Source organism: Nomascus leucogenys, chromosome 10 (genome assembly GCF_006542625.1).
Source record: "Nomascus leucogenys isolate Asia chromosome 10, Asia_NLE_v1, whole genome shotgun sequence".
In the NCBI taxonomy this organism is placed as follows: Eukaryota; Metazoa; Chordata; class Mammalia; order Primates; family Hylobatidae; genus Nomascus; species Nomascus leucogenys.
The window spans coordinates 59,334,357-59,467,266 of NC_044390.1; the positions used below are offsets into that span (position 1 = coordinate 59,334,357).

Consider the following 132,910-nt stretch of genomic DNA (forward strand, 5'->3'; position numbering starts at 1 on the left):
GTTCGAGACCAGCCTTGCCAATATGGTGAAATCCCGTCTCTAGTAAAAATACAAAAATTAGCCGATCGTGGTGGTGCATGCCTGTGGTCCCAGCTACTCGAGAGGCTGAGGCAGGAGAATTGCTTGAACCTGGGAGGTAGGAGTTACAGTGAGCCAAGATCATGCCACTGCCCTCCAGCCTGGGCGACAGAGCAAGACTCCGTCTCGAAAAAAAAAAAAAGAATAAAATCATGTCCTTTGATGCAACATGGATGCAGCTGGAGGCTGTTATCCTCAACAAATTAACACAGGAACAGAAAACCAAATACCACATATTCTCACTTAGAAATGGGAGTTAAACAGCCGGGTGCAGTGGCTCACACCTGTAATCCCAGCACTTTGGGAGGCTGAAGCAGGTGGATCATGACATCAGGAGTTCAAGACCAACCTGGCCAACATAGTGAAACCCTGTCTCTACTAAAAATACAAAAATTAGCTGGGCATGGTGGCGAGCACCTGTAATCCCAGCTACTTGGGAGGCTGAGGCAGGAGAATTGTTTGAACCCAGGAGGTGGAGGTTGCAGTGAGCCAAGATCGTGCCATTGCACTCCAGCCTGGGCGACAGAGCAAGACTCCATCTCAAAAAAAATAAATAAATGGGAGTTAAACATTGAGTAAACATGGACATAAAGATAGGAACAATACATGCTGGAGACTAGTAGATGGGGGAGGGAGGGAGGTGAAAGGTTGAAAAACTACCTATTAGGTACTATGCTCACTACCTGAGTGATGGAATCAATCATACTTTAAACCTCAACATCACACAAAATACCCAAGAAAAAACCTGAATGTGTACTCCCTGAATCTAAAATAAAAGTTGATTTTAAAAAGAGCTTTCATAAGTTGAATAGGTGGTGGGTTTGTTTTGGTAGTCAGTTAATAAAATTTTTCTTTCAATTTTGTATTCTCTTAGATCCTTGAGTTGCTTGAAGTTTATGTGTAATAGACAAGTAGATTTAATTCGTTTTTTTTTTTTTTTTTCAATTTTTAGAGATAGCATCTTGTTCTGTTATCCAGGCTGGAATGCAGTGGTGTAATCATAGCTCAAAGCAGCCATGAGCACCTGGGTTCATGACATCCTCCTGCCTCAGTCTCCCAAGTAGTTAAGACTACTGGTGCATGGTACCAAACTCAGCTAATTTTTTTTTTTTTTTTGGAGAAATGGGGTCTTGCTATCTTGCTCAGGCTGGTCTTGAACTCCTGGCCTTGAGCCATCTTCCCGCCTCAATCTCCCAAAGTGTTGTGATTGCAGGCATGAGTCATGGCACCTGGCAACAAGTTTAATTCTTATATGGTTTTAAAATCGATGCTTATCTAAAGAGCCTTTGAAACATGACATTTTGGTATTTGTTGTGACTTTACTACTGGCCTTTTGTGGCAGGTACTGGGTATCTGCCCCTACCCGGCCCCCGAACTCTGTTAGAGTATCTCATTCACATGTCAGACAGTGACTTTTGGCCCTTGGAGGAAGCAGAAACCTCTCTCCTCCATCACGTTCTGCCCATCCCCTTCCAGGATCCTCGTGTTTTTCCTGCTTGCCTGTGTGCATGCTTCCCTGAATCCCAGGGTGAGCACATCGGTAGCAGGGTGCAAGCACTCCAGCCTCAGTGTGTGAGCATAAGGGAGGAGACACCCCTCATATTGTCTTATGCCCAATTTCTGCCTCCAAAGAAAGAAGAAGCAAAAACTAAAAGGCAGAAATGAAATCCACAGGCAGACAGCCCGGCGCCACACCCTAGGCCTGGTAGTTAAAGATCTACCCCTGACCTAATCGGTTATGTTATCTATAGATTACAGACATTGAAGAGAAAAGCACTGTGAAAATCCCTGTCCTGTTCTGTTCTGTTCTGTTCTAATTGCCGGTGCATGCAGCCCCCAGTCACGTACTCCCTGTTTGCTCCATCGATCACGACCCTCTCACGCGGACCCCCTTAGAGTTGTAAGCCCTTAAGAGGGACAGGAATTGCTCACTCGGGGAGTTCGGTTTTTAAGATGTGAGTCTTGCTGATGCTCCTGGCTGAATAAAGCCCTTCCTTCTTTAACTTGATGTCTGAAGGGTTTTGTCTGCGGCTCGTCCTGCTACAAGCACTCCAGCCTCAGTGTGTTGCTGACTGCGCACACAGTCGCTCCCGGTCAGTTCCCATGAGTGGCCATTCCTGTACTTCAGGAGCAGTGGGACATGCCCTGGCAGTGCTGGAAAGGCAGCCTCACCCTTGGCCGCATGGTCTTCTTGGGACTGTCTCTCTAGTGTTCTCTCCCAGTTCAAGCCCAAGCATTTTGCAGCCCTCCTGGGTCTACGCCACCTAAGACATTCTGTTGATTCAAATACCTCAGTGGTGAAGAATATGCAATACCTTTAGGGCTGAATCAGGTTGAGGGGGAAGCTTATGAGACGTACTTCTCAAAGTTTCACAGGAAATACCGATCTTCAAATTCAGCTTCTGACTCAGCAGATTAAGAGTAGGGCATGAAAGTCTGCATTCCCGGCCAGGCCCAGTGGCTCACGCCTGTAATCCCAGCACTTTGGGAGGCTGAGGCAGGTGGATTGCCTGAGGTCAGGAGTTCGAGACCAGCCTGGCTAACACGGTGAAACCCCGTCTCTACTAAAAATACAAAAAATTAGCCGGGCATGGTACATGCCTCTAATCCCAGCTACTCGGGAGGCTGAGACAGGAGAATCACTTGAACCCAGGAAGCAGAGGTTGCAGTGAGCCGAGATCTTGCCATTGCACTCCAGCTTGGGCAACAAGAACGAAACTCTGTCTCAAAAATAAAAGAAAGTCTGCATTCCTAACTTGCTTCCAGGTGTCATCTATGTTGTTGATCCTTGGACCACAGCTAGAGTGCCAAGGTAATAATAGATGGGCTTCAATAGGTAGGCAGGGGCCAGATCACATGGGATCTTGTCGCCATGTTATAGACAGTTACTGGATTTTGAGCAAAGCAGCAATTTTCATTAGTGTTTGAAGAAGCTTACTCCTTCTCTTGGGTGGGAAAAAAAGATGCTAGAGGGGAGCTGGAAGACCAGTTTGAAAACCATAGTAGTAGTTGCAAGACAGGTCATGCTGGCCTGGACTTGGCTAGTGTTAGTGGATGTTAACAGAAGGTCGTGTATTTAGACATCTAGATATGAACCTGAGCAGTGTTTTTGGAGCTGGGCGGGATGGTAGAGAAAGGCCCTACCATTCCCACTATTTAGTGGAGTCTGGACATAAACATAAAGGACCAGTGCTGATAGTGTTCAGTGCTGGAGAGAAGGGTGTGTGGATCTGACAGCATAACGAGTCTGAGAGGTTAGTGGAGGCTTCCCTGATGTGGGGACTGATGCTCAAATTAAAACCTGAAACCTGAGTGGGAGTGAACCAGGCAGAGGTAGCTCCTGTAGAACTTCTGATGATGTAAAAAGAGAGAAGATAGTCAAGGATGTGTCCTACTGTTCAGAGCCCCTGGGTGCTGCCTCTTACTCAAAGGAACAAGACTCAGGGGAGTTGATAGGAGGGGAAGTCAAGGGTTACGTTTCATGTTCAGCCATGATATATTTGAGCCAAACAAGGGAATATTTTTCAGCAGGCCATTGGACCTGGGAGTCTGGAGCTTGCAAGGGAGATCTGGATGGAATGTTGAGAATATTATCATGTAAGGAGGGGGTATAGCTCAGGGTTAGAGCATTGGACTGCGGATCAAGAGAATATTATCATGTGGAAGTTATTTGAAGCCATGCGTCCAGAACAGGCCACTTGGTTTCAGAGTTAGGAGCGAATTATAACAGAAAATGACTGCTCAGCCAGGTGCAGTGGCTCACGCTTGTAATCCCAGCACTTTGGGAGGCTGAGGCGGGCAGATCATGAGGTCAGGAGTTCGAGATCAGCCTGGCCAATACGGTGAAACCCTGTCTCTAATAAAAATACAAAAATTAGCCAGCTGTGGTGGCAGTTGCCTGTAGTCCCAGCTACTTGGGAGGGTGAGGCAGGAGAATTGCTTGAACCCAGGAAGTGGAGGTTGCAGTGAGCCGAGATCATGCCACTGCACTTCAACCTGGGTGACAGAGCGAGACTCCATCTCAAAAATAAATAAATTAATTAATTAAAAAATTGAGTGCTCAAGAGGAGTCCAGGTGCTGGCAACCCCTGAGGTTAGCAGGAGGAAGAGCCTGGAAGAGACTGGGCAGGCCGGTGAGGCAGGAGGAGTAAGAGGTGGATGTCCTCTCCTGGAAGCCTCCAGAAGAAGGTATTTCAAGATGAGTGGCCAACTGTGTCACAGGTAACTGAGAGTTTGAATAAGACAAGGAAACAGGGTTGACACAGATTTTGACAAGTGTTTGGTCACTGGGTGCCTTGATAAGAGCTGTTTCATTAGAGTATTCATAAGAATAAATTGCATTGAAATGTAATTCAAATAGACTTCCAAGATGTGGCCCAGGGGGCATTGTTGTCTATGGCAAGTGTAACCACTGGGAGTGTCCATCTGGAAGACCCTTTTTTTTTTTTTTTGAGACGGAGTCTCGCTCTGTCGCCCAGGCTGGAGTGCAGTGGTGCAATCTCAGCTCACCGCAAGCTCCGCCTCCCAGGTTCATGCCATTCTCCTGCCTCAGCCTCTCCGAGTAGCTGGGACTACAGGCGCCCGCCGCCACGCCCGGCTAATTTTTTGTATTTTTAGTAGAGACGGGGTTTCACCGTGGTCTCGATCTCCTGACCTCGTGATCCGCCCGCCTCGGCCTCCCAAAGTGCTGGGATTACAAGGGTGAGCCACCGCGCCTGGCCTGGAAGACCCTTTTTCAATGCTGGTACAAACTAAAATACACACTGGATGGGATTATACTATACATATTACCATACCACTTGCTATTTCTACTTAGCATCCCATATACATACACATAATTCCCTATTCTCTCCTACCCCCAGGTCCTGATAATCTCTATTCTATTTTCTCTCTGTGTGAATTTGACTATGCTAGGCACCTCATATAAGTGAAAGCATACAATATTTGTGCTTCTATATCTGGCTAATTTCACTTAGCATAATATTTTCAAGATCCATCCATGTGGTGGCACATATCAGAAATTCTTATTTAGTGCTTGAATAATTTTCCATTGTATAGTTAAAACACACTGTTCTCATCCATTTATATGTTGATAAACATGTGGGTTTCCACAGTCACATTTTGACTACTGTGAATAAGGCTGCTATAGAATTAAAATACATGCATCTGTGTGAGTCCCTGCCTTCAATTCTCTTGAATATATACATAGGAATGAAATTGTGCGAGATTTACAAGTAAGTAGTGTTGTGAGAAATAATTGGGTCAGAAATTTTGTAAATGCCAGGGCACAGCCAGTTTTCTTTTCTTTTCTTTTTTTAATTTTCTTAACTATTTCCTATCTCTGTAAATGTCCCAGCTGGTGGGAGATTAGTGCAAAGCAAAATATCAAAAGAAAGGGGCTGGTCGGGCATGGTGGCTCACGCCTGTAATCCTAGCACTTTGGGAGGCCAAGGCGGGCGGATCACCTGAGGTAGGGGGTTTGAGACCACCTGACCAACATGGAGAAACCCTGTCTCCACAAAAAAATACAAAAAATTAACCGGGTGTGGTGGCGCATGCCTGTAATCCCAGCTACTTGGGAGGCTGAGGCAGGAGAATTGCTTGAACCCGGGAGGCGGAGGTTGCAGTGAGCTGAGATCATGCCATTGCACTCCAGTCCAGGCAATAAGAGTGAAACTCTGTCTCAAAAAAAAAAAAGAAAGGGGCTACAGGAGTATGTTTGATATAATCTGACTTTCATTAACAATGACAATTATTAAAAAGTTACTATAATTATTAATCATGAGACATATATAATCTCTCCAATAATTGTTTGTCTCTTTTGTATCTGTTGGTCTCCTTCAGATTATGGGACATTTACCTGATAGTAATATCAACCAGAGTTAAAGACAGCCTTTACAAAAAATAAAAAAATGGCCAGGGGCGGTGGCTCACGCCTGTAATCCCAGCACTTTGGGAGGCCAAGGTGGGCAGATCACGAGGTCAGGAGATCGAGACCATCCTGGCTAACATGGTGAAACCCCGTCTCTACTAAAAATACAAAAAATTAGCCAGGCGTGGTGGCAGGTGCCTGTAGTCCCAGCTACTTGGGAGGCTGAGGCAGGAGAATGGTGTGAACCTGGGAGGCGGAGCTTGCAGTGAGCCAAGATCGCGCCACTGCACTCCAGCATGGGCGACAGAGAGAGACTCTGTCTCAAAAAAAAATAAAAATAAATAAATAAAAAAAAATTAAAAAGTAAATTATTTGGGCATGGTGGCACATGTCTGTGGTCTCAACTACTTTGGAGGCTGAAGTCAGATGATCACTTGAGCCTGGAAGGTCGAGGCTGCAGTGAGCTGTGATCCAGCCTGGGTGACAGAGCAAGACCCCAACTCAAAAAAAAAAAAAAAAAAGGCAGGCTTATAAATTGGGGGGAGAAAGGATAAATGGGTCCATTTCTGTCTTTCTATTTAGCAGTATTTAAGCCCTATCATTCCTGAAAGACATAGGATTAGTCTCCTTAACATGGACTAAACAGTGAACAGTAGCCATTTTGGTAGGGAGATGAATAGCCTGTAATAGTGCATGAATTACATGTCCATTGGTAATAGATGATAGGTAATAGGTAACCAGAACAAGTTGTAAATCCTCCAGGTTTTGAGACTGTGTCCACTGCATGAAAGACTCCCAAAGCATATCTGGTATCAGTGTAAATTGTAGCTGTTTTCTTTTTCTTTTTTCTTTTTGAGGTGGAATCTGCCCGTGTGGCTCAAACTGGCCTCCAACTCCTGGCCTCAAGAATCCCCTTGCCTCAGCCTCCTGAATAGCTGAGATTATGGGTGTGGAAGCTTACTGTCCGTGGCAGTTTTCTTGTTTGCCAATGTGCAAGCTTTCCTAAGAGTTATGAGTTCAGTCCTTGGGCTGATTTTACAGTGAGTGAAGACAGTGCCCCGAGCGTTTCATGTGGAGCAACCATGGCATGACCCATTATTATGTTTTTCAGAAAATTTCTTTTACAGGATGTATCCTAAAATAGAAGTACATCTAGGTTGTCTAAGGGATGCTCTTGTGGTTTTAAAACCATTTCTATACCTGCATGACTATTATGTGGAATGGAATGGGATGCTTCATCATCAGGGTGGGTAGTAAAGTAACCAGACTTACTGGCAAATTGTCAGCTATATAGACCAGCAGGGCAGAATTGAGAGTCCCTTAGCTATGGTTTAAATATTTGTGTCCTCTCTAAAATTTGTAAGTCAGAACTTAATTCCCATTGCAACACTATTGGGAGGAGGGACCTTTTGGTGTTTAGATCATGAGGACTCTGCCCTCGTGAATAGATTAATGACATTATACAGGGTTTGATTAATGCAGTTTGCCCTCTCTTGCCCTCCTGTCTTCCACCTTGTGAGAATGCAGCATTGCTGAATCCAGATGCCAGTGCCTTGTTGGATTTCTAAGCCTTCTGAACTGTGAGAAAGTCAACTTGTATTCTTTATAAATTACCCAGTCTGTGGTATTCCACAATAGCAGCACAAATGGACTAAGACACTCTTTGTTTATGGCTCATGGATTTTCAACAAATGGGCCAAGATGCTTTCATAGGGAATGGGTTTTCAACAATGTGCTGGGAAAATGGGATATTGACCTGCAGAAAGATGAACTGAGAACCCTCTCTCACATTATACATTCAAATTAACTCACATTGCCAGACACTGAGGCTCACGCCTGTAATCCCAGCACTTGGGGAAGCCGAAGTGAGTGGATCCCTTGAGGCCAGGAGTTCCAGACCAGCCTGGCCAACATGGCGAAACCCTGTCTCTACTAAAAATAGAAATAAATTAGCCGGGCGTGGTGATGCATGCCTGTAATCCCAGCTACTTGGGAGGCTGAGGCAGGAGAATCGCATGCCTGTAATCCCAGCTACTTTGGAGGTATGAGAATCACTTGAACCCAGAAGGCAGAGGTTGCAGTGAGCCGAGCTTGTACCACTGCACTCCAGCCTGGACGACAGAGCAAGACTGTGTCTCAAAACGAATAAATAGATAAAGTAATTCCTGATAAGAAAGGACTTGGTTTTGTCATTTTCCTATTTGTTTTCAATATGTCTTGTAGCTTTTTTCTTCTCATTTCATGCATTTCTGCATTATTTTGCTTTTAATTGCTTTTTGTAGTGAAACATTTAAATTTCTTTATTGTTTCCTTTTGTGTATACACTATTGCTCTGTTAATCACCATGGTGATTGCGTTTACCATCCTAAGGCCATAACATTCTAAATTTATGCCAATTTAACATAAATAGCATGCAAATACAATGCTCCATGGCATGCCTGTTCACACCCCTTTCAGTTTCATGTCATAAATTTACATCTTTATACTTTATGTATTCAAAAATGGAAACATATTTTCGGTGCATTCGTTTCTTTCTTTCTTTCTTTTTTTTTTTTTTTTTGAGACGGAGTCTCTGTCTGTCTCCAGGCTGCAGTGCAGTGGTGCAATCTCGGCTCACTGCAACCTCCGCCTCCTGGGTTCAAGTGATTCTCCTGCCTTAGCCTCCCAAGTAACTGAGATTACAGGAACGCACCACCACGCCCAACTAATTTTTGTATTTCTTTTTTTAGTAGAGACGGGATTTCTCCATGTTGGTAAGGATGGACTCGATCTCTTGACCTCGAGATCTGCCTGCCTCAGCCTCCCAAAGTGTTGGGATTGCAGGCGTGAGCCACCACGCCCAATCTAGTTTCTTTTTTATTAGTCTCTTAAACTGTGTAAAAAAACAAAATATAGAGTTCAAAAGCCAAGTCTAAAATGCTAGCTTTTAGACTAATAATTTTTAATGGATTTGTGTCTTCAATTATGTAGAAGACAAAAACTGGAGTTCACAATTATTGTACAATAATGTTAGCATTTATAATTGTCGGTGCATTTCTTTGTACTGAGATCTTTATTTGGGTTTATGCCTTCCAGATATTGTCCAGTGTTCTTCTATTTCAACCTGTAGAAGGCTTTTGCATTTCTCACAGGGTACGTCTAATGGCAAAAACAAAAAGAACAAAATTACCTCAGTTTTTGTTCATGTGAGCATGCCTTAATTTCCTCCTCACTTTTGAAAAATGATGTTGCCAGATATTGGATTCTTGGCTGTCTTTGTTTCTGAGATGGAGTCTTGCCATGTTACCTAGGCTGGCCTTGAACTCTTGGGCCTTAACTGATCCTCCCACTTCAGACTCCTGAATAGCTGGGACTGCAGGGATGTGCCACCATTTTTTTTTTTAAGTACCTTTTTAAGTACTTTTTTTTTAAGTACCATTTTTTTTTTAAGTACCTTGAATACATCAGCCCACTACCTCTGGCCTTCAATGCTTCTGATGAGAAATCTGCTGATGATCTTATGAAAGATCATTTATATGTGATGATTCACTTCTTTCTTGCCGCCTTCAAGGTTCTCCCTTTGTGTTTGGCTTTGACAATTTGAGTATAATATGTCTTCATGTCCTTCTCTTTGCATTCATCCTACCTGGAGTTCATTGAGCTTCTTGGATGACAGCATTCATTCATGGCTTTTATCTAATTTGGAATATTTTCAGCTATTATTTCTCCAGATAGTCTCCCCTGACCTTTCTCTGTCTCTTCTCCTTCTGAAACTCCCATAGTGCATATATTGGCCTGCCTGATGCTGTCTCACACGTCTCACCTGACTGCCACACCTAGGTCTAGCTTATTACCAGGTCAGGGCTCTGTAGAGAGTGGCTATCTTGGTAGAGATTAACTTGGCAGAGGTAGAACCATAAGGGCATCTGCCAGTATAATCGTTTCCTGTGAAGGACATTTGGTTATGGGTTAACACTTAAACATTAGACCCCATGAAAGTCACACTGTAAATATCCACAACCAAGTGTCCTGGAGCCCCGTCAATGCAGCACTAAAGTTTTTTGTTTTTGTTTTTTGCTTTTTTTGAGACAGAGTCTTGCTCAGTCACCCAGTCTGGTGTGCAGTGGCGCAATCTCGGCTCACTGCAAGCTCTGCCTCCCAGGTTCACACCATTCTCCTGCCTCAACTTCCTGAGTAGCTGGGACTACAGGCGCCCGCCACCATGCCCGCCTAATTTTTTGTATTTTTTTTTAGTAGAGACGGGTTTCACCATGTTAGCCAGGATGGTCTTGATCTCCTGACCTCGTGATCTGCCCGCCTCGGCCTCCCAAAGTGCTGGGATTACAGGCGTGAGCCACCGCGCCCTGCCAGCACTAAAGTTTATAGCCACGCTTCTGAGAGAGATCTCGAGGCCAAATTAGAGGAAAACACTCCATGCACAGCTGCCTGCAACAGGGGTAAGGGTGGGGATAATAGCTTGTATTGTGCTAAGTGATAAAATGACAACAATTAGCCATAGTTTACTGTCTAATCCTTTTTATGGAAGTTGCAAAGCTTCAATAGACTCCACAGTTTTAACATTGCTACATCAGATGATTCTGTCAGTCCAATGGTTGTCTAGGTGGAGAGACAGCTTTTTTTTTTTAAGACAGAGTTTCGCTCTTGTTGCCCAGGCTGGAGTGTAATGGTGCGATCTCTGCTCACCGCAACCTCCGCCTCCCAGGTTCAAGCGATTCTCCTGCCTCAGCCTCCCGAGTAGCTGGGATTACAGGCATGCACCACCACACCCGGCTAATTTTGTATTTTTAGTAGAGATGAGGTTTCTCCACGTTGGTCAGGCTGGTCTCAAATTCCCGACCCCAGGTGATCTTCTGCCCACCTCAGCCTCCCAAAGTGCTGGGATTACAGCTGTGAGCCACCACACCCAGCTGAGACAGCTTGCTTTTTTTTTTTTTTTTTAGATGGAGTCTCGCTCTGTCGGCTGGAGTGCAGTGGTGCAATCTCTGCTCACTGCAACCTCCGACTCCCGGGTTCAAGCAATTCTCCTGCCTCAGCCTCCCAAGTAGCTGGGATTACAGGTGCAGGCCACCACGCCCAGCTAAATTTTGTATTTTTAGTAGAGATGGAGTTTCACCATGCTGGTCAGGCTGGTCTCAAACTCCTGACCTCATGATCCACCCGCCTCGGTCTCCCAAAGTGCTGGGATTACAAGCGTGAGCCACTGCGCCCGGCCTGAGAAAGCTTTTTTATGCTTGCTACTCTGCCATCTTCCCTGAATCCTCTGCCCTAAGTTTTTACTGCCCTGATATATTATTTCAGGTCTCACAGTAAATGTCACCATCTCAGAGAGAATCCTTTGTACCACCTCAGTTACTTCTACATCTTTCCGTTTGTAGAGATATTTCCTTGCACTTCTTATATTCAGAGAAATTCAGTTAAGATTCACAGACTTTTTTGCTCTCTCTCTCTTTCTCTTTCTCTTTCTTTCTTTTTTTGGTAGAGACAGGGTCTCACTAGGTTGCCCAGGCTCCAGGCTGGTCTCAAACTCCTTGGCTCAAGTGATCCTCCAGCCTCGACCTCCCAAAGTGCTAGGATTACAGAGGTGAGCCACTGTGCCTGGACTTATTTGCTTTTTTAACCTAGGAAAAGTTAAATCATAAAAATGAAACCGGGTTGGCCACAGTGGCTCACACCTGTAATCCTAACACTTTGGGAGGCCAAGGCAAGAGGACCACTTGAGCCCAGAGTTCAAGACTACCTGGGCAACATTGTGAGACCCCCACCTCTACAAATAACTTTTTAAAAAATAAGCCAGGCATGGTGGTACACACCCGTCATCCCAGCTAACTGGAGGTTGAGGCAGGAGCATCGCTGGAGCCCAGGAGGTTGAGGCTGCAATGAGCTGTGATCATGACACTGCACTCCTGCATGGGCAATAGAGTGAGACCCTGTCTCAAAGAAAAAAGAAAGAAAGAAAATGAAACAAAATTGAATGGTGTTACCTTTACTTCTACCATCTGTATTGTGCTATGTAAAACTCCAAAATTCTGTTTTTAGCCATTTTCCAGAAGTGAAAATAAGAAGCTCCCTCTTGTGGTAAGGATGGCATTAACATCCCCTCTGGGCTGTGGATTTCTCCAGGTTGTGCTGAGACCTCCAGAATTTACAGCAGGTGATAGCTTAGAATATTCTGTCTGTGCCCTCAATGAACAGGTGGCGACACGGGTTAGGAAGACAGAAGCAAATAAAGTACATGTGGTCATGATACAAGATATCACAGTCGATCCTGGAAGATAGTTTCAAATGAATAATTGAAATTGAGGGAAATGAGAGAGCCACAGGTGGATTCAACCTGGGCCAGCCGGACTGCTGAAAGGGAAGAGATTTATACAATGCTTAGAATTTACTGCAGAAATGATTGGATGGGTCAGTGGTGATGGAGTGGGGTTGAGAGCTTTAAATGGGTAAACTGAACATGTCCATTACCAGGTACAGAGCACGTGATGACAACCATGAACTTTGAAGGTCGGGGAGCTGCTGAAACAGAGGAAAAAGAGGAGAGTTCACTTTTGATTAGTGTGTGCGTGTGTGTGTTTTTGTTTTTTTTGTTTTGTGACAGAGCCTTGCTCTTTCACCCAGGCTGGGGTGCAGTGGCTCAATCTCGGCTCACTACAACCTCCACCTCCCCAGGTTCAAGCGATTCTCGTGCCTTAGCCTCCCAAGCAGCTGAGATTACAGGCATGCACGACCACACCCTGCTAATTTTTGTATTTTTAGTACAGATAGGGTTTCACCATGTTGACCAGGCTGGTCTTGAACTCCTGACCTCAAGTGATCTGCCCACCTTGGCCTCCCAAAGTGCTGGGATTACAGGCGTGAGCCACCATGCCCAGCCTGATTAGTTGTTTTATATAACTCTGTTAAGATGAAAATAACCGTTTGTTAGCATGTTTGTTTTCTCAAAGGAATAATTATATCCAGGTTTTTTATTTTTTTATTTTTATTTTTTGCGACAGAGTCTCGCTCTGTCACCCAGGCTGGAGTGTAGTGGCACAATCTTGGCTCACTGCAACCTCTGCCTCCCAGTTCAAGCAATCCTCATGCCCTCAGCCTCCCTAGTAGCTGGGACTACAGACGTGGGCCACCATGCCCGGCTAATTTTTGTATTTTTAGTAGAAATAAGGTTTCACTATGTTGGCCAGAATGGCATGAACCCGGGAGGCACAGCTTGCAGTGAGCTGAGATCGCGCCACTGCGCTCCTCCAGCCTGGGCGACAGAGCGAGACTCCGTCTCAAAAAAAGAAAAAAAAAACCTTGAACTTGAGGCTGGAACTCCTAGCCTCAAGTGATCTGCCTGCCTCAGCCTCCCAAAGTGCTGGGATGACAGGCGTGAACCACCACAGCCAGCCATTTTCAGGTTTTTTTTTTTTTTTTGCGACAGAGTCTCGCTCTGTCGCCCAGGCTGGAGTGCAGTGGTGCGATCTCAGCTCACTGCAAGCTGCGCCTCCCAGGTTCACGCCATTCTCCTGCCTCAGCCTCTCTGAGTAGCTGGGACTACAGGTGCCCGCCACCACGCCGGACTAATTTTTTGTATTTTTAGTAGAGATGGGGTTTCACTGTGTTAGCCAGGATGGTCTTGATCTCCTGACCTCGTGATCCGCTCGCCTCAGCCTCCCAAAGTGCTGGAATTACGGGCGTGAGCCACCGCGCCCGGCCTCCAGGTTTTTTTTTTTAACCCATATAAAATATCTTAGAATTTTCTTCCTCTACTTTACATATAAACATAGAAGAAAACTCAGGAGTCTGCTGGCTTCTTATTCAAACAGTGGGATTGAGGGTCTTTGTCTCATTTAACTTATTAGTGTTGGTGAAAGGCAGGTGAATAACCTTGTAGGGGCCATAAGGAAAGTTCTCCTTCACCCTCTCATGTTGCACTGAAAAATCAACTCGCAAAAGACTGATTAATTGGAGGAAAGGCATACACATTTTATTTAATGTATATACACAGGAGCCTTCAGAATGAAGACTCAGAGATACAGGGAAAGTTGTACATTTTTGTACTTGGGTTTAACAATGTGTGAACAGCTATGTAGAAATCTGATTGAACAAAAAAAGTTACGATTGAATGCTAACAGACTGAGTGAGGAAACCCAGCAAGGCGTCTGTCTAGATTTTTCTTGGTCTCTCTGAGTAGCATTCCTTCCTTCTAGGTATGAGACAGAATCCTCTTTTTTTTTTTTTTTTTTTTTTTTTTTTGAGACAGAGTCTTGCTCTGTCACCAGGCTGGAGTGCAGTGGCACAATCTCGGCTCACTGCAACCTCTGCTTCCCCTGCCTTAGCCTCCCAAGTAGCTGGGACTACAGGCATGTGCCACCATGCCCAGCTAATTTTTTGTATTTTAGTAGAGACGGGGTTTCACCATGTTGGCCAGGATGGTCTTGATCTCCTGACCTTGTGATCTGCCTGCCTCGGCCTCCCAAAGTGCTGGGATTACAGGTGTGAGCCACCGCACCCGGCCAGAATCCTCTCTTAAATGACAGTCTTATGACCTACAGTCAAATAAGGTAGGTCAGATAAATTCTTTGTGACCAGTTTTTCCAAAGGAAGGCACAGGGAAAGTTATCTGTTTGCGTTTTACGGCTGCCCTTGGGGAATAGGGGTTCTGGATTCTATGACCTGCCTTGAGGAAGAGGGATTCTAGCTTTTATGGCTACTCTTGGTAGAGAATGGGACTGAGAGACAGGAGGGCAAGAGAAGGTGAGAGAAAAACTTTTGCTTCCGAGGCCTGTTTTGAGGAGCATTGTTTTCTGAGCCCTAAATAGCTGGAGTGGGCAGCAGAGCCTGAGGACAGTGACTTTAAGCTGAGACCAGTCTTGAGCCTACAAAGGGAGGAGAATGGAGCTGGGCAGCCTGCCTACCCTTGCGGATGGCCTCCAGCTGCTCAGAACAGCTAAGGACTGTGGATTCTGAGAAGCTACAGTGGCCTGGAAAGCGGGAAATCCACATGTAGATGCAGCTAGGGGGTTGTGTCCTTTTTGAGATTGTAATTCGGAAATTTGGGGCCATTTCCTAGGCAGCTGCACATTGCGTAAATAGCTTTCCCTTTCAAGCAGTCTAACTGGCCCCAGGTGAACCCACCTGTGGCTCTCTAAATCCTTTGAAGTAAATTGCTTTTTAGAAACCATTGCCAGGCATGGTGGCTCACACCTGTATTCCCAGCACTGTGGGAGGCTGAGGCGGGAGGGTTGCTTGAACTCAAGGGTTCAAGACCAGCCTGGGCAACATGGTGAGACCCCGCCCCCGTCTACCTTGAAAGTTTTTTAAAATTAGCCAAGCATGGTGGTGTGTGCCTGCAGTTCCAGCTACTTGGGAGGCTGAGGTGGGAGGATGGCTTGAACCCAGGAGCTTGGGGCTGCAGTGAGCTGGGATCACACCACTCACTGCCCTCCAGCCTTGGTGACACAGAGACCCTGTCTCCAAAACAAAACAACAACAAAAATCCTCCAGGATAGACTGTGATATCATGGGTAATTCCATGTCCATTTTACTTGATTTTGTCCTCTCTAACCTGTTATGCTACCGGCTCATTGAGGGCATAGACAGAATATTTTAATCTGACCGTCTTCTTTTGTAAATATTGAAGATCTCAGTACATTCAAGTGTTTTGCCTTGGGCAGGCACAGAGTCACAGGAGGCAGGCTGTAATTTGTATACAGGAGGAAAATCTGTGAAGGTCAGACTTAAAGAAAGACTCGTTAGCGTGCCTTCTGGAAAAGGAGTTATGAATTTGACAGTTTATATAGGTCAATGCATTAAACTGATTTTTAGATGAGAGTTTCCTGCTGGCAAAAGGAAAGGTCTTGGCCGGCACAATGGCTCACTCCTGTAATCCCAACATTTTGAGAGGCTGAGGTGGGTGGATCACCTGATGTCAGGAATTCAAGACCAGCCTGGCCAACATGGCCAAACCCCATATCTAATAAAAATATAAAAATTAGTGGGCTGGGTGCAGTGGCTCACACCTGTAATCTCAGCACTTTAGGAGGCCGAGGTGGGCGGATTGCCTAAGCTCAGGAGTTCGCGACCAGCCTGGGCAACATGGTGAAATCCCGTTTCTACTAAAATACAAAAATTAGCTGGGCATGGCGGCGTGCACGTGTAGTCCCAGCTACTCTGGAGGCTGAGGCAGGAGAATTGCTTGAGTCCGGGAGGCGGAGGTTGCAGTGAGCCGAGATCGCGCCACTGCATTCCAGCCTGGGTGACAGAGCGAGACTCCGCCTCAAAAAAAAAAAAAAAAAAGAATTAGCTGGGCGTGGTAGCACATGCCTGTAGTCCCAGCTCCTCGGGTGGCTCAGGTGGGAGGATCGCTTGAACCCGGGAGGCGGAGGTTGCGTGAGCCAAGATCACGCCACTGCACTCCAGCCTGGGCGACAGAGAGAGACTCCGTCTCAAAAAAAAAAAAAAAAAAGAAAGAAAGAAAATGAAGGTCTTGAAGGAAGGAGCATTTCCACACTCTGGAGAAAGGGCAGGAGGCCACGCTGAGTTCCCAGAGTTAAATCTTTAAGTGCCCTGCCTCATCAGACTTTGACTCACAAGCTTGGGAACGTGTATCACCTTCTGACTGCGGGTTTGTGAACTGTGGGTGCAGCAGGCTACTTATCTCGACTAGTTCAAATGTTTGCTTTTCTTCTCTTTCGATTTCCTTATAAAATATTGCTACTATGTGATTCCACTTTTTCCATACATTTAATGATTTTATTCCATTGTTGGCATGTTTTTACTTCCTTGGCTGAAAATGAGTAGATTGAGAGATAAGGTGGGAGAAAGGCTTGGCCATGCAGCCAACAGACTCATCCCAAATTCCTGATCCCTGGAACACATCGGGCCCTTATTCTTTTTTTTTTTTTTTTGAGACGGTGTCTCACTGTGTCGCCCAGGCTGGAGTGCAGTGGCACGATCTTGACTCACTGCAGCCTTGACCTCCCAGGCTCAAGTGATCCTCCCACCTCAGCCTCCCGAGTAGCTAGGACTACAGGTACAGGCCATCATTCCCGGCTAATTTTTGTATTTTTTTTTTGTAGAGACAGGCTCTCACTGTGTTGTCCAGGATGGTCTCGAACTCCTGGGCTCAAGCAATGCGCCGGCCTCGGCTTCCCAAAGTGTTAGGATGACGGCTGTGAGCTATCACCCCCAGTCTAAGCCCTTATTTTTGTTGCAGTGTGGCCCATATGGCCTCGGCTGTCCTACTCTGAGGCCAGGGAATGGCTCCACTGGACAACGTGTCTGGGTTTCCCTGCACACACTTATGATCCCCAGTCTAGGAGGAAAAAGCAGGAAGGTCCCACCGAGTACAGACGGGGCATTCTGCTTAAATGCAGATGTCCCCTGGGAGGGGTCAGGTCACAGCGCAGGGAAGAAGCCCGCCCTGCCAAGGGCTGTGTCTGGAACTCGTTCGTCAGTCTCCACTCCCCAGCGTGAGATCGCTTCTGTAACTCAGTCGTCAGGGGGCGGGATCTGTCACACTATCCAATCAGGGCCGTGGGGCGGGGTTGTGGGAACTGTCAATCAGGCGCACTTCAGGGAGGAAGGTGCGAGATTGAAAAAGCCCGCGGCGTCTTCTCCACGCCACTTCGCGGGGCTCCTGTCTCTGTCGCTGAGAGGCACTCTGGAGAGTCTGCGGCAGCCTCTGTCACACGGGGACCTGCACTGGTCGTGGGAGCCGCAGAGAGGCCCCCGGGACACGGAGGAATTCAGAAAATGGTGAGCGTGAGTGGCCGGGGATCCCGAGACGGGAGGAGGGGCTGGTTGGAACTGGCCGTGGCGGGACCCCGGCCTCCCAGCCAGCGACTCCGGGCTCTGTGGACCGGAGTACCGCTGGCGGAGCTCGGCCCTCGGTCCCCTCGGCCGCAGGTGGGGCTGGGCTGGCAGCCGGGACGCCGGGTGTCCTGTCCCGTCCCTTCGCGGCGACTACGGGCCCGGGCAGGAGTCCTCTCTGGGCAGCTCCGCGCCCGCAGCCCCGCGTCTCTCCAGATTGTGCGGGGGCCATGGGAGGGTCATCGGGGGAATCCCGACTCGTGTGTGGGGTTCATGCGTGGAAGGAACTACGGTCTGGGGTCCCCAGTTCCTTCTTTATTCCTTTATTCCTTCTTTAAACCACATATAAAATTCCAAGCCCCCCAGTCATTTTGAACAGATACCTCCTCCCGGCGAAGGCACTACAAAATTAACCTGAAAAACTTGTTCAGGCCATCATGGAAGGGTGGGCTGTGTATTCGTCTGTTCTCACACTGCTAGAAAGATACTACCTGAGACTGGGTAATTTATTTTTTAAAAAAGTTTTTAATTGACTCACAGTTCCACATGGCCGTAGGAAACTTACAATCATGGCAGAAGGGGAAGCAAGGCACGTCTTACAGGGTGGCAGGAGGGAGGGAGAGAAGGCAGGAGCCCAGACACTTATACAGCAACCAGATCTCCTGAGAACACTATCAGGAGAACAGCGTGGGGGAAACCACCCCCATGATCCAATCACCTCCCAGCAGGTCCCTCCCTCAACATATGGGGATTACAAATAGGATTACAATTCCTGCAAGCAGGATCTGTGGCGCAATAGCCTAAATCGAAAGGATTACAATTTCAGATGCAATTTGGGTGGGGACACAGTCAAACCGTATCAGCTGGACGTGCCCCATTATACTCGCCTCCCTTTTGGAACCCAGGAAAAGCCTATCAGTATTAACATCAACACAGAACTTAAGTCTGATAAGAAGCATTTACAATCTATTCTCTCTGAAGCCGGCCACCTGGAGGCTTCATCTGCATGATGAAAGTTTGGTCTCCACAACCACTTATGGGAAAATCTACCTGTGACCTGGGAACCAGCCCCCTCCCCTCCACTTTGTGTTGTCCCTCCTTTCCAAGCAGAACCAATGTACCTCTTACATGTATTGACTGATGTATTATGTCTCCCAAAATGTATTAATATAAAAGCAAGCTGTACCCCAACCACCTTGGACACATGTGGTCAGGACCTCCAGAGGCTGTGTCACGGTTGTGTCCTTAACCTTGGCAAAATAAACTTTTTTTTTTTTTTTTTGAGAAGGAGTTTCGCTCTTCTTGCCCAGGCTAGAGTGCAGTCGTGCCATCTTGGCTCGGTACAACCTCTGCCTCCCAGGTTCAAGCGATTCTCCTGCCTCAGCCTCCCGAGTAGCTGGGAGTACAGGCATGTGCCACCATGCCAGGCTAATTTTGTATTTTTAGTAGAGATGGGGTTTCTCCATGTTGGTCAGGCTAATTTTGTATTTTTAGCAGAGACGGGGTTTCTCCATGTTGGTCAGGCTGGTCTCGAACTCTGGACCTCAGGTGATCCACCTGCCTTGGCCTCCCAAAGTGCTGGGATTACAGGCGTGAGCCACCATGCCCAGCCAATAAACTTTCTAAATTGAAACACGTCTCAGATACTTTTGAGTTCACATTCCTACATGGCAACTGGTATCCCTCTGCGTCTTCCAAAGGTTTGGGAATCAGGGTTTCTAATCCGCCACTCTCTTCCCTCAACTAACTCCTCCGAGGGCTTAAAATCCCTTGGTTTTTAAGCTCTTTCCCTGCATTTTGTGACTCTGATTTCATCTCCTCAGTTCACAGCAACATTAAACATTCTTTTTCCCTGGTGCTGTATTTCCAGCACCACTGGGTTCATTCTAGCAGTGTCCCTTTATTTCTAACTTTTATTTTTTTCAACTCCAGTGAGAAACAGGTGCTAATTATCTACAACATATATTGTAGATAACAACATATATTCTAACATGTAAAATAGTTTCAGAATTGCTAATCCATACCCTTCCAGGGAAAAATACCCATTAGAATCGAGTGTGTACATTTCTTAAGTCATAGTATTCAATCAAAACACTGTTTTCTGGGCCAGGCACGGTGGCTCACGCCTGTAATACCAGCACTTTGGGAGGCTGAGGTGGGTGGATCACCTGAGGTCAGGAATTCAAGACCAGCCTTACCAATATGGTGAAACCCCATCTCTACTAAAAACATGAAAATTAGCTGGGCATGGTGGCGTGCACCTATAGTCCCAGCTACTTGGAAGGCTGAGGCAGGAGAATTGCCTGGACACGGGAGGCAGAGGTTGCAGTGACCCGATATCGTGCCACTGCACTCCAGCCTGGGCGACAGAGCCAGACTCAGAAAACAAAAACACAACACTGTTTTCCAAAGTTACTTAGGTAAGATCCTTTCATCCTCATCCTCTTCAACAGGGTTAGGTGATAATTTCTCTTAAACTCATTTATCACCATCTGCATTTCCATTGAATTTCCCCAGCATCCTGGTTAATTTTTTAAAATTTGCACAAAGGAAAATTTACTCTTTGCAGTTTACAGTTCAGTGGGATTTGACAACTAGTCACATGTTCACCTCCACAGTGTCACACAGAACTATTTCATCACCCCAAACACTCTCATGCTATCCCCTTTGTAGTCGATTCCTCTCATCCTCTTCTTTGGTAGCCACTTACCATTTTCCATCCCTATAATTTTTTTTAAAGTGTCATATAAGTAGGATCACATAATATGTAGCCTTTTGGATCTGACTTCCTTCACTGACTGAGTTTAAAATTCATCCATATCGTTGTGTGGACCAATAGTTTGTTCCTTGTGGTTGACAACTAGGATTCTGTGGTTAGGCTGCTCCACAGTTTCTTTATTTTATTTTATTGAGATGGAGTTTCCCTCTTGTTGCCCAGGCTGGAGTGCAATGGCGCAATCTCGGCTCACTCTAACCTCTGTCTCCCAGGTTCAAGTGATTCTCCTGCCTCAGCCTCCTGAGTAGCTGGGATTACAGGTGCCTGCCACCATGCCCAGCTAATTTTTGTATTTTTTTAGTAGACATGGGGTTTCACCATGTTGGTCAGGCTGGTCTTGAACTCCTGACCTCAGGTGATCCACCCGCCTCGGCCTCCCAAAATGCTGGGATTACAGGCATGAGCCACTGTGCCCAGTCACAATGGAGTCTTTCTAAGATGGAGTTAGTTACCTCACGTGTGCCCTATACAGTGGCTCTTTTTAAAAGTGTTTTCCCTTATGTTCATGAACATTTCACGTGTGAGAAAAGCAGAGGATAACCAACTAACACTCTGCTGCTTAAAAAAAAAAAAAAAAAGTTTGCGCCGGGTGTGATGGCTCCCAAAGTATAATCCCAGCAGTTTCAGAGACCAAGGCGGGCGGATCACGGGGTCAGGAGTTCGAGACCAGCCTGACCAACATGGTGAAACCCCGTCTCTACTGAAAATACAAAAATTAACCAGGTGTGGTGGCACGCGCCTGTAACCCCAGCTACTCAGGAAGCTGAGGCAGGAGAATCGCTTGAACTCAGGAGGTGGAGGTTGCCGTGAGCCGAGATTGTGCCATTGCACTCTAGCCTGGGCAACAGAGCGAGCGAGACTCTGTCTCAAAAAAAAAAAAAAAAAAAAAAGTTGATGCCTCTCTTCCTTTTATCTTCTCTAGGCACAGGCACTTTATCAGAATGTCTTTGAGTTGAGGTTCCCCTTTGGAAATTTTACAGGGTGATGTGTCCTCAGCCCATTCTCTATCTTTTCATGGTCTATTTCAGAACTGCCTGGAGCTGGCATAAGGTGCACACAGCAGCTGTGTCTAGGAGGGTTTCATGAACATCAGTTCCCTGGTCATTCCTCCCATAGGGAGAGCCTGAGATGTAGGGGTGAGGGCTCCCAGGGCAGAAGCTGGAAGCCCTGGGATGGGAGGAGTCTCCTGGTTTACCCTTCATACCACAAGCAAAGGCCTTGGGACACAGCTCTTCTCATCCCAAGTGTAGTTTCCATTTCATGGAGACACATGCCTGGTCAGCCACTCGGCTGCTGTTATTGAAGGGAAAGGATTGAAATGATCCTTTTTCTTTGGATTCTCTTAGCCTAGTTGTTCCCGGACCAAACTGAGAGTGGGGCTGCTTATTCTCGAAGCCCAATAACAAAATGCAAATGAACTGGGGAAGAAGAGAATTTTTATTTCTGTAACAAGTTATAGGGAGAAGACCTGGAAATTATCGCCAGACCAACTCAAAATTACAAAGTTTTCCAGAGCTTATATACCTTGTAAGCTATATGTCTACATGTAAGTGTGCATTCATCTAAAGACATAAGTGATAACTTCTTCTGATCTATAACTAAGATCTGAGTCCTGAAGACCTTCCTCTGAAACCTCAGTAAATTTACTTAATCTAAACGGGTCGAGGTGCTGGGGTGATTACCCTTGTCTCCTGCTAAATCATGGAGGTTTGGGGAGTTTCTTTAGACCCCCAGTAAACCTGTTTGTGGAGGCCTAGGGAGTTTCTTCAGACCCCCAATAATACTCGTTTAATCCTGAATGGGTCCCATTAAGAATTCCTTCATTGGCCGGGCACAGTGGCTCATGCCTGTAATCCCAGCACTTTGGGAGGCAGAGGCGGGAGGATCACCAGGTCAGGAGATAGAGACCATCCTGGCTAACACAGTGAAACCCCGTCTCTATTAAAAATACAAAAAATTAGCTGGGCGTGGTGGCGGGCACCTGTAGTTCCAGCTACTTGGGAGGCTGAGGCAGGAGAATGGCGTGAACCCGGGAGGCGGAGCTTGCAGTGAGCCGAGATTGCGCCACTGCACTCCAGCCTGGGCGACAGAGTGAGACTCCATCTCCTAAAAATAATAATAATAATAAATTTAAAAATATTTAAAAAAAAATGGAATTCCTTCATTATCTTGTCATGCTTCAAGGCCCAGGAAAGGCCTGGGCAAAACTCGCGGTGGGCTTTTGTTACATTCCAGCCTTTGTTTAGAGGCATTGGCTCAACTTTTAATATTTAACCACTCAGTCAGTGCTGAAACAGTTGTTATGGAGGTCTGCGTTAGTGAGACCTGGCCTGCCACATGGTGAAGGGTAAAAACTAACCCTAAGGAAAGGAAAACCCACCCCAATGATGTAGTACAAGAACCTCAAAAGCACACAGTGCAGTGTCTCCTGGGAGGGTGGTCACTCAGCACTTCAGTGAGCAGCATGGGAAAGGGGTATGTCTCAGGTGATAGGAGAACCTGACCTGATACTTGAGTCAGACTTGCCTGTTTTCAGTCAGCACTGCCCCTCCATGGATTTGTCACCTTGAAGAAATCTGCAAACTCATTTCAGATTTACTTTTTTTTTTTTTTGAGACGGAGTCTCACTCTGTCGCCCAGGCTGGAGTGCAGTGGCGCTATCTCAGCTCACTGCAAGCTCCGCCTCCCAGGTTCATGCCATTCTCCTGCCTCAGCCTCCCAGGTAGCTGGGACTACAGGTGCCCGCCACCATGCCCGGCTAATTTTTTGTATTTTTAGTAGAGATGGGGTTTCACCGTGTTAGCCAGGATGGTCTCAATCTCCTGACCTCGTGACCCACCTGCCTCGGCCTCCCAAAGTGCTGGGATTATAGGCATGAGCCACCGCGCCCAGCCTTGTCTCCCTTCTTCACAGTCTAATGTGTGTCTAGTTTGGGTATTAGGGCAATGGTGGCCTTCTAACATGAATTACAAAGTGTTCGCTCTGCTTCTCTTTTCTGGAAGATATTATATAGAACTGCTTTCATTTACTTAGTTCTATTTTTATGATTTTTTTTTTGGATTGTGTCTTTCAAATAATTGATTCTTGTAATTTTTTTTTTTTTTTTTTGAGACTGAGTCTTGCTCTGTCGCCCAGGCTGGAGTACAGTGGCGCCATCTAGGCTCACTGCAAACTCCACCTCCCAGGTTCACGCCATTCTCCTGCCTCAGCCTCCCAAGTAGCTGGGACTACAGGTGCCTGCCACCATACCTGGCTAATTTTTTGTATTTTTTTAGTAGAGACAGGGTTTCACCATGTTAGCCAGGATGGTCTCGATCTCCAGATCTCATGATCCTCCCGCCTCAGCCTCCCAAAGTGCTGGGATTACAGGCGTGAGCCACTGCGCCTGGACTCATCTTGTAATTTATCAGACCTATGGGCATGGAGTTGTTAATATTCCTTTATGGTTCTTTTAATGTTCATGGGAATCTTAGAGATGCCCACTCTTTTGTGAGTTAGCATGGGTGTTTATCAATTTTATTCATTTCAGAAAACCAGGATTTGGATTTGTTGATGTTTTCCATTGATTTCCTGTTTGCAATTTCATTAATATCTTCTCTCATTGTTGTTTTCCTCTCCTTAATTTACATTTATCGTGCTCTTCTTTCTCTAGTTTCCTGGAGTGGAATTTACAGCATTGTTTTTTAGATCTTTACTTTCAAGAGTTTGCATTTAATTATTTAAATAGCCCTCTAAGCACTGCCTTTGCTGTATTCTACAAATTTTGCTAAAAGTTTTTTTCAATTTTTGGAATATTTAAGTGTCTCTGGAGAATTCTGTCTGTTGCATAGTTTAGAAGTTTGTGGTTTGTAGTTGGGCAACTATAGCCATTTACTTATAAGAGGTTCTCAGGTACTTGTTAAATTTTAGCCAAAGTCTCTTGGGTTAAGTTGGTTTCAGTGTCCAGCTGGAGTGAGTTTAAAATCTCAAGGATTAGGTCAGCAAGAACCTAGTGGGGGTCTCTTGGAGGCATCTGTTGAAACAAGCTAGAACAATTTTAAAGAGGAGCCAAATGCATATTTTAAATACGAGGAGGATCACTGACTTGTAGGGCAGAATGGAGAATCCTATACCAGGGGAAGAGCCAGCTGAAAACATCTGGAAATTGGAAATGTAACCCAGTATGTCTAGACAGGGGGGTTTCTGAAGGTGTCCCTTTCAGAGATTTGGCTGGTTTTAAGACCTTATATGTTCCCAATTCAGCCTGACTGGAAGTATTTTACCCAGATGCAGAAGCAAGTGTTAGCACAGACATCACCTTGTAAAGTAGGGAGATAGCTGCAATGTGGTTGTCTAGGGCCATGCAGGCAAGGGAACCTAGGGACTTCTCTTGTGTCCTGATGGCTTTGGTGGTGAAGTGGGCAACTCTACTAATGATACAAGAAAGATTTCTGGTCAGGTATCCATTCTAAGTAAAACCTAGTCTTAACCATGAGCCCAGAAATTTTCCTAATCTAGCTCCTCCACTAGGGTTAATCGCTCTGGGTAAACTGCATCCTTGAGAATGTCCCTAACTAGAATCTGTGGGACCATCAATGCTTAAATATCTTTGACCCTCAAATTCTGTAGATCCAACATTTGTATTATTGACCAAGGAGTCAACATCTGCAGTCAGAACTTGGTACCTCCAACATAGATGATACTTCTAATGTCCTGTCAGATGATTCTAGTTTAATTGATGTCTCACTGCTTATCGACACTGCCACATATCTTGGCACCTCAACATGTTGCAACTTTAGGCACCACACAGCAATCACCATCATCCTAATCATCATCATGTGTGGGCTACCAGGAAAAAATAACCAGGATTTTGGAGAAGGTTAACACACTCTTGCAGGTCATTTAATGAAACCAATCCATAACTGTTTTTTTAAAAAGAAAATGTTATATTGTAGATGATGTGTACTAGGCAGGTAGCCATATGGTGCTTGTGTCTGTACTGAATATGTACAGATGTTTTTTCGTCATACTTCCCTAAATACAATAAAACAGTTGTTTTCGTAGCATTTACAATGCATTAGGTATTATAAGATGATTTAAAGTATACAGGAGGATTGCCTAGTTATAGGCAAATATACTTTTACATAAAGCACTTGAGCAAAATTATATATATATATAAAATTTTTTTTTTTTTTTTTTTTTTTTGAGATGGAGTCTCGCTCTGTCACCCAGGCTGGAGTGCAGTGGCGCAATCTCGGCTCACTGCAAGCTCCGCCTCCCGGGTTCACGCCATTCTCCTGCCTCAGCCTCTCCGAGTAGCTGGGACTACAGGCGCCCACCACTACGCCCAGCTAATTTTTTTGTATTTTTAGTAGAGACGGGGTTTCACCGTGGTCTCGATCTCCTGACCTCGTGATCCGCCCGCCTCGGCCTCCCAAAGTGCTGGGATTACAAGCGTGAGCCACCGCGCAAAATTATATATTCTCAAGGGGTGCTGGAATCAATCCCCTGAGAATACCAGGAAATGACTTTATTCAAGAGAAACTGAAACTACACAGGCTTTACCACATTCTTTACATTCATAGTTTCCTTCTAGAGTAAATCCTTTCATGTATCTAAAACACACAAGGACTAATACTTTTCCACACTCCCTACAGTTATAAGGTCACCAGTGTGTCATACCCTGTGCCTTCAAAAGACTGGAAGAGAAAGGAAAGGTTCCCCATATTCCTAACATCACTGTGTTTTTCTTAAGTGTGAGTTCTTTCATGGTTTCTAACGGTACTGGGCGAATGGAAGGCTTTATTACATTTTTTACATTCAGACAACTTTGATGTGAGTCCTTGAATACTTTCCCTCATTCTTTACATGCATAGGACTTCTCTCCAGTGTGAGTTCTTCCATGTATTTTTAAGTACTTAGAACTACTGAAGGTTTTTCCACATGTTCTGCATTCATAGGGTTTCTCTCCAGTGTGAATCCCTTCATGACTATGAAAGGAACTAAAACAAATGCTTTCCCATATTCCTTACATTCATAAAGTTTCTGTGAAGTGTGGGTACTTTTATGTTTATGAAAGGCACTGGGATAAGTGAATGTTTTTCCACATTGCTTACATTTATACACCTGCTCTCCAGTGTGAATTCTTTCATGTATTCGAAAATAACTGGAATAACTAAAGGCTTTCCCACATTGCTTACATTCATAGGGTTTTTCACCAGTGTGAGTGTTTTCATGATTCTGAACAGAACTGGAATATCTAAAGGCTTTGCCACATTGTTTACATATATAGGGTTTCTCTCCGGTGTGAATTCTTGCATGTTTTCGAATGGAACTGGAACAACTGAAGGCTTTCCCACATTTATTACATTCACAGGGTTTCTCTCCAGTGTGAGTTCTTTTGTGCTCTCGAAGGGTAGCAGCATAACCGAAGGATTTACCACATTGTTTACATTCATAAGGTTTCTCTCCAGTGTGAGTTCTTTCATGTGTAAGATATAAATGTAGATTATCAAAGGCCTTCCCACAAAACTTACATTTATAAGGTTCATCTTCACTGTGCATTACCATGTGTCTTCAAAAGGTTTGAACAGAAATGAAGGTTTTTCCACATTTCTTACATGGAGTTTCTTTCCAGTGTGAGGCCTTTCATGTGTTTGAAAGGAGTGGCAATAGCTGAATGTTTTCACACATTGCCTATGTGGCTTCTATGTTCCTGACACTCATCTGATTTGTGTCCAGTGTCAGCTCTGATGTAGCAGTTAAGAGATGAATGATCCATATTGCCTTCTCCACACACTGCTTTCATACGATTTGACTCCAGTAAAAGCCCTCTTCACTATACCATTTGGAATAAGGCTGAAGATTTCTTCACATTGACCATCTTCCTTACCTTCAGACTGTCTCTACCATATGACTTCTGTGAGAAATAAGAAGCACAATGCCAAGGGTTGGTTTATAAATGATTTTATATTCATTAGCAGGTATTTGATTTACATATTTTACATTATGATGGAAAGTGTAGGTTTTCTGGCCTGTCTAAACTGTGTAAACATCAATGGACTGAATACTCTGCAAAAGGGCTGCATTTTATCAAAACATATTATCAAAACATTGATGTTCATGGTTTTTTTTTTTGAGACGGAGTCTTGCTCTGTCACCCAGGCTGGAGTGCAGTGGCACAATCTCGGCTCACTGCAACCGCCTCCCGGGTTCACACCATTCTCCTGCCTCAGCCTCTCCAAGTAGCTGGGACTACAGGTGCCCGCCACCATGCCCGACTAATTTTTTGTATTTTTAGTAGAGACGGGGTTTCACCGTGGTCTCGATCTCCTGACCTCGTGATCTGCCCGCCTCGGCCTCCCAAAGTGCTGGGATTACAAGCGTGAGCCACCGTGCCCGGCCGATGTTCATGATTTCTTAACACTGGCTCCAAGGCAACTATTTTGAAAACACTAGATATGTATGTCTTAAATATATTTTTTTCAGAAAATTATTATTTTTTTTTGGAGACATGGTCTCACTCTGTCACCCAGGCTGAAGTGCAGTGGCATGTTCACGATTCATCACAGCCTTGACCTCCTGGGTTCGAGCCATCCTCCCACCTTAACCTCCCTAGTAGCTGGGACCTCAGGTGCATGCCATCATGCCTGGCTAACTTTTATATTTTTGTACAGATGGAGTTTCACCATGTTGCCCAGGCTGGTCTTGAAATGGGCTCAAGCAATCTGCCTCCCTTGACTTCCCAAAATGCTGGGATTACAGGTGTGAGCCACCATGCCCAGCCTGGAAAAATTTTTCTAAGAATGAATGAATTTGAAGCTGGGGTGCTTCATTTTCTTTGTTTGCTTTTAACATTTGTTGTCACTCTAACAATATCTTAAGGGACATAGCTCTAGGTTATAAGTGCAAATTACCTTAGATTTCTTCTAGAATTATTGTACTGATCTTCAATGATCTGGTCTTCACATTTTATTCCTAAAATGCAGACCCATAAAAGTCATAAGTTACTACAAAATTATAGAAAAATTATTGGATTCTATGTTCATGGGACACTGTGGCCATGGCTGATTTATTCACCAAAGTTCAGTTGAACCTTGACCAACATGGGTTTGAACTGCACAGTCCACTTACATGCACATTTTTATCAGCTCTTGCCATCCCTAAAAGAGCAAGACCAAGCCCTCCTTTTTTGCTCAGATTATTCAATGTGAAGACAACCAAGGAAGAACACCTTGATAATCCACTTTCACTTACTAAAGTCAACATATCTTCTCTTCTAAATTTTTTGATAACCTTTTCAAAAGAAAAGCTTACTTTATTATAAGAATACAGTACATAATATACCAAACAGGCTTGGCATGGTGGCTCATGCCTGTAATCCCTGCACTTTGGGATGCTAGGGACGAAGAATGCTTGAGGCCAGGAGTTCACGACCCTCCACCTTACAAAAAATATATATAAAAATTAGCTGGGGATGGTAGCACTCACCTGTAGACCTAGCAAGTGACCCTGTCTTAAACATATATACACATACACACTTTTTTTTTTTTTTTTTTTTGAAATGGAGTCTCTCTCTGTTGTCCAGGTTAGAGTACAGTGGCGTGGTCTTGGCTCACTGCAACCTCTGCCTCCCAGGTTCAAGTGATTCTCCTCCCTCACCCTACCAAGTAGCTGGGATTACAGGTGCATGCCACCACACCCAGCTATTTTTTTTTTTTTTTTTTTTTTTTTTTGAGACGGAGTCTTGCTCTGTCACCCAGGCTGGAGTGCAGTGGTGCAATCTCGGCTCACTGCAAGCTCCACCTCCCGGGTTCACGCCATTCTCCTGCCTCAGCCTCTCTGAGTAGCTGGGACTACAGGCGCCCGCCACCACGCCCAGCTAATTTTTTGTATTTTTAGTAGAGACGGGGTTTCACCGTGGTCTCGATCTCCTGACCTCGTGATCCGCCTGCCTCGGCCTCCCAAAGTGCTGGGATTACAAGCGTGAGCCACTGCACCCAGCCCAATTTTTGTATTTTTAGTAGACATGGGGTTTCACCATGTTGGCCAGGCTGGTCTCAAACTCCTGACCTCAAGTGATGCACCTGCCTCAGCCTTCTAAAGTGATGGGATTACAGGCGAAAGCCACCATGCCCAGCCACACACAGAGTGAGACAGGGATTCACTCTGTTGCCCAGGCTAAAGTGTAGTGGTGCAATCATGGTTCACTGCAAACTCAACCTCACTGATTCAAGCGAACCTACTGCCTCAACCTTCTGAATAGCTAGGAACACAGGTGTGCCACCATCAATGGCTACTTTTTTTATTTTTTATACAGACAGGGTATCACTTCATTGCTACAGCCAGTCTCAAAATCCTGAGCTCAAGCAATCCTCCCACCTCAGCCTCCCAAAGTACTGGAATTAGAGGTGTGAGCCCCCACACCTGGCCATATATATGTATATAGATATATACCAAACATACGAAATGTGTTAATTGATTTTCTGTTATCAATAAAGCTCTGGACAATAGTAGTCTATTGGTAGTTAACTTTTTAGGGACTCTAAATTCACAGGCATCTGGAAGACAGTGTGGACGATCAGAGTCTCTAACCCCCACCTTGTTCGAGGGTCTACTGTATTCCCTACCATGTTCCAAATCATTGAGTAATGTAGAAGACCAAGAAACACTTGTTCTATAATTGACTAAGTGAAGAAATGATGTTACCCTCACCTACAGACATCAGGTTCTTGAAGGTTTCCTGCATCACATCCCTGTAGAGATTCTTCTGGGAAGGATCCAGCAAAGCCCACTCCTCCTGAGAGAAGTTCACAGCCACATCCTCAAAGGTCACTGAGTCCTGAAACATCCCACACAGCAGAGGAGGAAGGTTCAGACCGAAAGCACTAGGAATCTATACTCACTTCAGAAGTTCACACAATGCTGTAGACTCCAAAAATTTATTCAATGACTTGGTCAGCCTCTTCTGTCTACACTCACTTTCTCCATCACAGCAATTCTGATGCTAGGATTGAATATATTCAGTAAAGTGACAGCCAATAGGGACATACCTCTCACTGGTGATTTCAGAGACTGAGATATGCTGCCTGGATCACCTCTAGTGTCTCTCTGTATAGTGAGTGGGTCAGTATTACCTCTCATGAGAAAGTCCCAAACATACTGTCTATAAGAGACAACATTAGCAGTTCTGAGACTGCATATTCTTACACATGTTTATTTAGAAAGTTGGACTTTGATGCTATCTAGGGGCTAGATTTGGGAAGATCTGCACCAACATAACTAATAAATGGGGTTGTGTGTGTCTTAACTACTTATGCAAACAATATGGTATTTGCCTAATTCCCATTTTCCCTCAGAGTGTGGTATTCTCAGCAGAAGCAGTGTACCTAATCAGCCCTTGCTAGGTGTGAATAATTTCCCCTTCCAAAACTCCTAACGAAATTTGATCCCTAATGTGTCAGTACTGAAAGCAGGGCCCTTCAAGAGGCATGGGGGCTCTGCCTCATGAATGGATTAATCCACTGATGAATTGAAGAGGTAATGAATGAATGGGTTATCCTACAAATAAGACTTGTGGCCTTGTAAGAAGAGAAAGCGACCAGAGTTAGCACAATCAGCGCCCCCTGCCTAGTGATCTCCACTGCCTCAGATAGTAAAGAGCAAGAAGCTTTCACCAGATAGACCCCATTTGCCCTTGGATTTCCAAATTTTGAGAATTGTACAAAATAAGTATTTTTTATATATTAACCCAAATTCAGGTTTTTTGGTTTTTTTTTTTTTGGAAACAGTCTTGCTCTGTTGCACAGGCTGGAATGCAGTGGGGCAATCTTGGCTCACTGCAGCCTCGACCTCCCAGTTCAAGTAATTCTCATGCTTCAGCCTCCCAAGTAGCTGGGATTACAGGCATGCACCACCATGCCCGGCTTTGTTTTTGTATTTCAGTAGAAATGGGGTTTCACCATGTTGGCTGGGCTGGTCACAAACTCCTGGCCTCAAATGATCCACCTGCCTCAGCTTACCAAAGTGTTGGGATTACAGGCATGAGCCACCACGCCCAGCCAAATTTCAGGTATTCTATTACAACTAACAGAAAACAGAGCCATGGAAAAATACTCTGGGCACAGAGTCTGTAATGAGTGACCCTGGCAGATAACATTTCATATGTTTCATCACCACATGTTATTTGGGGGACATAGCCCATCCTGTGTGATTACAATAAAAACATCTGTACAAGATGTCCTGAAGGGAGTGCTAAATATGGAAAGAAAAGACCATTACCAACCACCACAAAAGCACACTTAAGTACACAGACCAGTGACACTATAAAACAACCACACAAACAAGTCTGCATAATAACCAGCTAATAACATGATAGGATCAAATCTACACATATAAATACTAACCTTGAAGGTAAGCAGGCTAAATGTCCCAATCAAAAGGCACAGTGGAGGCCGGGCGCAGTGGCTCACGCTTGTAATCCCAGCACTTTGGGAGGCCGAGGCAAGTGGATCACAAGGTCAGGAGATCAAGACCATGGTGAAACCCCGTCTCTACTAAAAATACAAAAAAAAATTAGCCGGGTGTGGTGGCGGGCGCCTGTAGTCCCAGCTACTTGGAGAGGCTGAGGCAGGAGAATGGCGTGAACCTGGGAGGCAGAGCTTGCAGTGAGCCGAGATTGCGCCACTGCACTCCAGCCTGGGCGACAGAGCGAGACTCCGTCTCAAAAAAATAAATAAAAAAATAAAAGGCACAGTGGCAACTTGGATAAAAAAGCAAGATCCAATGGTATGCTGTCTTCAAAAGACCCATCTCACATGCAATGACACCCTTAGGCTTGAAGTAAAGGGATGGAGAAAAATCTACCCTGCAAACAGAAAACAGAAAAAAGCAAAAGGACATGGTTTGGATTTGAATCTCCACCCAAATCTCATTTCGGCCCAATATTGGAAGTGGGGCCTTGTGGGAGGTGATTGGATGGTGGTCCTTCATGAATGGTTTAGTACTATCCTTGTGGTGCTGTTCTTGTGATAGTAAGTTCTTGTGAGAACCAGTCATTTAAAAGTCTGTGGCACCTTGCCCTGCTCTCTCTGGCCACGTGAACTGCTGCTCCCCCTTTGCCTTCCACCATGATTATCAGTTTCCTGAGGCCTCCCTAGAAGCTGAGCAGATGCCATCCTTCCAGTACCATGCTTCCTGTACAGTCTGCAGAATTAATGGGCCAATTCAACCTCTTTTCTTTATAAATTACCCAGTCTCAGGTATTTATTTATCACGCTGCAAGAATGGAGTAATACAAGAAAATTGGTACTGAGAAGTGGGGCATTGCTATCAAGATATCTGAAAATGTGGAGTTGGTTTTGGAACTTCTTAACAGGCAGAGGTTGGAAGAGTGTGGAGGGCTCAGAAGACAACAGGAAGATGAGGGAGTTTGAGACTTTGTAGAGGCTTGCTCAATGGTTGTGACCAAAATGCTGATAGTGATATAGACAATAAAGTTCAGGCTGAGGAGGTCTCAGATGGAAAGGACAATACTTAGAAGTATTTATTGGGAACTGAAGCAGAGGTCACTTTTGTTTTTCCTTAGCAAAGAGCTTGGCTGCAGTGTGCTTCTGCCCTAGGGATATGTGGAACTTGTTTTTTTTTTAATTGCGACCAAGTCACGCTCTGTCACCCAGGCTGGAGTGCAGTGGCACGATCTCGACTCACTGCAGCCTCCGCCTCCTTGGTTCCAGCACTTCTCCTGCCTCAGCCTCCCGGGTAGCTGGGTTTACAGGCATGCACCACCACACCTGGCTAATTTTTGTATTTTTCCTGGCTCATAACTCTCACAGCCCCTGTTATACTGCTGTGGCACTTTAGGCTTCAGAGGCAGGACTCAGAAGACAGAATCTCTCTCACTGACCTTCTCCTGCTATCCTTCACCTGCCCAAGGAAGGAATCTAATCTTCCCAGCTTTTGATTGTGGGTCATCAGACACTCATTTCAGAAAGGGTCCTGTCTCATACCCTGGAGGAAGGAATGCTACCTAGAGAAGCCAAAAAGAATCTGAACAGACAGGGCTTGGTGGATTTTCCCATTCAGTCTATCAGTATTAGATTCTACCTTTTTTGTCCAGCCAATTTCTACATAGTTACGAATCATGCCTATCCAATAAGGTCTCAAGAAAAGGTCCAAGAGTACAGGATTCAGAAAGCTCCCAGACAGCTCAACACATGCAGGCTTATGGGAAGGTAAACAAGAATTTATCCATCAGCTGGGAGGGTGGCACACCCCAACCCCAGAGACAGAAGCTCCTGTGCTCAAGACCATTCTAGACCTCACCCTATGTATCTCTTCACCTGGATGTTTATTTGTATCCTTTAAAATATCCTTGGCCAGATGCAGTGGCCCACGCCTGTAATCCCAGCACTTTGGGGGGCCAAGGCGGGTGGATCACTTGAGGTCAGGAGCTCGTGACCAGCCTGGTCAACATGGTGAAACCCTGTCTCTACTAAAAATACAAAAATTAGCCAGGCGTGGTGGCATGCACCTATAATCCCAGCTACTCAGGAGGCTGAGGCAGGAGGATCACTTGAACCCGGGCAGTGGAGGTTACAGCAAGCTGAGATTGTACCACTGCACTCCAGCATGGGCCACAGAGCACAAGACTCTTGTCTCAAAAAAAAAAAAAAAAAAGAGGCCGGGCGCGGTGGCTCACGCCTGTAATCCCAGCACTTTGGGAGGCCGAGGCAGGCGGATCATGAGGTCAGGAGATCGAGACCATCCTGGCTAACACAGTGAAACCCCATCTCCACTAAAAATACAAAAAATTAGCCGGGCAAGGTGGCGGGCACCTGTAGTCCCAGCTACGCGGGAGGCTGAGGCAGGAGAATGGCGTGAACCCTAGGGGGCGGAGCCTGCAGTGAGCCGAGATCGCGCCACTGCACTCCAGCCTGGGTGACAGAGCAAGCCTCCATCTCAAAAAAAAGGAAAAAAGAAACCTGAGAGTCAGGTATGGTGGCTCACTCCTGTAATCCCAGCACTTTGGGAGACCAAGATGGGAAGATCACTTGAGGCCAAGAGTTCAGCCTGGGCAACATAGTGAGACTCCATCTCTACAAAAAAAGAAATGAAAGAAGACTGTGAAGATCAGTAAGTGTTTCCATGAGTTCTGTGAGCCACAATAGCAAGTTAAACCCAAAGACTGCACAGGAACTCCAACTTGAAACCTGTGGGTTATAATTGGCCCAGACTTACCACTGATATCTGAATGGTAGGGAGTGGCAGGCAGGGAGGGAGGGATGTGGGGACTGAGCCATCAACCTATGGGCTCTGAAACTATCTCCAGGGTAGAGAATGTCAAAACTGAATTGGAAGAGACCCAGTTGCTGTCCACCGCAGGATACACCACTTGCCTTTTGGTAGGGAGAAAACCCACACTTTTGGTCACAAAAGCCTTCTGTGTTGATTGTTGTTATTGAAAGAATAGAAAAAGCCCTTTGAGTGTGCTCTTTCCACACAGAAGTACTATTTCCATAATCATTTAGTACACAAAAAATCATGAGTACTTTTTTAGGTGTTGCTAAATGCTGTCCCACAGGATTTAGCATTAATCTGCCAAGTTCACATAACAGGAAACAAACTTATCCACGGTCACAAATTCTTTTTTTTTTTTTGAGACAGAGTCTCACTCTGTCACCCAGGCTGGAGTGCAGTGGCGCGATCTCGGCTCACTGCAAGCTCCGCCTCCCGGGTTCATGCCATTCTCCTGCCTCAGCCTCTCCGAGTAGCTGGGACTACAGGCGCCCACCACCATGCCCGGCTAATTTTTTGTATTTTTAGTAGAGACGGGGTTTCACTGTGTTAGCCAGGATGGTCTCGATCTCCTAACCTCGTGATCCACCCGCCTCGGCCTCCCAAAGTGCTGGGATTACAAACGTGAGCCACCGCGCCCGGCCGGTCACAAATTCTTCAACCTACAAAGGAGAAGAACTGAGGTTATGGAACATCTTTGTAATTCATCAGTATAATCCACCACACTTTCTTCTGAAAACAACTCATTTTTTCTGTAACCAAAATGGAAGAGAGGTTTTTTCCCTATTTCTTTTCCCTGGTAGTATTTTCATGCTAAGGCCTAGAATTCCATTTGAAATCACCCAATAGGAAAAGGAGCTGAGAAACTTACTACACAGGCTCTGGGAAGAAAAACAAGAATTTTTATAACGGAATGCAAGACTAGACTTTTTTTTCCCTAAAGCCTACCCTCTTCTGGCATGTTTTGAAATACTTTATCTTATCCATCAATCTCTAATGATATAGTGCATTTTACAGTTATTAAAAAACTGAAGCTGATGGCCAGGCACGGTGGCTCACGCCTGTAATCCCAGCACTTTGGGAGATCACCTGAGGTCGGGAGTTCGAGACCAGCCTGACCAACATGGTAAAACCCCATCTCTACTAAACATACTAAACATGGTGGCGCATGCCTGTAATCCCAGCTACCTGGGAGACTGAGGCAGGAGAATTGCTTGAACCTGGGAGGCAGAGGTTGCGGTGAGCCGAGATCACGTCATTGCACTCTAGCCTAGGCAACAACAGTGAAACTCCGTCTCAAAAAAAAAAAAAAAAAAAAAAAAAAAAAAACTGAAGCTGAAATGAGTAAACCAATTTTTTCAAGGTGATAAACCCAGGGAGGGGCAGTGCCGACCTGGAACACTCAAGCGTCTGACTCAAGTGTCAGGTCACATCGTCCTGTCACTTGGGACATCCCCCCACCTCCAAGCTGCTCCCTGAAGTGCTCAGTGACCACCCTCCCAGAAGACACTCAACTGTGCTTTTCAGTTATTTGCAACACCTCATTGGGGGTGGTTTTCTCCTTTCACTAGACTGAGAGAATCCAGAGGACAGAAATCATTTTTTTTTTTTTTTTTTTTTTTTGAGACGGAGTCTTGCCCTGTCACCCAGGCTGGAGGGCAGTGGCGCAATCTTGGCTCACTGCAACCTCCACCCCCCGGGTTCTAGCAATTCTCCTGCCTCAGCCTCACGAGTAGCTGAGATTACGAGGGTGCACCACCACGCCCAGCTAATTTTTGGATTTTTAGTAGAGACGGGGTTTCACTATGTTAGCCAGGTTGGTCTCGAACTCCTGACCTCAGGTGATCCGCCCACCTCGGCCTCCCAAGCTGCTAGGATTACAGGACAGAAATGATTTCTGTTTGGTCTCCTCCATACCAGAATTTGATTGGCTGACTAGCCATGTGTCCCCAAGGAATGGAAACGGGTTGGAAAAGAAAAGCCGTGTCCCAAAGGATTAGTTTTTTACAATAATGATATAGGAGACTGGTCCCACCCCAGGGCATCCAGCTGCTCCCTGGGGAGGCCTCACCCCCACACCTCAGGCTCTTTGGTAGGAGTGACCTAGGGGCTGATATTCACTAGACTTCCCCAAGAGACTGGCAGCTGTAGGCATCTTGGGCCAGCCCCAGGTAGTCGTGAAACCCAGGATCAGGAAAAGGTAGAGGGTGGGCTGAGGTCACATCACTGTAAAGTTTCCAAAGGGGAATCTCAACCCAAGACATTCTCAGAAGGTGTCTGTGCCTAGGGCAGATAAAAAGAGACACAAAGATTGTTTACAGCAGAGTGTCAGGTGGTTTTTCTCTGAAACGTTCACAAACACAAAAATATTTTTAAAAGAGCCATATACTGTCCTCTAAAAAGATGACAATCAAAATACTGCCTGTGTCTGAAACAGCCCGGAGGAAGAAGACGTGAACTAAGTAAAGGAAATCTGTGTTATGAAATTCGGAGAGGATCAGGAAATCCCAAATTTGCTGCCAGCCTTAGAAGCTAGCCTAGGGACCACAGTCGCGGATTTGAGACTCTGTATCACATATATGTGGGAAACTCAGATAAAATCCAAAGTCCTTGGTGAGAAAGGGGGAACTGGGGACCCCACAGCCTACCGCTCCTCCCACACGAACCCCATACTCAGGCAAGATCCCCCCACCCCCCCGCGCCATGACCCTCCCATGGCCCTTGCCCAATCTGGGGAGACACAGGGCAGTGGATACAGAGCTGCTCAGAGAGGACGCTGGGGCTGGGGCCGCAGTCGTTGCGCAGGGACCGGACCGGACGGCTCGGGGTCCCGGCTGCCGTCGCAGCCCCACCCTGTGGCCTGAGAGGAACCAGGGCCGAGGTATGCCAGGGGGACTTGGGTCCCAGAAACCGGAGTCACCCACGAAGAGGCCCGGGTCCCGCCACAGCCTATTCCTGCCGGTTCCAACCAGTCCCATCCTAGTCTCGGGACCCTCGGCCCCAAACACGCACCAATTCCTGGCTTCCAGGTGTTCCAGTCCTCTCTACAGCTCCTGCTGCCAGTACGGGTCCCAATGTGACAGAGGATGCTACAGACACGTCTGTGGGTGTCTGTCAGCTACAGAGTAGGAGCCGCGTTTAGAGGGGTGAAGATGCCGCGCACCCACCTCCCTGCAGCGCGCCTGATCCACAGTTCTCACGACCCCACCCCATGGCCCTGATTGGATACGGCTCCAGGTCGCGCCCCCTGGAGACTGAGTAACAGAAGAGGCGCTCTCACTGTGCTGAATGGAGCCAGATGAACAAGTTCCAGACACAGCCCTTGGCAGGTGGGCTTCCTCCCAGTGCAGTGACCCGACCCCTCCTGGGCAGAAATTTGCACTTAAGCAGAATTTCCTGATTGATTGTACTCAGTGACCCTTCCTGCTTCTTTCTCCTGGACCAGCAATCACAAGTGTGTGCTAGGAATCCCAGACTCACTGTCCAGTGGCGCCATCTCCTGGCCTTGGAGCAGGAAGGGGGGCTCTGACTGTCCTCCAGGGATCAGGAATTTGGCATGAGGCTGCTGGAGACATAATCAAGCCTTTCTCCCATCTGATCTCTCAATCTGCTTATTTTCAAAAAAATAAAAACACATCGACAACAGCATAAAACCGTTAAATTCACGGAAAAGCTGGACTTATGTGGCAGCAATATTCTATAAAGGAATCAATAGAGAGGAAAAGCAAAAACATGAGCTAGCTCAGAGAAGCAGTCTTTCAGATGCAGTTCAGCAGGAAAGCCCCAATTTAGAGGTTAAACATATTCCCAACCATGGGTGCCAGACTGTTGAAATGGGTCCCCAGAGGCCGGGCGCGCTGGTTCACACCTGTAATCCCAGCACTTTGGGAGGCCAATGCGGATGGATCACCTGAGGTCAGGAGTTCAAGACCAACCTGGCCAATATGGTGAAACCCCGTCTCTACTAAAAATACAAAAATTAGCCAGGCATGGTGGTGGGCGCCTGTAATCCCAGCTACTCAGGGGGCTGAGGCAGGAGAATCGCTTGAACCCGGCAGGTGGGGGAGCGGACGGAGGTTGTAGTGAGCCGAGATCGTGCCACTTCACTCCAGCCTGGGCAAAACAGCAAAACTCTGTCTCAAAAAAGAAAAAAGATAAGAAAAAGAAATGGGTCCCCAGAGTGTCTCTGCCTCATTACCAAGTCATGGTGATGAGGCAAGACACGTAAGGATTCAGCTCTGGGAGTTCAACTTGCCCTCTTGTCCCCTCTGCAGAGTGTGGCTATGCTCCCTCCTTTAAGACTTTAAGTGTTAATAAAAGTTTCCAATCAAAAGCCAAGAAACTAGACATTGATTTTGAAAACATAAGGAATTCCTTGTATTTTTATGAAAAACAAAGCTATGCCGGGCGCGGTGGCTCACGCTTGTAATCCCGGCACTTTGGGAGGCCGAGGCGGGCGGATCACGAGGTCAGGAGATCGAGACCACGGTGAAACCCCATCTCTACTAAAAATACAAAAAATTAGCCGGGCGTGGTGGCGGGCGCCTGTAGTCCCAGCTACTCAGAGAGGCTGAGGCAGGAGAATGGCGTGAACCTGAGAGGCGGAGCTTGCAGTGAGCCGAGATTGCGCCACTGCACTCCAACCTGGGCGACAGAGCAAGACTCCTTCTCAAAAAAAAAAAAGAAAAACAAAGCTATTAGTCATACAGAACACAAATAGTACGATGGCAGACATAATGCCTTCGTTATCGGTAATTAAATGGAATAAACTTGCCAAACAAAAGACAGAGGCAGAGAGAATGAATTTTTAAAATATGATCAAATTGTACCCTGTCTACAGCACATCCATTGTAGATCTCAATACCCAAGTCAGTTGAAAGAGAATGAAAGAAAAAGATATTCCATGCAAATAGTAACATAAAGAGAGCAGGAGTGGCTATACAATTGTCACACAAAATAGACTAAGTCAAAAACTGTTAAAAGACACAAAGAAGAGCACTATAAAAGGCTCAAATCATACAGAATATATAACAGTTATAAATATAATTGCACTAAATAACAGAGGCCCAAAATATATGAAGCAAACATTTTAAAAATTGAAAAGGAAGGCCAGGTGCGGTGGCTCACACCTGTAATCCCAGCACTTTGGGAGGCCGAGGCGGACGGATCACCTGAGGTTGGGAGTTTGAGACCAACCAAACCAACATGGAGAAACCCCATCTCTACTAAAAATACAAAATAAATTAGCCAGGCGTGGTGGTGCATGCCTGTCATCCCGGCTACTCGGGAGGCTGAGGCAGGAGAATCACTTGAACCTGGGAGGCAGAGGTTGCCATGAGCCGAGATCACGCCATTGCACTCTAGCCTGGGCAACAAGAACGAAACTCCATCTCAAAAACAAAAACAAAAAAAGGCCAGGCACGGCAGCTCATGCCTGTAATCCCAGCACTTTGGGAGGCTGAGGCGGGTGGATCACGAGGTCAGGAGTTCGAGACCAACCTGGCCAACATGGTGAAACCCTGTCTCTACTAAAAATATAAAAATTAGCTGGGCGTGGTGGCGCATGCCTGTAATACCAGCTACTCGGGAGGCTGAGGCATGAGAATCACGTGAACCTGGGAGGCAGAGGTTGCAGTGAGCCAGGATCACGCCACTACACTCCAGTCTGGCAAGAGAGAGAGACTCCGTCTAAAAGAAAGAAAAGGAAATGTCAGTTCTACAATAAGAGTTTGAGACTTCCGGCCTGGCGCGATGGCTCACGCCTGTAATCCCAGCCCTTTGGAAGGCCGAGGTGGGCGGATCACGAGATCAGGAGATTGAGACCATCCTGGCTAACACGGTGAAACCTCGTCTCTACTAAAAATACAAAAAAAAAAAAAAAAAAAAAAAATTAGCCAGGCGTGGTGGTGGGCGCCTGTGGTCCCAGCTACTTGGGAGGCTGAGGCAGGAGAAAGGCATGAACCCGGGAGGCGGAGCTTGCAGTGAGCCGAGATCGTGCCACTGCACTCCAGCCTGAGCAACAAAGCAAGACTCTGTCTCAAAAAAAAAAAAAAAGACTTAGAAAAAAAATATTGGGGGAAATTTCATGATATTCGATTTCTCAGATATGTGCTTTGGTTGCCTGTGCTTCAGGCAACCAAAATAGATAAACTGGACTATATCAAAATTGAAAATTTCTGTGCACCAAAGGATGCTCTCAACAGAATAAAAACCTACAGAATGAGAGAACACATGTTCCTATCACCTATCTCACAAGGGATTAGTACCCAGAATATATGAACTCCTACAACTCCACAACAAAACAAAATCAGGCTGGGCATGGTGGCTCAAGCTTGTAATCCCAGCACTTTGGGAGGCCAAGGTGGGCGGATCACCTGCGGTCAGGAGTTTGAGACCAGCCTGGTTGACATGGCAAAACCCCATTTCTACTAAAAACACACAAAAAAAAATTAGCCGGGCGTGGTGGCACGTGCCTGTAATCCCAGCTACTTGGGAGGCTGAGGGAGGAGAAGCGCTTGAACCTGGAAGGCGGAGGTTGCAGTGAGCCGAGATCGTGCCATTGCACTCCAGCCTGAGCAACAAAAATGAAACTCTGTCTCAAACAAACAAACAAACAAAACACTATGGCTGTTACTAGAAAAGGGAAACATCAGGCCGGGCGCGGTGGCTCACGCCTGTAATCCCAGCACTTTGGGAGGCTGAGGCGGGCGGATCACGAGGTCAGGAGATCAAGACCATCTTGGCTAACACGGTGAAACCCCGTCTCTACTAAAAATACAAAAAATTAACCAGGTATGGTGGTGGGTGCCTGTAGTCCCAGCTACTCGGGAAGCTGAGGCAGGAGAATGGCGTGAACCTGGGAGAAGGAGCTTGCAGTGAGCCAAGATCGCACCACTGCTCTCCAGCCTGGGTGACAGAGCAAGACTCCGTCTCAAAAAAAAAAAAAAAACAAACAAAAGAAAAAGAAAAGGGAAACATCATTTACTCTTTACACCAGCAATTCCACTTCTAGGTATATATCCAAAAGAAGTAAAAGCAGGGTCTCACACAGACACATGTACACCAATTTCATAGCCATCTTAATTCACAGTAGCCAAAATATTACTGTAGAAACAACTCTTCTAGCCAATGACTGAATTCAATTACTCTCAAACTATTTTTTAAAATATATTTTTAAAATATTTACAAAAAAAGAAATAAGTGTTCAAAGTAGATAAACAAAGTATGGTTTATCCATACAATGAAGTATCATTCAGACAGAAAAAGCAATGAATTCCTCATACATGATACAACACGAATGAACCTGGAAAACATTATGCTAAGTGAAATAAGCCAGACACACAAGGACAAATTTTTGTTTGTTTTGTTTTGAGACAGTCTCACTCTGTCATCCAGGCTGGAGTGCAGTGGTGTGATTTTGGCTCACTGCAATCTCCGCCTCCCAGGTTCAAGCGATTCTCCAGCCTCAGCCTCCTGAGTAGCTGGGATTACAGGTGCACACCACCATACCCAGCTAATTTTTGTATTTTTAGTAGAGACGGGGTTTCACCATGTTGGTCAGGCTGGTCTCGAACTCCTGGCCTCGTGATCTGCCTGCCTCAGCCTCCCAAAGTGCTGGGATTACAGACATAAACCACCATGCCCAGCACAAGGACAAATATTGTATGCTTCCAGTTATATGAGGTGCCTAGAATAGCCAAATTCATAGAGAAAGTAGGATAGACATTATCAGGAGCTGGGGGGAAGGGAGACTGGGGACTTGTTTAATGAGTACCAAATTTCTGTTTAGAGTGATGAGAGAATGCTAGAGATCAATAGCTGTGTTGGTTACACCACATCGTAAATTTATTTACTACAACTAAATGGCACATTTTGAAAATGATTGAAATGGCAAATTCTCTTAGTATATTTTACCTCCAAACAATTTAAAACTAAAGAAAAAAACATGATTCAAACTACTAGGCATGAAAACAACATCTGGGATAACAAATTACACTGAGTGGAATAAAGAGCAAATCAGATACTGCAGAGAAGATGAGTGAACCTTGTGACCTAGCAGCAGAAACTATCCCAAATGAAGCACCCAGAAAAAAAAACAACAACAACAACAAAAAAAAGAACATCAGTGAGCTGTGTAGTGGGAAAATTACAAGTGACATAATATGCTAATAACAAGACTCTTTGGCAGAGGAAAGAACACGACAAAAAATATTTCAACAAATATTGGTTTCACATTTTCCAAATTGGATGAAAATTATAAACCCAGAGATCAAAAAAGTTCAACAAACCATGAGCACATATGTATATAAATCTACACCACGGCACATCATCAGTAAATTACTTCACAGCAGGAACAATTAAAATAGCTTTAAGGCAACAGGAAAAAGACACATTAACTACAGTGAACCAAAGATAGGATTCATTATATACTTATTACCAGCAACAGTGCAGATCAGGACACCATAGAACAACAACCTTAAAGTAATGAAAGAGGCCGGGCGCGGTGGCTCACGCCTGTAATCCCAGCACTTTGGGAAGCTGAGGTGGGTGGATCACGAGGTCAGGAGATCGAGACCATCCTGGCTAACACAGTGAAACCCCGTCTCTACTAAAAATACAAAAAATTAGCCAGGCGTGGTGGCGGGCGCCTGTAGTCCCAGCTACTCGGGAGGCTGAGGCAGGAGAATGGTGTGAACCCGGCCTGGGCGACAGAGCAAGACTCCGTCTCAAAAAAAAAAAAAAAAAAAAAAAGTAATGAAAGAACAAGTATATCAACTGAGAATCCTATATCCAGCAAACAATATCTTTCCAAATGAAGGAAAAATAAATTATTAATTCAGCCATAGTGAAAGTGTTTGTAATCAGCATACTTGCTCCATAAGAGACGTCACTAAACTTCATGGGTGCAAAGAAAAATGAAGCCAAGTGAAAAATCCAGAAAGAAAGAAGAGCACCAGAAATGATAACCACTTCAGTAAACACAAAGGGATTTTTACTATTTTTTATTGCTTTAAAAAAAAAATCATTGCATCTTTTAAAAAAGAAAAATAACAATGTATTATGAAGTTATAAAATTATGATGAAGGCTGGGCGTGGTGGCTCATGCCTGTAATCTCAGCACTTTGGGAGGCCGAGGCAGGAGGATCACCTGAGGTCAAGAGTTCGATACCAGCCTGACCAACGTGGAGAAACTCCATCTCTACTAAAAACACAAAATTAGCCAGGCATGGTGGCGCATGCCTGTAATCCCAGCTACTCGGGATGCTGAGGCAGGAGAATTGCTTGAACCCGGGAGGCGGAGGTTGTGGTGAGCCGAGATTGCGCCATTGCACTTCAGCCTGGGCAATAAGAGTGAAACTCCATCTCAAAAAACAAAAAAAAAGATGAAAAGTACCTGAAATAACCAAACAAATAGCCAAACAATTCTGGGAAAAAAAAAAAAAAATTTAGCAATCCTCATCAAGACAATGTCTTTGGCAAGTAGACGAATATATCCACGGAACAGAATAAATGTTCCAGTAACATTTCTACACATATGTGGTCCAGTAGCTTTTTTTTTTTTTTATCAAAGTGAACAGTTCAGTCAAAAATTGTTTTCAATAAATAATGCTAAAAAACAGAATATGCATATGCAAAAAATAAAGACTGTAGATCTATGTCTTGCACTATATATAAACATTAACTCAAAATGGATCACAAAACTGAATGTATAATCTAAACTGTAAAATGTAAAGAAAACGTGGGTGAAATTATTTGACCTTGGGTTACGTTACAATTGCATACATATGATAAAGATGTAGAATCCATTAAAAATTGAGAAATTAAACTTCATTAAAATAAAAATCTGCTTTGTGACGGATACTAATTTTTTTTTTTTTTTTTTGGAGACAGAGTCTTGCTGTGTCACCCAGGCTGGTGTACAATGGCACAATCTCGGCTCACTGCAACCTCCACCTCCCAGGTTCAAGTGATTCTCCCACCACAGCCTCCCAAGTAGCTGGGACTACAGGCAGTCACCATCACACCTGGTTAATTTTTGTATCTTTAGTAGAGATAGGATTTCACCATGTTGGCCAGGCTGGTCTGGAACTCCTGACCTCAAGTGATCTGCCCGCCTTGGCCTCCCAAAGTACTGGGATTATAGGCATGAGACTGCTAAGGTGTTTGTGTTTTGTGTTTTTTGAGATAGAATTTCACTCTTGTCACCCAGGCTGCAGTGCAATGGCACAATCTAGGCTCACTGCAACCTCCGCCTCCCAGCTTCAAGCAATTCTCCTACCTCAGCCTCCCAAGTAGCTGGGATTACAGGCATGTGCCATCATGCCTGGCTAATTTTTGTATTTTTAGTAGAGACAGGGTTTCTCCATGTTGGTCAGGTTGGTCTCGAACTCCTGACCTCAGGTGATCCGCCTGCCTCGGCCTCCCAAAGTGCTGAGATTACAGGCGTAAGCCACTGTGCCCGGCCTAGAGACTGCTAAGGATTTTTAAAGAATAGCCATAGATGGGAGAAAATACTTACAAACCATAATCTGATGCAGCAATTATATCCAGAATATATAAATAACTCTCAAAAACTCATAATCTGAAAACAATCAATGTCATTACTACTTGACCATAGAATATTTTTCAGTGACAAATAAGAACACAAAATACCATTCAGTATTAATACAAATTTAAGCCACAATTCTAATACCGCTACACGTATTTGAGAGTCTAAAATTAGTAAGATTGGCTGTATCAAATGTTGGTGACAATGAGAAGCAACTGGAACTCATGTCATGTTGGTGGGAATACGAAATGGAACAGCCACTTGGAAAACAGTTTGGAACTTTCCTAAGAAGTTAAACATATACGTGTTACAACACCCAACCATTTTACTCCTAGGTAGAATAAAATAAAATCTTCTAAAGCAATATCAGCTGGGCACAGTGGCTCATGCCTGTAATCCCAGCACTTTAGGAGGCCAAGGTGGGCAGATCACGAGGTCAAGAGATCGAGACCAGCCTGGCCAACATGGTGAAACTCCGTCTCTACTAAAAATACAAAAATCAGTGGTGGCACACACCTGTAGTCCCAACTACTCAGGAGGCTGAAGCAGGAGAATGGCTTTAACCTGGGAGGCGGAGGTTGCAGTGAGCCAAGATTGCACCACTACACTCCAGCCTGGCGACAGAGCAAGACTCTGTCTCAAACAAGAAATATCATATGTCTCAAACAAGAAATATCATATGTTCTTACATATCTGTCTCAAACAAGAAATATCATATGTTCTTACAAACACTGGTATGTGAATATTCATATGTTTAATTCTTAATAGCCAAAAACTGAAATTAACCCAAATATCCATCAACAGCTGGAGAAATAAATTTTGCTTCCTCTGAAGATGGAATATTATTCATGTACAATAAAGAACTATTGGATGAAGCTCAATTATGCTGAGTGAAAGACGCCTGACACACAACAGTACAAACTGCAGGATTCCATCAGGGGTGGCTGAGAGAGAGGAAGCAGTAGGGTGGGGCAAGATTACCAAGGACCAGCGGGTAATGTTTGAGTCCGATGGATGGGATCCTTATCTTGAAAAGATTGTTTCATGAATACATATTTTTATGTCATTTAGAAAAATCTCAATACAATATACCTATTTCTTCCTGTGAGCCATGGGAATTGAAATAATTGGGGATGGTGAACAATGCCTAGGTTGGAAAGAAACTGGTGCCCCAGTAAGGGGAGTGGAGGGAGGAGTGCCCATTGGTGCTCTTGACCGTGAGGTGGGTCTCTGGGAAGTTAACAGCTGAGGGAGAACTGTGTGGGGCTCCCTCCTGCTCTGGGTAGGGCTTACTCCAGCCCATCCCGCCATCCTCTTGTGCCCACTGATAGCCTTGCTGCAAGGAGGGCACCAGAACTTCTTAGCTTGCTCTTCCTAGGTGGTTCAGCTGTACCCAGGAAAGAGGTACCAGGAGCTGCAGTGGATAATGGGACCAGTAACCAAGCGATCAGTGGGCACAGGCTGGGATGAAAAGGAGAGAAGGAATAAAATAGTACGTGGGTGGGCTGGGCACAGTGGCTCATGCCTGTAATCCCAGCACTTTGAAAGGCCGAGGCAGGTGGATCACGAGGTCAGGAGATTGAGACCATCCTGGCTAACATGGTGAAACCCCGTTTCTACTAAAAATACAAAACATTAGCCAGGCATGGAGGCGGGTGCCTGTAGTCCCAGCTACTCGGGAGGCTGAGGCAGGAGAATGGTGTGAACCCGGGAGGTGGAGGTTGCAGTGAGCCAAGATGGAGCCGCTGCACTCCAGCCTGGGTGACAGAGCGAGACTCTTGTCTCAAAATAAAATAAAATAAAAGAAGATAGTACTTAGGTGGTGATCACCTTCCTGCCACCCAATTTAGCTCAGCGATGCCTGGGGTAGGGAAGTCATCAGTTGCTTTGACATAATGCTGGAGACAGACATTTCTACAGAGGTAGAAGTGGGAGGTAGTAAGGAAGCCAGACCCCTTGGCCTAACATCCCACAGCAGCTCTCCTGAGCCAGGGTTATTGACTCATCTGGAGCCTCACCAGGCTGGGCTGGTAGCAGGGACCTGAGACCCAGAGAACATCTGCATTTATGACATGATATCCTCCAGACCCCCGCCCTGACCCTCCATGATACTTCCCACCCTCCCATTCTCTAGATTTGGGATCAGACCTTCCTCATAGGCACCGTTCCCCCAAACAGCCCATACTTCCACGTCCTCTTTCTCCCGCCAGTGATCAAGGCAGGCATGAAGAGAAGCCCTCACTACTGCCCTCATACACAAGATGGGAACATGCAGCTGACCGTACTGACCAACTGCTCCTAGGCGGACAGCAGCTGGAATGATACCTTCATAGACATCACAGTGAGCAGCCCCATCCAAATCAGGTCCTCCTGCCCAGCTTGTACTTGTTTGCTACACAGGTCACCCCACCTGGCCTTAAGTGAGTTTCCATTCAGATCCTTCCATCCCCAGGCACTGACCCTTGTTTTCACTTAGGTGGCTCCAGCTGGCCTGTGATCCTTCCCCACAGCAATACTGCATTCACATTCTGATTCCCTTACTGGACGTTGGGCCCTTCTCTCCTAGTTGCCCACCAGGTGCACCCCACAGGAATGTGAGTGTAGACTAAGAGCCTTGGACCAACTCTTCTCAGCTGATATCCCTCCTACACCAGCGATTTCTTTTTCCAGATTATTATCTATTTCTTGCCCTTGCCTGCCCAGAATAATTGTTTAATCCAGATCACCAGGTTGGGTCCTTGTTTTTTTTCCCCCCAGTCCTGGTCCTTTTCATCATCTGACTCTTATTTCTTCCTGGTTCCTTTGTCAGAACTTTACCCACAGGCACCTGAGGACTTTAAACTCATCTCCTGGTCTCCCCAAGCCACTTCCAATACCCCAATCCACCAACCTCCACCACAACTTCAGGTCCCTCGATAGTGATATCCTTTCCCAGGCTCTCACCTCCTACAGGATGGATCTTCCTCCAGGTTCACCAGTGGAGAGTTATCTGGGTATGTTTTACTCAATTCTGAACTGCCAAGGCCTGGGCAATGGGACACAAGGGTGCTGGACCAGCTGCAACATCTTACCCAAGGCCCACCCTTTTTTGAAGCCTTAGCCTAGTCCAGTCCTTTTTGTGTATCTCGGGGCTGAGTTAGGAGGCGACAACCTCCGTTCCGCTTTCACGGACACAGGACCTTCGGAGTTGCAAGTAAGGAGGGCAAAGAAAAGCAGTCAGGCACGTAGAGTCCTAATTAGGGGAGAAAAAATCAGGCTGGCAAGAGCAGCAGAAAGCAAAGAGATAAAGTAAATAAGCTACAAATCTGTCTTTCTTCATGGTCCAGGACATATAAACAAAAAGAGGCAGATAAGCTATAGGCCTGCTTTCTTTATGGCCCAGTACATATGGCCCTCCTGCTCAGATAACATACGTAACTCACAAACTTCCTGCTTATCAAACGCCTCAATATATCAAACACCACAGCTGCCAGAAAAATGCAGATTAGCTCCCTGCTGCCTTGGCGTTACCAGCCCAAGTTCCAGTCTATAAAATCCTGAGCAAGCCTGTTTCCCTCCATTCAGCTTCTCTTCTGCTGGCCTGCCTGTTGCCGCCTCGCAACGAATTTTCATACTTTCTCTAACAAACCTGCCTTCCTTTACCTACAACTGCCTTGGTAAATTTTTACCCCCGGGGCACCACCGCCCCAGATAGTCATAGCTCACCCACCACAAGGCAAGAGACAGGGAGGCAAAAGACGAGGAGCGGGTAACCTGTCTTTGCTTCCACTTCGGCAGAACTTGTTGTGTAGCTTCTTAAAACACAACCCAAACATCGCTTCTCTGCTCGAAATCCAATAAAAGTCCTCGATACGGCCCACCAGGCTCCATGGGATCAGTTCCCTGCCTGCCTGCCTAACCAGGTCTATTATTACCTCAGCACTCTAACTGCGGTCCGCGGACCAGCAGCATGGACGACACTGGGGACCGAGTCAGAAATGCAGAGGATCAGGCCTTCCCCAATGACCTGCTGAATCAGAATCTTTTAAATAAAATCTTTAAAAAGATCTTTTAAAAAATCTTAAAAAGATCTGTAGTTTCTTGTGAAAGTTGGAAAAGCATGACTTACTAGCTTCCACTTTATAAACAGTATTTCATATTCCTCACCTGTGGGATATTGATCAGAGTGTGCTGTGGAGACCCGGTGGGTTCGAGGGGCTGGGGCTGAAACTGGGAGAAGAGACAAGTGAAACATCCCCGAGATGATGCAGCCGAAGGCGAGGCCGCTTTAGCAGCACTTGTATGGACTGTTGGCCTGGCCCACGGCTCCTGGCGAGCGGGAACAACCACTCGCAGGAACTGGAGTGGCTGTGGGCGATGAATGCGCTCCGGTCCTAGCACAGGCACGCTGCGACCAAGCCGCCCAACCGGGATTCGAAGAAATATGCTCACAGGCGAGCAGCAAGGAGCGGAGCCTGCTTCTGGCCTGGAATGGGGGAAAAGTGACGGAGGAAGGGGTTTCCGCTTCCGCCAAGAGTCGGCTGTGACTCTCACAGGAAAGAGAGACCCGCCTGCCTGCAGTTCCCGGAGGATATCCTGTACCTGGCACACTGGCCAGTAAGAAAGTCACAGCAAATACAGAAATCTAATGTTTCAAATGCCCCTTATATACCCAACAATTTTAAAACCATATAAAAGTGAATCTACTTGGCTTTTAAAAATACATTTCAATCAACTCCAAGATCCAAGAGGCTACAAAATGAAAACAAAATTTTTTAATTAAATGATTTAGGCAAGAAACAGTACCTATTCAAGTTATGAACCTTTGTGTAAAAAAATAACAATTATCTCAATGTTTTTTATCTGAAAGTAAAAGGTAGCCCACATCCTCCTTAAGCATTAGGCACTGATAATAAAAGGCTGGGCGAGTTGGCAAGTACGTGTGGTCCCACCTACCCCAGAGGGAGGCTGAGGCGGGAAGGATCTTTTGAGCCCAGGGGTTTTAGAACAGCCCAGGTGATCTAGCTAAACCATGACTTAAAAAATAAAAAATAGGCTGGGCGCGGTGGCTTACGCGTGTAATCCCAGCACTTTGGGAGGCCGAGGCGGGCGGATCACGAGGTCAGGAGATCGAGACTTACCCTGGCTAACATGGTGAAACCCCGTCTCTACTAAAAACACAAAAAATCAACCGGGCGCGATAAGCTGAGCCAGGAGAATGGTGTGAACCTGGGAGGCGGAGCTTGCAGTGAGCCGAGATAGCGCCACTGCACTCCGGCTTGGGCGAAAGAGCGAGACTCCGTCTCAAAAAATAAAAATAAAATAAAAATAAAAATAAAAAATAAGCCGGGAGCAATGGCCTATAATTCTGGCACTTTGGGAGGCTGAGGTGGGAGGATTGCTTGAGCCTAGGAGTTTGAGGCAGCCTGGACTGGACAACATAGTGAGACTCTGTCTCTACGAAAAAAAAAAATTAAAATTAAAAAATGAGTCAGGTGTAATGGCCCGTGCCTGTAGTCCCTGCTATTTGGGAGGCTGAGGCAAGAGGCTTTCTGGAGTCCACTAAGTCAAGGCTGCAATGAGCTGAGATCACACCACTGCACTCCAGCCTTGGTGACAGAGTGAGACCCTCTGTCAGAAAAAAAAAAAAAAGTATAAATTTTATAACATTTCTTTGATGTTGTGAATTTTTCTGGAATATTATACATGAGTTAATTTGGATCCGATTCCTGAGTTACTTACATTTAAACCATTTCTCTACAGTGGGGGTTGGGATGAGATGCCTTCAATCCATCAAAGTTGTATATAAATCTATAGAGGTGACACTCAGGTCATTTCATTAGGAAATACTCATACCTTTCTACAGATATGGCATACGGTGTTAGTCCTATTCTTAGAAATTAATATACATTTTCAAGAAATGTTATTTTAATTCAATAGTATGTTTGCTCCATAAACAGCAAATTGCCTCCTTCCCCAGTTTAAAAAATTTTCCAGTTGTTTTGTCTTTACTTTCCCAAACAACAGTTTCATCTTCAATCACAATATTTCCTTCTTCCATCCTATTCCTATTTATTGCTCATTGTTTTTTGACATTAACTTACATAAACTAGTGTAATGATAAGTGTTTGGGTGAAATAGACATATTTGCTTTTAGTTAGGTGCTATTCCTTTGCTCTGAAACATATATAATAGAACATTTCTATATCCACCAAAGCTCACATTCAAATCAGAAGTCAAAACAAAGACTTTCCCAAGTTTAAGCATACATACTAAGAGAACTTATTTCCAGCACACAAGTCCTACAAGAAAGACCAAAGAAAGTTCTTCAGTCTGACATCAAATGATAGCAAAAAACAGGAGAAAACAAAGATTACTATTAAAGAATATTATAACTATAAAAGACTAAACGTGTATTTCTTCACCTGTAAAATAATCAGTTGATGGGTTGTTGGACCTACCACATATAAAAATGTAGTATGTGTGTATTTCATTTGCAAATAACACCATACAGGAAGTGGACAAACCCAGTGACTACCAATGGCAAAGTAATAATCCTAAGAATGTATTGTTATGTGTGGAATCTCAAGAGTTGTCACACATGTAACAAAATACCCCAAGAACGAAAAATATGAAAGCTGTAGTTGATAAATATTTTTGTACATCACTGAAAACTAGCCATATATCACAAGAAAAGTGATGCTGATGGTAACGGGTTATCATTTACTTGATAAACAACAGAGTAATCACTACAAAAGGTAAGAACAATGATAATGAAAAATAATTCTACATGTAAAGACATTGGATGAAAGCAGAATTTACTGAACTTCTGAAGTAAAAATTGACTCTGCATAAATTCCATATTATTAGGGGGTAAGATTTCCTTCATTCATCCTACTTTGAAGTTCTCTTGTTACAGAACATATTTCTCCTTCAACATCAGCTCTACTATTGAAATCAGGAAATTCTTTCCTGTGCATTTAGTGACCCCTTCTGTCCATTTCTTGACCCTCCAGCCCAGGTAGAATTATAGGTCAATCATTCCACATTTTGTAGTATGTTTCCTCGATTTTCTATAGTTAGGAAAATCTGTATTGCATCATTTTTATTTTCAGTTTCTCTTGCTTAATTCTCACAGTCTGGAAGATTTGTTCATGAACAAAACGTTGCAATCCTTAATTTATGTTTGTGAGTGTTCTTCAGGGAAAGTTAAAATTATAACTTCTAGACCGGGCACAGTGGCTCATGCCTGTAATCCCAGCACTTTGGGAGGCCGAGGCAAGTGGATCACGAGGTCAGGAGATTGACACCATCCTGGCCAACATGGTGAAACCTCATCTACTAAAAATACAAAAATTAGCTGGGCATGGTGGCACATGCCTGTAGTCCCAGCTACTCAGGGGGCTGAGGCAGGAGAATTGCTTGAACACAGAAGGCAGAGGTTGCAGTGAGCTGAGATCATGCCACTGCACTCCAGCCTGGCAACAGAGCAAGACTCTTCTCAAAAAAAAAAAAAAAATTATCCCTTCTAAACAGATAACCGAAGGGTGTTAGCATACATCATGAGTGTGAAGTGAGTGAGGACCATGAGACAGGATAGGTAGCCAAGGAAGTAACCATGTCCTGGAGACTCGGCAATTGTACAGTCAACACAATAAGCCTCAGCATTCGCATTGTAGTCAAGCTCATTCAAGCAAAACTCTCTCCAGTAGGAAATTTCCCCTGTAGGGAGCATGCGTATTTTGATTTTACCTGTCTTCAGATTGACCCTTTGCTCATTATAATAGTAAAAACCACATCCCTGGGTGGAGATTTAGGATGCTAATGAGATGTGATGCATGAACAAGAATGTGCAGCTACTGTGCATGTGCACCCAGAAGAGGACCCAGAATGTGCTTACTAGTAACACCTCTTCCCAGCCCCTTATGAATAATCATGTAAGATTCCCATAAAAGGAGCCTCTTGGCCGGGCGCGGTGGCTCACGCCTGTAATCCCAGCACTTTGGGAGGCCGAGGTGGGCGGATCACGAGGTCAGGAGTTCAAGACAAGCCTGGCCAACATGGTGAAACCCTGTCTCTACTACTAATAAAAAAATTTAGCCGGGCATGGTGACGAGTGACTGTAGTCCAGCTACTTTGGAGGCTGAGGCAAAAGAACTGCTTGAACCCGGAAGTCAGAGCTTGCAATGAGTCGAGAGCTCGCCACTGCATTCCAGCCTGAATGACACAGCGAGACTCCATCTCAAAATAAATAAATAAATAAAGAGGCCGGGCACAGTGGCTCACGCCTGTAATCCCAGCACTTTGGGAGGCCGAGGCGGGTGGATCAGAAGGTCAGGAGATTGAGGCCACCCTGGCTAACACAGTGAAACCTCGTCTCTACTAAAAATACAAAAAGAAATTAGCTGGGCGCGGTGGCGGGCACCTGTAATCCCAGCTACTCGGGAGGCTGAGGCAGGAGAATGGCATGAACCCGGGAGGCGGAGCTTGCAGTGAGCCAAGATCGCACCACTGCACTCCAGCCTGGGCGACAGAGTGAGACTCCGTCCAAAAAAAAAAGAAAACAAAAGAAAGAAAGCAGTGCCACAGAGTATTCTGAAACACACAGTGCCCTGAGGATGACGGAGGCGGCTCAAACCCTGTGCTTCACAGGTACCTCCAGGGCTGGATGGCGCCATTTTTGTGTTGAATGGCTTTCCTCCAAGTCAAGCTGGCCTGAGTGCACACACTGTGGAAAAGCCACAAACATCCACTGTTTCACCTTGCAAACCTAACCACTTTCCTTAATACTAGCCAGCCTCTGAAGGACTGTGTCTGGAATGTTCTGGAGTCTGTTGCCTCTCAGACTATGCCCACCTTCCCCTTACTCCCTTCCTCCACAGCAGACTTGAAACCACTCAAAAGAGCCGAAATCTAATTATTAAACTTAAAAAAAAGTCTCCCTAGTGCCACTGTTTGCTGTCTCATCCTTATGAGCAGCCTGCCCTGGACCTTCACTCTCTCTCTCTCAGGGCATACTGTCTGTTCTGCACTTAACTTTCAAAATACTTTTTCATTTGCAATAAATTGCCATATACTGCATCTCCTGTGCTGTGTCATTTGAATCCTTTTAAACTAAAAAGGCAACAACCAATGTCTCACAACAGCCATCAACAACCAGATCAGGAGAGAAAAGGTGAGGCAGTTAAGTGAGCTATGCCTGAGCATCAACTCTAAAGGTGACATCAGAGTCAAAGCAAGCATGTGGAAACAGGTCCTTTATGGACAAGGAAAATGGAAAAACAGTGTTGAGGACAAGGAGGGATTGAACCAAGGACTGCTTGGTATGTTGGTGGTCCAGTGGGGTCTTTGCACTACTGTGGCTCCCCACTCTTTTAATGCCAGGTCTATCCCACAGACCCTGGCCAACGGATGAAATGAGTATTCAGACACAGGTATTCAGTGTAACAGCAACTAGGTTGACCGCCTGGCTCTAGTGGCCAGAAAGCAGCCCCAAGAAGCTGGAGCTGCTTGCTTTTATTCAGTCTAGGCACAATGCTGAAAACCTGAAGCCAACACAAACTGTAGGTAATTAACATTTATTGTTCCCCTTTCGGGGAACGCCAGGCACAGGGATGATGAAAGGTCAGTTCCTGGTCAACACAAGTAAACAAGCTTGTTTAAGATAAATTCCCCCACACTCCCTTGTACCTACTCCATGCCCTCTGCCTCAGGGTTATAGAAGAGCTGCCTTCAGCTATTCTCCCCCAGGGCTCTACAGAACCTTCCAACCTCTCAGAAGGTTTCCATCCTTTCCCTATGGTTTTTCCCCACCACTCTGACCAATCCCACACATTTTAATGGTACTAAAATACAGATAAAATACAATTTATCACCTTAACAATTTTTTTGTTGTTGTTGTTGAGATGGAGTCTCGCTCTGTCTCCCAGGCTGGAGTGCAGTAGCACAATCTCGGCTCACTGCAACCTCAGCCTCCCGGGTTCAAGAGATTCTCCTGCCTCAGCCTCCTGAGTAACTGGGATTACAGGCATGCACCACCATGCCCAGCTTGTTTTTGTGTTTTTAGTAGAGACGGGGTTTTGCCATTTTGGCCAGGCTGGTCTCCAACTCCTGACCTCAGGTGATCCACCCACCTCGGCCTCCCAAAGTGCTGGAATTACAAGCATGAGCCACTGAGCCCAGCCCATCTTAATTTTTAAGTGTAGAATTACTGGCTTTCAGTACATTCATATTGGTGTGCAGCCATCACCACCATCCATCTCCAGAACCATTTTCATCTTGCAATATTGAAACTTTATGCCATTAAATCATAAGTCTCCATTACCCACTTCCCCTATTCCACACAATCAGCATTCTACTTTCTTTATGAATTTGACTCCTCCGAGTACCTCATATAAGCAAAAACATTTTGGGTCTGGAGTTTAAGGAACCCATGTCTGGAGACAGGTTGTAAAAAATCAAGTGACTTGACCTTATAAAGTATGTCTTTATATGAATGGACTATTTCACTTAGCATAATGTGCTCCAAGTTCATCAATGTTGTAGCATTTTTCAGGTCGCCCTTCCTTTTGAAGGCAGAGTAATAGTCTATCCTATGCATTTACTACCTTTTGCTTATTCATCCATCTGTCAGTATACAAGAGAGTTGCTTCCACATTTTCCCTATTGGTAAGTTATGCTGCTATAGCCATGTATACAAATACCCATTTCAGGCCCCTCTCTCTATTCTTTTGGTTATATTCCCAGAAGGGAAAAATGGTGGATGTTATTTCCATTTTTTCAATGTATTGATTACCTGCCACACAGTTTTTTTTTTTTTTGAGACGGAGTTTCGCTCTTGTTGCCCAGGCTGGAGTGCAATGGCACAATCTCCACTCACTGCAACCTCCGCTTCCCAGGTTCAAGTGAGTCTCCTGCCTCAGCCTCCTGAGTAGCTGGGATTATAAGCATGGGCCACCATGCCCAGCTAATTTTTTTGTATTTTTAGTAGAGATGGGGTTTCTCCATGTTGGTCAGGCTGGTCTTGAACTCCCAATCTCAGGTGATCTGCCCACTTCGGCCTCCCAAAGCGCTGGGATTACAGGTATGAGCCACCACACCCGGCCTACCATACAGTTTTCAAAAGTAGTTGTGACATTTTGCATTTCCATCAATAGTGTACAAGGGTCCTCATTATTCCACATCGTTGCCAGCATGTTATTTTGTTCTTGGACAGAAGCAAACTAATGAGGGTGAGGGGATATAGATGTCATTTTGCTCTTGATTTGCATGTCCCTAAACCATGAGTGATGCTGAACATCTTCTTTATGTAATTATTGTCTATTCATATATCCTCATTAGAGAAATGTCTATTCAACTCCTTGACCTATTTTTTAATGGGGTTGTGCTTTATCCACCAGGGGCTCCTAAAACAAAATGACATAAGCTGGGTATATTAAACACATAACATTTGCTCCTCAGTATACAGGAGATTGTGAACTCCAAGATCAAAGTGATAGTAGATTCAGTGCCTGGTAAGGGCAAGCTTCCTTGTTCAAAGAAGGCTTTCATCTCATTGTGTCCTCACATAATAGAGAGCAAATGCAAGCTCTCTAGGGAATCTTATAGTCCCATTCCTGAGAACTCTACCCTCATGATCCCAAGTAATCCTAATTATCTCCCAGGCATCCTATCTCCTCATTCCATACATTAGGGAGTAAGGATTCAAAATATGAATTTCAGGGCTGGGCGTGGTGGTGCATCCCTGTAATCCTGGCACTTTGGGAGGCCAAGGTGCGTGGATCACCTGAGGTCAGGAGTTGGAGACCAGCCTGACCAACATGGTGAAACCCTGTCTCTATTAAACACAAAAAATTAGCCAGGTGTGGTGGCGCATGCCTGCAGTCTCAGCTACTTGGGAGGCTGAGGCAGGAGAATTGCTTGAAACCAGGAGGTGGAGGTTGCATTGAGCCAAGATTGTGCCATTGTGCTCCAGCCTAGGCAACAAGAGCAAAACTCCATCTCAAAAAAATAATAAGAAGAAGAATTTCAGGGGACAAATAAAGCAATAATTTTCTACCTGCTCCCTAAATTTATGACCTCACATGCAAAATACATACATACCATCCTAACAGCATCAAAAGTTTTGACTTGTTTCAGCATATTCTGAAGCTTAATATCAAAGTCACTTCCAGGTCACCAGAGATAACATGGCCAAAACCATTGCAAGATGTGTTTGATGATTCAAAGAGAAAGAAAAAACAGCTTTTCCTATAACAATGTTTCCAACTAAAGCATCTGCAATTATGAAGACTGAAACTACAGTGGGGTGCGGTGGCTCACGCCTATAATCCCAGCACTTTGGGAGACCAAGGTGGGCAGATCATCAGAGATCAGGAGTTCAAGACCAGCCTGGCCAACATGATGAAACCCTGTCTCTGCTACAAATACAAAATTTAGCTGGGGATGGTGGTGTGCGCCTGTAATCCCAGCTATTCGGGAGGCTGAGGCAGGAGAATCGCTTGAACCCGGGAGGCAGAGGCTGCAGTGAGCTGAGATCGTGCCACTGCACTCCAGCCTGGGTGACAGAGACTCCATCTCAAAAAAAAAGGAAAAAAAAAAAAGGACTGAAAGTTCGATGCTTAAATATTTTCAGCCCTCAAACACCACAGATCCAACATTTGTGTTACTGACCTTCCACCAAAGAGGCAACATCTGCAATCAGATGTTGGTTCTTCTAGCAGAGGAGCCTCCTGATATCCTGATAGAAAATTATGGCCGGGCACGGTGGCTCATGCCTGTAGTCCCAGCACTTTGGGAGGCCAAGGTGGGCAGATCATGAGGTCAGGAGTTCAAGACCAGCCTGGCCAACATGGTGAAACCCCATCTCTTCTTAAAATACAAAAATTAGCTGGGTGTGATAGCAGGCACCTGTAATCCCAGCTGCTTGGGAGGCTGAGGCAGGAGAATCACTTGAGCCCAGGAGGTGGAGGTTGCAGTGAGCCGAGATCGCACCATTGCACTCCAGCCTGGGTGACAGAGCAAGACTCCATCTCAAAAAAAAAACAAAAAAGAAAGAAAATTCAAGTTAAACTGATGTTCTCTGACTTATCTACACTGCCGCATATCTAAGCACCTGAAAACATTGCAGCTTTAGGAACCACAGAGCAATCATCATATGAGGGTTATCAAGAGAGAAGAACCAAGGATTTGGAGAATGTTAACACATGTTTTCAAGGCCATGAAATGAAACCAATCCAAAACTTTAAAAAAAAAAAAAGAAAATGTTTCACTGCAACTGACATATACTATGAGGTGGGCCTGTACTATGGAGGTGGGCCTGTGATGGTTATCTGTATTAAACATCTACAGATGTTTTTTCTTGTCAGCATTCCCTAAATAACACAATGAAACAACTATTTTTATATCATTTACAATGCATTAGGCAGTATAGATAACCCAGAGATGATTTAAAGTGTACAAGAGGATGTGCTTAGGTTCTAGGAAAATACACCATTTTATATAAAGCACTTGAGCATCTTTGGATTTAGATGTCCTGAAGTGAGGAGTGGGGTGCCTACAACTAATCCCCTGAGAATACCAGGACATGACAGTATTTCAGAGAAACAGAAACTACACAAGCCTTTGCCACATTTTTTACACTCATAGTTTCTCTCCAGAGTAAATTCTTTCATGTATCTAAAATAAACAAGGAGCATGGAAAACAAGAATCGTTTTCCATGTTCCTTACAGTTATAAGGTCTATTGCCAGCATGTCACACCATATGCCTTCAAACGATTGAGAGAGAAAGGAAAGGCTTCCCATGTTCCTAACATCATTGTTTTTCTCAAGTGTGAGTTCTTTCATGGTTTCAGAAGGTACTAGAATAGTGGAAGGCTTTTTTTTTTTTTTTTTGAGACAGAGTCTCGCTCTGTCACCTGGCTGGAGTGCAGTGGCACAATCTCGGCTCACTGCAACCTCCACCTCCCAGGTTCAAGCAATTCTCCTGCCTCAGCCTCCGAAGTAGCTGGTACTACAGGCACATGCCACCATGCCCAGCTAACTTTTGTATTTTTAGTAGAGATGGGGATTTACCATGTTGGCTGTGATGGTCTCAATCTCTTGACCTCATGATCCGCCTGCCTTGGCCTCCCAAAGTGCTGGGATTACAGGTGTCAGCCACCACGCCCAGCCGGCTTTACGTTTTTTATATCCATACAACTTTTCTCCATTGTGAGTCCTTTCATGTCTTTGAAGGGAACTGTGATAACAGAAGGCTTTCCCACATTCCTTACACCCAAAGTTTCTCTGCAGTGTGGGTAATTTTATGTCTACGAAAAGCAATGGGATAACGGAAGGCTTTCCCACATTCCTGACATTCATAAGGTTTCTCTGCAGTGTGGGTAATTTTATGTCTATGAAAGGTCGTGGGATGACTGAAGGCTTTCCCACAGTCCTCACATTCATATGGCTTCTCTCCAGTGTGAATTCTTTTATGTACTCGAAGTGAACTGGAATATCTGAAGGCTTTCCCACATTCCTCACATTCATAGGGTTTCTCTCCAGTGTGAGTCTTTTCATGATTTTTAATAGAACTGGGAAATCTAAAAGCTTTACCACATTGTTTACATATATAGGGTTTCTCTCCAGTGTGAATTCTTGCATGTTTTCTAATGGAACTGGAACAATTAAAGGCTTTCCCACATTGCTTACATTCATAGGGTTTCTCTCCAGTGTGAGTCCTTTCATGATACTGAAAGGAATTGGAAGAAGCGAAGGCTTTCCCACATTGCTTGCATTCATAGGGCTTCTCTCCAGTGTGGATTCTTTCATGTTTTTTAATAGAACTGGAACAACTAAAGGTTTTCCCACATTGCTTACATTCATATGGTTTCTCCCCGGTGTGCATTCTTTCATGTCTATGAAAGGAGCTGGGAAAACCAAAGGCTTTCCCACATTCATTACATTCATATGGCTTCTGTCCAGTATGAGATCTTTCATGTGTGAGATATAAACTGAGATTATCAAAGGCTTTCCCACAAAACTTACATTTATAAGGTCCATCTCCACTGTGCATTACCCTGTATCTTCGAACAGTTTGGAGAGAAACGAAGGTTTTTTCCCATTCCTTACAATCATAGGGTTTCTCTCCAGTGTGAGGCTTTTCATGTGTTTGGAAGGAATGGAGGCAACTGAAGGTTTTTACACACTGGTTATATTTATGTGACTTCTCTCCATGTTCCTGACACTCATATGGTTTGTGTCCAATGTCAGCTCTGATGTAGCAATTCAGAGATGAATAATCCATATTGCCTTCTCCATACACACTGCTTTCACATGGTTTTACCCCAGGAAGAGTCTTGTTCGTTATACCGTCTGGAATCAGGCTGAAAGTTTCTCTACATTGACCATCTTTACATTCACAGAGTCTCTCTGCTATATGATTTCTATAAAAAATAAGAAGCACATTACAAAGAGTTTGTTGACAAATAATTTTATATTTATTAGCAAGCATTTGATTTGCATATCTTACATTATCATGAGAAACGTAGGCTTTATGCTCTGTCTGAAGTGTCTGACAGTGAGTGGACTGAATTCTCTGCAAAGGGGCTCTATTATAGCTATTATGAAAACAGTGATGTTACTAGGCGGTTTCTTTTTCTTTTTTTCCTGAAACAGGGTCTCACTCTGTTGCCCAGGCTGGAATGCAGTGGTATGACCATAGCTCGCTGTAGCCTCCACCTTCCAGGCTCAGGCAATCCTCCCACCTCAGCCTCCCACATAGCTGGGCCTACAGGCATACGCCAGCAGGCTTGGCTAATTTTTTTTTTATTTCTTGTAGAGATGAGTTCTCACTGCATTGCCCAGGCTGGTCTCAAACTCCTGGGCTCAAGCAATCTTCCCATTCAGACTCCCAAAGTACTGGGATTACAAGCATCAACCACCACATCTGGCCACTATGGGGTTTCTTTTTTTAATTTATTTATTTTATTTTATTTTTGAGATGGAGTTTCACTCTGTTGCCCAGGCTGGAGTGCAGTGGCACCATCTCGGCTCACTGCAAGCTCCACCTCCCGGGTTCACGTGATTCCCCTGCCTCAGCCTCCCAAGCAGCTGGGACTACAGGCGCCCACCACCATGCCCAGCTAATTCTTTCGTATTTTTAGTAGAGATGAGGTTTCATCATGTTAGCCAGGATGGTCTCGACCTCCTGACCTTGTGATCCGCCCTCCTCAGCCTCCCAAAGTGCTGGGATTACAGGTGTGAGCCACCGCACCCAGCCACTATGGGATTTCTTAATATTGTTTCCAAGGCAACTATTTTGCAAACAATGAATGTGTATGTATTTGAGTATATATTTTTGGAGAAAACATTCTAAAAATTAACAAATTTGAAGCTGGGCTGCTTCACTTTGTTTGCTTGTTCTTTAAATTTCCACTGGGCACAGTGGCTCATGCCTGTAATCCTAGCATTCTGGAAGGCCAAGAAAGGAGGATGGCTTGAGTCCAGGGGTTCAAGGCTGCAGTAAGCTATGATCATGCCACTGCACTCTAGCCTATGTGAGAGATTAAGCCTTGTCTCAAATAAATGAATACATAAGTAAATAAATATAATTTCCTATCACTCTAACATTATCTCAAGGGACACAGCTTCATGTTATAAGTGCAAATTACCTTGGATTTCTCCTGGAATTTTTGTACTGATCTTCAGTGTTCCGGTCTTCCCATTTTATTCCTAAAATGTAGACCCATAAAAGTTATGGTAAATGATTACAAAATTATAGAAACATTTTAGATTCTACGTTCATGGGACAGTGTGGCCATGCCTGACTTATTCACCAAAGTATTATTGACCCTTGAACAAAATGGGCTTGAATGGCAAAGGTCCACTCATATGCAAACTTTTATCAACCTCTGCTGCCTCTGAGGGAACAAGACCAACCCCTCCACTTCAGGCTACTCAATGTGAAAACAACGAAAAGGATTCCTTTAGGATGATCCCCTTAATCAAGTCAATATGTTTTCACTTCCTTATGATTTTCTTGATAACATTTTTTTTCTCTAGCTTACTTTATTATAAAAATACCATATATAATAGACCAAACAGACCAGGCATGGTGGTTTATACCTATAATCCCAGCATTTAGGGATGAGGTGGGAGGACTGCTTGAGGCTAGGAGTTTGAGACCAGCCTGGGCAACATAGCAAGACCTCCATCTCCACAAAAAATAATTTAAAAATCAGCCCAGCATGGTGGCACTTGCCTACAATCCTAGCTACTCAAGAGTCTGAGGCAGGAGGATTGCTTGACCCCAGGAGTTCTAAGTTGTATTAAGCTATGACCATGCCCCTACACTCCAGCCTGAGTAACAAAGTGAGACACTGTCCTAATATACACTTACACATACACACCAACCCACAAAATATGTATTAATTGACTGGTTATGTTACTGATAAAGCTTCCAGTCAACAATAGGCTATTAACATTTAGCTTTCTTTTCTTTTTATTTGAGACGAAGTTTCACTCTCGTTGCCCAGACTGGAGTGCAGTAGCATGATCTCAGCTCACTGCAACCTCCACCTCCCAGGTTGACGCGATTCTCCCATCCAGCCTCCTGAGTAGCTGGGATTACAGGCGCCCAACACCATGCTCGGCTAATTTTTTGTATTTTTAGTAGAGACAGGTTTCACCATGTTGGCCAGGCTGGTCTCGAACTCCTTACCTCACAGGATCCGCCCACCTCGGCCTCCCAAAGTGCTGGGATTACAGGTGTGAGCCACCACACCCAGCCAACATTTAACATTTTATAGAGTCAAAAGTTAAAACCAGATCATCAACTGTGCAGAGGTTAAAAGTCTCTGACACCCACTTTGTTCAAGGGTCTACTGTATTCCTTTTTTTTTCAGATGGAGTCTTGCTCTGTGGCCAAGGCTGGAGTGCAGCGGCACAATTGTGGCTCACTGCAACCTCTGCCTCCCAGGTTCAAGCAATTCTCCCACCTCAGCCTCCTGAGTAGCTGGGACTACAGGTGTGCACTACCACGCGTGGCTAATTTTTGTATTTTTAGTAGAGACGGGGTTTCATCATGTTGGCCAGGCTGGTCTCAAACTCATGACCTCAAGTGATCCGCCCACCTTGGCCTCCCAAAGTGCTAAGATTGCAGGCGTGAGCCACTGCATCTGGCCAGTCTACTGTATTCCCTACCATGTTTCAAATCATTGAGCCATGTAGATGACCAAGAAACACTTGTTCTGTAACTGACTAAGTGAAGAAATGATGTCATCCTTACCTACAGACATCAGGTTCCTGATGATTTCCCACATCACATCTCTGTAGAGTTTCTTCTGGGAAGGATCCAGCAAAGCCCACTCCTCCTGGGTAAAGTTCACAGCCACATCCTCAAAGATCATTGAGTCCTGAAACATCCCACATGGCAGAAGAGGAAGGTTCAGACTGACAGCACTAGGAAGCTACATTCACTTTAGAGGAAGTTCATAGAATGCTATAGACTCCAAACATTTATTCAATGACTTGGTCATCAAACTCTTATCCTCTGTCTATACTCACTTTCTCCATCATAGCAATTCTTATGCTAGAATTGAACACATTCAGTAAAGTAATAGCCAATACGGACAAGCCTCTCATTCATGATTTCAGGGAGTGAGATATGCTGCCCAGATCACCTCTAGTGTCTTTCTGTCTGGTGGGTCTATACTAACTTTCATGACAAAGTCCTACTATGTGTTGTCTACAAGAGACAATATTAGCAGCTCTGAGACAACATATCCCTACACACGTTTATTTAGAAAGTTGAACTATGATGGTATCTCAGAGCTAGATTTAAGGAGAGCTGTACCAGCATAACAAAGAAAAGGAGCTGTGTGCCTAAACTATTTATTCAAACAATATGATATTTGCCACTAGGCATAGTGGCTCACACCTGTAATGCCAGCACTTTGGGAGGCTGAGATGAGTGGATTGCTTGAGCTCAGGAGTTCAGGACAAGCCTGGGCAACATGGCGAAACCCCATCTCTACAAAACATACAAAAATTAGCCAGGCATAATGGCACACGCCTGTAGTCCCAGCTACTAGGGAGGTTGAGCTGAGAGGATTGCTTGAACCCAGGAGGTAGAGGCTGCAGTGAGCCATGAGTGTGACACTGAACTCCAGCCTGGGTGACAGAGCGAGGCCCTGTCTCAAATTAAATTGAAAAATAAATAAACAAGTAAATAATATGGTATTTGCTTAATTTCCATCTTCCTTCTGGGAGCTTGAAATTTTGTGATATAATCAGCAGAGAAGCATACCTGATTGGCCACTGCTAGGTTTGAATGTTTGTCCCCTCCAAAACTCATACTGAAGCTTCATCCCCAATGTGTCAGTATTCAAAAGTGGGGCCTTGAAGAGGTGACTGTGTCATGAGGGCTCTGCCTCATGAATGGGTTCATTCACTGATGGATGAAAGGGTCAATGAGTAAATGAGATATCTGGGGAGTAAGACTGGTGGCCTCAGAAGAAGAGGAAGAGACCCCTAAGCTAGCACAATCACCCCCTCCCCTAGGAATTCCCTCCCTGCATTGCCTCAGATGCTGAAGAGTCCCCACCAGCAAGAAGGCGTTCACCAGATGCACCACTGTGCCCTTAGACTTCCCAAACTCCAGAATTGTACAAAACAAATATCATTTCTTGTATTTTACCCAGTTTCAGGTATTCTATTCTAACTCACATAAAACAGACTAAGATGGCCATGAAAAAACAACTCTGGGTACGAAGGGTCTGAGTGACCTTGGTACGTAACATTTCACATGTTAGGGGATTTAGCCCATTCTATGTGATTACAATAAGAGAACATCTGGAAGCTGGCAACTGGTTTTCTGTAAACTAAATTTAATGAAGTGTAACATAAGGTTAATGAAATGTATTTCATCATCCTAAAGGAAAATTTTTAAATATTAGGTAACATCAAAGGAGAATGAAAGATGGATAAAGATTGTACACATTCTTCTAAAGAACTGCATGTCAGCCGGGCGCAGTGGCTTACGCCCATAATCCTAGCATTCGGGAGGCCAAGGCAGGCAGATCACAAAGCCAGGAGTTCGAGACCAGCCTGGCCAACATGGTAAAAACCCATCTCTACTAAAAATACAAAAATTAGCCAGGCATGGTGGCAGACGCCTATAATCCCAGCTACTCGGAAGGCTGAGGCAGGAGAATCATTTGAACCCAGGAGGCGGAGGTTGCAGTGAGCTAGGACCACGCCATTGCACTCCAACCTGGGCGACAAGAGCAAGACTCCATCTCAAAAAAAAAAAAAAAAAAAAAAAAGAACTGCATGTCACCAAGGTGTCATCTCTCATGAATATTTATAGAATTCCCTAAATCATTAAAACAGACCCCTTAGTAGTCAATAAAAGCTACTTAAACAAAACTAATGGAGGTAACAAATGTCTAAAAATGCTAAAAATCTTCTAAACCAGAAAGTGACAGCTTACCTAACATACATGAAGGATTTTGAAACTATAATATTCAACACACCACACTGTTGACAGAGAGATGAACAAAGAGAAAAAGGCGAGTGAAAATGTAGAACAGGCCAGGCGCAGTGACCTATTCTACCATTTTATTTGCAAATATTATATTTATTTTATTTGCAAATATTATCTTCGTATACTCCAATTTCTCCTGGGCCTACGAAAAGTCTGAAATAAGGCTCTCTTCTCTGTTTCAACTACACTGAAACCTAACTGGGGTCAAAAATTGGCAGGGACTACATAAAAATATTGTCAACAAAACGCCTGCAACCATCTGGAACAATAGTCTATGACTAAGACAGAATAGACCATCTAAGACCCAGAAAAACAATCTGGAGAGAAAATTACCTTCAGAAATTAGGCTAATCAAAAGCACTTTGGTATCCTGGGGAATACCTCACGCATGCCCCAGGAAATAACACATTTCTAGAAAAAACCTGAGGAGGCCCTAAGTTTCAGCAATGACTGATCTCTAGGCTCAGTTCAGCAGAAATTGGAGGTTAAAGCAGAGTTTTAAACAGTCGGCCGGGCGCGGTGGCTCAAGCCTGTAACCCCAGCACTTTGGGAGGTCGAGGCAGGCAGATCACCTAAGGTCAGAAGTTTGTGACCAGCCTGACCAACATGCAGAAACCCCGTCTCTACTAAAAAATACAAAATTAGCTGGGCATGGTGGCGGGTGCCTGTAATCCCAGCTACTCGGGAGGCTGAGGCAGGAGAATGGCTTGAACGTGGGAGGCGGAGGTTGTGGTGAGCTGAGATGGTGCCATTGCACTCCAGCCTGGGCAACAAGAGCAAAACTCTGTCTAAAAAAAGAAAGAAAGAGACAGAGAGACAGACAGACAGAAAGAAAGAAAGAAAGAGAAAGAGAGAGAGAGAAAGGAAGGAAGGAAGGAAAGGGAAGGGAAGGGGAAGGGAGAAAGAAGAAAAGAGAGAAAGAAAGAAAGGAAAGAAAGAAAGAAAGAGAAAGAAAGAAAGAGAAAAGAAAAAAAGTACAACAGAGAACAATTACATATATACATATTAATACAATTATATCAATTACCACTTTAAATGTCTGTTATTTATATACACAAAAAAGAGACAGAGATTAACACAGTAGATTAAACAAGGCTCAGTAATGTGTACAAGAAAATCATCTCAAACAAAAAGATATGAATAGATTAAATAAAAAGGTATGACGGAAGATAAGCCATTGTAACACTAATCAAAAGAAATGTGCAATAGTTTTATAAAACTCAGATAAATCACATTCTAGATCAAGGAAAATGGCAAGGAATTTTCCTCATAATTGCCTTGGGCTTGCTTTTTTTTTTTTTGCAACAGAGTATCACTGTGTCACCCAGGCTGGAGCGCAATGGCGCAATCTCGGCTCACTGCAACCTCCGCCTCCTGGGTTCAAGTGATTCTCCTGCCTGAGCCTCCCGAGTAGCTGGGATTACAGGTGCCTGCCACCATGCCCGGCTATTTTCTGTATTTTTAGTAGAGACGGGGTTTCGCCATGTTGGCCACGCTGGTCTCGAACTCCTGACCTCAGGTGATCCACCCGCCTTGGCCTCCCAAAGTGCTGGGGTTTCAGGTGTGAGCCACCATGCCCGGCCATAATTGCCTTGTAAAAGAGATTTTGTAACAGTGAAGAGGTCAATCTTGCAAGAAGACATAACAGGACCAGGCACAATGACTCACACCTGTAATTCCAGCACTTTGGGAGGCCAAGGTGAGCAGAATGCTTGAGTCCAGGAGCTCGAGGCCAGTCTGGGCAACATGGCGAAGGCTTGTCTCTACAAAAAAAAAAAATACAAAAATTAGCTAGGCATCGTGGTACATGCCTGTAGTACCAGCTACTCAGGAGGCTGAGGCTGAAGGATCACTTGAGCCTGGGCACTGGGAGGTCAAAGCTGCAGTGAGCTGTGATTGTGCCACTGCACTCCAGCCTGGGAGACAGATGGGGACCCTGTCTCAAAAAAAAAAAGACATAAGGTATAATAATCTTTATTACTTATATGTATGCCCATAAAATATAACATCAAGATACAAGACAAAAACATAAAACTATAAGACAAAATATACAAATCCAAAATTATAGTTGGAAGCCAACAGTTCACCTCTATCAATAATTAATAGGTCAATACAACAAAAAAATCACTAATGATATAGCTAAACTCAACAGCATCAATAATGTATTAGTCCGTTCTCATGCAGCTAATAAAGACATGCTTCAGGAAAGTTATAATCATGGCAGAAGGGGAAGCAAACACGTCCTTCTTCACATGGTGGCAGGAAGGAGAAGAACAAGTGCCCAGAGAAGAAGGAAGCCCCTTATAAAACCATCAGATCTCTATTTTTTTTTTTTTTTTTTGAGACGGAGTCTCGCTGTTGCCCAGCCTGGAGTGCAGTGGCGCGATCTCGGCTCACTGCAAGCTCCGCCTCCTGGGTTCACGCCATTCTCCTGCCTCAGCCTCCCGAGTAGCTGGGACTACAGGCACCCGCCACCTCGCTCGGTTAATTTTTTGTATTTTTAGTAGAGACGGGGTTTCACCATGTTAGCCAGGATGGTCTCGATCTCCTGACCTCGTGATCCTCCCGCCTCCGCCTCCCAAAGTGCTGGGACTACAGGTGTGAGCCACCGCGCCTGGCCACCATCAGATCTCTTGAGAACTCACTCACTATCACCAGAACAGGATGGGGAAAACCACCCCCATGATTCAATTATCTCCACCAGGTCCCTTCCACAACAGGTGAGGATTATGGGAACCACAATTCAACATGAGATTTGGGTGGGGACACAGCCAAACTGTATCAATTAATCAACTGCATTTAATTGATATGTATTTATAGAATCCTTCATTCAACACCAGCAGAGTACAAATTCCTCTCAAGCTCACATGAAATATTCACCAAAGTAAACTACACTGGAAGCATAAAATATGACTTAACAAATTGAATAGAAATGCTATAAAGTATACTATCAAATCATATTAAACTAGAAATTGATAACCAAAAGATAGTTGAAAAGCTTCCAAAAGTAGAGATTTAATCTGAAGCTGAAATAGGTGAACCAATCTCTGCAAGGTGACAAGCCCAGAGAGAGATAATAAGGACCTAGAACGCAGACAAGTCTGACTCAAGTGTCACATCGTATCCTCCTGTCACCAGGGGCATCCCCCCATCCCCATCCTGCTCACCGAAGTGCTCAGTGACCACCCTCCCAGGAGACGACACATTGTGTGTCCCCTGTGTTCCTAAGGTGCATTTTGCTTTTCAGGTTCTTGCACCATCTCAGCGGGGTGGGTTTTCCTGTCCTTAGGAATAGTTTTCTCCCTTCACTATTCTGAGAGCATCCAGAAAACAGGAATCATTTCTGCCTTGTCCCCTCAATACCACCATCCAATTGGCTGATGAGCCAAGTGTCCCCAAGGAATGGAATCTGGGGTTGGGGAAGAAGAGCTGAGTGTCCCAGGGGATTAGAGCTTTTTTTTTTTTTTGAGACTGGGTCTCACTCCAGTTGCCCAGGCCGGAGTGCAGTGGTGCGAATGCGGCTGACTGCAGCTTTGACCTCCCTGGCTCAGGTGATCCTCCCAACTCAGCCTCCCCAGGAGCTGGGACTAGAGGCACACACCACCACACCCGGTAGTTTTTTTGTATTTTTAGTAGAGACGGGGTTTCGCCATGTTGCCTAGGCTGGTCTCGAACTCCTGGACTCAAGGGGTCTGCCCGCCTCGGCTTCCCAAAGTGGTGGGATTACAGGCTTCCCAAAGTGGTGGGATTACAGGCATGAGAGACTGTTCCTGGCCCAGGATTAGCTTTTTAAGGAGGGGAATACCAGGGGACTCCTCCCACCCCAGGGCACCCAGCTCCTCTCCTGGGAAGCCCCAACTCCACGCCTCAGGTTGTCCTCTGGGAGGAGTGACCCACCCTCCAAGAAACATGGCAGCTGTGGGCATCCTCGGTCAGCCCCAGGCAGTTCTGAAACCCAGGACCAGGATAAGATGGAGGGTGAGTTGAGGACACATCGGCCTGTAAAGTTTCCAAAGATAAACTTCAACCCAAAGACATTCTCAGAAGGTGTCCGTGCCTTGGGCAGATAAAAGGAGGAGAGGCATAAAGATTGTTTACAGCAGAGTGTCAGGTGGTTTTTCTCGGCTTCCTCAAATGTGAAATGTTCACAAACACAAATCTTTACAGAAGGAGCCATATTTTGCCCTCTTAAAAAAAAAAGCCCATTAAAATATTGCGTGTGGCCAGGCGCCATGGCTCACACCTGTAATCCCAGCACTTCAGGAGGCTGAGACGGGCAGATCACCTGAGGTCAGGAGTTCGAGACCAGCCTGGACAACATGGTGACAACCCTTTTCTACTAAAATACAAAAATTAGCCGGGCATGGCGGCACGCGCCTGTAGTCCCGGCTACTCGGGAGGCTGAGGCAAGAGCATTGCTTGAGCCCGCGAGGCGGAGGTTGCAGTGAGCCGAGATCGTGCCACTGCACTCCAGCCTGGGTAACAGAGTGAGACTCCGTCTCCACCAAAAAAAAAAAAAAATTATATATAGATATAGATATAGATATAGATATAGATATAGATATAAATATAAATATATATAGATATATATGAAAAACGTGTGAGGCCGGTTGCAGTGGCTCATGCCTGTAATCCCAGCACTTTGGGAGGCTGAGGAGGGTGGATCACCTGAGGTCAGGAGTTTGAGACCAGGCTGGCCAACACGGTGAAAACTCGTCTCTACTAAAAATTCAGGAGAATCGCTTGAACCCAGGAGGCGGAGGTTTCAGTAAGCCGAGATTGCGCCACTGCACTCCAGCCTGGGCGACAGAGCGAGACTCCGTCTCAAAAAATACACACACACACACACACACACACACACACACAAACACACACACGGCTGTGTTTGAAACAAAGCCTGGAGGACGAAGAGTTGACATTGTTGTGGTGAACTGAAGAGGAGGCCAGCTCTAAAACGCGGAGCGGGATCTGGAAATCCAGGGATTTGCTGGCAGCCCTAGGAGAAGCTGGGCCAGGGATCACAGTTGCGGATTTGAGACCCTGCTTCGCATATATCTGAATATCTCAGTAAAAACTCGAGCCCCTTGGAGACAAAGGAGGAACTGGGGACCCCACAGACTGCTGCTCCTTCCACATGAACCCCGCACCCGAGGCGGATTCTCCCCATGACCCTCCCGTGTCCCCGCACAATCTGGGGAGACGCGGGGCTGCAGACACGGAGCTGCCAAGAGAGGGCTCCGGGGCCGGGGCCGGGGCCGTAGGTGCCGCGGCCGCAGTTGCCGCGCAGGGACCGGACAGGACGCCCGGAGTCCCGGCTGCAGGCCCAGCCCCACCCTGAGGCCGAGGGGACCGAGGACCGAGCTGCGCCAGGGCACTCGGGTCCTCAGACCCCAGAGACAACAGCTAGGAGGTCTGGGTCCCGCCACAGCCGGTTCCGGTCGGTTACAACCAGCCTTACCCCGTCTTGGGACACCCGGCCTCGGACACTCACCATTTCCCGGCTTCCGCGGTATCCCGGTTCCTACTTCCACCTCCGGCTGCCAGTACAGGTTCCAGCGCGACCGAGCAGGGAGCCGAGCGCAGGGGACAGAGAAGACGCCGCGGGCTTTTTCAACCTCGCATCCTCCAGCCTGCAGGGCGCCTGATTGACAGTTCTCACGGCCCCGCCCAGCGGCTCTGATTGGATAGTGCTCCAGGTCCCGCCCCCTGGACACTGAGTGACAGAATAAGTGATCTCCCAGAGCTGAGTGGAGCCAGATGAACAGGTTCCAGACACAGCTCTTGGCACGGGGCGCGGGGGGAGGGGGGGGTTCCTCCCTGGGCAGTGACCTGACCCCTCCCAGGGAATATTTGCATTTAAGAAGAATTCCTGCCAGTAGTCTGCGAGCCCTTCCTGCTTCTTCCTCCTGGACTGGAGGATCAGGACTGGGGGGTCACAACTGTGTGCAGGGAATCCCAGACTCACTGTCCAGTGGAGCCATCCCCTGGCCTCGGAGCAGAAGGGGAGCCGAGGCCACACAGGCCACACTGCAGTAGGAGAGGGGGTCTGATGTCCTCCAGGGATCGGGAAGTTGGGATGAGGCTGCTGGCTGCATGGCCAAGCCTTTCTCCCACCTGATCTCTCAGTCTTTTTTTTTTTTTTTTTTTTTTTTTTTTTTTTTGACGGAGTCTCGCACTGTCTCCAGGCTGGAGTGCAGTGGCGCGATCTCGGCTCCCTGCAACCTCCGCCTCCTGAGTTCAAGCGATTCTCGTGCCTCAGCCTCCTGAGTAGCTGGGATTACAGGTACGCGCCAACACACCCAGCTAATTTTTGTATTTTTAGTAGAGACGGGGTTTCACCATGTTGGCCAGGATGTCTCAATCTCCTGACCTAGTGATCCGCCCCCTTCGGCCTCCCAAAGTGCTGGGATTACAGGCGTGAGCCACCGTGCCCTGGAGTCTACTCTTTTCACCAAGAAAATAAAAACACACCAGCAATGGAATAAAATTGTTAAATGTGTGGAAAAACTGGAATTATATGGCAGCAATATTCTATAAAGGAATCAAAAGAGAAGAAAAGCAAAAACATGAACTAGCTCAGAGAAGCAGTTTTTCAGCCACAGTTCAGCAGGAGGTTAAACAGATTCTTGGGAGCCAGATTCTGACTGCTGAAACAGAGCCCCAGAACTGATCACAACCTGGTGATGAGGCCGGAACACTGAAGGATTTAACTCTAGGCTCTCAACATGCCTTCCTGTCCCCTCTGCATAGTGTGGCAACACTCTCTCTCTCCTTCCAGACCTTCATTTTCTTTTGTTTTCTTTTTTTTTTTTTTTTTTTTTGAGACGGAGTCTCACTCTGTCGCCCTGGCTGGAGGGCAATAGCGCGGTCTCCGCTCACTGCAACCTCCGCCTTCCAAGTTCAAGGGATTCTCCCGCCTCAGCCTCCAGAGTAGCTGGGATTACAGGCACCCGCCATCATGTCTGGCTAATGTTGGTATTTTTGTAGAGACGAGGACACCGCACCCAGCCCCAGACCTTCATTTTCACCAGCAGGAAACTCACCTGGAGTCAATTTAAGGTACTGACTGACATAAATTGTCAAATTCATAAACCTTTTCTCCATAAGGTAATCCAATGGGTCTCTGACCTTAACAGATTTTCTACATATATCAAATCACAGTCGGACTCCAGCTATTCTATGTGTAAACCAAAAATAAAATTCAAAGCCCACCCCTCTCTCCCAAACTGAAGGATTCCCCTCTCAGCTAAGGGAATCTCAAAGTAAACCTGAAAATCTAGAAATCTAGTTCAGGCCACGATGGAAAGCAGGGGTCAGACCTGTAGTCCCACCTTAGCACCTATAGTCCCAGTTACTTAGGAAGCTGAGGTGGGAGGATCACTTGAGCCAGGGAAGTCAAGGCTGCAGCGAGCTGTGATTGTGCCACTGCACTCCAGCCTGGGCGACAGTGTGAGACTCTGTCTCAAAAAAAAAAAAAAAAAAAAAAAAATTATAATAAGTGTGGATGAGGACATGGAGAAATGGGAATCCTTGTGCACTGCTGTAGAGAATGTAAAACATTGCAGCCACTGTGTAAAACAGTGTAGCTGTTCCTAAAAAGGGTGAACTTAGAATTCCCCTGTGACCCAGCTATTCAATTCCTAGGTATATATCCTAAAAAATCAAAAGCACAACACACAGAGACACATGTACACCAATTTCTTAGCAGCCTTATTCAGAACAGCCAAAATATTATCGTGGAAAAAACCCACATGTTTATCAACATAAAAATGGATGAGCAAAGTGTGGTTTATCCCTACAATAGAATATTTTCAGGCACAAGAAAGCAATGAATTACTGACACATGTTTACACATGCATGCAACTTGAAAACATTATGCTAAGTTGAATAAGCCAGAGACACAAGAATAAATATTGTATGCTTTCACTTATATGAGGTGCCTGGAATAGTCAAATTCATAAAGGGATAAAGTAGAATAGAGATTATCAGGGCCTGTGAATAGAGGAGAATGTGGAGCTACATGTATGAGTATGAAAATTTAAGTTAAAAACATGGGCAGGGCTGGGTGTGGTGACACACACCTGTAATCCCAGCACCTTGGGTGGTTGAGGTGCGTGGATACCTGAAGTCAGGAGTTTGAGATCAGTCTGGCCAACATGGTGAAACCCCATCTCTACTAAAAATACAAAACAAAAATTAGCCAGGCATGGTGGTGGCCGCCTGTTATTCCAGCTACTTGGGAGGCTGAAGCAGGAGAATCACTTGAACCCAGGAGGCAGAGGTTGCAGTGAGCCAAGATCATACCTCTGCACTCCAGCCTAGGTGACAGAGCAAGACTCCATACCACCACCCCCCCAAAAAAAATTTAAGTTAAATAATAGCTGGGCATAGTGGCACGTGCCTGTAGTCCCAGCTACTAGGGTGGTTGAGGCAGGAGAATCACTTGAGCCCAGAATCACCTGGGGTTGCAGTGATGAGTGATTGAGCCACTGCATTCCAGCCTGGGTGACAGAGTGAGACCCTGTCTCAAAATTAAAAATACAAAAAAATTAAAAATAAAAGGCAGTTTTCTTTTCTTTTTTTTTTTTTTTTGAGAGAGTCTCACTCTGTTGCCCAGGCTGAAGTGCAGTGGCATGATATCAGCTCACTGCAACCTCCACCTCCCGGGCTCAAGCGATTCTCCTGCCTCAGCCTTCCCAGTAGCTGGGATTATAGGCGCGTGCTACCATGCTGGGCTAATTTTTTGTATCTTTAGTAGAGATGGGATTTCACCATGTTGGCCAGGCTGGACTCAAACTCCTAACCTCAGGTGATCCGCCTGCCTCAGCCTCCCAAAGTGCTGGGATTGCAGGTGTGAGCCACCACGCCTGGCCCTGGCAGTTTTCATATCTCAAAAATTGAGTTAATTTTATACATAACCAGAATATCAGTCACACCTAACACTTACCTAATATCAATTGATAGAATGACATTAAAATGTCATTAATTGTATAAATTAAAAAAAATTTCTTCTCCACACAAAGTCTCACCATGTTGCCCACGCTGAACTTGAAGTCTTGGCCTCCAGCAGTCTTCCCACCTCAGTCTCCAGAAATGCTAGGATTGGCCTGGCACGGTGGCTTACGCCTGTAATCCCAGCACTTTGGGAGGCCAAGGCGTGTAGATCACGAGGTCAAGAGATCGAGGCCATCTTGACCAACATGGTGAAACCCAATCTCTACTAAAAATACAAAAATTAGCTGGGCGTGGTGGCACGAGCCTGTAATCCCAGCTACTCAGGAGGCTGAGGCAGGAGAATCACTTGAACCCGGGAGGCGGAAGTTGCCGTGAGCCGAGATCATGCCACTGCACTCCAGCCCGGTGATAGAGTGAGACTCCGTCTTAAAAAAAAAAAAAAAAATGCTGGGATTACAGGCATGAGCCACCATCCACGGCCAAGACATTCATTTTATACCCCAGGACAAAAATACTCGAAATGGAATGGAGGATTATATACTTTGAATGTATGTCCCCGCCAAATCTCACATTGAATTGCAATCCCCAAGGTTGGAAGAAGGGCCTGGTAGGAGGTGTTTGGATCATGGGGGCAGATCTCTAATGAATGGCTTGGGCCATCGCCTTCGTGATAGGTGAGCTCTTCTTCTGAGTTCGCACAAGATCTGGTGGTTTGAAAGTACGTGGCACCTCCCCTCTACCTCTGTCTCTCTTGTTCCTATTTTGCCATGTGAGAGGCCTGCTCTGGCTTCACCTTCCACTGTAAGTAAAAACTCCGAGGCCTCTCCAGAACCTGAGCAGATGCCAGCACCATGCTTCCTATAAAGCTTGCAGAACCATGGGTTGATAAAACATTTCTTTATCAGTTATCCAGCCTCAGGTATTTTTATGGCAATGCCAGAAAAGCCTAATACAGAGGTAAAAAGGTATTCCATGCAAATAGTAATCAAAAGAGAACAAGAGTGGATATACCATTATCATACTTAACTAGACTTTAGGCAAAACCTATTTAAAAACACCAAGCACACTATCTTTTGTGTGTGGGGGGGTACACAGTAGGTGCATATATTTATTGGGTACAAGAGATATTTTAATACAGGCATTAAATGTGTAATAACCATGTATTAGTCCATTTTCACACTGCTGATAAAGACATACCTGAGACTGGGAAGAAAAATATGTTGGCTGGGTGCGGTGGCTCACGCCCATAATCCCAACACTTTGGGAGGCTGAGGTGGGTGGATCTTGAGGTCAGGAGTTCAAGACCAGCCTGGCCAAGACGGTGAAACCCTGTCTCTACTAAAAATACAAAAATTAGCCAGGCGTGGTAGCATGAGCCTGGAGTCCCAGCTACTCAGGAGGCTGAGGCAGAAGAATTGCTTGAACCTGGGAGGCGGAGGTTGCAGTGAGCTGAGATCGTGCCACTGCACTCCAGCCTGGGTGACAGAGCGAGACTCCATCTCAGAAAAAAAAAAAAAGAAAAGAAAACGATATTTAATTGGACTTACAGTTCCACATGGCTGGGGAGGCCTCAAAATCATGGCGGGAGGCAAAAGGCACTTCTTACATGGCAGCGGCAAGAGAAAATGAGGAAAAAGCAAAAGCAGAAATCCCTGATAAACCCGTCTCATTACTATGAGAATAGCATGGGAAAGACCATCCCCCATGATTCAATTACCTACCTCTGGGTTCCTCCCACAACATGTGGGAACTCTGGGAGATATAATTCAAGCTGAGATCTGGGTGTGGACACAGCCAAACCATATCATTCTACCCCTGACCCCTCCAAATCTCATGTCCTCACATTTCAAAATCAATCATGCTTTCCCAACAGTACCCCAAAGTCTTAATGCATTTCAGCATTAATCCCAAAGTCCATAGTCCAAAGTCTCATCTGAGACAAGGCAAGTCCCTCCCACCTATGAGCCTGTAAAATCCAAGGCAAGCTAGCTGCTTCCTAGATACAGTGGGGGTACAGGTATTGGGTAAATGCAGCCATTCCAAAGGGGAGAAATTGGCCAAAACAAAGGAGTTACAGGGCCCATGCAAGTCTGAAATCCAGCAGGGCAGTCAAATTTTAAAGCTCCAAAATGATCTCCTTTGACTCCAGGGCTCACATCCAGGTCACACTGATGCAAGTGGTGGGTTTCCATGGTCTTGGGCACCTCTGCCCCTGTGGCTTTCCAGGTACAGCCTCCCTCCCAGCTGCTTTCACGGGCTGGTGTTGAGTGTCTGCAGCTTTTCCAGGTGCACGGTGCAATCTGTCAGTGGATCTACCATTCTGGGGTCTGGAGGATGGTAGCCCTCTTCTCACAGCTCCACTAGGCAGTGCCCCAGTAGAGACTCTGTAGCAGGGCTCTGACCCCACATTTCCCTTCTGCACTGCCCTAGCAGAGGTTCTCCATGAGCACCCCACCTCTGCAGTAAACTTTTGCCTGGACATCCAAGTGTTTCCATACATCTTCTGAAATCTATGTGGAGGTTCCCAAACCTCAATTCTTGACTTCTTTGTACCGCAGGCTCAACACCATGTGGAAGCTGCCAAGGCTTGGGGCTTCAACCCTTTGAAGCCACAGCCCAAGCTGTATGTTTGCCCCTTTCAGTCATGGCTGGAGTGGCTGGGACACAGGGCACCAAGTCCCTACATTGCACACAGCACGGGGACCCTGGGCCTGGCCCCGTGAAACCACTTTTTCCTCCTGGGCCTCTGGGCCTGTGATGGGAAGGGCTGTGTGAAGGTGTCTGGCATGGCCTGGAGACATTTTCCCCATGGTCTTGGGGATTAACATTTGGCTCCTTGCTACTTATGCAAATTTCTGCAGCCAGATTGAATTTCTCCTCAAAAAATGGGTTTTTCTTTTCTACTGCATCATCAGGCTGCAAATTTTCCAAACCTTTATGCTCTGTTTCCCTTTTAAAACAAATGCTTTTAACAGCACCCAAGTCAGCTAGTCACCTATTGAATGCTTTTCTGCTCAGAAATTTCTTCCTCTAGATACCCTAAATCATCTCTCTCAAGTTCAAAGTTCCACAAATCTCTAGGGCAGGGGCAAAATGCCACCAGTCTCTTTGCTAAAACATAACAAGAGTCACCTTTGCTCCAGTTCCCAACAAGTTCTTCACCTCCATCTGAGACCACCTCAGCCTGGATTTTCTTGTTCATATCACTATCAGTATTTTTGTCAAAGCCATTCAACACATCTGTAGGAGGTTCCAAACTTTCCCACATCTTCCTGCCTTCTGAGCTTTCCAAACTGTTCCAACCTCTGCCTGTTACCCAGTTCCAAAGTTGCTTCCACATTTTTGGGTATCTTTTCAGCAACAACCCACTGCTGGTACCAATTTACTGTATTAGTCCATTTGCAAGCTACTAATAAAGACATACCCAAAACTGGAAAGAAAAAGAAGTTTAATTGGACTTACAGTTTCACATGGCTGGGGAGGCCTCAGAATCATGGCGGGAAGCAAAAGGCACTTCTTATGTGGTGGCGGCAAGAGAAAATGAGGAGGAAACAAAAGCAGAAACCCCAGATAAATCCATCAGATCTTGTGAGACTTAGTCACTATTGTGAGAATAGCATGGGAAAGACCAGCCCCCATGATTCAATTACCTTCCCCTGGGTCCCTCCCACAACACATGGGAATTCTGGAAGACAGAATTCAAGTTGAGATTTGGGTGGGGACACAGCCAAGCCATATCAAATCACATTAGGATAAATCAGGTATTCATCACCTCAAGCATTTATTGTTTCCTTGCATTACAAACAATCCAATTATACCCCTTTATTTTTAAATGTATAATAAATTATTGTTGACTGTAGTCACCATGTGTGCTATGAAATACTAGATCTTATTTATTCTAAGTATAATTTTCTACCCATTAACCACCCCTACTTTCCTGCCTCCTCCACTATCCTTCCTTGCCTCTGGTAACCATTATTCTGCTCTTTTTCTCTATGAGTTCAATTGTTTTAATTTTTAGGTCCCAGAAATTAGTGAGAGCATGTGAAGTTTGCCTTTCTGTGCCTGGCTTATTTTACTTAACATAATGACTTCTAGTTCCATGCATGATGTCTCACATGACGGGATCTCATTCTTTTTCATGGCTGAATAGTACTCCACTGTGTATATGTACCACATTTTCTTTTTTTTTTTTTTGAGACGGAGTCTCACTCTGTCACCCAGGCTGGACTGCAGTGGTGCGATCTCGGCTCACTGCAAACTCCGCCTCCCGGGTTCATGCCATTCTCCTGCCTCAGCCTCCTGAGTAGCTGGGACTGCAGGCACCCACCACCACGCCCGGCTAATTTTTTTTGTATTTTTAGTAGAGATGGGGTTTCACCGTGTTAGCCAGGATGGTCACAATCTCCTGACCTCGTGATCCGCCTGCCTCGGCTTCCCAAAGTGCTGGGATTACAGGTGTGAGCCACCGCGCCCAGCCAATATGTACCACATTTTCTTTATCCATTCATCTTTTGATGAACACTTAGGCTGCTTCTGAATCTTGGCTATTGTGAATAGTGCCGCAATAAACATCAGAGTGCAGATATCTCTTTGATATGCTGATTTCCTTTCTTTTTAGAATATACCTAGCAATGTGATTGCTGGATCATAGGTAATTCTAATTCCAGATTTTTGAGGAGCCTTCAAACTGTTCTCCACAGTGGCTTACTATTTTACATTTCCACCGACAGCGTACAAGGGTCTCTTTTTTTCACATCCTTGCCATCATTTGTTATTACCTCTCTTTGGGATAAAAGCCATTTTAATTGGGGTGAGATGATATGGTATTGTTGTCTTTTCACTTCTCTGATGATGTTGAGCACCTTTTCATATATCTGATTTTCATTTTTATGTCTTTTTTTGAGAAATGTCTATTCAGATATTTTGCCCATGTTTAATTTGAATTATTAGATTTTTTTCCTATTGAGGTATTTGAGCTCCCCATATATTGTTTATTAATCCCTTGTCAGATGGATCATTTGCAAATATTTTCTTCCATTTTGTGGGCTGTCTCTTCACTTTGTTGACTGTGACTGTTTCTTTTGCTGTACAGAAGTTTTATGTTTTTTTTGTTTTTTTTTTGTTTTTCTGAGACAGGGATTTGCTCTGTCTCTCAGGCTGGAGTGCAGTGGTGCAATCGTCACTCGCTGCATCCCTGACCTCCTGGGCTCAAGTGATTCTCCCACCTCAGCCTCCCAAGTAGCTGGGACTACAGGTGCACACCATCACACCTGGCTAATCTTTTGTATTTTTTGTAGAGATGGGATTTTGCCATGTTGCCCAGGCTTGTCTTGAACTCCTGGGCTCAGCCTCCGAAAGTGCTGGGATTACAGGCATGAGCTACTGCGTCTGGCCTATTCTTCCTTCTCCTTTCCTCCAGCAGCAGGAATCTCTCCCCATAGCCACCACAGGTAGAAATGTGCTGGGTCACACCTGAAGCCAGTACAGCTCTAAGTCTTACCTAAGGCCCATACAAGTACTGCCTGGCTACCCCTGCTGATCACACAGGGCCCAGGGGTTCAGAAGGTGATGAATTCTGCCAGGAACGGGTTCTTCTTTTCAAGGCAGTAGGTTCCCTTCTGGCCCAGGGTGTATCTAGAAATGTCCAGGAGCTAGGGCCTGGAATAGAGGCCTCACGACTCTGCCTGGTGCCCTGTTGCTGAGCTTGCATCCAAGTTGCAATATAAGCCCTCTTTACTCTCCCCTTTCTTCTCAAGTAGAAGGAAGTAGTCTCTCCCTGAGCTGCTGGCTGTACTGCCTGGGGTCAGGAGAGTGGTGGCACAAGTATTCCCTTTGCCACCCCAGCTAGTGTCTCACTAGGTCGTGTGCACTCCAAGTCCACTGGCTCCAAGCCCACCCAACACCAAGACTTACACAGGAATTGCAATCCTTGTGACCCTGACTACCTTTCAAGTTTCTTTAGGACACCAGAACATTTTAGCCCATGGTGACAGGGCTTGCCAGAACTCAGGTTCTGGCAATTGGGGTGGACAATTCGACTCTGGCTAAGGCTGATCTAAACGCTCCTCCCATGGGCACTGGCTGAGTTCTGCTCCATATTGCTTTCTGCTAATGACAGGGCAGCACTGAGTTCCAATGCAAAGTCCCACAATCACCGTGCTGTCCCTCTCCCAAGCTTACAGATTCTCTCTCTGTGCCATGTGGCTTCTGCAAGAGGATGGGAAAGTGGTAGCATAGGCAATTCAAGGCTGCTTTCACACCCTTTTCCGTGCCTCTTTACTTAATATAAGACTAGGTACTGTGATTGCACAGCTGATGTTTGGTTCTTCTTCTTCTCCTCCTCCTCCTTCTTCTTCTTCTTTCTTTTTCTTCTTCTCTTTTTTGATACGGAGTCTCAGTCTGTCACCCAGGCTGGAGTGCAGTGGCACGATCTCGGCTCACTGCAACCTCCACCTCCCGGGTTCAAGCGATTGTCCTGCCTCAGCCTCCTGAGTAGCTGGGACTACAGGTGCACACCACCATGCCCGGCTAATTTGTGTATTTTTTACTAGAGACGGTGTTTCACCATATTGGCCAAGCTGGTCTTGAACTCCTGACCTCGTGATCTGCCTGCCTCAGCCTCCCAAACTGCTGGGATTATAGGTGTGAGCCACCGCGCCCGGCCTAAGTTACTTTTTTGTGTGGATAGCTGTTCAATTTGGTGTTCTTGTTGGGGGAACAATCACTGGAGGGTTCTATTTGTCCATCTTGCTCCGCCTGCTTCTGTATCACTTTTGACCATGGTTTTATCTATATGGTAGGTAAAAGATCCAGCCGGGCACGATGGCTCATGCCTGTAATCCCAGCACTTTGGGAGGCTGAGGCAGGAGGATCACCTGAGGTCAGGAGTTCGAGACCAGCCTCAACATGGAGAAACTCCATCTCTACTAAAAATACAAAATTAGCCGGGCATGGTGATGCATGCCTGTAATCCCAGCTACTCCTTGGGAGGCTGAGGCAGGAAAATTGCTTGAACCCAGGAGGCGGAGATTGCAGTCAGCCAAGATCGCGCCATTGTATTCCAGCCTGGGCAACAAGAGGGAAACTCCGTCTCAAAAAATAAATAAATAAAAAAAAAAGAAAAGAAACTCAGGGAGACAGTAAGTGAAAGGAAAGAATAAAATAACTGCTGCTCACATTTGCAATTATTAAGTTCTTTTCAATAAAATTTCATGCCGTAGTAAATGAACTGGATATAATTTTTTGGTACAGGAATGAATTCACAAATTTTTCCTTGAAAATAAAAATGTTTTCAACCTAAGGTCATTTATCCTAAAAATTGTCCTTTTTGACTTTGCTTTATTAAAAACTGCAAATACAAAACATCTCAGGTGTGGTTACACATGCCTGTAATCCTAGCACTATGGGGGGCCGAGATGGGAGGATCGCTTAATGCCAGGAGTTCGAGACCAGCCTGGTCAACATAGTAAGACTCCATCTCTATTTTTTTTTTTAATGTATATCTAAAAAGGCAATTTTCACATCTCAAGAATGGAAGCATTTCTGAGGCCGGCACAGTGGCTCATACCTGTAATCCCAGCACTCTGGGAGGCCAAAGCAGGCAGATCACTTGGGGTCTGGAATTTGAGACCAGCCTGGCCAACATGGTGAAACCTCATCTCTACCAAAAATTCAAAAATTAGTCAGGCATGGTGGCACACGCCTATAATTCCAGCTACTCAGGAGGCTGAGGCACGAGAATCGCTTGAACCTGGTAGGCGGAGGTTGCAGTGAGCCGAGATCATGCCACTGCACTCCAGCCTGGGTGATAGAGCAAGACTCTGTTTAAAAAAAAAAAAAAAAGGCCAGGCGTGGTGGCTGACACCTGTAAGTAATCCCAGCACTTTGGGAGGCCAAGGCGGGCAGATCACGAGGTCTGGAGATCGAGACCATCCTGGCTAACATGGTGAAACCCCATCTCTACTAAAAATACAAAAATTTAGCCAGGTGTGGTGGTGGGCGCCTGTAGTCCCAGCTACTCGGAAGGCTGAGGCAGGAGAATGGCGTGAACCCAGGAGGCGGAGCTTGCAGTGAGCCGAGATCGCGCCACTGCACTCCAGCCTGGGCGACGGAGCGAGACTCCGTCTCAAAACAAAAAAAGGAAAAAAAGGCTGAGCGCAGTAGCTCATGCCTGTAATCCCAGTGCTTTGGGAAGCTGAGGCGAGCAGATCACAAGGTCAAGAGATGGAGATCATCCTGGCCAACACGGTGAAACCCCGTCTCTACTAAAAATACAAAAATTAGCTGCGCGTGGTGGCGCATGCCTGTAATCCCAGCTACTTGAGAGGCTGTGGCAGGAGAATCGTTTGAACCCGGGAGGCAGAGGTTGCAGTGAGCTGAGATCACGCCACTGCACTCCAGCCTGGGCAACAAGAGCGAAAGTCCATCTCAAAAAAAAAAATAAAATAAAGAAAAAAAATTGAAGCATTTCTTATAACCAGAATACCACAGTCACACCTACTAATTTCCTAATATTAGCTGACAGCATGACACTGGAATCTCATAAATTATATAAACAATTTAAAAAATATTTTGTAGAGACACAGTCTGACTATATTGCCCAGGCTAGTCTTGAAGTCTTGGCCTCAAGGGATTCTGCTGCCTTGGCCTTCCATTGCATATGGAAACACAAAGTGGAAATGTACTCCATTTACCCATTTAACGTAGAAGACAACATAACCTTAAAAATATGTGTGACATTCCCTATCCGTAGCTCTGTCTGCAGCCAGAATGAAGAATGAGTCCTAGATTGCCAAAATAACTGTTAATTCTAAATTGTTGAAACTTACAAACTGCAGCGTTGCTTTTCTTTTTTCTTTTTCTTTTTTTTTTTTTTTTTTTTTTGAGACATAATTTCGCTTTTTTTGCCTAGGCTGGAGTGCAATGGTGTGATCACAGCTCACCGCAACCTCCACCTCCAGAGTCCAAGCGATTCTCCTGCCACAGCCTCCCAAGTAGCGGGGATTACAGGCATGTGCCACCACACCTGGCTAATTTTGTATTTTTAGTAGAGGCGGGGTTTCTCCATGATGGTCAGCGTACGGAGCCAAAGGCCCCTGGGACAGGACAAACTCAGCATTCCGGAGGAGCCTATATAATCAAACAGCAAACTGTTTATCATGAATGCACGTTGTGGGCAAACTCACACTGCCCTGCCACCAAAAGGTTTGCTGAGGGACATCACTCCCTGGCACTGGCCTCCTTGAAGTTATCTGCTGAGAAAATTAGTGCCTATTGTCCAAAGGATGCCATCTCACAAGCCTGCTGTGAACCAAACAGAACCAAACGGCCAACTGACAATTACCCACTTTTCTCGCTATCTCTTTTGCCTAATAAATACGGAGGGCTGTGTAAAGCTCGGGGCCCTTGTCCACTAGAGGCAAGGTGCCGCCCCCACCCCTTCTTCCAAATATACTCTTTTGTCTCTTGTCTTTTATTCCCACGTTCGACCCCCTTTGTTCAGTCTCCCTAGGTCCGTGCGAGTTACATAGTGGCACCCCAAACAGCGACAGGATCGGGAGCTCTATAAGTGGCACTCGAACAGGCGACAGTCCGAACACGGGACTATGAGGACCTGAACGAAGAAGGTCTGCTGGAGCAGAAGAACTGCAATTGACAAGATGCACGGGGACTCCAGGACGAGCCTGCCGGTAGCGTATATAACAGTGCCCTAAAGACGTACTGGGGGCAGTGCTTTAAAGAAGTACTGGGAAGGGGAAGTTTTCTGAATCAGGGTAACAAGGGGAAAAATTTGTCTACTGAAGAAAAACCTTATGTGCACTTGCTTAAAGTTCTGTTGAGACAGTCTGGAGCTCAGGTTAATTCGCAGGCACTAACTAACCTCCTGCAGAAGCCACAAACGGTTATTAACGCATCACCCATGGTTTCCACAGACAGACACTCTTGATGTGGAAAATTGGGACAGAGCAGGAGAAGGATTAAAACAGGCTCATCAAAAAGGTTTTAAAGTTGATTCTTCAGTTTTCTCCACTTGGAGTTTAGTTCATACTGTACCTCTGCCATTATCTCCTTATTATTCTGCGGGACAGCAGGCTGAGTCTAAAAATCTGAAAGAATCTGTTGTCCCACCCACAGCGCCAACTGAAAATAAAAAACGGGTGAGGGAGGATAAAAATTGGCCTATATCGCCTCCTCCAATTGCTGAAACATCTGTACCGCTTCCTTCGGTAGCAGAAATAGAGACCCCAATACAAAGAATTTTACACTATGCTGCCATAGCTGGAGAGCCCTTAGGACCTTGCGCTTTTCCTATTTCCGTAAGGCCCGATTCAAATAATCCACAGCAGTTTATTCATGAACACACCCCACTAGAATTTAAGTTGTTGAAGGAATTAAAAACTAGTGTGGTCAATAATGGAGTACAAAGCCCATGGTTCCCGGAAGAAGGAACGCTAGGCTTAGAACTCTGGGAACGAGTGGGGAGAAATCTTAAACAACATCAGGTGCAAAGGCGTCAGGTCCCAGTAAAATCTTTAACGTTATGGGCTTTAATTAGAGCAGTCCTGGCTCAGTTATACACAGAAGAACCTAAAAAGAGGAAGGAGGAGAAAACGTCACCTGCCTTATCACCTTCTCTTCCCTCAGCCCCAATATCACTGGGCCAAAATAACAAGGAGGAAACAGAGGTCTTACCTAAGCCTCCTCCTCCAACAGATAGGAAAAAGGACAGATGATACGCTACAGCTATCAGTCCCTGTCTTAAGCAGGCAGCATTAGAAGGAGAGCGCTTAACCTGCTCAGTAATGCAAAATCGGCAAGGCAAGCAGGTGTATGTCTATAAAAAGATAAGAAAGGCCGGGCGCGATGGCTCATGCCTGTAATCCCAGCACTTTGGGAGGCCAAGGCGGGCAGATGACCTGAGGTCGGGAGTTCGAAACCAGCCTGAGCAACATGGAGAAACCCTGTCTCTACTAAAAATACAAAATTAGCCGGGCGTGGTGGCCCGTGCCTGTAATCCCAGCTACTGGGGAGGCTGAGGCAGGAGAATCGCTTGAACCTGGAAGGCGGAGGTTGCGGTGAGCTGAGATCGCGCCATTGCACTCCAGCCTGGGCAACAAGAGCAAATACTCCGTCTCAAAAAAAAAAAAAAGAAAAAAGGCATTAGAAGCCGAAACCGCGCGACCAAGCAAGCGGTGGGCAGAAGAAAAGGCTCAGCAGCAGAAAAGCTCGCGGCGACCAAGCCGACAAGGTCCGCCCAGGCGGGCAGCATGACCCACCCACGGCAAAGGAGGGAGGGAGCCGCGCAGACACAGGCAAAACCTGAGGAAGTACAATGCGGCCGCCGCCCAGGACCTGCACCGCAGCCCTCTGGCTCTGTGGGCAGCCCATAGCAAAATTTCATGTGTTACGTTACGTCCCAGACTATGATTCTCTGCTAAGATTTAAGTAAAACATAAGAATTTGAAAAACCTCTTTTCTAATAATGGCCACTGTTATCTCTCTCGTACCCCTGACGTAGCTTTCCAAATTCAATTTAAGTAAAACAGTAACCTCTGAAGGCAAAGAGATTACAGAGGGCCCACGAATTAGTTAATGAGTAATTAAAAGCTAGGCATGTAAAACCACACATTATCCTTTAAAGGAGAACTTTAAACCTAATTAAATGATATTTGTTAAATTAGAAGGTAAAAATATTGTGTCCTTCTCAGAAAGTGAAGAAAAGTTAACTGTAGTGAAAACTTATGCATGAATGACTGTCTTACCCACTGATTACAGATAGTGTGATTTGTACTCGCTAAAAGAGTCCTAAATTGAGTTCCCCAGCCAGTGAGTCACTGTTTTCAAGACTGCCAGATTAAAGTCCATAAACTTGGTCAGCCGGAAAACTCAATTACAAGATTTAAGCTATTCCACCCGTGGCTTTAAGCACATGGTTAAAGTATATCATTTAAGTCTCTGCTTCTAGAGATGCGTTCAGATTTTTTTAAACTTATTACTTATTTCAGCTAGCAATCTTAATGATTAATGCAGTCCCAATGCTAAGTTATGACCCTGATTATCATCAGGATTCGTTTAAGTAAAAGGCAATTCGAAGCGGTATTGCACTCCCCCATACCTAATGCTTTAACACTGTTACTGATGGGTCTGGTAAACATGGAAAAGCCTCAGGCTAGTAGAGACCACATAATTCAATCACTCGATCTGAGTTTACTAGCACTTAGAGAGCTAAGGTTACTCTGTTTATTTATTTCTTATTTTTTTTTGAGACGGAGTCTCGCTCTGTCACTCAGTCTGGAGTGCAGTGGCACGATCTCCACTTACTGCAAGCTCCGCCTCCCGGGTTCACACCATTCTCCTGCCTCAGCCTCCCAAGTAGCTGGGACTACAGGCACCCGCCACCACACCCGGCTAATTTTTTGTATTTTTAGTAGAGACGGGGTTTCACTGTGTTAGCCAGGATGGTCTCAATCTTCTGACCTTGTGATCCGCTCGCCTCGGCCTCCCAAAGTGCTGGGATTACAGGCGTGAGCCACCGCGCCCGGCCTATCAGGTTACTCTGTTTATTTATTAAGAACTTTTACAACTTTAAGCTCGCTCTGGACTTTGCAGCCTTATGTTGCAAATATAGCCATCAATTTACGGGGTCGAGACTTACTTACAGCATGGGATAGGAGACTTACAAATGAAAACTTTGATAACCCAGGATTTAAAATGCTGAAGAACATAGGATATCAGAGTGAAAAAGTTTTAGGGAAATTTCTACAATGAAATCCTAACCCGATATCAGTAACTGGAAAAACATATAGAAAAGGGCTAGGACACCAGGATTTCTGATGGGGGTCATTGATATTTGATATTTCTCCTTTGCCCACTGCCTTACCATTAGAATGGCTCAGTGACAAACCTACATGGGTGGATCAATGCCCCTAACACAAAAGAAGCTAGATGAACTTCATCTGTTGGTAAAAGAGCAATTGAACGCAGGACATATAGAAAAGTCAGTTAGCAGGCCGGGCACGGTGGCTCACGCCTGTAATCCCAGCACTTTGGGAGGCCGAGGCAGGTGGATCACAAGGTCAGGAGATCGAGACCATCCTGGCTAACAAGGTGAAACCCCGTCTCTACTAAAAATACAAAAAAAAATAGCCAGGCGTGGTGGCGGGTGCCTGTAGTCCCAGCTACTCGGGAGGCTGAGGCAGGAGAATGGTGTGAACCCGGGAGGTAGACCTTTACTCCAGCCTGGGCGACAGAGCGAGACTCTGCCTCAAAAAAAAAAAAAAAGAAAAGAAAAGTCAGTTAGCCCCTGGAATTCTCCAGTATTTGTTATTCCAAAAAGGTCCCAAAACAATAATGACCTCTGGGGTTTCAGCTCAACACTCAGAGCTAATTGCAGTCATTCAGGTTTTTACAGCTCACAGCTTCAGATCCTATCAACATTGTGATTCAGCTTATGTTGTAAATGTAGCCAGTCGCATAGAAACTGCTACAGTTAAAAGTACACTAGACCCAGAACTACTTAATTTATTTCACTTATTCTCATATGCTGCATGCTACATGCCAAACAGGTGAGACAGCTGGTCATGTACGGTGACATCATCTGTCATCATTTGCTCATATGGGAATACCTAAACAATTAAAAACGAACACTTATACTGGCCATGCTTTTCATATAGTAAAAAAACATATAGTAAAAAAAAAAAACATATAGAAAAGGGCTAGGACACCAGGATTTCTGACAGCTTTGGGCTATAACCCATAAAATAGAAATAAATTCCTTATAATCCTAGAGGACAAGGCATTATAGAGTGGGCACATCAAACATTACAACGCATGTTGAAAAAACAAAAAGGGGGTATAGGAGGCCAACTACCACCTCAATCAAGACTACATTTAGCCTTATTTACTTTAAATTTTTGACTCCTGGTCCAGATGGTAAGACTCCAGCAGAAAGACATTGGCAAGTGTTAGAGGAAAAGAGGAAAGTTTATCTGAAAGTGTTATGGAAATCCCTGGAAGAAGGGCAATGGAAAAGTCCAGTGGATTTACTGACTTGGGGAAGAGGGTATGCTTGTGTTTCTACAGAAGATGGACAAACCGTGTGGGTGCCCTCAAGGTGCGTGTGACCATGGAACAGGAGATGGGAGGAACCCAGGGTGGCCAAGCATGGGCCTGGTCCCTCCAGTAAGAGCCATGAGCCAGCTGAGCCTGAGTGCAAAGACAGAGAGAAGGCCTAACAGAGTCACGACACAGTTCTAATGCTACGTTTTCTGTAAAATTGGATGGACCGCCAATCGGATAATGAGAGCTGCTCAGCCTGGCCTTACATTCTTTCAATTAATACATAAACAAAAAGGGGGATATGCAGGGAGCCGAAGGCCCATGGGACGTGACCAACTCAGCATTCCGCTGGAGTCTATACGGGATCAAACAGCAAACTGTTTATCATGAATGCAGGATGTGGGCAAACTCACTGCCTTGCCACCAAAAGGTTTGCTGAGGGACATCACTTCCTGGCACTGGGCACCTTGAAGTTATCTACTGAGAAAATTAGTGCCTTTTGTCCAAAGGATGCAGTCTCACAAGCCTGCTGTGAACCAAACGGCCAACTGACAATTACCCGACAATCACCTCCGCTTTTCTTGCTATTTCTTTTGCCTAATAAATACGGAGGGCTGTGTAAAGCTCGGGGCCCTTGTCCACTAGAGGCAAGGTGCCCCCCAACCTTTCTTCCAAATATACTCTTTTGTCTCTTGTCTTTTATTCCTGCGTTTGCTCCCCTTTGTTCAGTCCAATAGGTCCAAGGCAGGTCAGGCTTGTCTTGGACTCCTGACCTCAGGTGATCTGCCTGCCTCAGCCTCCCAAAGTGCTGGGATTAGAGGCGTGAGCCACTGTGCCTGGCCAGCATTGCTTTTCTAATCAGATGAAGAACAGTGTATGCTGTAAACAGAGCATCAGGACTCAAACAGAAAGTCACATCACTGCCTTCCAAAAGTGGTGGCCTTCTGGTTTATGAACACTCTTTGAGCCTGTGCTATGTCCTCTCTGGGGTGTTTGTGAAGCATCAAGATACTCCCACAGTCAAGGCCAATAATCAGGCTCAGCTGTATCCTGTTCATCTCCCTCACCCTGTGCTTCCAATGTCCCCTACCTTCACTGGCCATCCCAGCACAGCACCTGCATCCTGGGCAAAATCACATTTGGAGTCATGTTCATGGTGGGGTTTCTACTCTGTGGCCCACACTATCACTGTGGGTATTGCCTTCGAGGGAGGAGTCAGTGGTTGGATTCAGTAGCACCTAACTCTGTATTGCCCTCTCTAATCCAAATGACTGTAGAATCTGACAGGCAATGACTCCACCCTTCACTCACGTGAATACATTATCTGGGGCTGAATATGCCATCTCCACATACAGTCATGGTTTGGTTGCTGATTTACTCTATCCTGTGATACCTGGGCTTTTGACACTGAGAAGTTTCAACAGGGATTTTCTCAACAAGAGTTTGCTGGACACCTTCAATGAAGTGATTGGATTGTTCCATGGAAGTGTACAGACAAAAAGCTGACTTTTGCATGTTGCTTTTTACTCTGTAGTGCTGGCATAAGAGGCCTATTGATAAATTAGAAGCAAAAGCATATATGCCAGGAACAGTGGTTCATACCTATAATCCATTCCAGCACTTTAGGACGCTGACACGGCCAGATCACCTGAAGTCAGGAGTTTGAGATCAGCCTGGCCAACATGGTGAAAACCTGTCTGTACTAAAAATATGAAAAAAAATTAGCCAGGTGTGACAGTGGGCACCTGTAACCCCAGCTACTCAGGAGGCTGAGGCAGGAGAATCACTTGAATCCGGGAAGCAGAGGTTGCAGTGAGTTAAGATTGCGCCACTGCACTCCAGCCTGGGTGATAAGAGTGAAACTCTGTCTAAAAAAACAAAAACACACACAAAAAAACAAAAGCACATTATCGGAGCAAGAAAGGCTTGGTTGGAATATTGATGCTGACTTTGTTCCTTCCTAGGCTTGCATTCCAAAAATTTGCATAGATATATTAGTCTCATTAGACTCATAAAGGAGCTTTTTAAAAGTATTATACAGCTTGCTAAGAAGTAAATTTACATATTTTAACTGAGGTACATAATGGAAAACAGTGTCCAGTACATCACAGGAAATACTTCAGTGTTCAGAGAATAAGTAAGGCAAAAACTGGTCCACAAGTCCAGGAGCCAGCCTCCCCTCACTGCAAGGCCAAGTCTTACGCTGTTGGAGAGAAACACGTCAGACACCAGCAATGTGAGACCATGCTCCTACGTGGCTATGATGAATCAAGACAAAAAAAGGGCATTCTGTAACCATGTCTTTAAAACTGGTGAAAGACAGCATGCTCCAAATCATAAACATGACCAAAATTCCCCTCTTCTCACTAATATGACTGAGTGGTATTTCTCATGAATTACGTTTACCTCCACTCCATTCCTTTTCCCTTCTGGATAAGAACAATTATGATTACCAAGTTTAGAATTAAGTTTACCTCATCACTGCATCAAATACAGAGAATCATCTTGCTTCCCTGAATAGAAATCAATCAACCTGGCCAGGCACGGTGACTCATGCCTGTAATCCCAGCACTTTGGGAGGCCGAGGCAGGTGGATCACGAGGTCAGGAGTTCGAGACCAGCCCAACCAACATGGTGAAACCCCGTCACTACTAAAAGTACAAAAATTAGCCGGGCGTGGTGGTGCGCACCCGAAATCCCAGCTACTCTGGAGGCTGAGGCAGGAGAATTGCTTGAACCTGGGAGGTGGAGGTTGCAGTGAGTTGAGATCGCACCACTGCACTCCAGCCTGGGCAACAGAGCAAGACTCTATATAAAAAAAAAAAGAAATCAACCAACCTATAACAAGCACAAAACCTGTAAGAAATTCTTCTGAGCACCCTCTTACTGATACATCACACAGTCCTTTATGGTTTGTGGTCATGATTATTATTACAATTTATTACACCCTCTTTGACAACAGGTATGGTCTCTGCAGTCTTTAGCAAGAGAGCACACAAAACAGCATGACTTAACTTTTGGTATTATGAGTAGATGAGAAATTACTATGAAGATAAAAGTTGAAACTAAGCATGAAAAGTAAAATTTACACGAGGAGGAAAAAATTCCTTAAGTTGTATGCACATGGTTAACGCTGACTTCACAGTGTCTTAACAATTTGCCAAAATTATAAACTTGATGTAATCCAAGACTGAAGACAGTTAATAAACTGTTTTGAAGAAACATGTACAGAAGTCTTGTTTGAATAAAAAATACGTATTAGTCACATATAATCAAACAACTGAAAATGAACTGAGGCATTACATTGAGCTATGAGTAACAGGAAACACTTGAAATTTCCTGATAGAGGAAAGTGCTTATTCTCACATCAAAGTCCTGGATGAGGCCAGTCACTGCACAGTATAGCAGAAGAACAAGCTCCCCTCTGGTTGGTTTTGACAGCAGCATAGTAGCTATCAGGCTGAATCAAGAATACAGTCACTACTAGTATGAACAAAGGTGATTACTACACAAATTAGACCTTATGCCAATTCAGTCTACAGACTAGGGGAGTCAGAGCATCACAGAATATTCCCAACCAGGACAGTCTGAATTAGTTGCCTAGTACACACATAATAATGTCTGAAGGAAAACCAAAGTGTGGATGGATATTCAACGTGGGGCTTCTGGAGACCTGTGTGGAAACATATCACCTCCAAGAAAATTAAAGTTAAGTCGTTTTGAGGATACCCTTGATTGGCAACCCAAAGAAGCAGGAAAATGGGATGGAAGCAGGTGTCCATACAGCCTGTATTCACATGGCTGTCTCCCTGTATGGTGCTTCCAAACCATGACTAATGCCTTCTTAACTTACTTCCAAATCTCATGTAAGATCGGTTACTGGTGAATTGTATCATGGAATCACAAATGGAATGGATTCTGGGAAATCTAGTTCCTAACCTACCAACACTGACGTAACACAATCCAGAGATCTAACTCCAACTCTAGGTTTTACTGTCCTATCACAAGTCTCTCGTAATTTAAAACCAATTATCTTACAGGGTCTTTCTCCACTGTGAATCCTTTCATGTAGTTGAAAGAAATAGAAAGGACTGAAGGCTTTCCCGAATTTCTTACTTTCATGGGGTTTCTCTATGTGTCTCCTTTCATGCTCATGAAAGAACTGGAACAACTGAAGGGTTAGGGCTAGGGTTCTCATAGGGTTTCTCTCCAGTATGAATTTTTTCATGTACTCGAAAGTAAGTGGATCGACTGAAGGCTTTCCCACATTGCTTACATTCATAGGGTTTCTCTCCAGTGTGAGTTCTTTCATGGATTCGGAAGTAACTGGAACGACTGAAGGCTTTCCCACATTTTGTACATTTATAGGGTTTCTCTCCAGTGTGAATTCTTTCATGTTTTCGAAACGAACTGGAACAACTGAAGGCTTTCCCACATTGCTTACAATCATAGGGTTTCTCTCCAGTGTGGGTCCTTTCATGGATTCGAAATGAACTGGGGAAATCAAAGGCTTTCCCACACACCTTACATTTATAAGGTCCGTTGCCAGTGTGCTTTATCATGTGTCTTCGAACACTTGCAAGACAAGTCAAAGCCTTCCCGCATTCCTTACATTCAAAAAGTTTCTCTCCGGTGTGAGTTCTTTCGTGACTTCGAACAGAACTGGCGCACCTAAAGGCTTTACCGCACTGTTTACATTCATAGGGTTTCTCTCCTGTGTGAGTTCGTTCATGGATTCGAATGTACTTGGAACAACTGAAAGCTTTCCCACACTGCTTGCATTCATAAGGTTTATCTCCAGTGTGAGTCCTTTCATGTATTCTAATGTAACTGGAACAACTGAAGGCTTTCCCACATTGCTTGCATTCATAAGGTTTCTCTCCAGTGTGACTTCTTTCATGTATACGAAATAAACTGGGATAATCAAAGGCTTTCCCACACACCTTACATTTGTAAGGTACACCTCCCCTATGCGTTAACATGTGTCTTCGAATACTTACAAGAGAAATAAAGGTTTCTCCACATTCCTTACAATCATAGGGCTTTCCTCCGGGATGAGTCCTTTCACGTACTGGAAAAGAGCGATGATAACTCAAGGCTCGTCCACACTGGTTACGTGTATATGACTTCTTTCCATATTCCTCATATTCATTTGGTTCACGTCCAGTGTGATCTCTGATGTGCCTATTAAGGGATGAAGGACCCATGCCAACTTCTCCATGCACACTGCTTTCACACGGTTTTACTCCAGGAGTTTTCTTGTTCAGAAAACCATCTGGAATCTGGCTGAAGGTTTCTTCACCTTGACTACCTTCTTTACTTTCACAGAGTCTCTCTGGAATATGACTTGTCAGAAAAATGAGAAGTACATTATTAATGTTTTGTTTATAAATGATTTTATATTTATTAATAGGTATTAGACTTATATATACGTTTTTTTAAATACAGAGACAGAATCTCACTATGTTGCCCAGGTGTGAACCCTAAACTCCAAGGCTCAAGGGATCCTCTCACCTCTGCCTCCCAAAGTGCTGGGATTACAGGTGTGAGCCACCATGCCCGGCCTTGGACTCACATTTTTAACATTACCAGGGAAAGTGTACACTTTATGCCTGTCTCAATTGTTTGAACACGAACGGACTAAATGGTCTGCAATAGATCACAACCATACCTATTATCAAAAAATGATATTCATGGCCAGGCACAGTAGCTTATGCCTGTAATTCCAGCACTTTGGGAGGCCAAGACAGGAGGATCACCTGAGGTCAGGAGTTCAAGACCAGCCTGACCAACATGGAGAAACCCTGTCTCTACTAAAAATACAAAAAAAAAAAAAAAAAAAAAAATTAGCTGGGCGTGGTGGAGCATGCCTGTAATCCCAGCTACTCGGGAGACTGAGGCAGGAGAATTGCTTGAACCCAGGAGGCAGAGGTGCAGTGAGCCAAGATCATGCCATTGCACTCCAGCCTGGGCAACAAGAGCGAAACTCTGTAAGATGGGACGGGATGGGACGGGACAAGACAAAGACGAGACAAAGACAAGACAAGACAAGAAAATGATATACATGGCCAGGTATGGTGGCTCACATCTGTAATCCCAGCACTTTGGGAGGCTGAGGCAGGTGGATCACCCGAGATCAGGAGTTTAAGACCAGCCTGGCCAGCATGGTGAAACCCCATCTCTACTAAAAATACAAAAAATTAGTCAGGTGTGGTGGCAGGTGCCTGTAATCCCAGCTACTCGGGAGGCTCAGGCAGGAGAATCGCTTGAACCCAGAAGGCGGAGGTTGCAGTGAGCCAAGATGGCGCCCTCGCACTCCAGCCTGGGCAACAAGTTGTGAAATTCCCTCTCAAAAAAAAAAAAATGATATTCATATGAAGTTTCTTAATACTGTCTATAATTGAACTATTTTGCAAACACTGAACATCTATGTTACACTTAACTATGTTTTTGGAGAAAATTTTTTTTTTTTTTTTTTTTTTGAGATGGAGTCTCACTCTGTCGCCCAGGCTGGAGTGCGGTGGTGCGATCTTGGCTCACTGCAAGCTCCGCCTCCCAGGTTCATGCCATTCTCCTGCCTCAGCCACTCGAGTAGCTGGGACTACAGGCGCCCACCACCACGCCCGGCTAACTTTTTTTTGTATTTTTAGTAGAGACGGAGTTTCACCGTGTTAGCCAGGATGGTCTCGATCTCCTGACCTCGTGATCCACCCACCTCGGCCTCCCAAAGTGCTGGGATTACAGGTGTGAGCCACCGCACCTGGCTTGGAGAAGATTTTCTAAAAACAAATCAGTGTGAAGCTGGGCTTATATGTTGTTTGCTTGCTTTTAAAAATTCCTGCCGGGCACGGTGGCTCACGCCTGTAATCTTAGCACTTTGGGAGGCCGAGGCGGGCAGATCACAAGGTCCAGAGAACAAGACCATCCTGGCCAACGTGGTGAAACCCCGTCTCTACTAAAAATACAAAAAATTAGCTGGGCATGGTGGCATGTGCCTGTAGTCCTAGCTACTCAGGAGGCTGAGGCAGGAGAATCACTTGAACCTGGGAGGCGGAGGTTGCAATGAGCCGAGATTGCGCCACTGCACTCCAGCCTGGTGACAGAGTGAGACTTCATCTAAAAAAAAAAAAAAAATTCCTAACAATATGAAATGCTCTCAAGGAACAGAGCTTTCTTTTGTGAGTGCAAATTACCTTATATTTCTCCTGGGAATTTTGAATGGGTCTTCAATGTTCTGGTCTTCCCATTGTTTTCCTAAAATTTAGACCCAGAAAAGTCATTATGAATTAGTACAAAATTATGAAAAAAGTATTAGATTCTATATTCATAATTCTCTGCACCCATGCCTGGTTTATTCCCCAAAGTGTTAAGGAGCCAGAAACACTTGTTCTCTAGTTCACTAAGTGAAGGAATATTGTCACCTTTACCTATAGAAGCCAGGTTCCTGAAGGTTTCCCGCATCACATCCCTGTAGAGATTCTTCTGGGAAGGATCCAGCAAAGCCCACTCTTCCAGGGTGAAGTTCACAGCCACATCCTCAAAGGCCACTGAATCCTGAAACATCCCACATGTGTGGAAGAGGAAGGTTGAGACGGACAGCACTGGGGGCCTAGACTTTATTCGCAAGAAGTTCTCAGGATGCTGTGCTTTCCAAACATTTATTTCAAGATTCTATAGTCATCAAACTTACCCTCGGTCTAGACTCACTTCCTTCCACAAAGCAATTCTGCTGCTAGAACTGACCTAGCAACGGCAGAATAGGAACATGCCTCTCTGCTGGGAGAAGTATGTACTGCCTGGGCCACCCCTAATGTCTCTCTGTAAGGTGGGCCTGTAGCACCTGTTGTAACAAACATGTAGTGGCCGGGCACGGTGGTTCACGCCTGTAATCCCAGCACTTTGGGAGGCTGAGGCAGGTGGATCACGAGGTCAGGAGATCGAGACCATCCTGGCTAACAAGGTGAAACCCCCATCTCTACTAAAAATACAAAAATTAGTCAGGCGTGCTGGCGGGCGCCCATAGTCCCAGCTACTCGGGAGGCTGAGGCAGGAGAATGGTGTGAACCCGGAAGGCGGAGCTTACAGTGAGCTAAGATGGTGCCACTGCACTCCAGCCTGGGCAACAGAGCAAGACTCCGACTCAAAAAACAAACAAAAAAAACATGTAGTAACTAGAGTGCAGAAAAAAGTTAACATTAGCCACCCTGAGACTGTGTATCTTTAGAAATGCTTGTTAAAAAAGTTTGAGCTTTGACAGTATCTGGGTACTGGATTTTAGACAGGATCCCACCAACCTAACTGATAAAAGAGTCATAACTTACTAGAACAGACTCCCATAGCAAAATCTCTGTGGGAAGCAGTACAGGGATAGGAAAACCTAAATTGCAACTGATGAATTACTAAAGGCTAAGTGTAAAAATCTGGCTGGGCACAGTGGCTTACGCCTGTAATCCCAACGCTTTGGGAGATGGAGGCAGGAGGATCACTTGAGCTCAGGAGTTCAAGACTGGCCTGGAAAACATAGCGAGACCTCTTGTCTACTAAATAGTTTTTTTAATTATCTGTTTAAAAAAAAAAGAGGTAAAAATCCAGGGCGTCCAGTCACAGGGGGCCCCCAGAAATTTGTGAGCTCTACCTCCAGAAACTTTATCAGTTCTCACAGTGAAGATCATAGAAAAATTGCTTCCTGCTTATGGCAGGAAGAGGGTAAGAATAGTCATCTTGAAATATGCTCAGGAATTGTTCTTAACATGTACCACCTTCAGGCCAGGCACAGTAGGTCATGCCTGTAATCCCAGCACTTTGGGAGGCCAAAGACCAGAGGATGGCTTGAGGTCAAGAGGTCTAGACCAGGCTGGGAAACCAAGTGAGACCCTATGTCAGGAAAGGAAAAAGGAAAGGAAAGGAGAGGGAGGAGAGGGGAGGAGAGAGGAGGAGAGGGGAGGAGAGGGGAGGGGAGGGGAGGAGGGAGAGGAGAGGGGAGGGGAGGGGGGAGAGGGGAGGGGGGGAGAGGGGAGGGGAGGGGGGGAGAGGGGAGGGGAGGGGGGAAGAGGGGAGCGGAGGGGAGGAGAGGGAGGAGAGGAGGGGAAAGGGGAGGGGAGGGGAGGGGGATGGAGGAGAGGAGGGGAAAGGGGAGTGGGGGAGAGGGAGGGGAGGGGGATGGGGGAGAGGAGGGAAAGGGGAGGGGGAGGGGGAGGGAGGGGAGGGAAGAGGGGGAAGGGAGGGGTGAGAGGAGGGAAGGGAGGAGGGAGGGAGGGAGGGAGAGAGAAGGGAAGGGGAGGGGAGGGTAAGGGAGGAGGAGGGGAGGGGGAGAGAGGAGAGGAGGGGGGAGGGGAGGGAAGGGGAGGGAGGAGGAGGGAGGAGAGGAGGGAGAGGAGGGGAAAGGGGAGGGAGGAGGAGGGAGGAGAGGAGGGAGAGGAGGGGAAAGGGGAGGTGAGGGGGAGGGGAGGAAAGATGGGGAGGGGGAGGGGAAGGGGAGGGGTGAGAGGAGGGAAAGGGGAGGGGGAGGGGAGGGAGGAGAGGAGGGGAAGGGGAGGGGAGGGGAAAGGGGAGGGAGGGGGGGAGGGGAGGGGGAGGGGAGGGGGAGGGGAGGGGAGGGGAGGGGAGGGGGGAGGGGAGGGGGAGGGGAGCAGGGGGGAAGGGAGCGGGAGGGGAGGGGGAGGGGAGGTACACATTCATAAATGGTAAAATGACTTTTGTTGAGTGTGCCCAGATTCACTATTGGAAAAAAATACTTTTCAAAAAATGGTGCTAGGCCGGGCGCGGTGGCTCACGCTTGTAATCCCAGCACTTTGGGAGGCCGAGGCGGGCGGATCACGAGGTCAGGAGATCGAGACCACGGTGAAACCCCGTCTCTACTAAAAAAATACAAAAAATTAGCCAGGCGTGGTGGCGGGCGCCTGTAGTCCCAGCTACTCGGAGAGGCTGAGGCAGGAGAATGGCATGAACCCGGGAGGCGGGGCTAGCAGTGAGCCGAGATCGCGCCACTGCACTCCAGCCTGGGTGACAGAGCAAGACTCCGTCTCAAAAAAAAAAAAAAAATAATAAAAAAATGGTGCTGACATGGGTACAAAGATGAGAATAGAGACTGGGGCCTAATTGAAGTGGGAAGGTTGGAAGAGGGTAAGGGTGGAAAAGGAACCTATCAGATACTATGCTCACTACCTGTGTGATGAAATACACCTGCCCCCAGTAACACACAATTTGCCCATGTAACAAACTTGCACAGGTACTCCCTCAACCGAAAATAAAAGTTGAAAAAAAAAAATGGTTCTGGGAAAACTGGCTACTACATGTGAAAAAATGCAGTTGGGGCCGGGCAAGGTGGTTCATGCCTGTAATCTCAGCACTTTGAGAGGCCAAGGCGGACAGATCACCTGAGGTCAGGAGTTCCAGACCAGCCTGGTCAACATGGTGAAACCCCATCTCTATAAAAATACAAAAAATGAGCCAGGCATGATGGGCTCGTGTAGTCCCAGATACTTGGGAGGCTGAGGCAGGAGAATCGCTTGAAACCAGCATGCAGAGGTTGCACTGAGCTGAGATCGCCCCACTGCACTCCAGCCTAGGTGACAGAGTGAGACTCTGTCTCAGAAAAAAAAAAAAAAGAAAGAAAGAAAGAAGGCAGGCCGGGCGCGGTGGCTCACATTGGTAATCCCACCACTTTGGGAGGCCGAGGTGGGCGGATCACGAGGTCAGGAGATCGAGACCATCCTGGCTAACACAGTGAAACCCCATCTCTACTAAAAATACAAAAAATTAGCTGGGCGTGGTGGCTGGTGCCTGTGGTCCCAGCTACTAGGGAGGCTGAGGCAGGAGAATGGCGTGAAGCCGGGAGGTGGACCTTGCAGTGAGCCTAGATGGCGCCACTGCACTCCAGCCTGGGCGACAGACAGAGACTCTGTCTCAAAATAAAGGCAGTTGGACCCTTAACTTACATACAAAAATGAAATCAAAATGGATCAAAGACCTAAAGGTAACAGCTAAAACTAAACAACTCTTAGAAGAAAATAGTAAAAATTATGCAGGCCATTTTTTTGGACTAAAATCCTATACTACTCCCCAACAAATGAGACCAAACCAAAATGGAGTCACTCATGCTAAGTGCCACATGATCAAACTAAAATTTTTTAAGAAGCAGGTAGATCCTCAAACATACCCAGTTTTTCCCCAAAACAGGAGACTCACAGCAACCAATAGGAAAGGGCCCAGTCAATCTCAGCTGGCATAATAAGGACGTCCCCTCTGCTTTACCCTTTCAATAAAAGTGACCTGATGTTAACCAATCTGCTTTGTTGTTGTTTTGTTTCCCCTGTTCCTTACAAAAACCACCCTTCTGTCATGCCCAGCGGGAGCTCTTATTCGATTTTATAGAATGGGATGGTACCCCAATTCATGAATTGCAAATAAAAGCCAACTGGATCTTTTAACTCTGTTCTAATTTTCCTTTTTAAACAAAAACCCATGGCAAAAGTTTCTATTGGGTTTGGCATTGATTTCTTGGATAAAATACCAGAACATGGTTCACAAAAGAAAAAAAGACAAATTTTATTTCATCAAAATTAAAAACTTGTGTGGGCCAGGCAGCTGGAGGAAGAGGATTCCTTGAGCCCAGGAGGTTGAGACTGCAGTGAGCTGGGATCACATCATCACTGCACTCCAGCCTAGGCGACAGAGCAAGACCTTGTCTCTAAATAAATAAATAAATAAATATGTGTGTCAGAAGACACTATCAACACTGGGAAAAGGCAACCAGGGAATTGTAAAAAGTATCAGCAAATCATCTATCTGGCAAGGTGTTAGTACCTAGAACATATAAAGAACTCCTATGACTCACAACAAAAATCAGCCACTCCAAAGAACAAGTGTTGGTAAGAAGGTCAAGAATTTGGGGTCGGGCACAGTAGCTCACACCTGTAATCTCAGCACTTTGGGAGGCCAAGGCGGACAGATCACTTGAGGTCAGGAGTTGAAGACCAGCCTGGCCAACATGGTAAAACCCCGTCTCTACTAAAAATACAAAAATTAGTCAGGTGTGGTGGCACACGCTTGAAGTCCCAGCTACTCCAGAGGCTGAGGCAGGAGAATCGCTTGAACCTGGGTGGTGGAGGTTGCAGTGAGCTGAAATCACGCCACTGCACTCCAGCCTGGGCAACAGAGCAAGACTCAGTCTCAAAAAAGAAAGAAAACATTTCAACAAAGAGTTCAGTGATCTAATTGGCTATTATTAGCGAGTCATGAATCAAGCAGCATCCCATCTATGAAACAGAAAGGCGCTCCATAAGTTTGTTGATCTAAAAGGAAGAAACTTAGGCAAAATCAATATAAATGGACAGTCTATTGGGGCCAGAGCTAAGGACTGCAAACCAGGAGTACAGATTCAAGTTGCTCTGAATATATACTCTAATTAGCAGCAGTTAACACAAGGTTTTGTTGTTGTTTTTAGACAGGGTCTTACTCGGTCACCCAGGCTGGAGTGCAGTGGCGTAACCACGACTTACTGCAACCTCGACCTCCCTGGGCTCAGATGATCCTCCCACATCAGCCTCCATAGTAGGTGGGAATGCAGGTGCACACTACCACATCTGACTAATGTTTTATTTTTTGAGACGGAGTCTAGCTGTCACCTGGGCTGGAGTGCAGTAGTGCGATGTTGGCTCACTGCAACCTCTGCCTCCCGGGTTCAAGCGATTCTCCTGCCTCAGCCTCCCGAGCAGCTGGGACTACAGGCACACACCACCACGTCCAGCTAGTTTTTGTATTTTTAGTAGAGATGGGGTTTCCCCATGTTGGCCAGGATGTTCTCGATCTCCTAACCTCGTGATCCACCCGTCCTGGTCTCTCAAAGTGCTGGGATTATAGGCATGAGCCACTGCACCCGGTCTGTTTTGTGTTTTTGTAGAGACAGGGTCTCACTATGTTGCCTGAGCTGGTCTCAAACTCCTGGGCTCAAGCGATCCTCCTGCCTCAGTCTCCCATAGTGCTAGGATTATAGGCGTGAGCCACTATGCCCGGCCACATGTGGATTCTTAAAGGCAAAAAGGAGACAAATGGAGTGGGCTGATACAAAGTTGTCGGGAATTCTCACTGGTTTACAGAAATAATATTCATTAATGATGGGCTATATACACTGTTATGCTGTAAGATGTAGGATATGATGTCTGTGTGGCATTAGGTTTATTTATAGCTAGTTGTAACAATAGCAAGCAGTTCCAAGACATGAATACATAGCTCAAAGGGGTAGTAGAACGTGATTGCTGTCTCATTTGAATGCCTCTGGGCCTAATTTGAAAGAGCTCATATTATTCAAATGAAAATTCTTTGCTTTATTCAAATTGAGTAGAGGAGGTGGGCTTTACATGCAAAAAAGGGGTGAAGAAAGCAGAAATAAAAACAAAAAGGGTGGGAAGCGGTGGCTCACACCTGTAACCCCAGCACTTTGGGAGGCCAAGGCGGGCAGATCACGAGGTCAGGAGATCAAGACCATCCTGGCTAACATGGTGAAACCACATCTCTACTAAAAATACAAAAATTAGCCAGCGTGGTGGCACGTGCCTGTAGTCCCAGCTAGTCGGGAGGCTGGGGCAGGAGAATTGCTTGAACCCAGGAGGCAGAGGTTGCAGTGAACCGAGATTGCGCCACTGCACTCCAGCCTGGGCGACACAGCAGTCTCCATCTCAAAACAACAATAACAACAACAAAGTGTTATATCATTTCAAAATTATTTTCCTTATAGGACTAAAGCAGAGGTGACTTCCTTATCATGTTGACTCAGGTTAGCTGGGACCCATCTGATTGGCTACCACGAATCCCCAGTGTTTTGGAAAACTGGCCTATTTTAAAGTTTAGTATGATTATGTGGCACCCGCCATCAGACGCCATTCTGGTCTCGGCTGTTTGGGCCTAGTGCAGAAGCTTAGTCCAAAACAATGGCCTCCCATAAATTTTATTTAACAATACATACAATGAGATTTTTTTTGAGACAGGGTCTTGCTCTGTTGCCCATGCTGGAGTACAGTGGTGTGATCTCAGCTCACTGCAGCCTGGACCTCCCAGGGCTTATGCAATCCTCCCACCTTAGCCTCCCAAGTAGCTGGGATTAGGGGCATACACCACCACAAGTGGCTAAATTTTTTATCTTTTGTAGAGATGGAGTCTCACTATGTGGCTCAGGCTGGTCTCAAACCCCTGGGCTCAAGGGCTCAAGTGATCCTCCTGGCTCAACCTCCCAAAGTGCTGAGATTACAGGCATGAGATACCATGCCCGGCTTGAGATATTGTTTAATATTTTTATCTAGGACAAGCAGTGGCTGATGCCTGTAACCCCAACACTTTGAGAGGCCAAAGCAGGAGAACTGTGTGAGCCCAAAAGTTCAAGACCAGCCTAGGCAATATACTGAGAGTCTGTGTCTACAAAAAAAATTTAAAAATTTTATTTGGTAGTCCCAGCTACTCAGGAGGCTAAGGTGGGAGGATCCCTTAATCCCTGAAGGTTGAGGCTGCAGTGAGCTATGATCGTGCCACTGCACTCCAGCCTGGGTGACAGAGTGAGACTCTTATCTCAAAAAAAAAAAAAAAAAAAAAAGACATCTGTCACATGCTATAAAATGGATGAACTTTCAGCACATTATGCTAAGTGAAATAAGCCAGTCAAAAAATATGTATTATATGGTTCTTCAATAACTCCTGCGAGGTTGTCAAACACATAAAAGCAGGAAGTGGATGGTAGTTGCCAGCCAGTGCAAGGATGGGGAAAGGAAGTTGCTGTTCAATGGCTATGAATTTTAACTTTTGCAAGATGAAAATTTTCTGCAGATTAGTTACATGAGATAAGTATAATTAACACTACTGAACTGTACACCTAATTATGGTTTAATTTTCTGTTATGCATTTTTTTACAATTAAAAATTATTTTCAAAACCCAAATAGATTTTTAAATGGGCAAAGAATTTGAATAGCCAATTCTCTATGAAATACACAAGTTGCCAACTGGCACGTGAAAGCCAACCAGGGTTAAGAATTGGCAGCAACTGGCTGGGTGCGGTGGCTCACACCTGTAATCCCAGCACTTTGGGAGACCGAGGTGGGCGGATCACAAGGTCAGGAGTTCAAGGCCAGCCTGGCTAACATGGTGAAATCCCGTCTCTACTAAAAATACAAAAAAAATTAGCTGGGCGTGGTGGTGGGCACGTGTGGTCCCAGCTACTCGGGAGGCTGAGGCAGAAGAATGGCGTGAACCCGGGAGGCGGAGCTTACAGTGAGCCGAGATCGCACCACTGCACTCCAGCCTGGGTGACAGAGCCAGACTCCGTCTCAAAAAAAAGGCAGCAATTGCTTGAAATGTCTTTCAAAAAAAAAAAAAAATGTCTTTCAAAAACCCTGCCGGGCGCGGTGGCTCAAGCCTGTAATCCCGGCACTTTAGGAGGCCGAGACGGGCGGATCACGAGGTCAGGAGACCGAGACCATCCTGGCTAATACAGTGAAACCCCGTCTCTACTAAAAATACAAAAAAATTAGCCAGGCATGGTGGCGGGTGCCTGTAGTCCCGGCTACTCAGGAGGCTGAGGCAGGAGAATGGCATGAACCCGGGAGATGGAGCTTGCAGTGAGCCGAGATCGCGCCACTGCACTCCAGCCTGGGTGACAGAGCAAGACTCCGTCTCAAAAAAAAAAAAAAACCCTGAAGCTACCTGAGCCAACAGATTATGGCTGAGACATATGATAGACCATCTAAAGCCTGGGAAGAAAAGCTGAGGAGAAAAATTGCTTTCAGAAATTAGGATACTAAAAAAAAAAACCCAGGTATGCTGGGGAATTAAGAATGCCCCCTTCATGCCCAGGAAAGAACGCATTTCCAGAAAAGACCTTTTCTGGGCTCAGAAGAATTCAAAAGAATTGAATTCAAAAGAATTGCTTGAACCCGGGAGGCGGAGGTTGCAGAGAGCTGAGATTGTGCCACTGCACTCCAGCCTGGGCAACAGAGCGAGACTCCGTCTCAAAAAAAAAAAATTCAAATCCCACTTTTCAAAAACAAAATCATAAAGAAGACAGAAAAATATGGCTCATCAATGGGAAAAAATTGAGATAAACCATCTTTGAGAATCCCCAGTTATTGCGCTCACTGGACGAAGACTTTAAGCAACTGTCTTAACTGTGCTCAAAGTAGTAAAGACAACCATGGAGAAAGAAATAAAGAAAACTAAGAAAAGGATGCGTACAACAATATCAACAAAAATTACAGGTGCAGTGGCTTGCACCTGCAGTCTCAGCACTTTGGGGGGCCAAGGTGGGCGGATCACAAGGTCAGGAGTTAGAGGCCAGCCTGGTCAACATGGTGAAACCCTGTCTCTACTAAAAACACAAAAACGTTAGCCGGGCGTGGTGGCAGGCACCTGTAATCCCAGCTACTCAGGAGGCTGAGGCAGGAGAATTGCTTGAACCCAGGAGGCAGAGGTTGCAGAGAGCTGAGATCGTGCCATTGCACTCCAGCTCTGGGCAACAGGGCAAGACTCAGTCTCGGGGAGGAGAAATACATATATATATATAATATATATATTATTTTTTAAAAGACTATACAGAAAGTACGGATCTGGAAGATGCAAAGCACAACTAAAATGAAAATTTCTCTATAGGTGTTCAATGGCAAATTTGAGTAAGCAAAATAAGAATCAGCTAACTTGAAGATAAAATTAACCACCTTGAAGAAAGAAAAAATAAATTTGAGAGAATGGGAACAATTGTTGGAGTTTGGTTGCACAACAAGGTGAGTATAGTTAACACTATTAAGCTGTACCCAAAAATGCTTAAGATGGTAGATTTTTAATTGTTTTTATAGCCACAATTAATAATAATAAATTGTTGGACATGGTGGCTCACGCCTATAATCCCAGCATTTTGGGAGGCTGAGGTGGGCACATAGCTTGAGCTCAAGAGTTCAAGACCGGCCTGGACAACATGACGAAACCCTGTCTCTACAAAAAATACAAATATTAGCTGAGCATGGTGGCATGCCCTCTAGTCTCAGCTACTCAGGAGGCTGTGGCAGGAGGATGGCTTGAACTCAGGAGGCAGAGATTGCAGTGAGCCGAGATGGCACCACTGCACTCTAGCCTGGGTAATGGAGCAAGACCCTGTCTCATAATAATAATAATAATGTTATTGCAATAAACCAGCAAAAAACACATTGATTAGAAAATGGGCAAAATTGGCTGGGCATGCTGGAATACACCTGTAATCCCAGCTACTCAGGAGCCTAAGGCAGAAGGATCTCGAGCCCAGGCGTTCAAATCCAGCCTGGGCATCATAGCTCTTTAAAAAAAAAAAAAAAAAAAAAAGTGAAAATAAAAATAAATAAATAATAAATGGGCAAAGAACTTGAATGGACATTTCTCCAGGATATATACAAATGGCCAATAAGCACATACAAATATGCTCAACACCACGAATCATTAGGGACACAGATTTTACACAATGTAATTTCAAATGATTACTCACCACTTGAATAGCTTTTGTCTCATGTAAAATATACAATGACAAAAAGATAAATCTTTAAAATTGTTATTTATTATTCTATGGAAAATTATAAACAACTAAAATATTACAGCTGCATCAAATCTAGCATGGGGAGACATAATTGAAGATAATGTCAATTGGAGAGGGGAAGTTGACATCTGGGATTCTGGCAAGGGAAACCAGAAACTTAGGAACTTATTTTGAGCCTGATATGGTTTGGCTGTGCCCCACTCAAATATCATCTTAAATTGTAGCTCCCATAATCCCCACATGTCGTGGGAGGGACCTGGTGGGAGGTAATTTAATCATGGGGGCAGTTACCTCTGTGCTGTTCTCATGATAGTGAGTTCTCACGAGATCTGATGGTTTCATAAGTGGCTTTTCCCCCTCTTCGTTCTGCACTTCTCCTTGCTGCCACCATGTGAAGGACAGGTCTGCTTTCCGTTCCGTCATAATTAAGTTTCCTGAGGCCTTCCCAGCCATGCTAAACTGTATGTCAATTAAACCTCTTTCCTTTATAAATTATCCAGTCTCAGGTATGTATTTATTTGCAGCGTGAGAATGGACTAATATAGTAAATTGGTACTGGGTAGTGGGGTGCTCTGCCATAAAGATACCTGAAAATGTGGAAGCAGCTTTGGAACTGGGGAACAGGCAAGGGTTGGAACAGTCTGGAGGGCTCAGAAGAAGACAGGAAAATGTGGGAAAGTTTGGAACGTCCTAGAGACTTGGAGGGCTCAAAAGACAGGAAGATGTGGGAAAGTCTGGAACTTCCTAGAGACTTCTTGAATAGCTCTGACCAAAATGCTGGTAGTGATATGGACAATAAAGTCCAGGCTGAGGTGGTCTCAGATGGAGACAAGAAACTTGTTGGTAACTGGAAGCAAAGGTGACTCTTGTTATGTTTTAGCAAAGAGACTGGCGGAATTTTTCCCCTGCCCTAGAGATCTGTGAAACTTTGAACTTGCGAGAGATGACTTATGGTATCTGGTGGAAGAAATTGCTAAGTGGCAAAGCATTCAAGAGGTGACAGAACATTAAAGTTTGGAAAAATTGCAGCCTGACAGTGGAACAGAAAAGAAAAACCCAGCTGGGCGTGGTGGCTCATGCCTGTAATCCAGCACTTTGGGAGGCTGAGGCGGGCGGATCACCTAAGGTCAGGAGTTTGAGAGCAGCCTGAGCAACATGGCTCAGGGTGTTTCATGGAGAAACCCCTTCTCTACCAAATATACAGAATTAGCTGGGCGGGGGGGCACATGCCTGTAATCCCAGCTACTCGGGAGGCTGAGGCAGGAGAATCACTTGATCCCGGGAGGTGGAGGTTGTAGTGGGCCAAGATTGCGCCATAGCACTCCAGCCTGAGCAATAAGAGTGAAACTCTGTCTCAAAAAAAAAGAAAAGAAAAACCCATTTTCTGGGGAGAAATTCAAGGCAGCTACAGAAGTTTGCATAAGCAATGAGAAGCCAAATGTTAATCGCCAAGACAATGGAGAAAATGTCTCCAGGACACATCAGAGAAATTCATGGCAGCCCCTCCCATCAGGGCCAGAATCCTAAAAGGAAAAAATGGTTGGTTTCCTGGGCCTGGTCCAGGGCCCCTTGCTGTATGCACCCTAGGGACTTGGTGCCCTGTGCCCAGCCACTCCAGCCATTGCTAAAAGGAAGCAAGGTACAATTCGGGTCATGGCTTCGGAGGGTGCAAGCCCCAAGCCTCCACAGCTTCCATGTGGTGTTGGTCCTGTGGGTGCACAGAAGACAAGAATTGAGGTCTGGGAACCTCTGCTGAGATTTCAGAGGATGTATAGAAACGCCTGGATGTCCAGGCAGAGGTGTGCTTGCAGGGGCGGAGCCCTCATGGAGAACCTCTGCTAGGGCAGTGCAGAAGAGAAATGTGGGAATTGGACCCCCCCACAGAGTCCCCACTGTGGCACTGCCTAGTAGAGCTGTGAGGAGAGGGCCACCATCCGTCCTCCAGACCCCAGAATGGTCAATCCACTGACAGCTTGCACCGTGCACCTGGAAAAGCCACAGACACTCAGTGTCAGCTGTGAAAGCAGCCAGGAGGGGGGGCTGTACCTTGCAAAGCCACAGGGGCAGAGGTGCCCAAGGTTGAGGGAGCCCATCTTTTGCATCAACATGACCTGGATGTGAGACATGGAGTCAAAGGAGATTTTTTTTTTTTTTTTTTTTTTTTTGAGACAGAGTGTGGCTCTATCACCCAGACTGGAGTGCAGTGGCACAATCTCGGCTCACTGCAACCTCCGCCTTCTGGGATCAAGCAATTCTCCTGCCTCAGCCTCCCAATTAGCTGGGATTACAGGCACATGCCACCATGCCTGGCTAATTTTTTGTATTTTTAATAGAAACAGGGTTTCACCATGTTAGCCAGGATGGTCTCGATCTCCTGACCTTGTGATCCGCTCGCCTCGGCCTCCCAAAGTGCTGGGATTACAGGCGTGAGCCACCATGCCCGGCCAAGGAGACTATGTCAAAGCTTTAAGATTTAATTACTGCCCTACTGGATTTGGGACTTGCATAGGGCCTCTAGCCCCTTTGTTTTGGCCAATTTCTCCCATTTGGAAAGGGCATATTTACCCAATGCCTGTACCCTGACTGTATCTAGGAAGTAGCTATCTTGTTTTTGATTTTACAGGCTCATAGGCAGAAGGGACTTGCCTTGTCTCAGATGAGTTTGGACTTGTACTTTTGAGTTAATGCTGGAATGATTTAATACTTTGGGGGACTGTTGGGAGGGCATGATTGTTTTAAAATGTGAGGATATGAGATTTGGGAGGGGCTGGGGGTAGAATGATATGGTTTGGCTGTGTCTCCACCCAAATCTCCTCTTGTAGTTCCCATAATGCCTGCGTGTCATGGGAGGGAGCAAGCAGGAGATAATTTAATCATTGGGGTGGTTACCTCCATGTTGTTCTCATAATAGTGAGTTCTCATGAGATCTGGTTTTATAATGGGCTTCCCCCACCTTTACTCTGCACTTCTCCTTGCTGCTGCCATGTGAAGAAGGACATGTTTGCTTCCCCTTCCACCATAATTGTAAGTTTCCTGAGGCCTCCCCAGCCATACTGACCTGTCAATGAAATCTCTTTCCTTTATAAATTACCCAGTCTTGCGTATGTCTTTATTAGCAGCATGAAAACAGACTAATACAGAGCCCTGGGAAAAACTAGGCTGAAGAGGCTGGGCACGGTGGCTCACGAGGTCAGGAGTTCAAGACCACCCTGGCCAAGATGGTGAAACCTTGTCTCTAGTAAAAATACAAAAAAAATTAGCCAGGCATGGTGGTGGGCGCCTGTAACCCTAGCTACTTGGGAGGCTGAGGCAGAGAATTGCTTGAACCTGGGAGGCAGAGGTTGCAGTGAGCCGTGATCACACCACTGCACTCCAGCCTCGCGACACAGCAAGACTCCATCTCAAAAAAAAAGAAAAACTAGACTGAAGAGGTCTCAAGTATTCCTTCCTTCACCAAACTTGAGTCAAGCTCCTCAGAGCCCTCTTCTTAACTAGGCCTTGGCATTGGCCTGCAGAAGTCAGTTTCAGCAAGAATCCGTCTAAGGTAGTTTATAGAGACGCCTCCTACCTTAATATCCAATCAAGTTCTTTTTCCCCCACCTATGAGACCCAACCAAGTTCCATTCTCTCCCTCACCCTGTCCATTGGCTATAAATCCAATAATATTCCTGCTGCATTCAAGGTTGAGTTCAATCTCCCTCCCCTATTACAGCTCTCATGACTCACTGCAATTGTGCTTAATAAACTTTTCCTTGACATTCTTAACAAGTTTCCAGTGCAATCTCTCTTTAACAGGGAACAAGGTTGTAAACTTGAGACCCTGGTTCATATATCTGAAATGCATAGGGGATGATAGGCTCCCTTCCACTGGGGATGAAGGAGCTGGGAACCACACATGCCATTCTGCTGGGCCCACCCAAGTCTGAATCCATGGAGGGGGGGTGGTGTCCTGAGAGTACCTCCCACCCACAAACCCAAAACACCAGACTCAGATTTCTCTCCAGATGTCCACTCCCTGTTGTCACCCCATGATCTGAGTGAGATCCAGGATTACAGGTGCACAACTGCCCAGAGAGAGGTCCAGGAGGTAGGCTGCCTCCTACAGTGATGGGACAGGATACCTGGGAGTCCTGGCTGCCAATTCAGCCCCCACCCTGATGGAGTGTGATGGAGGGGACTGAGACTCAGGCTGCTTCTGGATACAATTCCCCACCAGACACAGGATTTGCAAGTCGTTCTTCCACTTGGTGAATTATCTTTTCAAGTTCTTGGTGTCCTTTGAAGAACAAAAATTACCAATTTTGATGAAGTCTAAACTTTAGTTAGTAACATATTAGCTCACCAATTCTGATCATCATCATATATGATATATTGGCTCATCAATTATATGATATATATGATATCATATTTATGTACTTTGGGAGGGAGAATGTACAAGGTGGGAGAATCACTTGAGCCCAGGAGTTAGAGATCAGCCTGGACAACATAGTGAGACCCTATCTACAAAAAAAAAAATTTAGCCAGGTGTGGTGGTGCACACCTGTGGTCCCAGCTACTTGGGAGGCTGAGGCGGCAGGATCACTTGAGCCCTGGAGGTCTAGCCTGCAGTGAGCAGTGACTGCACCACTGTACTCAAGCCTGGGTGACAGGGCAAGACTTTGTCTCTTAAAAAAAAAGAAAAGAAAAAAAAAGAAAAGTAGGGGAAAACAATCACCTGTGGAGGAGAATATGAAAACTCTATGTATTATCTGTTCAATTTTTCTGTCAAACGACAACCGGTCTAAATAATGAAGTTTATTAAGTAAAATAGTGAATAAAATACCATTTCATGGAAGATTCATGGTTATGTGAAACAGACAGATGACATATAACATAACATATAGGATGATATCACTTGCACAAAAAACAGACAAAAATAAGGCCGGGGCGTAGTGGCTCACACCTATAATCCCAACAATTTAGGAGGCATAGCCGGGTGGACTGCTTGAGCCCAGGAGTTGGAGACCAGCTTAGAAGGCATGGCAAAACCCCGTCTCCACAAAAAAAAAAAATACAAAAATTAGCTGGTGTGGTACTGTGCACCTGTAGTCCTAGCTTGTTGGGAGGCTGAGGTGGGAGAATCGCTTGAGCCCGGAGGCAGAGGTTGCGGTGAGCCAAGAGCACCACTGCACTCCAGCCTGGGCTACAGAATGAGACTCCATCTCAAAAAAAAAAAAAAAAGGCTAAGAATAGCCAAGATGTTGTACAAAATACAGTTAAGGTTGTTAACAGACTAAATGTTTGTATTCCACCACCATCCCCTGCCCAAAATTTCATTTGCTGAAATCCTAACCCCCAAACTAAATGCAGAAACCAGCACGTGTGAAACAAACAGGCAAAGAAACCAAAAAAACCCTTTTTGGCATAATATTAATGGTAATAACTTACTAAAAATTCAAAAGAGGAAAAGCCAAGCAAAATTCAGCCTAATGATAAATAGATGGTAAAACTATTAAGAACCACCTTTTAAAAAGGAGGACCTGGTCACCTGTAGGGTACAGACAGGAGATGAGATCAGGACATACCAGAAATGCCCAACGCCCATTTATTAACCTGGGTAGTGAGTCCATGGGTGTTTCACACACCCCGCTCTCCTCTCCTCACACTGTGGAAATACTCCCTCCTCCAAGGTCTCAATTCTTACCAGCGAACACTTACCCAGAGTCAGGTGAAGTTTCTGATCTGTAGTGTCTTTTTTCATATACCATTTCTGACACCAAATGTGTGGTGTTTGCTGAACACAACCAAATCTCCAATTCTCCAACACTAATTAAGCATTCAAATCAATTCTGACACTACCCAGAGTTAACGGGGACCCCACAAGTTCAGGGCTCATTACCATAACACTGCCATACTGCAGATGCCAGTCACAAGCCCCAGGGATCACCCATACGTCTCAGCAACTGCATATAAATCAGAAATGGTGAAATGGAAGGGATGGATGTAAGGGAAAATGGCGGCAGAAGATTGGGCGGGTAGGTAATCCTGGAAATAGCTATAGTTAAAGAAATTCTCCCATCTTTTGTATTCTGCAGGAGCAGGTTATGCAAAGAAACACTCTTCTCATTACGACTTAGATGACACTGCTTTTTACCTATGACAAAGCCAAACACAAACTAGAAATGCCCTTTATTTTCCTCACAATTGATTAGCTGAACAGCTTTGTCTTCAGTGATCAGTCAGAACAAAGTACCTGTTAACAAAACTTTGGTTAAGTTTCTCTCCTTCCACCAGCCCCTGAACTTTGACCCACCCTCAGCCTGGGCCTATATACAACCCCTCTGATGACCCTCCTAAGAAGAGACTGCCTTCAGGATGTAGGTGGGATTTTGCACCCTGCATCCTGCCTTCCACCTCCCACCTTCTTTCTCATCATTGCTCCTCCCTATGAAAGAAAATCCTTTTCTGCCTAAACTTTGAGATGCTTGCAGATTTTTTTTTTTTTTTTGAGGCAGAGTCTCACTCTGTCACCCAGGCTGGAGTGCCGCGGCACGATCTCAGCTCACTGCAACCTCTGCCTCCTGAGTTCAAGCAATTCTCCTGCCTCAGCCTCCCGAGTAGCTGGGATTACAGGCATGCACCACCATGCCTGGCTAATTTTTGTATTTTTAGTAGAGATGGGGTTTCACTATGTTGGTCAGGCTGGTCTCGAACTCCTAACCTCGTGATCCACCCGCCTCGGCCTCCCAAAGTGCTGGGATTACAGACGTGAGCCACCGCGCCTGGCCTGAGATGCGTGAAGATTTTATACTTGGTCTCCCCTTTCAATTGTCCTTTAGAATAAAGTCATTCCTGTCTGGTGCGGTGACGCTCCCCCCCACAACCCCTCATAATCCTGGAATTTTGGGAGGCTAAGGTGGGAGGACTGCTCGAGGCCAGGAGTTAGAGACCAGCCTGGGCAACATAACAACATCCTGTCTCTATTAAAAAAACTTTTTTAAAAATATAAGCTAGGCATCATGGCACATGCCTGTAGTCCTAGCTACTTGGGAGGCTGTGGTGAGAGAATTCCTTGAGCCCAGGAGATCAAGGCTACAGTGAGCTATGATCGCACCACTGCACTCCAGCCTAGGAGACAGAGTGAGACCCTGTCACAAAAAAAAAAAAAAAAAAAAAAAAAAAATCACTCCTTACCTAAATCCAGATTTGTTTCATTAGAAATGTCTACAAATAGACCCAAGATAATAGCAAGTACATTCTCAGTAAGGCATCACCTCAACCACCTCTGCCTATGAATCCCCAGCTTTCCAGGGCTCTGAGCATCTCTCACTATAAAGGGCTCCACCCAAGGTCAGTTGTGAGCAGCTGGGACACTGCAGGGGAGGCTCCCCAGCAAGAACTGGGCCTATAATGTCCTCTCTTTGAAGGCTCAAGATTGGCCTTAGTTTGAAGTCACTAGTCTGCTGTCTGTTTCCCAGTCAAGGTTATGCACTTAATTTTCAATGAGAAAATATCCAGGGTTTGAAGATTCCAGCAAAATCACTCAAATTCACTGTTTATAGCAAGAAGGAGATTGTAAGGCACTTATATTTCATACCTTAACAGAAAAAGTAAAAGTATCCATCCTCTTCAGACAATAAACACATTATTTATTCTTTCTATGGTAACAAATCATGTACTAAATCATATTGGAACACTTCTAGGAGTTGCCAAGTCCTGTCCTATTAGGACTTCGCATTAAACTCTGATGTCTAGATAACAGGAAGAGAACAGTTATCCACTGTCACAAGTTTGCCACCCTGCAAAGCAGAGGAATTGATGTTTTGTTTAATCTCTGTAATTCACCAACTTATTTGCTACACTTACTTGTGGAAATGTATTCACTTTTCTGCAGTCATGACAGAAGAGAGTTTTTCTCTTTCTTTTCCTTAGTATTCCCAACACTAAGGCCTGGAATTCCATTTGAAATCCCCACGCCCCACCCCCACAGAAAAAAAAAAATAACACACTTGAGAAACTTACTACACTTGCTTTGGGAAAGAAAAAAATAATAATTTTTTTTTTTTTTTTTTTGAGATGGAGTCTTGCTCTGTTGCCCAGCTGCAGTGCAGTGGTGCAATCATGGATCACTGCAAGCTCCGCCTCCCAGGTTCATGCCATTCTCCTGCCTCAGCCTCCCAAGTAGCTGGGACTACAGGCGCCCGCCACCACGCCTGGCTAATTTTTTGTGTTTTTAGTAGAGACGGGGTTTCACCGTGTTAGCCAGGATGGTCTCGATCTCCTGACCTCGATCTGCCCACCTCAGCCTCCCAAAGTGCTGGGATTACAGGCGTGAGCCACCGCGCCCAGCCGTAAGTAATAATTTTAACAAACATAAGACTAGATATTTAATGTTTTCTGAAATCCACTTCCTTCTTGCCTCTTTGGAAAACTGTCTTATATTTCAAGGTCTACTGATGAAATACATTTATAGTTACTTAAAAAAAAAAACTGAAACTGCAATAAGTGAACAAATCTTTTGCAGGGAACAAACCCAGGAAGGGGCTGCGCTAACCTGGAACAGAGGTACATCTGACTCAAGTTTCAGATCATTCTTTTTTTTTTGAGACAGAGTCTCGCTCTGTCACCCAGGCTGGGTGCAGTGGCATGATCTCAGTTCACTGCAACCTTTGCCTCCCGGGTTAAAGTGATTCTCATGCCTCAGCCTCCCCAGTAGCTGAGATTAGAGGCACCTGCCACCACACCCAGCTAATTTTTGTATTTTTAGTAGAGACAGGGTTTCGTCATGTTGGCCGGGCTGGTCTCAAACTCATGGCCTCAAGTGATCCGCCCACCTCAACTTCCGAAAGTGCTGGGATTACAGGTGTGAGCCACTGCGCCCGGCCTAGGTCAGGTCATTCTATCACCTGGGATATCGCCCACCCCCTAACCTGCTCACTGAAGGGCTCAGTGACCACCCTTCCAAGAGACTGCATTTTGCCCCCGCCTGCTTGAAGTACATTTTGCTTTTCAGGTTCTTGCATCACCTCAATGGGATGGGTTTTCCTGTCCTTGGGATAAGTTTTCTCACTTCACTAGTCTAAAAGAATCCAGAAGGCAAGAATCATATCTGTTTTTCCCCTCAATACCATCATCCATCTGGCTGGACACCAATGTGTCCCCCAAGGAATGGGATCTGGAATTAGGGAAGAAAAGCTGAGTGTCCCAGGGGTGAGCTTTGAGAGGGAGGGATATCAAGAGATTCCTCCGACCCCAGGACACCCAGCTCCTCCACTAAGAGGCCCCACCCCGTACTTCAGGCTGTCCAGTGGGAGCAGGCTGATATTCACTAGACCCTTCAAGAGATCTGGCTGCTGTGGGCATCTTGTGTCAGCCCAAACAGCCCTGAAGCCCAGAACCAGGAAAGGAGGATGCTCTGAAGACACATCACAGTTTCAAGTTTCCAAAGGGGAACCCAACCCAAAGACACTGTTTTTTGTTTTTTTATTTTAGGGTCCGGGTCTCACTATGTTGCTCAGGCTGGTCTCAAACTCCTGGCCTCAGGTGATCCTCCCGCCTTGGCCTCCCAAAGTGTTGGGATTACAGACATGAGCCATGGCACCAGGCCAACCAAAAGACATTCTGAGGACATCCCTGTGCCTAGGAGACAGAAAAGGAGAAGAGGAGCAAAGGTTTTTTTACAGCAGGGTCTCATACATGTATTCTCTGCTTGCCTCTCCTGTGAAACGTTCAGAAACAGAAAGTAAATATTTTTAAAAGACCAATCGATTGCTCCTTGAAAAAATAATAAAAAATTAATTAGTTTGAAATGTGCAATAAAGGACAAAGAATTGATAATGTCGTGACTGGAGTTACCTTTTGGGAATATGGTGAAAGAAGTGGTATCAAGAATAATTTGCAAGCCCCAAATAAAGTCAGAGTAGGGGAACAAGGTCAAGGATTTGGGACCCTGTCCCCCTGGGGAGTGTTAAAATAATTAATTAGGAGACAATTAGAGGGCTGTGGCTATGGTGTCCTAGTTTCCTACCAAAGGAAACAGAATCTAAGTCAAAGGAAATTCTTTTATTTGATTTTATATTTTAAAAATTTCTAGTAGTTTTTTGGTCTCAGTCTGAATATGTTCATTTAAAAAAATTAACAGAGATGGGGTCTCGCTATATTGAGAGGCTGGTCTTCAACTCCTGGGCCCAAGCGATCCTCCTGTCTTGGCCTCCAAAAGCGCTGCGATTACAGGCGTGAGCCACCGCGCTCCAGCCTCAAACGAAATACTTATAAATTACCAGTTTATAAGGAAATAAAATTTAGGGTTAATAAACCACAACCACCAATCCACCTCTGACTACATAAGCAGAAAATGTCCACCTGGATAGAGCAAATAAGGCGACTGCATAACTGTCACCAACCAAGTACTGAATTTGGTTCGCTTCCTCCTGCACCTTACAGCCTTTCCTTCCACCCCCTCCAACGGATCCCCAAACTACAAACCACCACCGGAAGCTTCTCCATCGATGAACCGCTGTTTGCTCAAATAAACTCTTAATTTTTAACGGGAGAAAGGCGGGACTGGGGGGGGCGGCCACAGACCGCAGCTCCTGCCACACGAACCCCACATCCGAGGCGGGATTCCCCCCCATGACCCTCCCGCGGCCCCCGCATCATCTGGGGAGACGCGGGGCTGCGGAGCCGCGGGCGTCGTGCAGGACAGGACAGGACGCCCGGGGTCCCAGCTCCTGGCCCAGCCCCACCTTGCGGCCGAGGAACTCGGGTCCCAGACCCCGGAGTCGCCGCAGGAGGCCTAGGTCCCTCCACAGCCGGTTCCGGCCAGTTCCAACCAGCCCCTCCCCCGGTCTGGGGACGCCTGGCCCCTCACACGCACCATTTCTCGGTTTCCAGGTGTCCCGGCGTCCTCCCTATGACTCCCGCGACCTGTACAGGTCACGGCGCGACAGAGGCTGCGGCGGAGACACCTTGGGCCTCTCGGAAAAACGGAGACGCGAGCTCGGGTGGGGCGGACGCCAGAAACAAAGGCTCCGTAGGGAGGCGCAGGCCCTGCCCTCCTCTCCCCGGCGCATCTGAATGGACAGTTGGCAGGCCCCGCCCCGGCGCCCCTGATTGGATAGGGTGCCGTGCCCCGCCCCCTAAGGCCTGAGTGACGTAGGAAGCCATGGAAACGTGGCTGTGCCGAGCAGTGTTGACTGGCTCTAGCCACTGCCCCTCTCATGCCCAGTTTCCTCTCTACACCCAGGCCGAGGGATATTTGAGGGTTTGTTTTGTTTTTGTTTTTGTTTTTGTTTTTGAGACGGAGTTTCGCTCTTGTCGCCCAGGCTGGAGTGCAGTGTTGCGATCTCAGCTCACTGCAATCTCTGCCTCCCGGGTTCAAGCGATTTTCGTGCCTCAGCCTCCCGCGTAGCTGGATTACAGTCACCCGCCACCACGCCCGGCTAATTTTGTATTTTTCGTAGAGACGGGGTTTCGCCATGTTACCGAGGCTGGTCTCGAACTCCTGACCTCAAGTAATACGCCCGCCTCGGCCTCCCAAAGTGCTGGGATTACAGGCGTGAGCCACCGCGCCTGGCCTTGTTTTGGCTTCCTTCCTTCCTTCCTTCCTTCCTGCCTCCCTCCTTCCCTCCCTCCCTCCCTCCCTTCTTTCTTTTTTTTTTTTCTTTCTGGGTCTTGCTCTATCACCCAGGCTGGACTACGGTGGCATGATCTCGGCTCACTCCAGCCCCAACCTCCCGGGCTCAAACGATCCTCCTGCCTCAGCCTCCCTAGTAGCTGGGACCAAAGGCAGGCCCCACCACACTCTGCTAATTTTGTTTTTGTTGTTGATGGTGTGTGTGTGACAAGGGTGGGGGTGGTAGATGGGGTCTCACTATGTTGACCAGGCTTGTCTTGAATTCCTGGGCTCAAGTGATCCTCCTGCCTTGGCCTCCCCAAGTGCTGGGATTACAGATGTGAGCCACTGTGCCTGGCCAATATTTGCATTTAAGGCAGAGCTTGCTTCTAGCTTGCCAGAGTAGGCACTGTCTTCTTCTGGCACTCCATGAGCTCTTCCTTCTAATTCCTTCCGGGCACAAGGTCACCAGTATGTGCAGGGAACTCCACACTCACTGTGAAATGGAGCAATCGCCTTGCCTCAGAACAGGAGGGAGCCCAGGCTAGGCCAGGGGGGACAGAAAGAGGAGGGAGGGCCTGATGTTCGAGGAAACGGGGATTTGGGATGAGGCGTGCCAAGGCTTCCTCCCATACCCTCCGGTCCCTGAAAGAACATCTATACGTGGGAAAAAAGTAGAAATAACTGAGGTGAGAGGAAGGATGCTCTCTGATGAAGTGATGTGGGATGAGACCCAAAGTAATGTATTAGTATTAAAAGGCAGGTTGGGCCGGGTGCGATGGATCACGCCTGTAATCTAGCACTTTGGGAGGCCGAGGCAGGCGGATCATCCGAGGTCGGGAGTTCGGAACATGGAGAAACCCCATCTCTACTAAAATACAAAATTAGGCCAGGCGCTGTGGCTCACACCTGTAATCCCAGAACTTTGGGAGGCCGAGGCGGGCGGATCACGAGGTCTGGAGATCGAGACCATCCTGGCTAACACGGTGAAACCCCGTCTCTACTAAAAATACAAAAAATTAGCCGGGCATGGTGGCAGGCGCCTGTAGTCCCAGCTACTCGGGAGGCTGAGGCAGGAGAATGGCGTGAACCCGGGAGGCGGAGCTTGCAGTGAGCAGAGATTGCACCACTGCACTCCAGACTGGGAGAGAGAGCGAGATTCCACCTAAAAAAATTAAATAAATAAATAAATAAAAATACAAAATTAGCTGGGCCTGGTGGCACATGCCTCTAATCCCAGCTACTCAGGAGGCTGAGGCAGGAGAATCGCTTGAATCGGGGAGGTGGAGGTTGCAGTGAGCCAAGATCACGCCATTGCACTCCAGCTTGGGCAACAAGAGTGAAACTGTCTCAAAAAAAAAAAAAAAAGGCAGTTTAAACTGGGCGCAGTGGCTCATGCCTGTAATCCCAGCACTTTGGGGGGCTGAGGCAGGCAGATAACAAGGTCAGGAGTTCGAGACCAGCCTGGCCAACATAGTGAAACCCTGTGTCTACTAAAAATACAAAAAATTATTGAACCCGGGAGGTGGAGGTTGCAGTGAGCTGAGATCGTGCCACTGCACACCAGCCTGGGCGACAGAGCAAGACTTCGCCTGAAAAAAGAAAAGAAAAGAAAAGAAAAGAAAAAGAAAAAGGCATGTTAGAGGATTCAGGGAAGATCGCAGAATAAAAATCATAATCTGTGGCCAGGCATGGTGGCTCATGCCTGTAATCCCAGCACTTTAGGAGGTCAAGGCAGGAGGATCACTTGAGCCCAGGAGTTTGAAACCAGCCTGAGCAACATAGTGAGACCAACCCCTAACCCCATTAAAAAATATGAAAATCAGCCAGGGGCTGAGCACAGTGGCTCATGCCTGCAATCCTAGCACTGTGGGAGGCCAAGATGGGAGGATTGCTTGAGCCTAGGAGTTTGGGCAAGATAGTAAACCCTCCCACCCCATCTCTACAAAAAAATACAAAAATTGGCCAGGCGCAGTGGCTCATGCTTGTAATCCCAGCACTTTGGGAGGCCAAGGCAGGCAGATCACAAGGTCAGGAGATCGAGACCATCCTGGCTAACACGGTGAAGCTCTGTCTCTACTAAAAATACAAAAAATTAGCCAGGCGTGGTGGGGATATAAAGAGCTGATGCCTTTTATTTTTTTCCCTTTGTCAACCTAAAATAATCAAAAGGCTCAAGATCCAGTTAAAATAGTTTATTCAAGGCCAGGCACTGTGGCTCATACCTATAATCCCAGCACTTTGGGAGGCTAAGCCTGGAGGATAGCTTGAGCCCAGGAGTTTGAGACCCGCCTGGACCATATAGTGAGACCCTGTCTCTCAAAAAAATATATTGTTTTTAATAAGCTGGGCATGATAGCGTGCACCTGTAGTCCCAGCTGCTTGGGGGCTAGGACGGGAGGATCACTTGATCTCAAGAAATCGAGGTTGCAGTAAGCTATGATGGTACCACTGCACTCCAGCCTGGATGACAGAGCGAGACCTTGTCTCAAAAAAAAAAAAAAAAAAAAAAGAGTTTATTCAAACACAAAGTACAAGGGTGGCCATCCAGGGACATGCTGACACCAAAGAATAGTGATCAATGATCCCAGCGTGGGGAAAACTGAAGATTGTCTATATAGGCAAAAACAGAGGTGCTGAACAGAAATACATTTCCATACAAATGTTAATATACAGACATACAGATTTGAGGCTGGGTGCTGTGGATCACGCCTGTAATCCCAACACTTTGGGAGACCTAGGTAGGTGGATCACCTGGCGTCAGGAGTTCAAGACCAGCCTGGCCAACATAGTGAAAATCTGTCTCTATTAAAAATACAAAAAGTAGCTGGGCATAGTGACACATGCCTGTAATCCCAGCTACTCAGGAGGCTGAGGCACGAGAATGGCTTGAATCCAGGAGGCAGAGGTTGCAGTGAGCCAAGATCATGCCACTGCACTCCAGCCTGGGTGACAGAGCGAGACTCTGTCTCAAAATAAAAAAAATTAAAAATTAAAAAAAAAACCAGATGTGATTGACTACTGTTGATTACACTCCATGGGGGTTGCTTAACATTCTATTGTAAAGCGGTAACAGGCACAAGGGTATATATATCCTACATCATATAGTATAAGTTTGAATGAAGAACAAGGAGTCTGGTTGCCACAGTCTCAAAACAAAGGTCAGGAAGCATCAGTCATGCATCAGAGAAGTTGTATTATAAGACTCAGTCTCTAGGACTTAAGTACTTAACTTTTCCCCTTGGCATAATGAATTTGGAAGGTATTGATTTTTTTCTTTCTTTTCTTTTTTTTTTTTTTAAGACAAGGTCTTGCTCTGTCACCCAGGATAGCGTGAAGTGGTGCTATTGTAGCTCACTGCAGCATTGATCTCCTGGGATCAAGCAATCCCCCCACCTCAGCCTCCCGAGTAACTGGGACCACAGGCAAGTGCCATTATACGTGGATAATTTTTTTCTTAGGTTTAGTAGAGACAATGTCTCGCTATGTTGCCCAGGCTAGTCTCGAAGTCCTGAACTCAAGCGATTTTCCCACCTCAGCCCCTCAAAGTGCTGGGATTATAGGCAAGAGCCACCCCGCTCAGCCGAAATTTTATTTTCTTTTTGCACTTTTGTTATTTTATTTTTCTCCTGGGACCCAGACGTTGACAATTAGGTCATTCAAAGGCAACCACAGAGGAAATTACAGTTACCACAGAGGCCCAGAAAAAAAGAATTAAGAAAAGACCGGTCAGGCACGGTGGCTCATTCTTATAATCCCAGCACTTTGGGAGGCCGAGGTGGGTGGATCATTTGAGGTCAGGAGTTCGAGACCAGCCTGGCCAATATGGTGAAACCCTGTCTCTACTAAAAATACAAAAATTAGCCGTATGTGGTGGAACATGCCTGTAATCCCAGCTACTCAGGAGGCTGAGGCAGGAGAATCGCTTGATCCTGGGAGACGGAGGTTGCAGTGAGCTAAGATCGCACCACTGCACTCCAGCCTGGGTGACAGAGCAAGACTCTGTCTCAAAAAGAAAAAAAGAAAGCCGGGGACAGTGGCTCATGCCTGTAATCCCAGCACTTTGGGAGGCCGAGGCGGGCAGGTCACCTGAGGTCGGGAGTTCAGGACCAGCCTGACCAACATGGAGAAATGCTGTCTCTACTAAAAATACAAAATTAGCCACGCATGGTGGTGCATGCCTGTAATCCCAGCTACTTGGGAGGCTGAGGCAGGAGAATCACTTGAACTCGGGAGGTGGAGGTTGCAGTGAGCTGAGATCACGCCACTGCACTCCAGCCTGGGCAACAAGAGCAAGATGCTTTCTCCAGAAAAGTAATAAAAATAATTATATTTCTATGATATTGGGCACTCAATATACAAAGATGTGATTTGTGACATTAATAACATAAAAGAGCCCGGAGCGGTGGCTCACGCCAGTAATCCTAGCACTTTGAGAGTCCAGGCAGGAGGATCGCTTGAACTCAGGAGTTCAAGACCAGCCTGGGCAACATAGTGAGACCTTATCTCTACAGAAAAATAAAAAAATTAGCCGGTCATGGTGGCGGGCACCTATGGTCCCAGCTACTTGGGAGGCTGAGGTAGGAGGATTGTTTGAGCCCGGAAGGTCAAGGCTATAGTAAGCTGTGATCACACCACTGCACTCCAGCTTAGGTCCCAGAGTGAGATCCTATCTCAAATAAATAAGTAAATAAAAATTTTAAAAATAACGTAAAAGGAGAGGAAACTATAAAAATACAATATCTAGGCCAGGCGTGGTGGCTCACGCCTGTAATCCCAGTACTTTGGGAGGCCAAGGTGGGCGGATTGCCTGAGGTCGGGAGTTTGAGATCAGCCTGACCAACATGGAGAAACCACGTCTCTACTAAAAATACAAAATTAGCTGGGCGTAATGGCACACACCTCTAATCCCAGCTACTCAGGAGGCTGAGGCAGGAGAATCGCTTGAACCCAGGAGGCAGAGGTTGCGGTGAGCTGAGATCACACCACTGCACTCCAGCCTGAGCAACAAGAGCGAAACTCCATCTCAAAAAAAAAAAAAAAGAAAGAAAGAAAGAAAGAAAAAGAAAAAAGGAAATAGAGTATGTTTATACTATAGCCAGGCATAAAGGCACATGCATGTAGTCTCAGCTACTCGGGAGACTGAAACAGGAAGATTACTTGATCCCAGGAGTTCAAATCTAAGCTCGGCCAACATAGCAAGACTAGTTCTCAATTAATAGAATAGAATATTTCTATGCTATTGAAGTTAAATTGGTATCATTTATACCTTTGCTGGGAACAGTGGCCCATGCCTGTAATCCCAGCACTTTGGGAGGCCGAGGTAGGCGGATCACAAGGTCAGGAGATCGAAACCATCCTGGCTAACACGTGAAACCCTGTCTCTACTAAAAATACAAAAAAAAAAAAAAAAATAATAACCGGGCGTGGTGGCAGGAGCCTGTAGTCCCAGCTACTTGGAAGGCTGAGGCAGGAGAATGGCGCGAACCCGGGAGGCGGAGCTTGCAGTGAGCCGAGATGGCGCCGCTGCACTCCAGCCTGGGTGACAGACTGAGACTCCATCTCAAAAAAAAAACAAAAAAAAACAAAAACAAAAACCAACTCCTTGGCATGACAGCTCCACCTCACCTCTCCCGATTTGGGATTTTTTTTTTTTTTTTTTTTGGCAGAGTCTCTCTCTGTCGCCCAGGCTGGAGTGCAGTGGCACGATCTTGGGTCACTGCAACCTCCAACCCCTGGGTTCAAGCGATTCTCCTGCCTCAGCCTCCCGAGTAGCTGGGCTACAGGCGCCTGCCACCACACCTGGCTAATTTTTTGTATTTTGGCAGAGACGAGGTTTCACCACGTTGGCCAGGCTAGTCTCGAACTCCTGGCCTCAAGTGATCCACCTGCCTCGGCCTCCCGAAGTGCTGGATTACAGGTGTGAGCCACTGTGCCCGGCCCCATTTGAGATTATTGACTCACTGGAACCTAGCCAGACTGAATTGGTGGCGGCAGACTACAACAGTGAACAGCTACGTTTACATCATGCCACCCTCCAAACCGCCAGCCTGACCCTCCACAGCTCATCCTGCCCTCCCATCTCCAGACTGAAAATCAATCCCTCCCCCCTCCCTCCCTCCCTCCCTTCTTTCTTTTCTTTCTTTCTTTTCTTTCTTTCTTCTTCTTTCTTTCTTTCTTTCTTTCTTTCTTCTTTCTTTTCTTTCCTTTCTCCTCTCTCTCTTTCTCTCTTTCTCTCTTTCTCTCTTTCTTTCTTTCTTTCTTTCTTCTTTCCCTCTGTGGCCCAGGCTGCAATCTACTCGGCTCGCTGCTGCCCGCGCGGACTGCCGGCGCGCGCCACCGCTGCCTGCTTTTTCTCCTTTGGCTGCAGGCGCGCGTTCGCCATGTTGGCCACGCTGGTCGCCAGCTCCTGACGCCGAGTGCTCTGCCCGCCTCAGCCTCCCGAGGTACTGGGACTGCAGACGGAGTCTCGCTCACCCGGTGCTCGGTGTTGCCCGGGCTGGAGTGCGGTGGCGTGGTCTGGGCTCGCGGCAGCCTCCGCCTCCCAGCCGCCTGCCTTGGCCCACCGAGGTGCTGGGATTGCAGCCCCTGCCCGGCCGCCGCCCTGTCTGGGAAGTGGGGAGCGTCTCTGCCCGGCCGCCCCTCTGCCCGGCCTCCCCATCTGGGAAGTGAGGAGCGCCTCTGCCCGGCCACCCATCGTCTGGGAGGTGAGGAGCGCCTCTGCCCGGCCACCCATCGTCTGGGAGGTGAGGAGCGCCTCTGCCCGGCCACCCATCGTCTGGGAAGTGAGGAGCGCTTCTGCCCGGCCACCCATCGTCTGGGAAGTGAGGAGCACCTCTGCCGGCCGCCCGTTCTGGGAAGAAGTGAGGAGCGCCTCTGCCCGGCCACCCATCGTCTGGGAAGTGAGGAGCGCCTCTGCCCGGCTGCCCGTCTGGGAAGAGTGAGGGGCGCCTCTGCCCGGCCCACCCATCGTCTGGGAAGTGAGGAGCGCCTCTGCCCGGCCGCCCCGTCTGGGAAGTGAGGAGCGCCTCTGCCCGGCCGCCCCGTCTGGGAAGTGAGGAGCGCCTCTGCCCGGCCACCCATTGTCTGGGAAGTGAGGAGCGCCTCTGCCTGGCCGCCCCCGTCTGGAAGTGAGGAGCGCCTCTGCCCGGCCACCCATCGTCTGGGAAGTGAGGAGCGCCTCTGCCCGGCCACCCATCGTCTGGGAAGTGAGGAGCGCCTCTGCCCGGGCCACCCATCGTCTGGGAAGTGAGGAACGCCTCTGCCCGGCCCACCCATCGTCTGGGAAGTGAGGAGCGCCTCGGCCCGGCCGCCCCCGTCTGGGAAGTGAGGAGCGCCTCTGCCCGGCCCCCCCGTCTGGGAAGTGAGGAGCACCTCTGCCCGGCCACCCACCATCTGGGAAGTGAGGAGTGCCTCTGCCCGACCACCCACCGTCTGGAAGTGAGGAGCGCCTCTGCCCGGCCACCCATCGTCTGGGAAGTGAGGAGCGCCTCTGCCCGACCACCCACCGTCTGGGAAGTGAGGAGAGCCTCTGCCCGGCCACCCATCGTCTGGGAAGTGAGGAGCGTCTCTGCCCGGCTGCCCCGTCTGGGAAGTGAGGAGCGCCTCTGCCCTGGCCGCCCCGTCCGGGAAGAAGTGAGGAGCGCCTCTGCCCGGCTGCCCCATCTGGGAAATGAGGAGAGCCTCTGCCCGGCCACCCATCGTCTGGGAAGTGAGGAGCACCCTCTGCCCGGCCACCCATCGTCTGGGAAGTGAGGAGCGCCTCTGCCCGGCCACCCATCGTCTGGGAAGTGAGGAGCGCCTCTTCCCGGCCGCCCCGTCTGGGAAGTGAGGAGCACCTCTGCCCAGCCGCCCCGTCTGGGAAGTGAGGAGCGCCTCTGCCCGGCCACCCATCGTCTGGGGAAGTGAGGAGCGCCTCTGCCCGGCCACCTATCGTCTGGGAAGTGAGGAGCGCCTCTGCCCGGCCGCCCCGTGTCTGGGAAGAAGTGAGGAGCGCCTCTGCCCGGCCGCTCCGTCTGGGAGGTCTACCACCGGAGGCCAGAAGCAATGTGGGGGCTGGACGTGGTGGCTCACGCCTGTGGTCCCGGCACTCTGGGGGGCGAGGCGGGGTTGATCACTTCGCGCTAGGAGTTCGGACCAGTCTGGCCAACTTGGCGAAACATGAAAAATACAACAGACAAACCCAACCAACCAACTCAGTGACAACAAAACAGGTCTACCCTGGATCATACTCTAATTTTTCTATTTCCTCCCTTTCTGATCCTTTATCCCACTTCTTTTTCTTCCTCTTCCTTCTCCCTCTTCTTTGTCAAATAGAGGATTGAGTTATTATCACTGATCCATATAAAGTCCCTCTCTTTATTTTAACTCCCACCCCCCATTTCTATTCCCCGACTTCCCATGTGTAACCTTCCTAATATGTTTGATACGCATCTTTTTGTTTGTATGTATTTTTAGAAAATGTTTATTGTTTTTGTGTGCAAAAAAAATTAATAAAAAAAAAAAGAAAATCAATCCCTTAGCCTGTGTGAGCCCCACCAAATCCATAATTCCACCTCCCGTGCACTGAGGCAGGCATGGGGGTAGCCAGTCAACAGGACACCCTCACACCCATGCAGCTGAACTGTGCTGACGATAGCGCCAAGGGAGCTCATGGTGAATGAGGCAGAGCCCCATCCAAGCCAGGGTCCTCTTTCCAGGCTTTTAACCCGTGCCTACTCAGAAACTTGCCCTAAAATGCCCTCCTCTGAGAATCTCACCAGAGCAGAACACGGTTTGCAATTCCTGGGAATCGGACTGCTCATCATGTTATCCTACAAAACATTCCAATCCCAGTGTACCTCACTCATCCCACCCCTGGAAGTTTCTCTGGGGCAGTCTCGGCTGGATTCCACTTTGTTAGAATCTGTCCCACGCCCTGCACAGGCTTAGTGCAAGTGGGGCTGGAGGGAGCATTAATTTTTCTCCAAAAAGGGAAAACTGGGTCTGCGGACGGTGCTGCAGTTCAGGCTGTGGCCATGCAGGGGCAGCAGTGGACAGGTAAAAAACGTCTGAAAAAGCGCTCAGGCTGCGGGAACAGCAGAGCATCCCCAAGGGACTTCACTGCCCAAGGCATCCGCCTACTTTTCTCTATCATCATCTATCTATCCATCTATCTATCTATCATCTACTATCTATCTATCTATCTATCTATCTATCTATCTACATCTATATCTTTCTGTGTCTTATCTAATCTATCTTCAGTCTGTCATCTATCTAAATCTATTTATCTTCTGTCCATCCATCTATCATCTATCTGTAATAGAGACAAAGTCTCACCATATTGCCCAGGTTGGTCTCAAACTCCAGGCTCAAGCAGTCTTCCCGCCTGAGCCTCCCAAAATGCTGGGATTACAGGCATGAGTAATTGTTGTTTGTTTGTTGTTTGTCTAAGTACAGAGGACCTTATTGCTTTATTGATAGGCCCTCCCTGTCTTCAGGGGATTGGCATGGAAACTGTGTGTGGGGAGATTTTCAGTGTTGGTTGGGGGGTTGACGTGCAGCAGGGACTCCCAAGCAGCTGGGCCTCTCTTCTTCCTCTCATACTCTCACTGGGGCTCCTAGTCGGGAGGTCTTACTCCTTGGAAACAGGGTGGACCACCACCTTTTTGCTGAAGCCAATTCATTGTCATGCCAGGAATGAACTTGACAAAGTGTCATCAAGGGCAAGCCAGCCCCAGCACAGAAGGTGGAAGGATGGTGTCACTGTTAAAGTCGGAGGAGACGGCCAGGCGGGTGGCTCAGGCTGTAATCCCAGCACTTTGGGAGGCTGAAGCGGGTGATTACTTGAGGTCAGGATTTCGAGGCCAGCCTGGCCAACATGGTGAAACCCCGTCCTACTAAAAATACAAAAAATTAGCTGGTGTGGTGGTGCGCACCTGTAATCCAGCTACGAGAGAGGGCTAGGCAGAGAATCAATTGCTTGAACCGAGAGCGGAGGTTGCAGTGAGCCAAGATTGCGCCACTGCACTCCAGCCTGGGCGACAGAATGAGACTCCATATCAAAAAAAATAAATAAAGTAATTTAAAAATAAAGGCAGAGGATATAACCTTGTTTCTCAACTAGCCGGTGCCCTTGAGGGGGCCCCCAATGCCTGTTCACCACCTTCTTGAGGTCATCATATTTGGCAGGTATTCTCCAGGATGGCAGGTCAGGGTCACCACCAACACATTGGGCAGCAGTGACTTGGAAGGCTGTGCCAGTGAGCTTCCTGTTCAGTGCAGAATTTGCCCACAGGCCTTGCCGCGCCAGGAGATGCAGGAATGATGTTTGTTCACACCAATTTCCCAGAGGGGCAGTGGTCATTTGAGCCCTCCATGATGCCAAAGTTGTCATGGATGACCAGGGTCAAGTGGCTCAGCCATGTAATCTCAGATTTTGGGAGGCCAAAGTGGGAGGTCAAACTTGAGCCCAGGAGTTTAGACCAGGCCTGGGGCACAAAGTGAGACCCTCGTCTCTATTATATTTATTTATGAAATAGGTCTTACTCTTGTCACCCGGTTCACTGCAGCCTCAACCTCCAAGCTCAAGCAACCCTCCCACCTCGCCTCTCAAGCAGCTGGACTAAGACACACCCCACCATGCCGGATAATTTTTTAAACTTTTGTGAACAGATCTTGCTATGTTGCCAGGCGGTCTTGAACTCTTAGGCTCAAGTGATCCTCCCATCCCAGCTTCCGAAGTGTTGGATTTACAGGCATAAGTCAGCTGCACCTGCCTCCCATCCCTATTTAAAACAAAAAAAAGAAAGAAAGAAAACAAAACAAAACAAAAACAAAACAAAAAGTTGTCACGGATGACCTTGGCCGGGGGGTAAGCAGTTGGTGGTGGCAGGAGGCATTGCTGAAGATCATCAGGTTTTTGTATCTCTCATGTTCACGTCCATCACAAACATGGGGGCATGGGCAGAGGGGCAGAGATGGTGATCCTTTTGGCTGCCCACTCTAAGTGAGCCCCAGCCTTCTCCATGGAGTGAAGATGCTGGTGGTGGGACTCCATGACATAACCGTGCCGGCCATCATCACGCAATTTGATTTTGCCTGGGATCTGGCTTTTGGAAGATGGGGATGAGATTCCCATTTCCTATTGATGACAAGCTTCCCTTCCTTTTCTCAGTCTTTTGTTGTTTTTTTTAAGAGAGAGGATCTCCCCTATGTTGCCTAGGCTGGTCCTGAACTCCCTGGTCACAAGTGATCCTCCCACCTCAACCTCGCTAAGTACTGAGATTACAAGCATGAGCCACCAACACCCAGACCACTTCTCAGCCTTGATGGTGCCGTGGAACTGCCATGGGTAGAATCATATCATGTTAGTTGAGGTCAATGAAGGGGTCATTGAGGGTGACAACATCCATTCTGCCAGAGGTTAAAAGCAGCTCTGGTGGCCCTGGTGACCAGGCGCCCAGTATGGCCAAATCCATTTTACTCCTGCCTTCACTTTCACCATGGTGTCTCAGGGACATGCCTTTTTCACTGCATGAAAAGATGTGGCTGTCTGTCAAATGGGAGGAGCAGAGAGGATCTGCCTTTTTAATCTTAAAAAAAAAAAATTTCAGGCTGGACATGGTGGCTCACACCTGTAATCTCAGCACCTTGGGAGGCCAAGGCGGGCGGATCACGAGGTCATGAGATCCAGACCATCCTTACTAACATGGTGAAACCCCCGTCTCTACTAAAAAATACAAAAAATTAGCTGGGCGTGGTGGCGGGGCGCCTGTAGTCCCCAGCTACTCAGGAGGCTGAGGCAGGGAGAATGACGTGAACCCGGGAGGCAGAGCTTGCAGTGAGCCAAGATCACGCCACCTGTACTCCAGCCTGGGCAACAGAGTGAGACTCCGTCTCAAAAAAAAAAAAAATTTCAGATGGGGTCTCACTGTGTCACCCGGGCTTGTCTCAAACTCTGGGCTCGAGTGATCCACCCACCTCAACCTCCCAAGTGCTGGGATTACAGGTGTGAGCCACTGCCGCCCGAGCCTGATTAATTATATTTTGAGACAGTCTTGTTCTTGTCGCCCAGGCTGGAGTGCCAGTGCCATGATCTTGGCTCACTGCAACCTCCGCTTCCCCGGGTTCAAGCGATTCTCCTGCCTCAGCCTCCCGAGTAGCTGGGGATTACAGGCGCACTGCCCACCAACGCCCGGCTAATTTTTTTGTATTTTTAGTAGAGAGATGGGGTTTCACCTTGTTGGTCAGGGCTGGCTCAAAAACCTGACCTCAGGTGATCCACCCACCTCAGCCTCCCCAAAGCGCTGGGATTACAGGCGTGAGCCCACCACGCCTGCCCTGTCTTTTAAATTTTTAAAAGGGTGGGGGCACCATGACCCATCTTTGCCCACCTAAACCAACCTATTCAGCAGCCCATGCCCCGCAGCCCACAGCTGGGGGACATTATGCAAAATCTAAGTCAGATCTGTCCCTCTGATCAGAACCCTCTGTGGCTCCCACCTCACCCAGATAAAAGCCCCTTCCCTGCAGCCCCCAAGAGCGCACAGAACTGCCCCACCCACCCCTTCTCTGTTCCTTGTCCTCGACCTTGCAGACTCAACCTTCCGGACTCACTTCCCCCTTGCTCACTCTGCTTCAGCCACAAAAGCCAATTTTTGGTTCCTCAAATCAAACTAACTCATGACAGCATTTGGAATTTTGAAGCCTTGGGGCTCCGAAAAATCCATCTTTTTTTTTTTTTTTTTAAGATCGCGTCTCACTGTGTCGCTCAGGCTGGAGTGCAGTGGCGTGATCTCAACTCACTGCAATCTCTGCCTCCCCAGTTTAAGCAATTCTCCTGCCTCAGCCTCCCCAAGTAGCTGGGATTACAGGTACTCGCTGCCTCGCCCAGCTAATTGTTTTGTATTTTAGTAGAGACAGGGTTTCACCTTGTTGCCCAGGCTGGTCTTGAACTCCTGAACTCCAGGCAATCCGTCTGCCTCAGCCTCCCAAAGTGCTGAGATTACAGGCGTGAGCCACTGCGCCCGGCCCAAAAATCCATCTTTGTGGGTTCCTTTGTAAATGTGTAGTCAATTTAGAAATTTAGAAACACAGTTTCCCTTAAGCCTTATTTGGTTACAATCACAACTAACATGTTACTTATATACCTGGCAAAGTGAAACATCAAAAAATTATTTCAGGGCCTGGCCTCAGGCCTGTAATCCCGCACTTTGGGATGCCAAGGCAGATGGATCACTTGAGTCAGGAGTTCCAGAGCATCCTGGCCACATGGTAAAACCCCCCATCTCTACTAAAAATACAAAAAACTTAGCTGGCATGGTGGCACACACCTGTAATCCCAGCTACTGGGGAGGCTGATGGCAGCAGAATTGCTTGAACCCGGGAGACGGAGGTTGGGGTGAGCTGAAGATCACACCACTGCACTCCAGCCTGGGTGACAGAGTGAGTGAGACTCCATCTCACAAAAAGAAAAAGAAATATTACTTTAAGAGGTCATTGATGCATATTTGGGTCTGTTTATAAATTTAGTGGATTGAAATTACATTTTACATTTTATAAGGTGATGCATTTTATTCTATACTCTTTCTACTACTATATTAATAATTTATTATCATGAATAAATTATTACTATATTATAATTATTATAATACTAATAAATAATGAATAACCATTATTATTATATTTGAGACCAAGTCCTCGCTCTGTCACCCCAGGCTGGAGTGCAGTGGCGTGATCTCGGCTCACTGCAAGCTCCGCCTCCCCGGGTTCATGCCATTCTCCTGCCTCAGCCCTCCCGAGTAGCTGGGACTACAGTGCCCACACCACGCCCAGCTATTTTTTTTGTATTTTTAGTAGAGACGGGGTTCACCGTGTTAGCCAGGTGGTCTCGATCTTCTGACCTCGTGATCGCCCGCACTCGGCCTCCCAAAGTGCTGGGATTTACAGGCGTGAGCCACCACGCCCGGCCAATTATTATTATATTTTAGGACAGTGTCTCGGCTGTGTCCCCCAGACTGGAGTGCGGGGTGCATCATGGCTCACTGCAGCCCTCGACCTCCTGAGCAATGCTCCACCTGAGCCTCCCCAGTAAGCTGGGGCTACAGTGCACACAACCAGGCCCAGCTAATTTTTTTTTTAAGAGATGAAGTCTCTACAAAAAGTGTTGGGATGACAGGTGTGAGCCACTGTGCCAGCTTATTCTTTAATCTTTTAATTTATTATTATTTTTTGAGACAGAGTCTTGCTCTGTCACCCAGGCTAGAGTGCAGTGGTGTGATCTGAGCTCACTGCAACCACTGCCTCCCAGGTTCAAGCGATTCTCTTGCCTCAGCCTCCCGAGTAGCTGGGACTACAGGCACGTGTCACCACACCCAGGTAATTTTTTGTATTTATAGTAGAGATGGGGTTTCACCATGTTAGCCAGGATGGTCTCAATCTCCTGACGTCATGATCCACCCGCCTCGGCCTCCCAAAGTGCTGGGATTGCAGGCGTGAGCCACCACGCCCCGACTCACTTCAGATAAATTAAAGGAAATTGAACACAATGGGTGACCTCAGTATCTGATAAGGAAGACCCTTCCAGGCAGGCAGAACAGAAAATGCCAAGACCCTGAGGCCAGAGTGTATTTGAGACAGTCAAGCAATGTGGAGGAGGTCAGAGGAGCAAGAAACAGGGAGAGCAGGATTGGCAGGAGGAAGGAAGGAAAGGGATTGGGTAGAGACAGCAGCGGAGAACAAGACCTGGATGTATTGGCAAAAGGAGGAACTCACTCCTGGGGTTGTTGACATCTGAGATTGACATTGGTGTTGGGAAAATAGGAAAGGGTGGAGGTGGAGGGAGATTTTGAGTCACATCCTGATCTAGCTCCACAGAAAATCAGCAGAAGAGAGTTCTCCTGGGTGAATGGAGAGAGAAGACCTTATTCAGA

General features: G+C 46.2%; 3 protein-coding genes across 4 annotated transcripts; all 3 read right to left on the bottom strand.

Moving 5' to 3' along the window:
• Positions 1–26,344: 26,344 nt before the first annotated feature.
• On the bottom strand, positions 26,345–31,938 carry LOC101179316 (putative zinc finger protein 833). Its single transcript, XM_030820765.1, has 4 exons — positions 31,904–31,938; positions 30,213–30,339; positions 28,415–28,475; positions 26,345–27,417 (listed from the first exon to the last, which is right to left on the bottom strand). The coding sequence occupies exon 4, from the start codon at positions 27,066–27,068 to the stop codon at positions 26,409–26,411; it is 660 nt and encodes a 219-aa protein (XP_030676625.1). The 5' UTR covers positions 27,069–27,417; positions 28,415–28,475; positions 30,213–30,339; positions 31,904–31,938; the 3' UTR covers positions 26,345–26,408.
• A 27,518-nt stretch (positions 31,939–59,456) lies between these two features.
• LOC100596580 (zinc finger protein 627-like) lies at positions 59,457–71,461 on the bottom strand. Of its 2 annotated transcripts, none has more exons than XM_030820770.1 (4): positions 71,341–71,461; positions 63,591–63,717; positions 61,975–62,035; positions 59,457–60,747 (listed from the first exon to the last, which is right to left on the bottom strand). In XM_030820770.1, exons 1-4 carry the CDS (start codon positions 71,341–71,343, stop codon positions 59,592–59,594), a joined length of 1,347 nt encoding a protein of 448 aa, XP_030676630.1. In that variant the 5' UTR covers positions 71,344–71,461; the 3' UTR covers positions 59,457–59,591. The 2 variants fall into 2 exon arrangements, with proteins under 2 accessions (XP_030676630.1, XP_030676631.1); XM_030820771.1 differs by lacking the exon at positions 71,341–71,461 and adding an exon at positions 65,796–66,344.
• Positions 71,462–91,774: 20,313 nt separating this feature from the next.
• ZNF627 (zinc finger protein 627) lies at positions 91,775–117,464 on the bottom strand. The gene is made up of 4 exons (XM_012509657.2): positions 117,261–117,464; positions 96,293–96,419; positions 96,059–96,119; positions 91,775–94,211 (listed from the first exon to the last, which is right to left on the bottom strand). Exons 1-4 carry the CDS (start codon positions 117,261–117,263, stop codon positions 93,017–93,019), a joined length of 1,386 nt encoding a protein of 461 aa, XP_012365111.2. The 5' UTR covers positions 117,264–117,464; the 3' UTR covers positions 91,775–93,016.
• Between the last annotated feature and the right edge of the window lie 15,446 nt (positions 117,465–132,910).

What these genes read in the sequence shown, in the direction of transcription:
- LOC100596580 (XM_030820770.1), bottom strand. An exon ending in CAGGAACCTGATGTCTGTAG is followed by an intron (nt 62,036 to 63,590) that starts GTAAGGATGACA and finishes TCTACATTTTAG; the next exon opens with GAATAAAATGGGAAGACCGG. An exon ending in AATTCCAGGAGAAATCCAAG is followed by an intron (nt 60,748 to 61,974) that starts GTAATTTGCACT and finishes TATTTTTTATAG; the next exon opens with AAATCATATAGCAGAGAGAC.
- LOC101179316 (XM_030820765.1), bottom strand. Translation starts at nt 27,068, where the DNA reads ATGGTAATGCACAGTGAAGATGAACCTTATAAATGTAAGTTTTGTGGG.
- ZNF627 (XM_012509657.2), bottom strand. An exon ending in CAGGAACCTGGCTTCTATAG is followed by an intron (nt 96,120 to 96,292) that starts GTAAAGGTGACA and finishes TCTAAATTTTAG; the next exon opens with GAAAACAATGGGAAGACCAG. An exon ending in ATTCCCAGGAGAAATATAAG is followed by an intron (nt 94,212 to 96,058) that starts GTAATTTGCACT and finishes TTTTCTGACAAG; the next exon opens with TCATATTCCAGAGAGACTCT.